The following is a 144,179-nucleotide window of genomic DNA, read 5'->3' on the forward strand; positions in this document are numbered from 1 at the left end:
AATATATTTTCATATTTAAAATAAGCCTTCATTGTATATGGAAAATTTGATGATGATGTCGCCAGACATCGTTGGTAAAAAAAAAAAGGCATATAATATAATATTTTATTGTAGCATGTGTGTGCTATTTTACCAGAGTGCCATTATGTGTTCCTCATTTGATTAATTTTATTTTAGCCATTTGGGTTTTATTTTCTTCTCTTAACCACTGCTCTAAATTTTAGTTTTACAAATGGTTAGGGATGAAGGTCAGGGTTATGTTTAAGATTAGGGTTAGGAAAAGGGATTTGGTTAAGGTTACAACACTGTAGGGGGCGGGATCATCGCATTGGGCTGGAAGATAGAACGATGCAACATGTTTCAGTTCCATCGATACAGACGGCAATAGAGGTTTTCTGGTGGACTATGATTATATTTAGCACACACAAATAAAGTCAAGTCAAAATGGGGTCATTATGAATCTTTCCACTTTGCTCCTTTCTGTGTCTCTGCATCGTTATTTAGTAGAAAATACTTCATAATTCAGCATTTGTTAAAGTAGTGGTGGAGTAATGTGTTTGTTAAGTGTGACACCACACACAATAATAAGCAACTACTTCTGGGTCCAAACCATTCATAGTAGATTCAATCTACTGTCAATGGTCCAAACTGTTGAGAGCTCTATAGAAAACACAACTTTATCTGAATCTCCTGTTGAAATAACAACAGATAAAAAAAACAATTTTACTCCTTATTAGAATAATATAGCTCACCATTTCTCCAGGGAAAATGAATATATTTTCATATTTAAAATAAGCCTTCATTGTATATGGAAAATTTGATAATTCATGTCAGAAAAGCGTTCCCAAAGAGAATCTAGAGTAAATGTAATATTTCTTTGCAATCAGATGCTCAAAAAGAGCCGCCTTGTAGTCAGCTAAAAAGCAGGTTAAAATCAGCTAAATCCCATTATAGCGAATAGGGCTAAAGTTCCTTTGGACCCGGAAGTGGAGCAATGACATCATCACTTAACACAAGTTCAGGTAAAAGAGTTGTTCTTTTCCTTCTTTTTTCCCCCCTTTGAACATGACCATATAGCTATGTCACAAACACAAAATTGTAAAAAAAAAAAAGTCACAATTACAAAAGGATTAAAACCTGCCATATGCACTTTAATCATGTTTTTCAGCAAAATAAATGTGAGTCTAGTGATATTTCTATAAATAATTCTCAGCAATCTCAAGTTAGGAGAATGAAAATCTCAAGGGGTACTTCATACATTCTAACAAATTGGCTCCAATATTGGGGTCACGTCAGCAGCCACATGACGTACTGATGCTACAGTATTTTAGCCTCGTATGTATAACTTCCTACTGACTTCTAAGCCTCCGTCAAAGGTACAAGCAACTTTTACATAAAAACTTCCCCAAACCTACCCCACTGTTAACACCTACTTCCCTTGTGTTCTGTAATTCTTGGCAGTATCCCCTTCATTGATATTTTAGACACAGTGGCACCTCTCTCCACTCACATTCTTTCCTTGACTCCGGCAGCTCCGCGGCTCCACTCTCCTCTTGCTCTCACAGACAAAAGACAGGGCCACTTCCATTTTTTTTTTCCTGGGTGTAGTAGGGAGATCTCAAAAACAGAATTTGGGGGTTAGATTGCGAAAACAAGAACGCCGCTCTGATTCACTTGGCTTCACGTCACCGATCAGAGGGAACCGCTCAAGTGCATCCAAACGAAACGGACCCATCGTCTGCATGATGGCGCCGGGCTGAAATTGAGAATCGGGCTGCCTGTAAATCAGATCTCGGCAACATATTCCTCTATACAAAACAGGCGTACACTCGGAGGTGTCTTTGACATATCATACAGGAACACCATGACCTTATGTTGCATATATTTTGACCACGTTACAACAAAATAAGTCCGTACTGCCAAAACCCCCAGCCTCTTAAGGTTAGCCGGCGTGCGCACCTTCAGATGAATGCGATGTCATTTAGGTGTGGCATACTTCCATTTATTAGAAGGATTGATTAGAAGTGAGAAACCAGATAAATGTGATGAGAAGACACTTTCATTTGAGCTATTACCATAAAAGTCTTAAGGAATATGAGCCCAACTGAGCATTTTTCTTCTCAAGGTGCTTCCTAAAATCTACAAGATGATGGCTTTAAGAGTACCGGCACTGCTGTATTTGTAGTCACTATCAATATCCTTACCTTTTCTAGTTTTACACACCATTGACATTATTTAGATGAAAAACTAGCATTGGCCTCAGTTAAGTTGTTGAGTTCACACTGCCCCCTTCTGTCCCGAAAGTCGGAAATCTCTTGAGCATCAACAAAACCACTGCTTTTACATAATCAAAACATCTTCCTCTACTTCACCATCATGTGAGTCTCAATAGTAAACGCTGGACTATAACCATTGCATTTTTAACCTCAAAATGATGCAGTGAAGGTAGAAACATGTCATTTAAACTTACCTAAGCCGTGTGCGTTAGTGTATAAGTATGACACTGCTAAAACATGATGCCACATTCTTTTATTCAGCGTTAAATGTAATTGAGTTAAGATTTAAATTGAAAACAGTGTTTCCCCAGGGTTCTGCAGAAAGCCACTGGATAGTGCGCACACAACATCCCTTTTGTGCACACTATTTACCCCTGGATTGCTTCAGGCTAATGTCTCAATAATTTTCACTCCTTTCTCAGGTCCTTCCCACAAAGGACTTAACTAATGATCCATGGACAAAATGAAGCATTTAAATTTATTCATTAATCATTCATCTCCAGCTCATTGAAAATGCTAAACTTCCACAAAATTAAGATTGAATATTGAAAAGTGATTGAGAGAGACAGCTTTCAGGGAGCGAGGCGAGGAAGGAGTGCGTGCACGATAATAAAAACAGGGCTACTGGGGAGACGTGGACGTGGCGTGGGCTTGGTCAAGGTGGTGGTGTGGTACTAAGTGCTAGTTAAGGTCAGCCGGTTTCACTAGTTGTAATTAGATCTTGGAATCTGGAGAAGCGTAGAATTTCTGTCAACACTGCCTGTAATTATTCTCTTTTCCAATTAATGGTGACATAGATTAATTATCTGATGAGGCAAAGCCAATTGCAATCATTCACCCAGCTAAAATTAGATCAGTCCTGACAGCAGCATGAAAGTCACCTGTTTCATTGTTATGGATCTGCGGCGAGTGAAGAGGGGGGATAGTGAAGCGTGCTGTGGTAAGTAAGTTGTCTGGTACAGGTGAATGTCCAATTACACTGCTGTTAGAACTGAAGGCATCTACTTATTTGGTGCAGTTGCATCTGAACTGGCTTGTTTGTCCACCCGGACTTCACCCATGGAAGTAGAGACATCTGTCAAAGACTGCAGGAATGCTGAAATAGCATGGATTTCTGCGGCCAGCCACTCCTGTTTGAAAAGAGGGAGAGAAAAGGGTGTAATTATTAGAATGAGCTTGTTTAAAAGGTACATTATTAAAACAGTACTTGCACTATAGGCCCCAGACACACAGCGAGAGGTAGATCTACAACTGTGAGACTTAAGTTACCATCTTGTTCTTATTTTTGTGAGGAGGAACAAGAAGCTCCTGGTGAACCGCGTCCAGGTTCAGTGCTCCACTGTTTTAAAAACCTCAGCATCCAGTTTTTCTATTAAACTGCCTGGCACTGTCAACCAGCTTGGGAATCTGTACCAGCCTAGCCATGCAGAAATTCTCTGACTAACAATTATATCAGAAACAGGATCTTGGATTACTGTCCCCTGGGAATGGGGCAGTGGGCGTCTGCTCCAATCATTACTGGCCATTCAACAAGGCTGTGCACTGCTCTCCGCTGTTAGCCATTGTCAATTATGCCATCCCTAGTGTAAACTTGCAGAACACAAAGCTGAACTGCCAGTTCTGGCAGCAGTGTAACAGGATGACAGCCCGCCAGCCCCCACTCCCACATCCCACCCACCCACTCGCCCACCCCAGGGTTCCCCGGTCCTCTTCCCCACAAGCTGGAGTACAGCAAACGGCTATTTGGCTCCAAACTATCCTGACCTCTCTTATGCTCGACTCATGAGGTTAAGTGGACATGATGGATTAGGGCAAGCCTCACCAGTAAATAACTCCTGTTATCACTTATATCATTGCAAATGATTTCATGTCATGTCTTAGGTATTCTCCTGCTGCATGTTTATTCAATAGCTCCAGGTATTCTTGGTATAAAAATGAGTATATTTCTTTATTTAGGTGTCCTTCTGCACATGCACTTTGGCAAGATTGTGATCCGAAGTGTTCAAAGTGAGAGCTGCCTGCTCTGATGGAGCCTGTGCAGAGCTGTGACGGGTGACGGTGCTGTGCGCTTCAATTCACCAGCTCTTTTGTCCTTCACACTCTGTAGCGCTCTGATAGCTCCTCCCCCTGTGCCCCACTCCTCCCTGCCTTGAGCTGTGATCTGCTGGGGCCTTTTGAGGCTGGGCCGCTGAGACATGCCAGTTGCCTGTAATGTCTGGTCCAGACCCATCAAAAAAACATGCCAGCCGTAAGGGAGCAGGAAGTAGGAAGAAGCACGTCTACAAAAAACATCCATTCGAGATGCTAAAACTTTATAATCAGCTGAATATGATCAAACAAATATTCTTCACACCACAGTGAAAATGGAAAGCTGTTTCTGCATCCCTATAATTTGCTGGATGTACTGGTTCAAACTCGGTTTTATGGATATCTGCCTAACAGCTTTCCTGTAACAGTCTGCTCTGAATTGTTCCATAAATGTTTCATTTCCTTTGGAGCAGTGTCACTGGTGGCCACAATGACACTTTTCTGTGTTGGGTTAATCTGGTTACTGTTCTTTGTTTTGAATTACCAAAACAAGTCTAAAAGCCCATGACAGCTCAAAAAGCTGCTACTGGCTTTGGAAAAAAAGTCAAACTACCAGAAGAACGAGTACAGCATCACATTTGTTGGTTTACTCTGCGCTTGTTAGTCGCATCTTGAAATTACATGCAAATCAAGCAGTACCAGACTTTTCAGAAAGCTACTGGGAAAAAAGCTTTGGATTATATCGTCGAAACTGCTGGGAACTCCTGTTGCATTAACAATAATAAACCAATGGAGACTGAAAAGTGTAAAATGGTGAAGTTATTGTTCATATGAAAGCATTTGGACAGAGTGATATTTACCAGTAGTGTCTCAGTAGCTAAAATTGTTTCTCTTCACTACCTTTTGCTAAGAAAGGTTAGCATGAACTTGAAAAACATGGTAGCTCTTGTTGATAGCAATTTATAAATTTCATTTTAAATTCTAAGCAGAATGTTTTATTCACCCTGAAAGAACATACATAAATATAAGCAATTGAACTCCAAATGACCAGTATCCAAACTCAAAGACGATAGTCCCAATTATGGATAAAGCCAACCACAAGATATTATCTCGAGCTTCCTATTAATGTTCTATAGAAAAGTAATGCACCTGGACTCGACATTTCATAAAGATTCATCACTGTCCTTCTGTCCGCTTTGACCTCATCTCACAGCACAGCGCAGATTAGAGACCGATTACCCTCTAATTGAAGATCCTAACTTTTCAACCTTGCAGAATATGCTCCTCTTCTTGTGTTGAATGTAGACATAAGGTTGTTGTATTTACCTGATATGACAATATGGGCCACGAAGTCAAAATCATTTTGACAAACTACAAACATGGGGTACACAAACGTGTCGGCTATAGAGTTATCTGTCGAAGCGGAGGCAGGTCACCACTTTGGGGGCCCCTGTGGACGCCTCATCCATCACGTCCCTCATCACATCAGTCAGTGAGGGAATGTATGGAGCCTAATGCACGAGTGGCATCCTCAACTCCACCACAGTGAGCCATAAAACCCTGTGGATGTTTTACTCTGGCGCTGCCTGGCTGCCCGTGCTTGGCAAAGAAGACACAAGACAACTGACTAGCCGGATGAGGCTCGAACAATGCCAAGCGTAACATGGAGTTACTGTAGTATGCCGAACAATATGCCACCAACCAGTGAAATACCTAGACTGGGATAAAAGTTGAATAAAAAGGATTTCCGTTTAAACGGCTGCTGCATGTTTGTGCAGTTCGGGGCGGTGTTTTACGTGTATATGTATAAATACCTGGGCTGTTTTTATTTTCTGGTCGGTCTCTCGGGAAAGAGCCTGGCACTGATCCAGTTCAGCCTGGCTGTAGAGGCTGCGTTGTTTGAAGTATTTCACCAAAGCTTTGTGCATCCTCTTCTGCAACAAAGAGAGCTAGGGGGAGAGAAGGCAGAGAAAAGGAATTGGTAAGGCAGGAGAGGAAATTAATGGCAGTGTTCAAGAAGAATGATGGAGGGGAATAGAGAAAGCAGTCAATAGCCCATTCTGCAGTACACGGGCCTGACAGGAATTTCACAGTCTCTTGGTTTCTCTGCCCACTCGTGTGCACTCATCAGAATCCAGTCACATCTGGCTGCCAGGATGGGGGGTTAATTTTCTCTAAATGCTTCAGCAGTTTTGTTCTAGCCGAGGCAAACTCTGTGACTGCAAAGCTGATGAGTAAAATATTTCTACTTCACCCAGTTTAACTTTATACCAATCCCCTCAAGACATATTTTACACATACACACAGAGTCATGAACCCCCCACTGAAACCAGAAATTATTCCTAGTCTCTTGGAAAGACATGCTGCTTGCTTTATTATTTGAAAACAGTTTCAAGCAAAGAGGTTTAAATTCTGATAGATGCCATTGCTTTCCTTTCCCCTCCATCTCTCTACTCTTCCTACAAAGCTTATCATTGCTTGGCAATGTGTTCCCCAGTGCATTGAAAACTAAAGCGAATTAGCTCAGTCATCAGCTCCTGAAGGAAAGACAATAACAAGAATGCTCTTTATGGTGGAGCCTGTTAAATTCAAGTGCTGAAAGCTCCCACATAAACAAAGTCATTTCCCTACATACAGTAGAACAAAAGAGGCTTGAAGAGACATATACTTACCAGCAGTACTTAATTATGCTTTTGTCTCAAATACTAATCCAAGTTACAAAGAAAGTCCTTGAACGCCTCTTAGTCGTAGGTTAAATGATACACACAATACAGTAACATCTTAAGCTGTTTACGCTTGGTCGTATTATGGCAGATACAGCTCAGTCCAATGTGTGAAACATGTGTATTATGACAGATTACAATCATTTCAAATCATATAGCTACTGTCTAGGATATATTTTTAGTTAGTTTTAGTTTTTAGAGATATATAATAATCACTTTATATCACTTTAAATTTATTTTCCTCTTGGAAAGACTATTATTAGCTAATGGAAATAGTGAGGACCAAAAAGAAGAATAGGAGCCTATCAATTTTAGATCAACGCTTCATGACCAGTTTGTCTGAAAATAGATGCTTTCCTATCCAGACCTACTTCAAAAAATGTTAGTTCCTGCCAGCGTTAATGCAAATAACACTAACATAGAGTTTAAATAGACGGGATGCTAAAAGTTCAGGTCAGTCCGATGGATTTTTGTATAAAAATCAAATCCGATTCAGTTCAATAGCCTATCATCTACATTCCAGAGATGCTCACAATTATTTAAAAAAAAAACTAAATTTAGGAACCAGCATTGCCCGACAGGCTGCCGTTATACAAGTGTAGAGCTGAAACAAACAAAATGGTGGAGGCTGAATCCGGAGTAAAAGAAAATCAGGCTTTGATCATGAGCGTGGAAAATCCTGTCCACAGGATTTTATTTTTGCATGCATTTTTCACTTGATAACATTCATGCAGTTAGATGAGGAATTGCTCAAGTAAAGGTATTAGCCATTTTGGATGAAATAATATGTATTTTTCATTGGAGGAGCACTGTAGATTCTTATGGGTGTTTTAGCTGTCACATGTAATTTTGCTCTTGCTGAATAGTGTCAAAAACTATACAGATTGTACACTAAGAGGGTGACTTGTCGTCTAAAGCTAGTCTGCCCACATTCATTTAATTTTAACTGGCTGCTTTAGCTTACGGCAAACTGGAATAGTGAGATGTGTTTAACCTTTACGGCCTAACAGTAAAAATCTAAATGTATAGTTGAAGTGTTAATATGCAGCATCGGAAGCACTACTCCCTTTTTGGCAAAACTACACTGCTATCATTACAATATGCCACATCCATCATACTCCTCCACTCTACCTTACTCATCGTTGTTGCTGCAGTAACCTCCTCGTCTGATGCAAATGTTGAACCAAAATGCATGGAGTAAGAAAAAGGAAGTCAGAAGTGTACACACATTACCTCAGTGTAATAGAGGAGATTTCTCTGAGCGCTGTTCTTCTCGGTCAGGGCCAGTGCTGCCTCTTTCCTGGTTTCTAAGAGGACTTTAGTGAGATGCTTGTAGGTCCTCGCCAACCGCTTGTTCTCGCTCAGAGCAGCTTTCAGAGCCTCCTATAAGGGCGCAGGAAAAGGTCGATTGAGGGAAAGGTAAACACTGAGTAGGATATTATCAGGATAAGTGGCAAATGAAAAGTCTTTGATTTAATTTGATTTACAGTATATGTCATGATAAAGTTTTAGTTTTAACTTCATGATTCAGGAATTAGTCCATGCAAAATTAGATGACAATAATGAACAGCAGTTTTTAATGTATTATCTAAAAATGCCTAACATAACTATCTATAGGGCATATGACAGGTTTTAATCCTTTTCTAATTGTGACTTGATGGATATATCTATGGTAAGTTTTAAACAAGGTTTTATTTCAGTGAAAAGGCAATTTAATACGTTAGGGGGGGAAGTTATTTCTATTGAGAATTTTCTGTTAGTGACAGATAGATGGATATTTATATGATTCTGACTCACTCATTTCTCATTGGGATAGATACAGACGGCATCTTTGTGAACAGCCACAAATGGTCACATTTGAGGATTGAAAACAAAGAGGAAAACGAGCAACCTTTTAGTCTGCCATGACTTTAACAAATGCTGAATTATAGTTGTATTTTCTACCAAATAAAGATGCAGTGACATGGAAAGGAAATAAAGTGGTTCAAGGCCCATATTTGTACATATAACAGGGATTGCTAACCGTATTGCTAACGTTAGCTTCGTACTACATGCTAACCACTAGTTTCAAGTGCCTATTTTTCCCTTCTACTGAACAATCTGCAGTTAAAACACTCATACTGACCACATTTTGCTTTGACTTTATTTGTGTATGCTAAATATGCTTAAAGCTACCCCTCGCAAGGCCACGCCCTCTAGTATGACGCGTTGCCTTCTGCATCATGTACATGTACTGTAGATGTTTATCTCTACTTACGTCACTTCCTGCCCCTGTCCAATAAGGAAGTGAAATCAAAAACATCACAAAAAATGTCAAACCAGAGAAAACTAGGTAAAGGTTTGAGTTTACTATGACTTAATTAAAATTTTGTCTCATGTGTCACATGCACTTTAACCATGTAAGTACTTACAGTAATAACGGACAAGATAAAATACACACCAAAAGACACTCGGACAGGTAATGCAAATACAAAGCCCAGCTCCTCAATATACATGATACTATTCCGTGCAGTGTAGGGAGAAAAAATACAAATATACAACATATTACTGACACACTAAAAGGAATGCGAACAAAACTATAATTGAATAACCCATTTCCAGATTGTTAGAAAGCTCATGGTCAGAATTATCCAGCTGGAAATGTAAGCCCATTGTGCATGTTTTGCACATGGGGAAAACATGCAAACTGCACAGAGAGAGGCAATAGAACCTTGGACTCAGCCACTGTATCACTAAATTGCAGTTAATGATTATTGCAGCTTATAATGTACCAACAGCACACACTCGGTATAAGGCTTTTTAACTGAATACTATGAGGCAGCAGCAGTAATATACAGGCAATGACTGATAGAAATGCCTAGCACTCTGGGAATTCTCAAACTCAAAAGTACAACAGAGGAGTAATTGTTAAGAGTTTAGTTAATTGGGCCAATATTGACAGCATGGATACAAGCCTGTGCAGATTATGGGGAGATCAAGCAAACCGATCACATGGAGACAGTGCTTCTGCTCTCATTTGAATCCTGCCTCACCAACGCGCAGGATATGTGCCCAGTGAATATCTCAAGTTCTCTACCTGCCGACATAATGAAGTGTGTCTCTGCAGTAAAACAGAACAGCACTAAAGTGATGAGTTTAACCCAGCAGAAAGAGGGGCTGTAAACATGACAAATGCCTGCTATTGATTTCAGGTTTAATTACTCCATGCCGCACTGACAAAGCCCATCTGATGCTGTTGTGAAGTGTAAATGGAACAAATTACACTTCATTGCCCATAAGAAACTGATAACGTCGGCAGTTTGCATTGTTTACTTTGTCCTCGCCAAAACGTCAGGCCCTGATCAGATCAGAAATGAGAGTGCATCATAGTGGAATGCCTACATTTCCACAATCGTTTCCTAATAGATGATAGGATCAGAGATGATTCTGATACATCTTTGAAGCTGTGTAGTAATTAACACCGCTCGTGCATTGTAAAGCTACTCTGAAGAAACTGAAGGTACACAATATTACAGAAACATATTGCTACTAAGATCATTTTTAGATCTACTCCAGAGAAATGTTCTATGTGGTCAGCATTTCCATAAGAAACGGTATCTGCTTCATGCACTATGCCTCCTGAATGTGCATGCCGCTTATTATGTCATGGTAATGTGGCCGTTTTATGTGCTTCATGTGCAGGTTACACCGACCTGGCACAGGATGCGTCTCCTTTTGTAAGCTCCATATTTTCCTGTGCATTGTCCCTTGTCAAAGTCATAAAACTCATAGATCTGAATGTTGAAAGTAAAGAGTTTCCTTCAAAAAACCTTGTGAGTATATTCCGAGATTTTTTGTATTTGGCGAAGAGTTTGTTGTTGTTATATCATCCTATTCCGTCAAGTGAAAAGACTAAACCCCTTTTTTGCATGACTAACTTTTATCTGGCTAATGGGAGTTGTGTCTAAGAGGAAGACTTCTAATTCTTAAATTGTCTCACGCCAACAACTTCTTTAAAGTTGTTGCACTTGGATGCATGGCGGCTTAAGCTCCATTGCCTTTTCTTGTTTTGAACTAATGCATTCTTGATCACCGTTTAATGAAACTATATACCACATGGCGATTTCACATTAGATAAGCCATGTGAAACCCCCATCAGCAAAGAGGCTCTGGCTGGGGCTGATAATCCTGCAGATGAAAACCTTACAATAAATAGGCCTCTCTCATACAAAGGCGCACACGGATCGCAGCTATTTTTGTATTCTTCCATTCCCCCTCTGCCTTTTTTTTTCTTTCTAATCGAATCAAAATCAAGTCAGAAAGCAATGATTTGCGTTTGGAAAAATTGGCCCTACAGGTTACAAACTGGCCACAGTATCTCGCCGCGACACGCATCATCAAATTTGTCCAGACAAAAGCCTATAACCGCTGCGAGTTGTCATTTGTGGGAAAAGCACTTAAACAAGATTGACCATGGCTTGTAATTTTAATTGCACGCACTTCTTTTCCCCGGCATCTTAAGGGAAGTATTGTGACAGGCAATGTGCTGACACTAATCCACAAACAAACATACAATGCAATATTTTTTGAGGAGACGCTCTCCTGGATTCGCCGCGTCTGAAGGGAAAATAGTCATGGCTTGCCAGATTTACAGTGAGAACATTAATGTCAGGTTGTTATTTTGTTACCTGGGTGTCTTCCATTTGCCTTTTCCTTGCTGTAACATGAGCGGTGTGCACCTGCATGGATCGCTGTGTTCGTTGTAAGCAGTTATTAATATCAGACTGCAAGGTGTTCATTATGAGAGCGGCTGATTTGTTTTTGAAATCCACCACGGCAAAAACACTCCTGTAAGAGGGTAAAACAAAAATGCAAAGATGTTTGAGAGATTGTTCCTCTACATTAAATGATGAACTGAAATAATGTACCATAACTTAGTGAAGAATGCTTTTCGAATGGACTAAAAGCTACCGTGCCGCTGCGGGAAACTATCAGGGCGTCTCAGACAAACACTGGGGTTCTTTTAAAAATTTGAAGTTGCTCCTTAGTCAAAGGATATGCTGACAATTATATGCATGCATAGTATATCTACCTTCCCCTACCTACTCATCTTGGGCGGCAAAAGTAGCATAACAGGACCGGGTTTTGGCTAATGGGAGTTGTGTGTAACCATTTGTTCCTTTTGGAGAGCGAAAAGTTTAACAGTCAATCGAGCTCGTGAGTCAGTGAATAGACAATCTTACTCGAGCTCTTCGACGACCGCTGGCATGGATTCTGAGGCTCTTTCCATCCTTTCAGAGGCTTGCTGGAAGTTGGTGCTCTGCTTTGTAAGCTCGCTGATCCTGTCCACAGTGCTGTCGTATTTGTTTATTGTAGTGGCGTGCAAATCCTGCCGTCAATAGGACAGATTAGTCATTCATTCCACGGCTTTGTCCAGTGGGAAAAATGTTGAAAAAACATACAAACTGCTAAAATATCTTTCTTACCATAGCAGCTTGTAACTGCCCTTGTTTCACTATTTTCTCATTGTTAAGATTGTCCAAAGTTCTCCTGTGCTCACTCTCAAAATCCTCCAACTGTCTGATCAGTGTTTTCATTTTCTTAAAAAAAAAAAAAAAAAATGCAATGAAAGCTTACCTTACATTTTTAGACCTGACTAAAATGTTAAAAGAAAGTAAAATCTGAGCTGTACCTCATTACTGGTTTGTAAGGATTTCATGGCAGATGAGGCCTCTTCAAAGTCCTTCACAAGCTTGAGGTTGGTTGTTTCTGCTGCTCTCTGATGATGGTAGATTTTATCTTTGATGTTTGCACACTCAGCCTGATAGGATGACAGGTAGATCTTTATTTTACAGTATGGTAATAAAAGGATGGAGACAGTACTTGGTATCACTTTATTTTACAGTACCTTGATACATTGTACAACTAAATTTAGTACAATGTAATGTGCTCTGTAACAATCTGAAAGAACTTGTACCTATGGGTTAGACACACAATGTAATAACTTGTATTAGTACTTTGTAGGTACATGATGTAATAGGACACGAGACCCTTAGGGTTAGGGCTTAAGGTTAGGGTTAGAGTTATGTCTTATTACATTATGTACCTACAAAGCACAAATACACTAAATAATACATCAAACTTGTTTATCGCTTTTTTGGACACTCAAAGACGCTTTACATGTGGAATAAAACAAAACAAAAAGACTTCATACTTGATTCCATTGCGTATCTAACCCATAGGTACAAGCTATTACAGATTGTTACAGAGCACATTACATTGTACTAAATTTAGCTAGGTACAATGTATCAAGGGTAGTGTAAAATAAAGTGTTACCCAGTACTTCAAAAGTGTAATGACATGGTATTTATATATTTAATCATAAGTCTAACCCAGTAGAAATACTCTGGTCCTGGATTTGATATTCGTCTGACTGACTGAATCAATAGTCTATTTTTTAACTATTGTTCCCTTTGTGATGTAAAATACACAGTTTTGAATTATTCTTTTATTTTTCAGTCTGTGCCTTTTTTTTTGTAAAATGACAATAAACTAAACTAAAGGAAGTCTTATCCGGTCGAAAGTTTGTACATAAACATGGTACTAAAATGGAAATCATTATCTCTCACTATCTCTATTTACCATGCTATTTCTATCTTGCTTTTAATTTTTTTTTTTTTTTATAAATCTTGGTTCCATGTTATTACTGTGTAGTAAAGTTAAAAAAGTGAATTGAAAGAAGTTTGAAATGTAAACTGACCAAATGTCCACAAAACAACTGCAATGTCATGTCAAGTGCTTTGAACGACACATTTGGCCTCTCTCTGTTTCATACCTTGAGTTTCTCCAGGGCAGTCACCTGTGCCGTCAGATCTCTCCTTAAGCCTTCGAGAAGCGCCTACATAAAAGGGACAGGGGACAGTAAATGACACAAAGCAGCTGGCATGTCACCGTTTCCTGGAGGAGAGCGCCTCATGCAGTGTACACAGAGCGCGTGTACATATGTTTCTCCTGACCCTGGCCTTTTCCTCTTCCATGAAGGTGAGCTGCTCCTGCTCCTCCAGCCTAGCCTGGGTGGCACTGTGCTGCGCTACAACCAGGGTCACTTCCTCCTTGGCCCTTTCCCACTGCTCGTCATTGTCAATGATTTTCTGGAGCATCTGCTTCCTTTCCTCGCGCATCTGCTTCACTGCGTCCTTGCTGATGAGAATTACACAGGAAACTAAATGTAAACACACGTAATCCACCTAAAAGATTCTATAGTGGGACCGCTCTAATTACGCAGGTACAAGACTGGGATGCGCTGTACCTTTCAGTGATTCTGGTCTTGTAATCTTCTACTTTCTCCTCGTTTTCCAAGTTTTCCTCACGTAGAGCGTTGTAAGCATTACCGGCAGAGAAGAGCTGTTCTTCTGTGCGAGAGACTTCCGCCTCGCCATTAAGTCTCTATAGATAACACATAATCCATACAGAAATGTTATTACAGAAAAAAGTTGGTTTAATTAGCAAAAAATCAGAGAGGAAAAGAAGGGCTGCACATTTAACATAGAATAGATTTGAATTGAAAGTACAGTATGAATGCAAATACTTAATCGCAAATCTATCATACAGTTCACTCTTTGACTCAAAACACACGCCATACTTACAGTCGTCTCGATATCTTCCTCCAATGAGCTTATTTTCATATTAAACATCCCATTCTTCTTCATGTGTTCTTCGGTTTCAGCTTTTATTTTCAAAATCTGCTTCAGACAATAGTGTTAGAAAAAAAAAAAAATCCAGCCAATATGTTCAGTCCTCTTGACACACTTCTTACCTCATCCTTGTAGGCCTTCTCCACTTCTGATAACTGAGCGATATTCCTACACGTAGTGGCGCATGTTTCCTTGGTTTGAGCGAGGGACTGCTCTGCCTCCCGTATTTCGGCATTCGTTGCTTTCTGCACGGACAGTAATTGCTCCAAATCTTCCCTGAAACAGATCCCAAGGTAAAGGAAAACCGGCGAAAACAAACCAATAAGCGAACACCGATACTCACTTTCTGTTTGCCAGCTGATTACTCAGAGACTGCAGTTCGTATTCCATGGACCTCCTCTCATTTTCCACAAAAAGCTTGGCGTTGCTGAAGTCTTTCTCAGCCCTCGCAAGAAGAGCACGTTTCATCAAGCGCAAATGGTCGGCCTGTTGACGATAAAAATGAAACACAACATGTCGTGAATTTTGAGGCTAGTTGAGATGTCGATCCTGTGTCACCTCTTTTTGCTCTGCGTTGATTTTGTTAATGAGGCTCCTCTGGAAGTTCATGTTGTCCTTTACAATGGGTATTTGCCCCATGGAGAAGTTGACGTCTTCGTGCAAACGCTGCTTCTTCGTCTCGCTTTGGGCCAGTTTGTCCCGGAGCTGGTCGAGCTTGTCCTTTTCCAACTTGAGCTGCCACTTGAGTTCACTGATGTCTCGTAGGCAAGCCTCATGTTCTGCATTGAAACGTATATCATTATTAAAAGGGACTATACAGAGTTTAAAAATGTCAAAACTATGTATTTTCCTCCCCCTACATGTTCCAACAATGTCCTAAGGTGTAGAATGAGCCCCGACCTGTTCCCCACAACTGCCTCACTCAAAAAGGTGTTCATTCGGGTCCAATTTGCCGTCATGCACGAGCTCAATATAGAAGGTGCAGTTACACGTATGACCTTTGGTGGCAGCAGTGAGTGTAAAATGGCTAACTTGCATCTAGCCCCTTTAACAGCGCTGCATTCATCTTGAGTTCTCGCTGTAGTAAAAGACTTTTCAAATTTGCAAACAGGACTGGATTGTTTCGGAGAAGCTCAAAACGTCCCCAGTCCAGTTGACAAATTTGAATACCTCTACTGCAATATTTAACCCAGGAGTTTTGCATCATTTGATTGCACGCAATTGTACTTTCACTCAACAAAACCAAACTTTCTTATACCATTTTATTTATCTGATTAGGCACAATGGAGACGACAAGCTTTCACTTTTCCTGCTTGGCACTGACCTTTCTGGACGACAAACGAATGCTCCTGTTGCATCCACAGAGAAATGCTGTCAAATTTGCTCTCCAAAAACTTTGTTCTTTTCTTTTCGACGAGCAAAGCTTCCTCCGCGTACTGTCGATCAGCTTCCAGATGCTCTATCAGATACACAGCCTCTCTCAGGACGTCATTTATTTTCTTGAGCAGTGGTGATGATGAAGAGCTTTCTAGACAGTCAAACACATTATTTAGAGTGAAATTAGGCAACGCTTTATTTTACAGCAGCAGCATGGTAACTAAGGTAAGGAGAATTATAGAACACTTTATCGCCATATTTATATTGTTTACTGATCATTTTAATTGATTTATACTGGGTTAAGATAATGCTTAATCATTTTACCATGGAATAAATGAAAGCGCAAATGACACATTAAACATATTTTAACTAAATTAACACAATTATACATAAGAATTTGTTTTTTTTTTGTGATGTGTATAATTGCACTTCCTTATTGGACACTGACAGGGAGTGACATACGTAGAGGTTGACAATTTTTAACTGTTGCCGTGCCAACCATGTTGTACCAATGAGAGATGAGAACAGACCTATCCCTCTATCTACTGCATTGCCACGTTCATCTGAAACGTTGTTCTTCCCTGTTGGTTTAGGTCCATGTGCTTCTGGTGTTGGAAAGTGGAGATTTTGATTTCGGCGCTAACTGAGCCCATTTCAGGTCATGGTCAAGTTTTTCCAAGCTAAACTTTGTTTTTTATAAAACAACACCTATGTTTTCATGAACAAATCACCTGATTTACGCAGTCAGGTGCAAAAGTCGGGAAGATTGTTTTGACTCGAGTTACCCAGTAGCTTCCCCCAGCTGAGAAAGCGTTCATGAGCATTTTCCAACCGGGAAAAAATGTTTTTCCCAGTTCCCAAGGACCACATAAACGCGGCATTGTCTTTTAAAATAAAAATGACTTTTCCCAACTTTTCTGTGTTAAATTGCCACTTTACTGAAATGAAAATCATGATTAATACCTACCACGGATATTATCCAGTAAACTAAATCTAAAAATGGAACTAAATAATTACAAAAGGATTCGAGCCTGTCATATGCACTTTCTCTTTCTGTTTAATTAGCATGTTATCACACTTATAGGTCAAATGCTATTTCCAGCCAATTACATTACTCTGCTGAAAAGTCAAGTGCTATATGAAATCATTTTTGAAAAGTTTATAAAAAAATGGATGCGAAACTTTGCAATTATCATCATAAACTAAACATATATATATGTTTTTTAAATCGATTTACCTCTTGGTGTTAAGCCAATCCCTTCAATGACTAACTCCGTGGACATGACTGATTCAGCGTCAGAGTCTCTGGGTTGAAATCTTGAAAGAGATTTTTTTTTTAAAATACGTCACGTGTTGCACACAACTACACACAGACATGAGAGAAGACTGTCGGTGCACTAACCGCAGATTTTGACCATATGGGTGCTTGTCCAGCTCCACTTGGGGATGACACTTTCCAGGCTGTCATTGGAAGAAGCACAGTGAACGTCTTCATATAAAACAGTATGGTGTTGACGGCTTTATCGACTTACCTGTTGAAACCATTTGTCAACTTTGTCTCTTAGCTCTTGGATGTTTTGAATGGCACTATTCACACAAGGCAAGGGGCTGTTGAGTAGAGCACAGGTTCGACGACGACCAGAGCAGGCTCCCTGGAGGTCTACTTGATCTTCCAAAAGACAGAAAAAAAACTTCAGCTATAAAAAAAAACCCCGAAAGTACGTCTTACTTGACAAAGGACAGAAGCTGCTGCCTGACAACAGACGAAAACATACATACAGATACAGTACTGTGAGGCAGAATGATCATTAGTTGGAACAGGCTAAAGCTTACTTTTTCATTTTATTTAGCAAAGTAATTACTAAAACTCATTTGGCTGTAAAAATATGTTTGTGATTCTCTGCATATTGCAATTTATTGAAAGCATCAGTGAGAAAGCAGAAGCACTAATTTGAACATTTCAAGACAAGCCCAAGGGTATCATTCTTGGTGGTGGAATGACGCCATCTGGCTGGCAAATGCTAAAAAAGCACACGTGCGACTGCAATAACTTTTTTTCCCGGGTGTGTGTGAGAAAAAACAAAACAAAACAAAACAAAAAAAACACACATATAGGGGAGCTGAAGCGTGTCTTTGTTGAGATTGATTTGTTCGTGGTTTGTTATTTTGTTGCATCCCTTCTCCTTACAGCACTTGCATGTGATTGGACAAAAAAAAAAAAAAAAGTTAAATAATCGATGAAGAGGTGATTTAAGACAAGATTCAGATTCATTACATGGCAGTTAAGGCAGGCCGTGTAGGTTACATAGACCCACAGCAAGGTATCTTTTGAGGGCGTTAAGCTTGCGATGTGCGCCACCTTGTGACCAACTCTGGACTCGCTTCATAAACTGAAAAGAATAGTGTTTCTGGAAGTCTATGTGCATGGAGTTTAGAAATGACTGTGCGTCTGTGACAACTCACACAACAAATAATGTGAGCTATAACATGGCATTGGCTGCGTAGAAGTAAAGCTAAATGCTAATGCTAAGAACAAAATAAAAATGGGGGCTAAAGCAAGGTGAAGTAGCAATATGAGTATTTGTACCTGGTTGGGCAGGTCGCCTCTCTTCTCTGGAGGGAAATCTGAGAGGTTCAACATCTGGCATGGTTGAGATGGGGAGGGGGAAACCGTCTTCACAAGCCTTGTTGCCTCAGTCCTCAGTTATGTCTTCACCTTACAAAGTCCAGAACACAAAATAAAAAGCAGCAGGTCCACGTTACAATTCCCAACAAGCCAGGCTAGCTAACTTAATTGGAGGTAGCGTTGTTGTTATAAATGCTAGCGTTAGCCGCTGCAATGTTAAACCTCGCTGATTTGAGCAAAGTTTTACTTACATCTCTCGACTTGCAGCTGATACTTTCACTCATCTGCGGATGTGCTTTCGGCCAACAACAACTTTACGTTTAATTAAGTTCAGCTTATATTTTTTTAATGAGCCAAAGGGGGTCGTTGTCATGGAGGAAAGTGAAAGCGAAAAGGGCAGGGGCAGGCTATCAACTTACTTCTACTGTACTTTTGATTGACAGCTAACAATAGTTTATTTGTGGCGTTTGCTGGCTGGCCTCCCCTCTGTGTTCAAAGCCCATGTGGTCTTTGAAAGGCGCCCATTTAAAAAAAAAAGTTTTGGACGAATGAATCAAGCTAAAGTCATTGTCAATCTTCAGAGGTGGTCGCCTGGCAACAAGGGGCTGTGCTCGAGCGAGCGCTGTGACTGCAGAGGTGCGTTCAGGGGCGCTAGGACAGACTGCGAGGGAGTTGTGAGGAGCAGAACGCGAGGACAGCGCTACAGATTATTCTGACGGCATCAATCTTGTGCGATTTCGTGCAAACTCATCTAAATGTAGTGATATTTTTAAGGCAGACTCAGAGTTTATTGTCAATTTCCCATTTTTTTCTTCTTAGTCTTGACCATAGACGTCACTTGTCTGAGCTCTTTGTCATACTAGCTGGTAGTTGCATTTTGTGGCCTGATTTAGATGTGATTGTTTTTATTTTATTTTATTTTATTTTATTTTATTTTATTTTATTTTATTTTATTTTATTTTATTTTATTTTATTTTATTTTATTTTATTTTATTTTATTTATTTATTTATTTATTTATTTATTTATTTATTTATTTTTACCAAGGCCTATTTGATTTTACAATGTTGAAAATATTTTCTTCCTAATAGTGCCAATTAAAGAATTCACATTTCAGTTATGTTACTCTAGCAGGCATGTACCTGTTAACTGAATAATTGCTCAAACTAATCCAGCAATTCATCTTTACACAATATCATTTCACACATGTTTACCAAGCAGTATTTTCTGTTGTGTCAAAGTTTTTCTTGTTTTTTGTTTTTTTCTGGTCATTTTGCAGCCGATGCGGACTGACGTAAGTGAACAGTCTCTGCATTACGTCACCTCAAAGGCCACTCACTGGAGGCAGAGGCTGTTGTGTTTCAGCTCCGCTCAGTGCGCTACCCGAAAAATTTCTCCCAACACAAGGCTTTGCAGGAGAGCGGGGCACGATGCTGCAGAGATCACCAAAGAAATCCTGATCAACCCGCTGGATTCTGAGCAGCTGCCAAAACACTGAAAGGAAGGCAAAAAGAAAAGAAAAAGAAAAAAAGAAAAGAAAAAAAATCCAGCGATGTTGCATGACAAGCCTCGGAATAAATTCTGGTAAGTCTTGTGCAAGTGCGCTACAACACAGCGCTGCAGCTGCCGTAGAGCCTTGCGACCTTAACCTACTTTGTCAGTCGGGAGAAATGAGTTTAGTGATCAAGTTACGCGATGAAAAGGTTTAATGTGTGCGGATAATAAAACGGAGGAGTCGTGCTTTATGCGGGCAGGTATTCAGTGACAGGGAGCGCTTTGTCCGCGGTCCACACAGGTGTCTCCGGTGAGTGGCAGGTGATGCCTGAGAGCTGAGGGCTGGTGCCATTGGGTGCCTGTTGCCCTTTTCACTCGCAATATTGTTCCCACTGTTGACAACTTCTTTGTCACCTTTTCCAACGTGATACTTCATTATTTTGGGGAGCATCCTTTTCTCATTAGCTGAGATTATTAGCCTACACGTAATGCATCAGTATGAGGGTGTCATGATGATATCCTTGTTAGGCTATGTCTAGACATATTGAAAATATTGTTTAATAATAATAATGATAATAATAATAATAACAATACATCAGACTTGCTTTTTTGGACACTCAAAGACACTTTACATGGGGGCTTTGTTTACCTTTGGTACCCCTTAAGTCTCTCATTTATAGGCTACTCTTTATCCCTATACTCAGTAAAGGATGCTGATGCTTTTATTAATGAAAGGACAATTAAAGTTTATATACCACAAATTAGTTAATTCATATAGTGGAATTTTCACTTTAGAAAATTCTTCTTCTTCACTTTCCTCTTTTTAAATCATATATAGAAAAAATATAAAGTCCCAAAGTACCCCCGGGCTAAGTACCCCCTGGGGTCCCTGTTTGTCAGGTAGTGGTGTATATGTGCTATATCTGTGTGTGTGTCTTGAAAAGTGCTTATTATTTTGTTATTTGTCGAATGTAAACACAGTGATTGTAATGCCATGTTGCCTCCAGCTTTTCTTCAAATCGTATGTGTCTGTGACTTTAGACTATAGCTTATGTCAGTCACTTATATTGGGCTACTTATATTGCTACTAGGGCTATATTTTATCCCATGAAGTGCCTTTAGCATCTTAACAACAGTGTCATAGTAAATCACTGCTCCCCTGACTGTAAATATGTCGCCCCTCGTCCTTACTCAACATCCCTCTCCCACAGTTTTGGCCTTTTTGCAGCTGAAACCATGGTAATGAGCCGGCCACATGGGCTGCAGACCGCTGCTGCTGCTGGTGGTACCTGAGAGGGACTACATAACCCACTCCAAATGTGCTTGTACAACTAAGCTCATACTCATTGACTTTAAACTCCACTCGTGTGTGTTTTTTTTTTGTTTTTTTCTTCTTTTCATTCCTGCCAGAGGCCTGAGATCCTCATGCCAGTGTCGTTTATAGTCTTGTGATGTAAAAATAACCTGGGCCAATCAGTGCCAACAGCTGCCGTGTAGTGCGACGGGCCAGGCGAACACAGATTGCACTGTAATTCAAGTAAGTGCTTGTGTTTGCGAATGTTTAATGACAATCTGTTACCCGGGCACGTCTAGGAGGGCGTGCATCACCTGCGCTGCCCACCGCGTTGTGCCATTAAATAGGAAGGATGTAAATAACCAGCTAATAAGATCTTAATCCATTGCGTGTCAGAAAAGCACTTGCGCTAACTGACTCTGTCCATCTGAAACGCAGACTTGAAGCGGATCACAAGTGTTGATTCCACTCATCTTCTGCGGTGTGAAGACTTTCATAGCTTTTGTTTTATGTACAGTTGATGCTGTTTTCTGTTTGTGAGGGCACCGCCACAAAAGAAAATGATGTTGTTTGGGCACATGCCAGGAATGAGGTTTGGGTTCTGCAACTAGAGCACCAGTAAAGCTGGGCAAGAATGTCGGGGGCCTTCTCATTTGAGGTTAAAGATAGAGCCAGCCCAGACTGTATCGGAGGTGACAACAATAAATTCAAGCCGACTGACAGACCTGATTATTACTGTTTTTGTTTGGAGAAATCCTTGCACATTGGTTGTTCTATTCCCAATAATAAGAATTACTCCGCAGGCTCAAAGGTGTTTTTATCAGATTTGACAGTTTGCATCAGCTGTGGTTGGATTAATATGGCCTCCTCGCAGACACATCATTGTATCAATCTTCGTTATTTGTGAATGCGGAAGCAAGAGAGTAGAAGGTCACGTAGCTGGCCTGGCACAGTGCTATGTGCAGGATATTAATGTTAATCTATGAATTAGAGCATTAGTTAACACTGAAGTATAGTGAACCACAAAGTGTCAATGCCACTTCAGCATGGGTTCAGCTTTTCTGCGCTCATTTTATTCTCATTACGCTGCTTGAGCTGGCGTCCAATCTCATTATGATCTTGCATGAACGAAGAGTCATCAAGGTTATGTTTACAATTCTACATTCAGCAAAATGTGCATGTACATAGCAGGTTTGTCTCTGATATCGCTGAGATTAGGAAAAAAAAATACTGCCCTGCACCTCTTGACCCCAGACAAAACGTTCTGCTAGTATTTTACACCTCCACTTTTGCCTCAGACCTTATTCCTGATACTCCTAATGAGATTTGCTGAGTTTGTTTTCATCTCTCTCTCCCCCCGCTAAAATATTTGAGTACAGTCTGCCAATTACCGCCGTATAAAATACCACGCATGACTGATATTTTGGAACCTCAACGTGCCATTAATCAGTGCGTATAAAAGTTTGTGTCCAAACTTTGCCTGCTCTGGAGTGGGAAGGTGTGGGCAGCCCGGGTGTCTGCGTGTGTGTGGGGGGGGGGGGGTCATTATGTTTTTACGAACTGAGTGACTCGAATCTTTGCTGCCATGGCAACAAACCACATGACTAGATGTATTAGATTCCCTTGGACAGTGTGCAGCGAGGCATGTGTGTGAGTTCTCTCGCCGGCTCCGGCCCTTTCAGAGTCTGGTCAAGTCTCTCACATAAGTTTTCATACGACACTGTTTGCGAATGAAGTATGCTGTCTTTAGGGGGTCTTTGTGGGATTAAAATCTAATACCGGTCAGAAAAAGTTGTTGTTTTGGTTACAGTGTAATCACATTGTTACTCTTATATCTTACAGAAAGTGAAAAAAAGTTGTTTACAGATGTCTGAGCTGATCCCAGTATCTCTCTCATTGCCGTATGACGAGTTAACAGAGTGTTCGCTGAAAGTGGCTCTGCTCCTGAATGACACTCTCTCTGTCTCTCTCCCCCCTCTCCATCAGAATGATTGAGGACTGCGGGCCGAGCAGGGACAACATGGCAGATCGACGGCAACTGTTTGTGGAGATGAGTAAGTGCTCAGGGCCACCTCGCCGTGACAAACTCCGGACGCTTTTACTCGCTGTCCGTAAAAAAAAATACAACTGCCTCTGCTTTGTGACCGGCCAGTAAAGCTCACGAGGAGATTGACTTGTCATTAAGTGAGGAGGAAAAAAACAAAACAAAAAAATACACACGTCCCGGTACATTTTGTTCTCACATTTACTGACACTTCAATATAAATGATACGACTGTGCATCATCATCATTTTGGGGGGGGTTTCCTTTGGATGAGAAGGCAGTTACAACTAAAAATAAGGCAGAGGTGGACCTTTGACTGTCTTGAAATATGCTTGCCTTTTTACACCTATTGCAAAGTGTGTCTAGAAATGCGCTGTTACTAAAGCAGCAGGCTCTCAGCTAATTGGCCGAGAGCTATAAAAATAAAACTGACCTTCTGCCGTTCTATTTATTGACCTTATTCAATAATAAATGTAAAAATATGTCTCCTAGGGGCCCAGGACTTGGATTCCATTCGATTATCTACGTACAGAACGGCCTGCAAACTCCGATTTGTTCAGAAGAAGTGCAACAGTGAGTGCCCCGTATGACAGCAGAGCTCACGATCTCCCCTTTAGTTTACAGTTTCCGCCCGTGTGTGTGTGTGTGTTTGTGCTGCAGTGCACTTGGTCGACATCTGGAACGTCATCGAGGCTTTCCGGGAGAGCGGGCTCAACTCGATGGACGTGGGCGCGGAGCTGAGCGTGGCCCGTCTGGAGGTGGTCCTGTCCGCCATGTTCTACCAGCTCAACAAGCGCATGCCCACCACGCACCAGATCAGCGTGGACCAGTGCATCGGCCTGCTGCTCAACTTCCTGCTCGCCGCTTACGACCCGTGAGTAACCGTGCGTCCGCCCCGCGCCCCACGCCCCACGCCGGCGGCCATGTCTCGGCGTGAGCTAATGCGGCGTGAGATGTGACTGCGAGCTCTCCGTGAGCAGCTAAATCATTCATGCTCAGAATGCATTCCAACGATCTTTCTTGGAATAAAAAACGGGTAGGTTTAAATGGGTTTTTCATATCTTTTATACTAGGAATGATTTTTCTTGCTGGTGTGATAGCAGCAGCAGAATTAGTGTCAAAAACTATACGGATTTAACACTAGCTCATGGCAAACAGGAGCTGATATGTTTACCTCGCGATTTAGGTGATATTTTTACCACTTAGAAATCAGCTTTTTATGTAGAGCTGATTATTATGTCCATCCCAAGGGCTATGTGAAGAATGACTAATACGTTAGCTATCTTGAAATGCAGCTTTTCCGATTACACATGAATTAAAGTTGAACACACAAAAGAAGATAAAGCTTAAATATATGTTGTTCTGTTTTGTTTAGTCCAAAATCATGTCAGTTGATCCAAGGCACTTTGATATTGGGCAAAATTGTCTTTAGCACGACCCTTTCAGACGCCGTATCCTGACAAACGCACATTTCATCCAGTGATGCTTTATTCCTTGGTGTTTATCATGAGAGATGTCCCTTTTTGTTAACTGTGGAGAGCTGAACTATTGACCTTTAGTTGTTTCAGAGAGCACCGGCAGCCCGATGCCGAGTGAAAGTGGCCATTTCTAAAAGACCAGCCGCGGTTAGGGGACAGGCACTAATGACAATTGGACAAAAGAGACGGGACAGGGAGATCAATGGTTATAATGTAACGTGTTTGTGCTTTCTTTAGGGAGGGCCATGGCAAGATCTCTGCCTTTGTTGTGAAGATGACCCTGGCAACCATGTGTGGGGGGAAAATCATGGACAAGTTAAGATGTAAGAGATTATACTTTTATCTGTCACAAATATATGTAATAAATCATAAATCATATAGCTACCTCTATAATGTTCAAATATATTAATTCCGGGGCTAAGTAATTCTCAAATCAAGAGTCAGATCACGGTGTATAATTTAAACATTTTTACCAAAGGACAGAAGACTGAAACACAGTCTGAACTGTTTACGCGGTATTTCAGGATTTTTGACATAGGGCCTTATTTCCTAGTTATCCAGAGTGTTGTTTATTATATATATATATATATTTTATTCATGCAGTCCTTATATTTGAAGAGTTTAGTGGTGCTAGGCTAGTGCTAGGCTAGCGCATGTCTATGGTAACTAGTAGCCTGCATTAAAAACAGTCTGACCCAAGCACAGCGCACCAGAGGCAAATCACTTATAACACTAGACTACCCATATAAATGTCTGTGTTGACTGAATTTTTTTTTTAATATAGCCATTTTGCACTTAAAGTAACTTATATTTGAGCTTCCTGGTTGTGAGCTACGCAGCGGCGGAGTGATCTGCTCGGTTACCAGACCTACAGTAGTTTGTTTACCAGCATTAGCATTAGTACACATGGAATTCACAAAGGAGCTTTCTACAAATCAGATATAGCAACGTTGGGAGGACTACCTGATGATTTTGAAGAGGTTTTTAATGCGGGCTACTAGTTACCATAGACATGCACTGGCCTAGCACTAGCACCATTAAACTCTTCAAATATAATGACTGCATGAATTCACAATATATATATATATATATATATATATATATATATATATATATATATATATATATATATATATATATATATATATCTCCAGAAATCAACAACACTCTGGATGACTAGGAAATGAGGATATATCAGGATAAAAAATCCTGATATATCCCTTTAAACTAATGCAAAGATCAAATGCATTTTAGGCCTGCTGCAGGGCTAGCAAACTATTGTTTATACTTGAATAACTGCAGTATTTGTGATTTACTTTCGATGCAATTGTGATTTTTCCTGCTGCCGTGTTTGAATCCATCCACTTCTTCCTGTATCGCCGCAATGGCCTTAAAATGGGAACAGGCCCGGCTTCTCGCGGCTGGCAGAAGTCATTTTTCTTTATCTCAAGATAGCCCTTGTTACATAATGCGCTAAGTCCGTGGGAGTTGCACCACGCCGGCAGTATCACAACAAATGATTTGAATCACAGCTCTCTCTGATTTGTTTGTACAAGTGGGATAATTGCATCGTATTATACTGTAATTAGTCGACTGCGGTGGCAAGTTACAATTACTTCATTTCTTATGTCTCCCCCCCTTGCTCTCCCCCAGATATCTTTTCACAGCTGTCCGATAGTGCCGGGATCATGGTCCACTCGCAGTTTGACCAGTTTCTGAGGGAGGTGCTGAAATTACCCATGGCGGTTTTTGAAGGGCCTTCGTTTGGTTACACCGAGCAATCCGCCAGAACGTGCTTTTCCCAGCAGGTAAGTCAAGAAATGGAGACTTGGCCATAGACAGATGTAAGATAGTGAACATCTCCAGCATCTCCAGGGAGGAACAAATTAGATTACAGCGGAGTGCATTTGGATGACGTAAAAGAGCGATATTTGTTAAGGAAACTGCCCCCCTGGACATTTAGATGAACAAGAAAGATTATGAAAAATGATGTACTTTGGCTTCTTCTTCTGCTGGCTGGAGAACACTGCTGTAGTGTGAGAGTGAGCGATTGGTGTTCACAGATTGGCTGCCATGTTTGTGTCAGTCGTCTCAGGGCAGCTGTGACTACAGGAGAAAGAATGAATTATGCAATGTCTGTGATTGTCCAAAAGAAAGTGCTGTGTGAAACCAAAAACTGATAGAGCACATCTTTCCTGAACCACTTGGTGTGACTAAAATTATGTTGATAATCTTTGGTGGCTGACAGACTTGCAGTCGCTCCACAGCATACGTATGAGTCAATAAAAAGTAACTTTAGAAGTAACTCCCCCGCGTTTTCAATAGCTGTTGAAGTGGAGTGTCATTGATTTTATCCTTTGACAATGAGTAAGAGCTTTGTAGCGTTCTTCTTGCCCGACTCTTTTCCTTGTTTGTTCAGAAAAAAGTCTCCCTCAACACATTCCTGGATACACTGATGTCAGACCCGCCCCCTCAGTGTCTGGTCTGGTTGCCGCTCATGCATCGGCTCGCCAACGTGGAGAACGGTAAGAAACTTCACAAAACCCCCAAACAACACCCACTGATGCTGAAGCTCTGCACAGGCGGGCAGTGCGGCTGTGAAGTTCAGATCTCTGCATCATAACCTTGAATCACAGCTCTCATGGACACTGCCCTGCCAGATGCCCACACCTCCATGTGGACCTTGACACCCGGAGCATGTCTGTGTCTACGCTGTGAACCACGCAATACAAGCCGTCTCTATAAGCAAAGACATAGACAGATACCATGCGTTTTTTTCATCCAACTTTCTGGCCTGGGAAGTTTGCATCTTGTTTTTGTGGCTGCGTGCACATGAACAGATGGGAGGGAAAATGCTTTATACCCAAATAAGTCCTTATGCAGCCTGTGTTTACAGTTTATGATACTGTTGGAAATATCTGTTGCACTCTTAATAGCGCAAACTATTCTCGGAAATGAAAGCCAAAGCCTTGTATTTTTTGTTTATTGCTGTTTTTTTTTGTTTTTTTTACCAGCTCACATCGCACATCTGCCCCTAAATTAGTGGAAATTAATTCCCCAGCTTATTACATTATGACAGCCTGGATTTGCTTCTTTTTTTTTTTTTTTTTACCCACATCACATCTGTTTGTGCCTGACCCTTCCATCATCTCTCAGAGTGTGTCTCTCTCTGTCGCCGCAGTCTTCCACCCGGTCGAGTGCTCGTACTGCCACACCGAGAGCATGATGGGCTTCCGCTACCGCTGCCAGCAATGTCATAATTACCAGCTCTGTCAGGACTGCTTCTGGAGGGGGCATGCCAGCGGTTCCCATAGCAACCAGCATCAAATGAAGGAGTATACGTCATGGGTAAAGAAACACAAGAGGGGAGAGGGGAGAGTGGGCGGGCCTTAGGAGGTGTGTCTGTAGTGGGCCAGTCGCCGTGGTTTATTTGCTGCATCCTAATGTTTGGAGTCTGCCTTACCGTGACAGGGCATCCAGGGTATTTGGAGGAAAGACAACTTCATTAACAATTGCTACAGCATTTTCTCATGTAATATTTTAATTAAAATGTAAAACATGGAAGCGTTCCGTTGTGCAGGAGCTTCTGCAGCAACATTGCTAGTTGCTGCTGTGGTAAGCACTTGTGCGTCACAGCTAGGAGGTTCGATTCCCACCTGGACGGGGCCTTTCTGTGTGGAGTTTGCATGTTCTCCCAGTGTCTGCGTAAGGTTTCCTCCAGTTTCCCCTACCACTAAAAAACATGTACAATAGGTGAATCCTCCAGCCAGGTGATTCTGATCATCAGCCTGGTTCCACATCTGGTGAAAGGGTCCCCCGGGCGCTGCACTGCGGTTGCCCACAAATGTCATAGATTGCATATTATTGACCGCCTGAGCTTGCAGTTTTACGTAATGTATTAAGTAATATTAGTTTAGTTTAGTTTAATTTTATTTGAGCAACTACATTTTCCTGATTTACAAATACACATTAACCAGTCACAGATGCTCAAAAGGAGTCGGCTGAAGCAAGAAGCTTATGAGCGCCTGCCCCACATTCAACATAATAAACGTTTACCATTTACAGAAATACATGAGGACTGTATCCACAACCAAGAAGAAGTTTGCACATAAAAAGGAAATGAGATTACATGAGTGGAACGCATGGACTCCATAGCTTACATTTCCTATTGGATACTAAACAAGTAACAAGAAAATAAGAAAATTCATGTATTCGATTTTCCAAACCCAGGCACATACAACTGTGTTTAAGATTTACATTTATGCTACTGCATACATCAAAATGACAATTATGATCATACAAACAAATGCATTTTATATTATTATTAATGTTTTGAATGTTATTACCATCATTACAATTATTTGTTTTATTATTTTTGATGACATCCTAGATATTGCGAATGAATATTATAATATTACAATATTATACTATTATACAGGCATATTTCATATTCAGAGATTAAATGGAGTCTTGTTTACTAGACACAGAGATCCTGATAAAACATTTGTTGTCATTACTATTGCCACTACAATATTTTTATGTACAAGTGTTGGTTATTTATTTATTTATTTTTGCCCTATATAGTGTGGTGCGTTAAATAATAATGTTTTTAGTCCCTCCCTTTGCATACCATAGTAACTAATTCAATTCCCCAGTGCCATAACTTTGACCAATCATACTTATTTTCCTTTAAACCGGCCTGTCAGGTCCAATCAGGAGGGAAGGGGGAGCGAGCATGATCATTTACTTTTTAAATTTCTTTCTCGCTCTTCTCATTTTGCCACCTCACAGTCTATCACTTTGATATTTGATACATTTTGTTTTTCACATTACACTACAATAACGATTTTGATCAATTGATTAATTTTGAGTTAACTCTTGTACAGTGTTTCCAGATGTAGATACATATAACACATACATTTTTTTTGTCACTTTACAATACAGTTCACAAACAATCATTACAACCACATCATATATCTGACAAGAGCATAATACCTACAGTGCCCATCGATGAAGATTATCTGTTTCCCCTGCCTTCACCTGACGTCTCAATTTCTTGATCCTTCCAGAAATCCCCCGCTAAGAAGCTATCCCAAGCTCTGAGTAAGTCGCTGAGCTGTGCGTCCAGCCGAGAGCCCCTGCACCCGTTGTTTCCTGAAATGCCAGAAAAACCTCTCAACTTAGCCCACATCATGTAAGCCTCTTCCTGCCTATCTTCATCAAGACCAATCTATTTGCACATTAAGGACAGACAGAGTATCATTTCTTCCTGCAGATTGTGAAATGTTTGATTTGTACCCCCTTGGCTGATTATTGTCCTTAAGGCTGTGCTAAATGTGAAGTGATTTCAGTCAATCATTTGAGGCAACCGATCAATACGGCTTAATTATAGCCTCGGGAGTGATTGTAGTTCACGCTGGCTGCATCTGCTGCCCCGTAATGTCTTATAAACAAAAGCTTTCTGTTATTTGCATCTAATTCTATAATATACGATAATGCATGAATGTTGTTTCTCCCTAATGAATCTGGCAAATGTTTTCTGCAAAATATGCTATATTAAAATCCCTTTGTATTCATTTTCTTGCCACGTTGATGAAAATAGAGACACATGGTGAGTGCAATTCGCTTCTTTCATCATATGCTCTGCACTAGATGTTTCACTACTTCATAGTAACGACACTGTTAAGTGTTTGTAAAGCATCGGTAAATTACTTATTCCTCATTTATAAAACATTGCAACAAACACTGTTTTTTCTCATCTAATCTATTGAAGTTAAGCCTTAACATGGTTCATGGTCTGAGCAATAGCATTAGTTACTGTTTTCGGCCGGCCGATATATTGTTCGAGATTTGTTTTTTGCAATGTCGGCTATTGGATGATATTGGCAGATAAAAAAATCTGATTATACCGGAAAGGGCCCTGTCAGAGTTTTAAAATGAGCCCCCCCCACAACCCCCTAGGCCTCAGGGAGAAACATTGCGATGAAAAATCCATCACAAGTTTTACACCTAATTTATATATGTTATATTGTAGACTTTCACGTTTTTTTTGGGTAAAAGATAGATACTTGCCATTATTTTGGAATCTTTCCCTCATACAGCGCCCCCTGCTGTCGCAGTTCAACACTGGCACGTCTAGAAGCATCACACACTGGATTTGAGACGAGACATTTAAAAAAAATGTGGCCAGAAATATCAGCAGTACAAAAAAAAACGCACATCAGTTGACCTCTATTAGGTATATTTCTGTCTTTTTCATGATTGAAACCTTTACTATAATAATAAATGTTCAACTACAGACTATTTGAGATTAATATATATTTCTTTTGCATCAAATTAAATGACTTTAATATTGGCCTATATATCAACCAACCCCTTTCATATTGGTATCGGACCCCAAAAATCCATATCGGTCGGGCCCTACTAAATAATCAACAAGAGACGAGGAAGGATTTTCTTTTTAATGCTTTACAAATGCTTAATACTAGTGTGCGGTTATTTCATAGCGTTGCCCTGTCAGTTGTTTCCACTCATTTCCTCCCACTATCGAAATCACATCCATAGAATTCAAATATTAATCCATTCTCTGTGTTTTCCTGTGCTGTTTCTTGAGATCTCTCTAGAGCTCACATGCATGTGTTATTGTGGTAGTTTCATCTACTGGTCTGTTAAAAAACACAAGTATATTTACAAATCGCATTTTCCGTTTAGGCCTCCGAGACCGGTGAACTACCCCAATGACTACTCCTTCTCCCACTCCATGCCGACATCAGGGAATCCTTACTCCACCAAAAAGTGAGTATACCAACTAAACAAAAGACACCCTCGATTCTACAGTGGATCTCTTTCAGGCCCCTCGTGCCCCGTAGACTCTGTGAACCAGACTATCTTCACTCTGTAGCCCTTTTCTACTATCTATCTGCCTTTGTGCTTTCCTTTTGACTGAGTGTACGTAGCTTACCTTACAGCAAGAATAATGACGAACAAAGAAAGCCCTTGACTGTGACTGCGCCCCATCTGTTGAGAGGCAGAGGGTAAGTGACACAAGGCGTAGAAAGAAAAAGTGCATGTTGTGAGTAACAAGATTCCAAGCAGTAGAAGATCCCGGGTGCAAGAACTAGATGCTTTGACTTTTTGTGGCTCTAAATATTGCATTGCATGAAAGCTCCGGGTTGAATTACTTTGTTTGAGTATCTTGTATTGAGTGATTGGGATTAGATAACATTGGAGGAAAGGCTGTCATTTCTGTAGGTGCAGGGGTGTTATGTAAACCAAAAATAATGACTCCATTAATTGACTGTTGCAGAAGTGTAGATCGAGCAAGTATCATAAAATAGTTTGTGAATGATTTCAGATTATTTAAGGCTGTTGTTTTTAGAAATATCCCATAGAGTTGGATTAGGAACACTGAATGAAAGGATTTCAAAGCATTAGTAAAGTTTTATTTGTAATAGTGGTGTCCTGAGGATGGCAATATCTTAAAATCCATTGCTCAATATTTTTAGGTCGTGTGCTAAAAATTAACTAGTTTTATGCAGTTTTTTTTTTATTGGTTTCTCGTCATTGGCCAATATCTTGCCGACAGAATATTGCCCCTCTCTAACATGTTGCATAGCATAACGTACATGTTTCTGCCACGTTTGCCGGTCACATTGCAATTACTTTGGTCCTAAAAGTGTGTAACACGGGTGATTAAGTGGTGCATGCAGCTCCTGTCTTTTGCTGAGCATGCCTTTAATCATTATCTTAGCCTTTATCAATGGCGTCGCTCCCAAACATAATATGGCCTTGTTTCTCTCTAGTCATCCATGAAGAGCTACCTTTCAGCTCATTCTTCCCCGTGTCCTGTTTGTCTGCGTTTTCTCCCCTTTTTCTCTAGTGCTACCTATGCTGTCTCACCCTTTCACCTGTGCAATTTCTCAGTAGTATGTGGAGCAGGGTTCAACACACTTTGATTTAGTTAGCAACTTATACGTTTTAGTCAAGTTGAATCATTGTATTTTGGTTTATATGTGAAGATTTAATCCTAGTTTTTGTCTGCATAAATTCACTGTTTAGTTTTAGTCAGCAGATATATCACAGAGACGAAAATGATGACAATGCTGTGGAATGATGCACTCTTTCAGGATAAACTACAACCTGGAGGTGGCTGATAGACTTGCTGACGAACATGTTCTCATTGGGCTCTATGTGAACCTGCTTCAAAACAACCCCAAATCATGGTTAGTGCCGTGGGTGTGCGGTGCTGCTGATGTGTGGGGCAAACAAAACAGCGGAAGCCATGTGCTCCACTGAACGGCCACTTTGCAACTCTAACCTTAGAGCAGCTTTAATAGTGTGCATGCTGCTTTTACCGTTTGTTAACCCCTTGATAACTATCTGCGAACTGTGGACATTTCTATTTATCAAAATGGTTTAGTACAGGTGTAGGAAACGTCAGGTCCGGGGGCCAAATACGGCCCTCTAGCACAGAACCTCTGGCCCTCGAGATGATTTTGAGAAACATTATTACACATATCAGAGAGTATTTTAACACTATTAGAGTTAAATGGGAGAAAAAAAGGTAGAAATACTGTCAACACACCCAATTAGGTCATATATTATGTACAACACTGGCATTTGAAAGAAGTGCACTGGAAAAAGAATTATCGGTTTAACCTCTTAACTCCTGCCTGAACCAAGAGGATCTTTTTCCTCACCATCATCAGATTTTTTTCCATCATTTTTTTGTTGGGTATTCAACTCATTTTTGTAACATTTTTGTCATTTTTCTGTCATTTTTTGTCATATTTTTGTCATTTTTTCGTCAATTTTTTATAAATTTTTTGTCATTTTTTGTCACATTTTTGTCATTTTTTGGTCCATTTTTTGTCAATTTCTTGTGATATTTTTGTGACATTTTTGCCACTTTTTCATCAATTTTTCGTCACTTTTTTGTCACATTTCCATCATTGTTTTCGTCTCAGTTTTGTTGCTATTTTCACAGCTTTTTTACAGAAGCTTTTGGACTGGGGTAAAGCCAAACTGGAGAAAATGTGCTCGGTTCAGGCGGGAGTTAAGGGGTTAAGGAAGAAATTACATAAATCTACTTGAATTAACAGATTAAATCTAAGGTTTGAGTAGATTTGGTCTGGTCTTAGATGAGATAAAACCTCTAGTACTAGTTATTCTCTTAATTCAGATAATTTTGTCATTTCACGTGAAAATCAATTATTTGTCTGATTTCAAGGGGGTTTTATTCTTGTTCCATTGGCGCTAACATTTGTATCTTGGATTAGTTCAAACCAACTCAAATTCAACATAGAAGAACTTTAATTCATTTTAATTTTAAGTCATTATATCTCATTTAAGACGGTCATGTTTCCAGTGTTGCGCTTTACTTTGGGCTAATAATCAGCGGCACGGTGCACGGAATGTTGGATAGTTTGATGCTAACTTCCAAGGCTAACGACTGTTTCCTATCTGTGTTTTATTCCTATGGAAAGTTAGCTGTGTCTCGCTGAAATACATCAAAATCTAAATTGTTTCTGACATAATACAAGTAGCTGTCGGATACTTACTTACAGTATATAAAAAAAACTTCATGTCTGTGTTTTAACTAAGCCTTTTAGCCCTTAAGCTAAAGGCTAACGTTAGCGCTAAACAATGATAATAGCACTGGCATCTGAACACATTTTTATGAAACACACACTTGACGTTTATTGAAACTTTCTTCTGTTTTTATCTTTTTTTTTTTTTTACTAATTTTCCTCAAATAATGGACAGGAAGTTGTCTTTTCCCTACACTGGCCAACAGGAAGTTAGCCATAAACATTCCGTGCACAGAGCTTACTGTCCAAACAGATATTTTGGATATATTTTGATATATTTAGGTTTGTTGCTAAAAATATATATGCAGGTTGACACAAGTGAGCGCTGCGTTTTGTTCAGCTTTTGGCCTGGCCCTAGTTGTCCAAAGATGAAAGCTGGTGCTGCCTAAGGATGTTTTAAATCCCATTACAGTAAAGTGGATTTGATTCTGAGTCCATTGTTGTATACAAATGTAATGTTTGTGTACTGAATACAGACACAAAAGCAGCATGTAAGTATTACCCCCCACTGAACTCTATCGCCTCTTCTCGCCTCATCTCACTTAAATCCAGCCTGCAGCTAAATGATCACCAGCTGCTGACAAAGCCTATTGAGAGAGGCAAAACGTTCTGAACACTCCAACAATCTAGTACAGATGACGGCTTGGGAGCTTTTATCTACTATTACTGTAAAGGGGTAGGCAACGTCAGGCCCGGGGGGCCAAATTCGGCCCTCCAGCATAAAACCTTTGTCCCCCAAGAGAATTTTGAAGAAACATTTATTCATAAATCAGAGACCAAATATGTGAAAAGGACTTTAAAATGTGGAAAATACTGTCAATATTTTCACATTTCCCAGCAAAACACCCCAATAGGTCATATATTAAGTGCAAAACTTATATTTGTAGAGAAAAGGGGGCTACAAATGTGAGTTTCGGCCCTTGGTGTTTTGGCAATGAAGAAAATCGGCCCTCCATGACACAAAGTTGCCTACCCCTGCTGTAAACCGAGTCTCTTCTTATTCGTGTTCGTCCTGGTTTTGTCTTTTAATTTGATTTACTATTAAATTAATGGAGCTTAGCTTGTCCAATGTTATTTATCGAAATACTGCATACAATAGTATTCCAAACTTATCTGGAATTTTTCTTGTTTTGTGCGGCCCCATTACATACTATTCATCTCTAAGGCTGGTAGTTTTCTTATGTGTTGGTAACAACTCCCAGTGTGCGTGTGTATTTTACAGTAGATGTAGTCCTACAAATAAAGTTTACCACCTGTTTTATCCCTGCAGCTCTGTGGCTTTATTGCTCCGTCTACATGCTTCTCCCCCGTGTGCTTGAATACTCATTTTTACCACGGAGGAGATCAACAATCCATCAGAATGATCTCTTAATAATCAATACAACTGCACAACCTAACTGCTCATTTGTGGTTCTGCAAACTCCCTGCTGTTAGCGCTTACCCAGCTCCTAGAAACTAATCTGCCTCCTAATTACATTCTTTACTTTTTGGATTTGCACCCTGCAGATGAGTGAATGTGCCTTTTCTCATTTCCCTGTGTGCAGTTTGCTGGAGAGGAGCAACCACCTCCAAGACGAGGAGCACAGCCTCATCGCTCGCTACGCTGCAAGGCTGGCTGCTGATGCCGTGGTGAGATACAGCCCACATTATTGCACGCGCTATCGTGACATCTTTCATCCGCGTGTAGTGCCAGGAATATATCACAGTTTACATTTTTAAGTCCACACTTGGGAGTTGTCTCTCCTTTTATTGAGCGTCTGGAAAGGCAGAGCAGGGAAAGGCGCTCTCTGACCTGACGAGGTCTTAATGGATGGCGGGTGACCTGGCTGTTTTTGTTTCCCGTTGAGATGCGAGATAAGCTGTGGTTCGGTGACATCAGCCGCTCACGTGGTTTCTCCTGCACAGGCTCAGCAGCAGCAGCGCATCCCCACAGACCTGCCCTGCTCTCTGGACACCAACAAGCAGCAGAGACTACTCATCGCCGAGCTGGAGAGCAAAAACAGGTGAGAGGGATGCAGTTTGTGACATTTGTCCTGCATCCATCCACGTGCAATGTGGAATGAGTGTCCACAAGAGCTGGCACAAAAGTCTCCTTCTTTTTCAGTGTAAAACAACAAATAAAGTGGAGCTATTCTCACACTAGAATCAGAAAGTGCAGTTAGTGTTAAGATCCATGTTAGTTCATCACTAAATCCAAAACTCGTGTTAATAGGTTGGATTATTGTATTTACAAAGATGTGATTTGCAATAGTTAAATCAGAACTAAGTAACTCATTACCCTAGAGGCCATAAGTGTTGTAGCATGTTGCATTTTTTCACTCATTAATTGTCCTTGAGAGTAAATACTACCCTGATAGAAAAGACAATGGAGATATTTTTTTCACTGATTCACTAGCAAGGACCACAACAAAGTAAAGTTAAGATTTTATTCACAATATTGTAGTGTGGAGTGAAACTGGGCGAGATTGTGGGTCCCGGATGAACCCAGCTCTTCAGGACCCCCCTTCTAAGCAGTAGAATCATTGCTGAAATGGAACAGACATGAAGGGAGGGAGGGTGTGGTCGACAGTTTCAAACAAACTGAGATGACGAGGCTTGTGTATAATGGCTTGTGAGTAATTAGAGGCGTGGTTAGGTGGAGCAAGAGTGGTTGGTGTGCAAAGTGTGATAGGTTGAGGCGTGGTCCTGCTCCCGAACCTAGTCAATAAATATTGACTCCATAACTTGGCTATAAATACTCTTTCAATGCCGCTAGCCCACAGTTAGCTTTGCCTGTTGGCCTGTTAGCTTCTTCTTCGTGATTCTATAAGGCAGCAAAGTTGCAATTGTGGATTTCTGGCCAGAGACACCAGGGGGAGATGAAAGACCCCCCAATCATCCCATTAACACTTGTCTTAACCCCATAGGGAGTACAGAAAGGATTTATTAAGGTAAACAAGTTACTTAGTACTGCTTTAATGCTAGTTCGATTTACAAGATACCTTCCCAACTGATTGTCACAAGTAAGGAATAATATTGCTAGTAATGGTGTTGGAAACAAGGTTGAAAATACTTATAACAAATAATAAAACAAACCATCAAAAACACAAATGCTCAAGTACTGTAGCTAACAAAAGAAACACCACTTTAAAAATATTATGAATGTAGTGGACATGATTATTTTTTAAGCAGAGGGGGGAAACTAAGAAGCAGGAGCCTGAAAGAGTGACCAACACCACTGTTCTCAATGGCATAAATAAAGGTATCTATTTACTGCAATGATATGATTACAGTTCGCTTTTGTATCCAGTTTATTTCACAACTCCCAAACTGCTATTGGCCCATCCGGCCTGACAAGTGTAAACCCTAAAATACCCCTTGTGTCAAAATGTTTGCTCACAAAAGCTGGGAGTATAGGAGAATTGCTCTCTCTCACATTGTAGTAAAAGTGGATCGATAACATGCAAACTGTCCCAAAGCCACAGAGGTGCACCCCTCACGCCCACGGGAAAGGATAAGTGGTGAAATAAATCAAAATGTATGATGTGTCTCATAGAGAAATCCTTCAAGAAATCCAGCGGCTACGTCTTCAGCACGAGGAGGCGTCCCAGCCACCGCCGGACAGGGGTCAGCACAACCCCACCCTGCTGGCTGAGCTACGACATCTCAGGTAATGCACAGATGTTTATTTTTCACAGCATTTAGATTGTACAGCTCTGTCTTGCGAGATAACTTATCTGGCATAGCAGCTGTAGCCTGTTGTTTTATTAACATACACATAAGGGCTGCACAATATGACACACAATGTGACAATGACATTATGACACAATATCAATATCTCAACAAGCCACAATATGTTCTATCACAGAGATCTTTAATCTGACAGGGATAAACAAAAACATATTTAATCTAAAATGGTGCAGAAGTTGAGTTTCACTTTTAATTTTCCTTGTGTAGTTACCTTTTACTCCTGTTTTGGTCCTAAATTTGTCTTGTTTTCACATAATTCGCTTGAAAAATAAATCGGCAAATGTACAGTATGTTTAAATTTAATGGAACATGCTGTGTTAAATAATAATAATGATGTTTTCTCAATATTCAAGACCATTATGAAACATTAAAAAAATCATCACGCAGCCCTAATACACATGTTTAAAGAGTAAAACCAAGTCCCACTGTTAGCTTTCAAATAGAACATGTAGCTCTCAGTACTTTTCTCTATCACAAGTTTTTTCTTTTTTTTTTAATCAATAGAAAATGAGCCATTCTTTTGATGAAGGCTTTTTGAAATGAATGGATTTCAATTGCACCAATCCGCTGTACACTGACTATGTTCTCTCTGCCAATAAGATTCTGTATCTTAGTTCAAAGCTCAGTCTTTTCAATACCGGCTACTTAAACAGAACATTTGAATCCTCCTCCTCAAGGTGAACGTTTTTTCTTTTTTATGTGAACACTGAACAGCTCGTTCTTTCTGTCAGGCAACGCAAAGATGAGCTTGAACAAAGAATGTCTACACTGCAGGAGAGTCGCAGGGAACTCATGGTGCAGCTAGAGCAGCTAATGATGCTTCTCAAGGTACCGCACACACTCCCTTCTCTTCATTAATAGTTACGCTCATTTTGTTTGACTATCAGGGCGCCCCATGCACGGACTTGGTTCTATGTGTTTTAGTTGTTTTTTTGTTTATTTTGGTTGAAACACAGCTACCATGCAGCCTGATAGTAAATAGCCTTGTTAGCTGAAAGGCCTCCCACTGATAGACTACGATCTGGACACTGAGCTTTTGGATTACACTTTATCCCACCTTACAAGACAAAGTGTCCGCCCCCGCTAAGACACATAACCTATGGTGCGAGAATATCATCTGCAGCCAACAGCACAGGACTTTGTTAAAGCCTGCATAAACTGCTTACTGTAGTGGGTTAAGTGAGGGGATATCAATCTAATTAGCCTAAAAGGATCAATGGTAATCCATTAAAATTGCATGAGAAAGCCACCTGCTGTTGAATCCTGAAGCAAACACAATTGGATTTTTAGAAATACTCAATGCAATGAGGCCGTGCTTTCACAAACCGTAAAATTATCTTTCAGATTGAAGAGGAACGGAAAGAGGCTGTAAGTCTGAAATCAGCTGAACTAAAAAATGCTTGTTTTGTAGATTGAACGTTATGCATGAGCATAGGTTTAAAACTAATGTTTTCAACATGATAATTGTTAATAATTAGAACTAACCAGGTCTAATAGAGTACTTGGATATTTTAATAGTTTTAACACCCTGTAATTTATCACGCTACATATTAATAACATGCCGATGTACGATGATGGGTATTGATTGATTGATTGATTTGATTTATTTGAGTCATTATATTTACATTGTTTACATTATTTACATTACTTAGTCACAGAACAGAAAAAAAAGGGGGGTAAGGGAGTAGGCCGAAGCAAGAAAGCTTATAGGTGCCTACCCCGAATTCAAGATTAGTTTTACTTTCCAGCTGCAGTCCCCAATGGGGTGATAATAATAGTGTTACAACACACATTACAACACATTATTACTTATGGTTGTTAAGTCGCAACAGATCACTCAAATAGAGCGGGCCCAAGGAGTGGAGACATTTGAAAACAATCAACAAAACCTTAAATTGAACACGAAAGCTGACAGGGAGCCAGTGTAAGGAGCACAAAACAGGAGTGATGTGCTCACGCCTCTTTGTATTAGTCAGGAGGCGGGCTGCAGCGTTTTGTACACTCTGGAGGCGCTGCAGGGTTTGCAAGGTTTGTCCAGTCCAATATACAGTACAAGGCATTACAACAATCCAGACGCGATGTTACAAATGCATGGATACAGCCTTTTCAAAATCATGTCGAGGAGGGTAGGACGTTGGATGACAGAGTTTATATGTTTGTCGAATTTAAACAAAGGGTTGAGCATCGCCCAGAGGACAGCGGACCGATCACACTGTCCGAACTACTTTGTCCGAACACCAAAAAAGTTTGCACTCAGCCTGTACATCACTAAGACAGTTCTGTAGTGTCCAGGAGCATTCACAAGTCAAGATATTTAGTAGTTTGTAGTAGTGCTGAAGCAACTAATAACTAATCACATTACAATCACATTACTAAAATAGCTGACCACTATTTTAATATTTGAACAATCGTTTTCTGGTATACACAGACCCAAAAAGAGCAAAAATGACAAGTATCCAATCAGAAAGCAGAATTAGCTCCACTCTTCTTGTTGCCAGAGCCAACACTTTAAATACACTTCCTCAATCCCAGCTCTTGTCATTAATGAAGTCTCAATCAGTGCCAGCTTAGCCTTTACGTCATTGCAGCTCAGTGGCTGAACTCTGGAGGTTCTTAGCTTTCAAATGTGCTTGTGCAGCTTTGAGGAAACCAAGTCACGTCTTCAGTCTTAGCGATTTATTATTCAAATTGCAATTTCTTTCCAGTTTCTCTTAAATGTCACCTTGCTGCAGCGATGCTAACATTGATCCACGCTGTGTTCAGACTCAGGGCCCTGGCTCTCCTCGCTCCTCTCCCAGCCACACCGTCAGCCGGACGATCCCCACACCCATCCTGTCCGACTCTGCCTGCACGACCCCCACCCACACGCCGCAGGACTCTCTGATGGGCGTGGGAGGCGACGTGCAAGAAGCATTCGCTCAAGGTTGTACTTCACTGACGCCAAAACTCGTGAAAACAAGCACAAAGTATTTACCGCGATACTTGTGATCTGCTTTCTCAAGGTCCGAGGAGGAATTTGCGGACGGACCTGCTCATCGCTGCAGACTCCATCACCAACACGATGTCGTCGCTGGTTAAAGAACTCAATTCTGGTACAAGATTGAAATGAAAGCAGTCTGGTTTGGAGTTGTTTGTGAGGCGGTGTCATTTTGTTTTGGTCCACAGAGGGTGGGAGTGAGACGGAGAGCACGGTAGATTCAGAATTCGGACGAGAGCTTTTGGCTGCAACCTCTGATCCGTTCTTCGCGTATAAAGCAAGGTATGGCAAAGCGATGATCAGTTTCTTAGGTTGTTCATTATTTACTCAAGATTATTTTTTTATTTCTTTGACAAATGTTCCATCCCTGAGGCAACTGTTATCATTCTAGTGGTAGCTACAAAAGTTACAAGATGCTGAATGGGACACTTCCTCAATTGTTAATTTCTTAAAAAAATAAATAGGATGACAGATCAAAGTTGAGGGAGTGTGTGCATGAGAACCATCAAGGCATTTATTTATTTATTTTTAGGTTAAAACAAGTAATACTGTACAATGATGATAAAAAGTAGCATAGTGGCACCATCTAGTGGCGGAGAATTGTGTAAAATCAAGAAAATATTCCTGCCTGTAGATGAATGCATGAGTGAGGATTGAAAGATAGATTAAAACATTAAAAATATATATATATTTAAAGTATATCTCATTTAGGCTTTGAATGAAAACGTGAATATTGGAAAAATCTGTAGTTCAATAATCATAATCATAATTGTAATATTATTTGACACATTAGACACATTTTTTGCTGAAACATAGTTAATTTAAGATGTGGGTACAATTTTTACCCAGCTTTCTGTAGTTTGGCAATTTTTTTGGAATGTTTATAGTTTTACTTCCTTACTGGACACTGACAGGAAGTGACATAGATGAAGGCAAACAGTTTTAAGCTGTTTCCATGCCGACCATGTTAAGTCAATGGGAAATGAGTCGAACTGTTGTGGAACTTTACCTTTATCTATGTCACTTCCTGTCAGTAGTTTAGAAATTCAAATGAAAAGAACTTTTCTGCCCAACCTGTCATGCACTTTAAGTACAAGACTGGAAAATGTTATGTTTGCAGGTGCAACTATTTATTTGTTTCCAGGTGAGTGTTTACATGTTGAGACGTAAAACCTGTTTTGACGTGATGGATTCGGGGAACAGGCCAAAAACAGTTACCGGAACACTCTCATTAAACACCATTATGTCTTCTCAAATCTTAGACGGATCCGTTGAAATTGTTTCCAGATAATTAACCCTGAAAAATTGAAATATGATGGAATGGGAAATCAATTAAGTACTGCAGAAAACTGTCCCCAAACTGGAAAAAAGCCTGCAATGACTCCCTCTAATATACATAGGGCAATGTTGTCTATAAATAAGTGCTTTGATTCACTTCAACCCACAAGTGCACTCCCCCCTCCCATGCACAGATGCGTCAGAGGAAAAGTTATCTCAGAAAAGTTACTGCAGATAGAACTCTTACTTACTTTTATCCAATAATATAGTTAATTTGCTGATTGCGCCCCGCTGTGCTTGGTGTGCGTGTTGTAACGGGCCGCTGTCTTCCAGACCTGCCAGCGGCGCCGACAGTTATGAAAACAATCTGGAGCAGCAGCTGGAAGACGAGCTGCATTTGGAGGAATTCATGAAGCACAGACCGGAACCAGAGAAATCGTGCATGGTGAGACAGAGTTATGTACACTAGGCGTATATTTATTAGCAAACAGGTAGATCCGCCATGTTTTGATGGCTGTTTTTTTGTTTTGTTTGTAACCTGTATTCTTTTGAGTGAGCTATCAGATAAACTGAGAGATCTCTGGATCATGCCTTTTTGTTTTGTACAGGTGACGTTGCAACAGTGACCATTTGAGCAATATAAAAAGCGACAATAGCAGAAGACACTGGACAAAACACTGGATTGATACAAATCAATGAAGATAAGCACTGCTGAATCCAACCATAGAAGACATTTATGTATAGATCTATTTTTTAACCAACTGCATATTTAAGCTAATACTGTGAGCTGATGTAAAGAGATTCCTACTGAGCTGTCTATTATACCACAGGTGCCATAAAACCACATGATTTGGGGATTTGTTTTTCATTTCTATCCTTTTCATAAGTTGTTAATATAACACTGTTGGTGCCAACTGGCAAACGTTAGTTTGAACAAATGAAACCAGGTAATTCTTTACGTGCCATTTAACTTATGATAAAAAGGAGATTACATCAATTACGATGATAACTGCAATACCTGTATAACTTTTGCTTAATGATGGAAAGGATTTCACCACAGATTTTTTTTTTACCATTGCTTTTAAGTGTCCTTTTTATTTATATTGTTGATTCTGAACAACAGCCTTCTGCTATTTTATTTGATAATAATGTAAAAATGCACTCTGCCTTAGCTGATTGAGTGATGATGATCTCGGAGGACGTCTCTCAAGCTGTCAATGCAGTATGTAGCCAACACTGCTCTGCTTTTTTTTGTGCTCCTTTTAGTCAAAGCTGTGAGCTTAGTGTTACTTTCAATGTGCTTTGAGACAGAGGTCTTACCAGGGCATTGAACAAATGATCCTTTGCCTTGTTTCTACATAATGCTTTAATATGTGTCATTTTAAAGCGTCACACTTAATGGTGTGCGGCTCACATGCTGAAATGCAGAATAGTCACACACCTAAAATGTATTTTCAAGCGTGTGCAAAACTCAGTCACTTTGACAAGTGGCAAGCCAATCGAAAATCATAAATGTGTGAAATATATCTAGTTTGATTTTTGAGCAAGTTCATAGTGGTGATTTTGCATGGTGGTGATGCGTAATAAAATGTTGACATAATATCACTCTATTGGAGCCTTTTTTTCTGTTCTTTTCCCCATCGTCGAAGGTCACACTTCAGCAGCTCTGGCTGTGCACATTTATTATCTGTCAAAAGCTCCACTGACTGCCCTCAACCTCCTATCTGTAATTTATCTCCTGACTCTTTGGGTTACATTAAGGCCCATAATACAAGGAGGCCCGCAGTGCTATAGACAAAGTAAGAGCCAGTCAATAGGCCTGTTATTACAACATACTTGTCGCCACTTCCTCCACATCAATCTTCATATCAGTCTATTCATTACATTAGCCTAATCTAAGACAGTTCTTAAACTTTTTCTCTCTGTGATCCCAATTTCAAAAGTTAGCACATTGATGATCCCAACAAAGACCCTTTATCTGAATTGATAAATTATAAAAACACACTAAACTGCTATATTCTATCATCCTGGTTTGAAACTTTTTTTTTTTCTTGGCAACTCTCTGGATCCCCAGGTGAAGTTTCCTGGGATCCAAATGTGGGGTCCTCATCTCTAATTGCGTAGTTAGAGTCCAAAGTCATTGGTTCTCACTTTTTTTTTTTTAGACCATGTATGACTTCATAAAATACGTGACACTTACGCGCCACCGCACCTAGATCACATCATGACCAAACCGAGTCAAATAGATACAGAAATCGACATAAACTGTTATAAATTAGTCTAAACTGGGCGTAAATCATGTCTAAACAATTAAACATACAACAAATAAAAGCCATGACCGCGGTTTAGGCTCCACAGTTTGAGAACGACTGATGTAAGTTGACAAGTATTCGTTCACACTTGTATGACGTACACTCCTCTGCCCTCTAGTGCTAATAAAAAATAAATGTTTTTTTTTTTCCTCCGTAGAAATGGCTGATTTATGCTTTTTCTTTTTTACGCAACCAGAGACACAACTAATATTTCTGATCGCGTTGAAGATAAAACACAAAATGATAGTAAATAACTTAATTCCTGCTTTGTCCGTTAAAAAGTGAAACCGCACGCAGAGCCCGCCCCACAATGATCAACGCACACTGATGTGATTGGCCACCGTTACAACCACGATCTCTCCTCAGCCAATCAGCAGCCAGATGCGTGTTGATTGACGTATCTCCGGCCAATCGGCGTCCAGAGCCGACCTCGTAGTACACACGGGCGTTGGAGGGTGGGGTGACTCAGCCGGAAAAGCTCTTCTTTTGACATCTTAAAGCTGCGAAAGGGAGACTTCACGGGTGAGTGGTAGAAGCTTTACTAAATATGCTTCAGCCAAATGCAAATATATTCTTTTGTTGGTTGAATCGCAAAGCTTTCCTTTATTTTTGGGTGGCAGCTTTCAGTGCATGCCTGATGTAGGTGTCGGGTCAGGGCATATGTCGCCAGTCAAGCTGCTGCTGCTGCTGCTTTGGCGAAGTCTGGGCATGAACTACAATCCTGAACATGATGTACTGTTTCAGTGTAAAGTATGTCCCATTCTAGTAGAGTACACGTAGTATGGTTTGCCTTGTATGGAGTAAATACAATCTGGGCTTGAATTAGCTCTTTATGCTACTCATGGGATGGTTTAGGCTAATGATCTCCTCACACACATCTGGTTGACAAGAAGGATCTGTTTGCATCTCTAAAGCCTGGGCTGCCCAGATGGTCAGCCCTAGTGTTTTACGGATTTATTTGATTCATTTTTTACCCAGTGATGTCGTCTTACGGCAGGCTGACCCCAAATGACCTGATCTATTTTGGCAGCACATTTTTGATTCTACCTTTATCTGGATCTGATTGTAAACTGCAAAACATAGTATATCTTAAAATGGTGACATTTTATTTTACACTGCCCTTGGTACATTGTACAACTTAAGTACAATGCCATGTTACTGTTATAACAATGTGTAATAACGTGCACCTATGTTACATACACAAAGGAATGATGTATGTGAATGATGATGAATGTGTATTTGTAGTTTGGAGGAACATAATGTAATAGTGGACACTCAAAGACGCTTTACAATGCATTATTCATTCACTCCATGCTCGGTGGTGGTAAACTACTGTAGTAGCCACAGCTGCCCTGGGGTAGACTGATGGAAGCGAGGCAAGCAGTCTGCGCCATCGGCCCCTCTGTCCCGACTACTCACTCACTCACTCACTCACTCACTCACTCACTCACTCACTCACTCACTCACTCACTCACTCACTCACTCACTCACTACATTCATCCAGACTCCTGTTCCCAAACGGTCTCCCATCCACGTATCAACCAAGCCCTTCCCTGCTTGGCTTCCAAGATCTGACGGGATCAGGCAGAGCAAAGAAGGTTTGGCTATGGCCTAAATGTAATTTATTAACACATAAGAACCAAGCTCTCAGCCGACACCACTTGTATATTGAATTATTGCAATGAATATGCTGTTTTATAATTATGTTTTAACACTGTGAAGCGCTTTGTGACTCTGTGTCTGTGAAAGGCGCTATACAAATAAAGTTTACTTACTTACTTACTTACTTACTTACTTAACCTTAAGACCAAACCCCAAACCTCCAAAGTACTAATACACATTTTTCCATTGTGCATGTACTACAAGGGTAGTTATTGCAGATTGTTACCAAGCAGATTACAGTGTTGTGTTCAGCACAATGTATCAAGGTGGTAAAATAATAAGATAGATTTAAGTGGAATAAGTTTAATGATTGAAGTAACTCAAAATAAATAAATACATTTTTTCAAAGTCAGATTTGGACTTTTCTTGTCATTAACATACTGGATAAACTGAGTATATACCATTGAGTAGGTTGTTAGCACACAGAAATGTAAGGCTAGAGCAAACAGGTTTACGTTACTGTCAGAGGGCCACCTGCAGCAATTTACAAACCCTCCAAAGAGCAAGAGAAATTAGCCTAAATGTAGTTTGACCCATTTTTGTAAAATATGAAATGAATCAGTCTATTTGGCACTTTCAGGAGGTAAATTAATTTCTAATTCTAAGTTGTGATAGAAGATACATTATTATCGACTCCAGGAAGAGTAGCTTTGTTGCAGCTAATGGAGATCAAAATAAATACAAATAAATAATACTGTAAATATTATTGTTCAATTAGAATTCATATTTTTCCATTTTAAGATGTGCTGTTTGTTCAGGCGAGTATTATCAGAAGTTCTACATTTTATGACCAAGTTCTGAAAAGAGCTGATGGAGCGAGCAGTCTTTGCACTACATTAGCTGTAACAACTGTACATGACTGATGTATTACCCTCTCATTCAAGTAGCATACAAGGGTGAAACAGCTTTTCTTATCCTGTTGCTTTCTTGAGCCGGCCAAATCTCCATCAGCGAACCTGGCTCCACATATGACGATGGCGTTGGCTTTAATCCATGCAAATATGTTATTGTGTCGAGTAACTCAACTTGGTAAAGTCTGAAAAACAAAAGCCGGACAAATGGCATGTTACTGCACCATATGAATAAACTATTTAAATTGTACATTTTTAAATCGACTTGGCCTATTATGGAAGTATAACTTACAAATTCTTATGAGCCATATTTATTAAGTTGAATACTAAAATAACTAATTGGATCTGAATAGTGTGCATGTGGCTTTCACTTTGATCTGAATACAAATATCCCATCATGCCACATTCTGACTGAGGCGTGACAGAACAAACGCCTTATGGAGAGATGACTGAGCAGGGTTACATGGAGCACCATTGTGGCCTGCTGCTTCAGCCAAGAAGATTATGTCGTGACCACCTTTAGTCTGGATGGATTCTGGGTGTCAGTGCAGCAGGAATGTTGCATTACATGCCTGCGTGACTGCAGCCCAGTATCCAGGATTTTTTATTACAGTAGTTCTTAGTTACGCACTTTGCTGGAATTTGTGTAAAGAAGAGTCTTTCATCTGGTAATAGAGACTGATACACCGTGAAAACGTCATTGCCTGAGTTTGATATCTCAAATCATTTACATCCATGGCTGTTTCCCAGATGTGATGGTTTCTTGGGTGAATTCCATGTAATTATCTTATTCCAAAAGGCCTGTCACAAATCCACACCTCCGCCCAAGGACTGAGGCCTCTTTCGGGAAAAAATAGCAACATCTTGGAATCCTCCATGGTGTCGCCTCGCTCCAAATTAGCCCCATTGCACAGTGAGTTTAATGGTCAGAGCAGAACTATTTACTATACGTTACACAGTACTAGAGCTGCACAGAGCAAGGACGCTTTGTGCTGCTATATGTAGAGAATTGGGAATAGTATTACAAAAGCATGTCATTAAGATCTGTATTGTGGTTATAAAAACATTGGAGCCATTTTAGTCAAATACATGTAGCCAAACATTTTCAAAGGCTCCATCAAGTTCTTCTCTGAGTAGATCAGCAAGTAGTTACATTCAACTTTGGCCAGAAGGTGGCACCACTTCATTTGTCTACATTTAGACTTTGGATTTGACTGAACTAATGTTGAATCAGTGTTTCCCAACACTATATGCTCAGGCGCCCCATGATTGTTATTTTTCCCCTCAGTATTTCAGAAAAGCTGTGGCTATTTGTTTCTTTAACATGAAAACAGAAACTGTATAAGTTTGGGCAGGGAACGATATTTCTGGTGTATCAGTCACAGACCAGTTTCTGATCTCTTTTAGCGCTGACTTTGCTGTGCATATCACATCCAGAGGTGGGTAGGGTTGCCCAAATATTTAGTCAAGTATATTATTAACATAATGTTACTTTAAAATATGTTTTTAAGGTTGACGTAGAAAGTAGTGACCCAAATAATTACTCAAGTAAAGGTCAAACAGAGTCATTTGGAGTACTGAGTGTTAAAGTGTGATTTATGTGCTGATGGAAAATCACAGGCAAAACAAAAAATAATGTGATCATTTCCTTCAAAATACAACTCAACCAAAACTCAACCAAATAAATCTTATGATAATACAAGAAATGTAAAAGATTTACTCTCAGTGGAATGAGTGACTAAAGGTTTGACTCAAGTGAGAGTCCTGTTCTGTTGACATAAAAAGTACAGAATGATAAAACTACTCCAAGAAGTAGTTACTTCAAAATGTACTCGAGTACTACCCGCCTCTGATCACATCAACACATCATTTAGTAGCATGTAGTAGTAATTTATTATAAGTGATAAGCACCATTGTTGTATCATCTCATTAGCTTTTTGAGATGCGTTTGTTTTTAATTGTTGCTCTATTTTGATTACTAATCATGGTCATCAGTTTGATTTACCCTTATTAATTCTTATCATCCACTGAAATGGACAAAATGAAAACGTATGAAGGATGGTTTTCATTTAAACATATCTCTTTAACATCACTGCAGTAAAACATCTGTGGGCCTTTGATCAGGATCATGTTACACGAAGTGAAACCTGATTCCCCGCAAAGACCGGATCTAGAAACTTAAATGTTTATTTTAATAGTTTATTTGCATACTTTCCCCTTCACAGTTAAGCCAATCAATGCATCTGCCTGGCTATTACTTTGTAATAAATGTATTTTCAACAGGCCGCCAGCCACCTCATTCTTAGAGCAATGAATAAACATAATATAGTAAATACTTTATCATTTTGAATATCATGGTTTGTAATCAAATCAATTTTGATGGTACCTAATTGTTATGCACGCTTTTCAGTAGTCCCATCTCTACCATAAAGCGGCTGCATCTTCCTTCTGATCAAAGCCTTAAATTGATTGGCTGTTGTTTACAAGAGCGCACTGTCTCTCGAAAGGCTTCCCACATCGAGACGACCACTGATTAGGCTTCTTAAAACCCAGCTGATCAATGTGATTTGTACTCACTAAAACACCCACCACAAGGAACAGGCAGCCAGCCCCATCAGTCACGTGGTCTTGGGTACGGATACGTCATTAGACTGGAGATTTGTGAAGAATAAGCACTAGACTCCAAGGCGAGCGCCTGAGGTGCGGCACTTTCTTAGCGTTTGCATCGCTGCTTTGTTTTTGTTTCTTGGCCACAGACAGAACAGACTATCTGTTCAGCATTATTGAGACCCAAATGCCCGGTCCCACCCAAGCCCTTTCCCCAAATGGAGAGAATAACAACGACATCGTGCAGGACAACGGCACCAACATCATTCCTTACAGGAAAAATACAGTGCGGGGAGAGCGCACCTACAGGTAAATACGCGCAAATACCGCATTCATTTAATGTGGTGTAGAACAGAAATGATACTGTTGCACTGAACCAGACACTGCCCTTGCTCTTAGCGCGGTCTGCGTTGCTTTAGCATTGCGCCCTGCTGTGAATTCTCCTTGTCAGCCTGATATCCATGGTCAGCCCACTGTCATGTTGGCTCCGTCCCCCTCACCGCGCACGGCTCCTCTCTGGTAGTTAGCTGACACCATTTCTCCACCATTTCTGCACCAGCCGGCTCCACCAGCCACATTACGCGCCGGTGTGGCCCGACAGCGATGAAGCTACGGCTCTAAATGTGCTCCATGAATCAGAGGCAGGACCACATTTGACAAACCGGCTATTTAAACGTAGCAAAGGGCTCTTGGCATCCGCCCTCGCTGTCGCCTCTAGGACGCTCCGTTTGGGTCAGGGGCCTTAAAATACAACACAGAACCTGCCCGGGACCACGTTTACGCCGAGCAGCACTCCGTTTGCTACCGTTCATTGAGTCGTGGAGGCAGCCCGGTGTCGGCTGGTGTCTCTGGGCTAACACAAAGCCTGCTAACAGCGCACACATCCGCTTTGTTGACATGGGAGCAGAGGATGGCCCAGTTTCCTTCCTCCCTTCTCAGTCTCAGTCATTATAACGAGGCTCCCTCAGAGTATGCCCCCGTTAATGTAACACTCTATGTAGGCCGATGTCTTCAGCTGTCAGACACTATCTTGGTTTGTAGTTGTAAGCTGCTGTAACTTTACTTTTTAATACTTTTAAACCACACCGACTGAATGTTTGTAATAGAATAATTTTAACACGTCTATAATTGTGTAATGGCAGACTTCTACATTTTTAAGTGAAGACAAATGTGTGTTTGTTTTTTTGGAACGAAGGGATCTCAAATGACACTGTTCCTTATTAATAAAGTATGCCGCAATGATGAGACTGCAGGACAACTGAGAGGAAACTTGATTCTTTGCAGAAGTTACCTTTAATATCCACTGTTAAAGGCCCCGTCTGCAGCAATGACAAGTCAGTAGCAAGATCATAACAGTTTTACTCACGGAAACCAATGCGTACTGGCACTAGATTAGGACATAGGAGTAATATTTGCGTTGGCACATGTTTGTAGCATTTCGGCAAACCTTGAAAGCAGTCAGTTACTGGCATATAATAAACCAACATGTCTACCTAACAGATGATCAATCATCGCTCCTGACAGTAGGTTGCGTTCACCTTGTAGAATTTCATGACGTGATAATTTGAGACGCAGGATAGGTGCCAGTACGACTCTATGGGAGAAAAAAAAAAAGTTTATGAGGGAAATCTCCAAACAGAAAACGTCCTATTTGTTCCGTCTGATCATTATTCGGAAGTGATCGCATTTACACAAACCTGCCACATTCATCTCACGGCTGAAAGTTCTTTTCACCCGACGGACCTCGAACACATCGTTCTTAATGTTGTTATGAGACAGTCATTTGATCTGATCTCATATGTGCTGAGAGAGGAGAAGGTGAACTTTGTGACAGTTTTTGTTTAATGGGGATAGGTCTAAGAATTATCTGCATTTTGACCGTTGCCACAGTTACCGCAATAATATTCACTATTATTTTAAACTATGGGCTCTGTAGAATGTTGTGATGTCACCTGAACTCAATTTTTGGATCAGAGGAGAACAAACTGTGTTAAAGAAGTACATTTCATGATTTTTGTTTTTTTAAATAATAATAGCAGAAATTCGGGCTGTTTTCTGTTGAGGCTAAATAGTCATTTGTCTGTTGCAGCTGGGGGATGGCGGTCAACGTTTATTCTACCTCAATAACCCAGGAGACTATGAGCAGGCATGATATCATTGCCTGGGTCAATGATCATGTCGCCCTAAACTACACGAAAGTGGAACAGCTGTCCTCAGGTGAGAACGAAACCACAGATTTCTTCATTCTAAAGGCAATGTAAAAACAAAACAAATAAAAAAAACACTACTTTTATACGGTTCTACATTGTGCAGCTTCTAACGGTTAAACAACCTGTGGGAACTTGCACACCTCCTTGCCAGAGTTGTCTAAAAATAAAGTTGAAGCCTGCTGCGTTCTCCTGCTGTGACCGTATAATCCAATTTCAACGACTCCCTGCTTAGACAACGCAGCCTACTTTTTACTGCGCAATTTGTGTTTACATTGTTCTCTTCGGGGAACAATCTTAAAATTGTTGATTTTAGCGCAAGGCAATAGCTGAAATAGCCTCGAGCCTAAGTAAATGCTGTTTTCTTCACACGCGCTGCGCTCATTTAGACGGTCACAGATAACTTAGTTGACATTTTTACAGCTTCGCATTAGAGCTGGAAGATTAATCACATTTACGGTCAAATGCTCAACTTTCCCTTGTTGTTTTTTGAAAAGTCAAGATAATTTTGTGTATTAAAGAGTAAATCTACCTAAACTCTGGATTCATATGCGTTTTGTTTGAACATGCCTCTTCTGAAACATGCTAACACTTTAGTTTAGGTCGTTATCTACAAAAAATGTTGTATTGTGTTTGATCCTGATTGTAATTGCTGTACTTTCATGCTGTTTAGGGGCGGCCTACTGTCAGTTCATGGACATGCTCTTTCCTGGGTGCATCAGTCTTAAAAAGGTCAAATTTCAAGCTAAATTTGAGCACGAGTACATTCACAACTTCAAAGTATTGCAGCAATCTTTTAAAAGGATGAACGTGGATAAGGTGAGTATTAAACAGTTTGTTTGTTTCTTTATGTTTTACCACAAGGTGATGTACATCTATGTGCCTTTCGGGCCATGTTTTCCAGATTATTCCTGTGGAAAAGCTGGTAAAGGGAAGGTTTCAGGACAATCTTGATTTCGTCCAATGGTTTAAGAAATTCTTCGATGCTAACTATGACGGGAAAGCGTATGACCCTGTTGAAGCGCGGCAGGGGCAAGACGCTATCCCTCCCCCTGACCCGGGAGAGCAGATCTTCAACCTGCCCAAAAAGTCCCTTCATGCAGCAGGCTCCCCCACTGCAGGTACTGAAGTCAACTTTGGTGTTACTATAGAAGGTCAAAGGATGTAAGGGAATCAAGTGGATTTGTGTTTTAGGAGCGTCAAGAGTGACAACACCCAAATCTTCAACACCCACATCGAGACCTTCATCGGCCAAAAGGATCCCCACGGCAGTGGCAGCTATTCCAACCGCCAAAGGAGAGAAAGAACTGGAAGCACAGGTCATACAGCTCACAGACCAGGTATGAGTAAGATGAGTGATGAATGTTTCATTTGTCATAAATGTGCTACTGCTCAGGCATTCAAACACAATTTAATTTATTTTCATATTTATTTGATTCAATTTTTATAGTTTTGTACAATATGTTCTAGTTTACCCAGTGTTTGTTACCACTTTAATACGTCATGTAATAAAATATAAATTTAATCCTATACAACCAAGTAATACCAGTTTATTTTCTTAGTTATAAATATAACAGAAACTTATTTCCATGTCATAGGTTTTATCTAGCCCTGGCTATCGCCAGACAAAATATCACAAGTGATGTTTAGTCTGGGGACCACCAGTTCATTTTCTCATAGGAGAAGGTGTGGTTTACGATCCTCCAGAGCCGTTTATTGGACGCTATGAATGTCTATCATGCGTCTGCACGTTGCCATTGCCAATCGTATCATGGAATCAGATGCTGCTGTAAACTTTTGAGCTGAACTATTTAGAACACGGTCTAAAGCTTGATCAAAATATGGCGTCGCTGCTGTCACGTTGGATATGTAAATAAATAAAAATTTAAAAAAAGTTTTATCCGTAAACAACCTACAAGGTTCTGTATGTCGAATAGTGTGTCATCTTCTTGCCGTCCCTCCTCGTTCTGTGATTGGTCCCCAAATCCAGGCGAAAATTTCGGCCCTGGTCCGCAGGCTGTTCGAAATGATTCGAGCGCACACAGCAGCATGGGGATTCTCAGGCTAGGTTTTATCTTCATGTGTTTGTAATGTCACAAATACATATTCATAAGAATAAAACTAATACATTACTCTTATTGAAGAGACGCCAGATAGCAGATGGTCAGATAGCATCGAGTCTTCAAAAAGATTCTTTAAAGTAATATTTGCAGAAGCTTCGTCAACAGCAGGTGCAAATGTCCATGAGCACTTGACGTTATGATCAGTGTTTGGACCGGTGTCATTTAGCCCCATTTTGTATCCAACCGAAACAAGTAAGCAGGGTTCTGTCTTGTAGACTATTGAGCAGCACTCAAAATCATGACAGATTTGCTTGATTTTACCATTTATGTTGAACTAATCCTTAACATCTTTTATGTCATGTTTTATTACTGCTCTTTGCATCAATATTTGTCTGTATTGTGTGTACACTGTCCTCCAGATCAGATGTAGTACTTGCAGCCAGAATCAGAAGAATGCACTTTTAGTTGGATAACAGCCATAACCTTGTGACTAAATAGATTTCTAAATACATAAGTGATCAATTTAAATGTGCGTCGTTTGATTTTTTTTGAATCATCTAAACATCTGACCCTTTGTTCCAGGTGAACACATTAAAGCTGGCATTAGAAGGAGTGGAAAAGGAACGGGATTACTACTTCGGTCGACTGCGAGCGGTGGAGCTGCTTTGCCAAGAACAAGGAGAAGAAAATGCCCCGTTTGTGGACCAGCTAATGGAGGTCCTGTACGCGGCAGATGAGCAGGTGAGACTACAGTGACCTCCACTAGAATTGGCAAAAAAAAGTGTTACAATCTAGGAAGGAGGATGGTTCCAGTGTCCCAAAAGTCTCTTGGAATCACTGCTGGAGGACGTCAGGGTCACAACCTTGATGAACAGTGCAAGTTATAGTGAAGGCCATTGCTCTGGCACAATTCCCCAGATGCAGAATGTGCTTTAAAAATATATATATAGCACATTTCAGTGGCAAAATCATGAGGATGGACTGCGGTTAGATAAATAATACCCTCTTTGTCCACTGTAGCTCTAAATCCTAGCTTCTGCTTTCAAATTTTAGGACAGAGGCGAGCTGGCAGAGGGAGACGGCCAAGATGAGGACCACCACGAGATCCCGGACGATCAGCAAGAAGAGCAAGATGAATACTGACTGTCACCCACAATCACGCCATCTTTCGAATCTGTGAGAACTGTACAAGGACTTTTTTTATTTCCCTCATGGTTTTTTTGTTATTATCTCAAAGACTGAGCACACGAAGCAATCTCAGTAGAAGCACCATCATCACGGTTTTGTACCTTCAACTCTCCGACAGTTCTGTGTTTTGTGACTTTCGGTGAATGCTGCGGCAAAGCTCACACCATCGCAAGATTTTAAGGGATTGCAAAAGGAGAAATTCAACTCCAGTCCAAGTTGTGATGAAACGCTGAAGTTTTAGATGGGATTTTCTTTTTTTACCCACGTGTTAACCTTCACGTTTTTATTTGTATTATTTCAAAGCCATCGTAGTTAGTTAGAAGAATGCAATACGTAAAGCTCATAACAAACTCTTATTTATGCTCCCTCCATACATTGCACTGATAGCTGATTCCAGTTCTGAACAATCTGTCCATTTTATCTGTATTTATTGTTAAGCCTTAGGAATAGTGCAACTTTTAACAAACTAGCTTCTCCATGAAGGACATCAATGCAGTCATTGAACTATAGGAAACTAGTGACATGCCGTCTGTGTATGAATAATGGCTTTCCTCACAATTGACAGAATTTCAAGTAATCTCTGTGCTTATTGTTACACATGCCCAGCAAAGTGGATATAAACTGTATATTGGTATACCATAAAAATCATTATGGTTTATTTTTCTTATGATGCAGCATTTATAGTTGTTAAGCTAAACTCATCCCTTCATTGTTAAACTGGTTTTATGGGATAGTATATTGAATACATTGCCACATTTTTTGTCAGTGAGTACATACAGTAGTAGAATGCCCATTCTTAATATTGCAATTACTAATATTTGAACAGGGCACTGCACCATAATGCTTTAGTTATAAACTATGTGTAAATGATAAGGAATGTAAACATGTATTGTCAATAATTAATGAATGGTATTTTTTTTATTTTTTATGTCCCACTCATGCATTCCCCAACATTGTGTTGCATGTTTGCGTTTTATTTGTGAATAACTTGACCTGCTTTTTACTTATTTAATAAAAAAAAAAGTATGCTAGTGAGCTTTTGTATGTACAACTTGCTGTTTGAATGATGTCGAGATTCGGATGGTTTTGCTGTAATAAAATGTTTGAGTTCATTGGAGGATTGTTGTGTCGCTCCACTGAGACCAGAGTTTTGTCCCAGTTTAAGCAGTTATTGCCTGCAAATGGGAGAATGGATGCCAACTTATCATTCGTTATTGTGTAGGCTACTGCGTTTAGGATTTACAGTATGCATAATATATGATGATGAAAAAAATCCTATAGTAAGGATTTAGTGAGATTGTTATGGCGGACGGTTACATAATTGGTCGTAGTAGGTCATTCTAACCACCAGATGGCGTTAATAAACTAAACTAGGCAGTATCCATACTCGTTAGCCTACAAGCAAGAATTAAACAGATCTGGTTCTTAAAAAAAAAAATCAGGAACTCCATTAAATTAAGAAATGGATTTTTATTTTACCAGAATATTCGCACGTGACACTGATGCTCATCATAGGCTCGTGCGCTCGATTATTTTTTCCCGGTACCTGTTGCGTTCACAACTACTGGGAAATATACGTGTCTTGTCCTTTATCGGACTCTGGCTCGGGTCCATTGATAGTAGGTCTGGGAACTTTGACGCCGACGCATGGAGTAAAATATACATTTCATTACGTGGGGGAATAATAATCGTTACAAATGTTGATAAATGCGCTTTCGTTCATTTACGCTCCATGAAGATGTGTCCCACACAAACAGCACGCCCCCTCCGGCCGGGGCTCCAGTTAGCATTAGCATCCTGACCTGTTGTACTCGTCAGTCAATGAGGAGCTGCGCTCCCTGAAATGTTGAATTAAAATTCATTTGCAGTTTGACAAACTTTACTTGGACAGCGTTGCGTGGATGTGCACATCAATGCCAGAGCTTCGTGTTGCATCATGTCCATGAGAAAGGTGAGATATGTGGAAGAGCTAACTATTTATTCGCAACAAACGCTACTTCTTGATTCCACAAAATGTACTGTACGACCTCGTCATGTAAAATGCTACTACTGACTCTGACCACAACACTGGAAGTAGCTGTAGAAAAATACATAGAATACACAGGGAAAGTAAAGTTTTCAGTGTGTACTGCGTTGTGGCGCTATTGCGAAATCTGTCAGTGTGACCCAAGCCTTTGATTCATTTTCTACAGAGGAAAAAATACTCCACGGACATTAAGTGTGTGTACTTCCCGGATCAAATCGACAACAGCGTTCAGAAAGGAGTAAAAGAAAGTACTCTTTCAGTGCTGTCCACGGTCAAGAGTTGGGAAAAGTGTGGAGACAGTTTTCAGGACACTCCAATCACAAAGGTAAACATGACTCTATTATGGAACTACACATTGATTTTGCATTTTTATACCATCCATGTCATTTGTTACAGAAGCCCAAATCATCTGGAAGGACTTTATCTGCCATTAGAAAACTGTCTCAGGCTCTTGCTTTAGGTGACCGTGTATTTCAATGCATTGTAGACACACAAAGTAGACAGGGATCAGGCTTGTAATATGTACTATACACTTGTTTCTTATTTTTTACCCAGACTCATCCATTGTTGAGCGCAATGAAGAGCCAGTGCAGATTGCTTGGAGTGACAGCGATCAGTCCGAGGATGAGACCAAAGGGCAGCATATCTTGCAAGGTGCTCCTAAAAAAACGGCTTTGAAAGGTGCTCGGAAAACGGCTGCATTTCAGTCGTACACCAGTGCTCTACAGTTGCTCTCAGACAACAGTGGTAACTTATTTCAACACATCTAATTAAAACAGTCCCATGAGACTTATCTTAAAGATATATGTTTTTTAGAGGAGACTCCCGTCATTGACTCTGACAGTGAAATAATCCAATCAGACGAAGATGTGGATGCAGATAGTGGACAGCAAATTTCTGACTGTGATTCAGAGGTTTCCAAAGAAGAGCGTGAAGAGGTCCCGCCTAACCCCACAAATGTGAGTAAGGATTTTAATATTCAGGTTTACTTTACAACTCTCCTATGGCAAAGTATTATTTGGTTTTTGTTGTTTCAACAGTACAACAATTATAAGTGAAAGTGTTCAGAGCCCGACTCTGAACACTTTCAGTAGTATGTAGGAAAAAATGTAGTGCTCCCGTTGGCTTGATATCTGCAAGGAGAGGGCTAGGTACCGTTAAATGTTTTTCGATACTGTAACAATACTATTTCGATACTGATACCTACATTTACAATATTGGCTTATTCTCCAATGTCAAGAACTGTGCGAAAAATAGAATTAGGGAAAGAAACTTGGCAAAATTAATAAAAAAAACTGGGCACATTGTTTAAGAAGAAAAATAAGGGACGTTTTCTTTTTTGCCAAAAATGGAGGGATTGAACTTTTTTTGGTACCCAGCCCTATCTAGGAGTTGGCCCATAATGCCTCACTTCCACATCCTGTGCTCTGTCAAGATTGTAAATTGTCATAAAACCACTAGATGGCGCTACAGACCTTTTAGAACTTTCTTAAGAAAACTGGCACAACTTCTGACCTAAAATGCAGGCTGAGCGTTATCAGCAATTTGTCTGTTTTAGTTTATTTGTTTACAATGTTTTTGTTCAGTTCATTTTTGTGTTGCTTTTATTATGAAATACTGTGCTAAGCCTTCAGCTGCGGTTTGCTTCTAGAAGGTTCTTTTATTTATTTTCTGTTAAACCACTGGATGGAGCTTTGCTGCACCGAAGCAATTTGGTTGAAAGATTGTGAGCTTGCTCCGAGTTTCAAAGTTCACATGCTGAGGTAGTGGTGACTGACTCCGGCACAGTTTGTCTCTATTACTCTCTAACATAATACACTTGTGGCCTCTTTGTAAGACTAATTACATGTTCAGGTGCAATAGTATATACTGTGGCTTTATGGACTTATTCAGCCTTTTTGTGGCGTATGAGTCTCATCAGAAGTCATTCAGAAGTTGTTTGTCAAAGGCAGGGCAGGCATCGAGAGAATGTGGAAGGAGTGGTTAACTTAAAGGTGCCGGACTCAGGTGCAAGACCGCACACAGCGCTGCAGACTGCGGCCTGTAATCCATCACTTTCATTTAGTCCAATCAGAGACATGACTCTCTTTATTAACGGATGAGTGACACAATGCAAAACTTTCTGCGACATGCTCGTATTTGCTATTTGATTTGTTATGTAAGTATTCGTTATATTTTGAGTTTTGCGGGCAGCGCGAGAGGAAACCTGTGACAGATAAGCATCACTCCACAGAACCACTTACTTCCCTTTGTCATACTTAAATTTGCTGTGATCAGCACTCTGGGGTTTACAAAGATTTCACATGACATCCTAACATCAGAGTTGTGGTCAGTCGCTTCATAAAAATAACAAGCTAAAATCTTGCAACCTCTTAATCTGTTAAATTCAATCCAACTTTGTTCATATACAATAAAAGTAAAAAGGCTGTATTTTCTAATAAATGTTTGAAATGGAGCAGAAGTCAGAACACATACTTAAAAGTCCTCTTTCAAAAAACAAATGACTACAACTTATTAACACATCTGGTAGTAGTAGTAGCAGCAGCAGCAGCAGTAGTAGTAGCAGAAACAAAAAAACAACACTTCTGCAGAATCTTACACATTATTTCTACAGTTGCATCAGATAGTTTTCAGATATCTTTTACATTTGCACTCCGATAATCATGTACATCTAAATATCTACACTTATCACCACACATGAAATAGAACATTTTGTAGAAATCTACAAAGTTTTGAAAGAAATTAAATTAAATTTGAGAGTGACATAGTGACATCTGAGCCCATACAACAACTGCAGACCCAGAGCTCTTAATCATAGTGATAGAAATGTGTGAGTGTAGACTTATTTCAATGATTACAAAAACATATTTGATAATTAGAACATTTCATTCATCAGATTTCAACATGGGGATATAGAAAGGTGAATGAATACTTTCTCAATCACCTCTCTTCAAATACGAGTGTTTTATCCCTATAGTAGAATTGCAGACATCTATTTCAGTAAAATACTATCTGTCAAAATGTCCTGCTTGGAATGCCAGCCTCCTGCCAGTTGCAAATCAAACCGGATCAGAGTAGGTGAGTTTATTACTGCAGAGACAAACTGACTCACATGACTGTGTAGTGTTGTTGTAGTAACGCAGATGACGGATAGGCGGCGCTGTGCAGAAAAGGACCCCTTGCCATCAGCGGAGGAGTCGGGTCTATGTTATTACCAGGGTGGAAGCATCAACATGTTTTTTTTTTTACTACTGTTATTGTTGGTTTGTTCGTTAGCCTCAGAGTTAGTGCTAACAATGCTTCAGAGCTGCTGAAAACATATTTGAGAATGGGCCAGGGACACTGTGTTCCTTTTTTCTCTCCCTTGCTCCCGCTGGTTGGGAGTGTGACGTCTGCTGGCGTGTAGCCGAGCATGGTCAAGTTGATTCAAATAGGAGAGCGAGTCGACTGACACAGATGCCGATCATGTCTGCACATGACAGGAACTCGGCTCTCTCTCTATCTCGCTTGGATTTTTCCATGAGTGCACATATTCCCTGTGCTGCAGTGAGACAGCAGAAAAAAAACTACGTTGTTGCGATATCTGCGAAGTTAATCACATTTGCCCCGGGACTTTTTCTATCTGAAGTCATAAATACTAGTTTAATGGTGTTTTGTTTGTCAATGTGAAGTCTTTAAAACTATTATAAACTGATATCTTTGTAGTAATTCTGCTACAACGCATTTTGCAGAGATTTAGCTGATAAATATATGTGCTCAAATTTCGACATAACTATAACTTCTTTGATGATTCGCAGCCGCTGGAGCTTGAAATCTCCGGCTACGAGTCCGACGACGCTCCGGACACGCAGCTGCCCTTCAGCACAATGGACTCATGCGAGGGCAGGCAGGGGTCAGTGAGCCACTGGGTCAGGTCTGCCCAGGCGCTGCTGCAGACGCCTCAGAAAGGCACCACCGACAAGCAGCAGCAGCACAAGACCCCTGAGGACTCCGCCACCAAGAAGAGGAAGTTTCAGAGGTCGGGATACAGCAGATATTAAGGTTATATGTACATTTTCAGGTGACTCCCGCTCAAACACAATGAAGAATGATTTCCACTAACGCACCAAGAAGTTCCAATCCTCCTCAATAATCAAGGCGCTGTTACTGCCACAAAGACTGACCAGAGTTGAGATCGCAATTTCAAATCTATTTCCATTCATCACACAGCCCTAGGTGTTTGTGCTTAATTGCATTCATTTCTTGTGACACAGAAACGACCAGGTTTTTCACATTAGCATTTTACGTGTCAAAGCATGGGAATTCATTGAAAAGTCTGAACTTCCTGAATGATCTTGCCTAACGAAAGTAGACAGACAGTCTGACAGCACCAACGACAAAACTCAAAGTATTTCCACAGAGTCGTGTTGTTAAAAGGGACACCTGCTCTCCTCGTGTGGGCACCAAATGTCATCGACTTCTACAACCCCCCACGATGGAGCCGACTATCCACAATCTGATCTAAACTTGCTTTTCAACTATGAACTCTCCCCCTTCCAACCACTGAAGTCTGTGTTTTTGATCTCCTGTCTTTGCTCCACAGTGGGGGCTTAGCAGAGAGGCTTCACCGGCTCCAGTGCAGGCAGAGATCGGCCGTGAGCTTCTGGAGGCACAAGTCGGTGTCCGAAAACTCCACAGCAGGTGATCGAGGAGTTTAAACGTGAACTATTTTTGCATAAACGCCAGTATGAAGTTTTGGAAAGTGAGAAGCCGCTTTGTTCCACGCCAGAGGTCACGACGATAAGTAGCTCACTGCGGTTGCAACCAGTCGAGCTATAGGCGACAGGAAGCAGATCACCTACTTCTGTGGTTTACCGTAGTGCTCTTTTTTACCCCTGAAACTAGGACTTACACTTTTGAACAATGATCTTTCCATAAGATCAAAGGCCCGTGATTTTGATGATCATTAATAACTCAACCTACTCACACGTTAGAAAGTTTGTTTCTGCTGCCATCTTTTTCAGAGCGTGATGCAACCTCGCTCTCGTATGCTGCAAATAGCACCGTTATTAAAGGTCACACGCGCCGACACTACTATATTTGCTCTATTATGATTTTGCAACTTGAATTCGTAGAAGAAATTGATGCAATAGCGATTATGTAATGGGCCACTCTGCAGCTTTGCCTGTAAATGAATTGCCAAATAGAGTGGTTTATGCTTTTTATACTTTAGCAATGTGTTCAAAATAATAGCATTTGAGCTTGAAACTACAGTAATCAGACACCAGCCCTTTTTTGTTAGCTCCTAAAAACCTTCTACATTTCTACATAAGTTTAATGAGTCGTGCGTTTTCTCTGGGTACGCTTAATGAACCTAATGATTACGTTTGTGAACACATCGGATACAATCTGCCAAAAATGTGGTAAAATATATCCAAGCATTAGGAGGAACTGTCGGGTGCACAGTTGAAAAAGATTCATGTTGAAACGTCTATAGAAATACAAGTTTAATACCTCGTAAATAATGATTTATAATGCCATTTTTAAATGTCCCCTCCGGCGGCCTTTGGGTATTGTCAACATGTGCAATATGAAGCTGCATTGAGTACATGCCTAATACAAATATAAAAAAACAGCACATAGCCAAATTGGGACCTTATCACAGTTTGATTTATTGCTTTGGGGTATTGTCTTGATTTGCTCATCTCAGACTTAACACTGTGCGCCAAATGATTCCACAGCAACACAATATATATCCAAGTCTTTTGCATAAAACTTAGACTTGACTTTGTTTGACTTCCAACTTTTCTGAAACTGAAAGAAATACTCCCCTAGAACATAATGAGCTCCACTGGGAGCGAGAGCACATGGTTACAATCTGGAAACATGGAAAAATACATTGTTAGAGCACAACACATTGGGCTAAATTGACACTTTTTGAGCTTGTAAAGAGATCGTCTGAAATCTAGACGTATTACAAATGTAATAGAGTGCATGTAATTGGCCTCCTGCACCTACATTTTGATGTAAATTAGGTAACATGAAACATATATCTTTTCTAAAGTCTCTCCCTTTGCTGATCTCCGCACCTAATTAGAGTCTCACAGGATTACACGAAAACCAATGAGACGAGCTTTCCTGTGCACAGGGAACGAGGAGGGGCTCCAGTCAGGTGGGGAGGGAGCGAGAACCTTTGAAAATATATAACTTTGAAAATATCTCTAGTTTAGCTTCCACTTTAACAATGCTAAAATGCACCCTCATGAAAGAGCAGACCAGTTATTGTGTTTATTTATTTAATCTTTTGAAAAAGCCTGTCAAGCACTCAAAACTATCCACGTTCCACCTGCCGATGCCTTGAAGTGGTGCCTCGTTCTCCAGGAAGTGACCCTCCATGTTTGTAAAGTTCACACACCTTCACCTGATCAGTTCCATCTCTTCTATAAAGCCAGCAGTATTTGTTTTAGCTTTACTGCTTTACTCCACATCATTCACCCTCTGGTTAGTCTGGCCAACCACTCCTACTTTCTGTTCAAAAGCAGGATCATCTAGGACCCTCCTCGCAGCCAAACCAATACGTCCTTTTATCGCTCCAATCACAGATGCAAATTCGTAACATACACTCTCTGAGATCCCATTTCATTCAGAAAAAGCATAACTTCTCTCACCTGTAGTTACAAGAGTCAAGTAGTTTGTTGATTTTCCAGAAGATAGAGCTGCTTCTCAATACTCTGTGTGATTTGTATTAGTTATTTTTTATGTTTTCCCACTAAGCCAGTGTCATAGACTTTTTTAGATCAGAATCCACTATAAATCCAGTGGCTAATCATATCTATCAACATTGTCCGTGTCAGCTCTCCAAATTCCATATTCTTTTGGCCATAAATTTAACATTCAAGAAACAAGAAATGCTAAGGTGTCCAAAAGTTAAAAGAAAGTCAGATCCAAGCGTAACATAGGACCTTTAACATCTGTGTGTGTGTGCAGTGGACCGGCCTGGGGTGCTGGTGCTGGAGGTCCAGGAGGTCCAGGAGGAGTGCAGCATGCGACTGGTGCGATGTGAGCCCTACACCCCCCCCAAACCCCCCGCTGAGGGCCACCGGGACGAGCAGGCCTCCTCCGAAGACGGGGCCCCATTACTGGTGTTATTCAACAAGGAGACGGCGGCCCAGCTCAACCCACTCCCGAAAGACGTCATCCACTTATACCCACCGTGGTAAGAGCTTTGGAAATCACACAGTTGCAGATTTAGTCATACCATACTTCGTTTCTGAGCTTTCCTGAAAACAGCCCTTTAATTTATTTGAAGTTTTGTTTCCAATTCTAATGATGTTTTTAAAATGGGCTTGTAGATAAGGGATTATTAATACAGCTCGTCCTCCTGGAGCTTATCTCTATCCAAAAATGTCTACCACTCCCTTCCCTCTCTGCACATCGACGCAGGTTTGCAAGGCTTCGTCATTTTCTATTCGTCTTGTTTTGATAATCCAGACACCCTGACTAATTTATGTAGATAAGTCGTTGCCGGAAGTGAATGGACTTATTGACTTCCTGGGAGCAGCGCTGCAAAACGTTACTGACTCACTCTGAGCATTTTATTCATTTCAATACAAGGATAATGATCTACAGCATCACTAGGGTCACATTAGGTTCACCAGATAAGATGGACAAATAAAGGGAGTTCCCTGCATGCTAAATTACAGTAGATGCCAAAAACTAAATTCAACTAAACAACATCACAGACCTGCAGCCCAAATGTTAAACACGTGAAAAATGGCTGAAAATGTGCCTCCATAAGTGTTTGAAAAGTGTAAGACCTGCTTTACTCTTTCAGGGCAATTGAATAATCATCACGCGCGTTCGTCAGCATTTGCTTATTGCTCAGCGGCGGTGGAGTTCTGGGTGTGGGGGATACATGTTCAAACAGAGCAGCGAGGGGCTGGGGGCGTGTTGTTTTGAAGCTGGAGCAGATGAGTCCAGCTGTTGGGAGTTTGACTGGAGCCAGCGCCGGCGTATCCAAGAAGAGCATGGGCCTCCTCAGCGCTCCGACGTCACCAGCAGCTCCAGGGAATGCTTCACATTCTTCTTCCTGGCAGTCGTTAGGTCATTTCCAGCAATCCGCGGGAAAAACACAGAGGGATCATTTTCTGGAGTATTTGGGGAGCGGAGTGCGGAGCGGGCCAGAGCGCGTAGATTGGAAACACATGGCGGTGGACAGCATCTTGGAAGAGCGTCCTCTCGTGCTCGTTATGTTTTGTGCTGCGAACACCCCCTGCTAGGCTCACAAGAAACACAGCCTTGTTTCACTGTATGTTAAACAAACCCAGTGCACATGTATTCGATTCACCAGCGCTCCCCAGTTAAACCGATAAGCGTATTAGCGTAATGACCAAGCAGTACTTTGAACACAATATCACCACTCACTAATATCGCCACCCATGACAAATATATGCAGAGGAGGTCTGCTGAGACTTTGACAGAACTGATGTTTACATACACAGGATAAAAAACAGTATTCAAGGTTCAGATGATGTTTGTTACCTTTGGAGACGATGAGGGAATTTCATAAACCTGGCCATGATGCACTCGGGCTGAAACATCATTTGGGGAGTTTTGATGCAAGTGGGACTGGGGCACCTCGACCAATATCGACCCATCGGGACCATAATCAGGCCGATTGGCTATTTTATTTTATTTTATTGGCCGATATCATGCCGATAAAAGGCAGATACTTTCGGAACAGAAAGTGATAGTTTTTTGCTTTAGAAAGAGCTCAGTTAGAGCCTTAGAATTAGTCATCCCTTCCATTTCTTTAAAACAAGCTTCCTCTGAAGTACTGACTAAACAGAAATGTCCTGAATAAATTAGCCCTACGCCCCTCATACAGCGCCCCCTGCATTTTACAGCATTATACACAGGATTATAGTCGATAGCCATAAATATCGGTGATGCATCTGCATTGGCTTCGGCCTTAGAAAAACCCATGTCAGTCGATCTCTAAAACAAATATTGAATGAACATCTCAAGGCCTCTGCTCGGCAATGGGTGTGCCAACGCGCACGTCTGACTCGATTCATGCGGTTTAATGGCATTTTGGCAAACGCTATTTGGATGTGTACAAACTTTTGACCTCCAGGAGAGAAAAAAATACATTGTCTGCCTAAATGATGATCTGGTGCACAATCTGCTTCCTATAAAGCAGAAAAGAACACTCCTGGTCCAGTTTTTATTATCTAGTTATATATGAGCAAAAACAAAATATATTGATGAAATGAATTATTTTTTGTTTTAAATTTAATTATATAACCAGCACGAAAGCTATAAATGGTAAGAAAGTCTAAAGATATGAGTAAAGGAAGGTGTTTTAAAACATCTTCTACGCAACGTGCTCTACTATAATGACACACTTATCCTTTTTTCTCTTACGCCTCAAAGCCCGAACAGGAAAAACACTGAATTCTGAGCTTGTTTGCGTCGAGTAAAATTCCTTGTGTTTCATCTTCCGGCGTGACACCTGAGGGGGTTAACTTCCCCCATAATTCCTGGTGTGAGTAGGCTGGCTCCTCCCACCGCCCACGCCGTGTTGTGAGTGGGTTTACAGATTAGGCGGAAATACTTGTATGGATTGTTCACTGACGGGCTGTGACGCCAGCAGCAGCGGCCGCTCCCTGTACCTGCGATGACGCCGGCCCACTCACCTGCTCACTATGGGGTCATAACTTCCTGTACCTGTCCTCCACGTGCCTCTCTGAACACCGTGTTCTGCCCCAATGACATTTAACTATTGCCGGATGATTACTGGACTCTCCGCAGATGAGTTGATAAAGTGTCCTGACAAGCCCATTTGCGTTTTTGTGATTTCTACAACCACGCAGTTCAGTTTAGCTGCAAGACACTGCAGGTCACAATTGTTCTTTTTTCTGTGGTGCAGAGCAGTGGTTCTCAAACTTGTGGTACTTGGGATTGTTCCGGTGGTAGTTCTGCAATTTTAGACAATATTCCTTTTTATCAAGTCCTGTATGTTTTCATTTTTGCTATAATACAGTTAGCCGTTTTACAGGTGTTTAAACTGTTTTATTTTAAATTTTATTATACCGAAAGGCTAAAGGAGTCCTAGTATCTGATATGTCAACATAATTACCTGAGCATTTAAAACCTGACTGGCTTTACCCATTATTCAGATTTTGTCCCTGAGATGAACCATAACCACAATATATCGATACAGCTGGACATCTCCTGATTTAGGCAATTCCCCTCATCACAGGGCCAGTGTTCTTAACCAAATCCCTCCAGATTTCCAGCTGTATTGATTTATTGGGCTGTGGCCCCTGAAATCATGAAACTTGCAGTACAGCGTTCCTTATGTACTGCATGTAGTTCATCTACATGAAAAGTTGCAAATGAATCTGTACTTTTTTCCTCCATTCACCTGCAGTCTCTTTTCTTTCATGTTCAGTTTGTTTTTTTGTGGATGTTCATAGATAAATCCGTGCGACATATAGAGAGTTGTTGTCATAGTGGTTAATGTTATGTTGTGGTTAACCTTTTAAAGCCTCATATACTACCGGCCGGATTAATATGTAACATGTGATAATCCAAGTGACGCCAATATAGCCGTCATTTAACGTACGTCGACTAAAACCAACTAAACTAAAGGTTTGAGAAAAAATGTTGACCTTTTTATTTCTCTCAGTGAAATAAAAGGGCTGCACAATGAATCACAATCAATCCAAATTGGACTTATTGAGGCAAACGACTGTCTATATGAGAAACACGCTAATGCACATTAGTGTTGGGTTTAATTTGGATGAGCTTGCTGAAATGGCAAAAGATGATTGATATTCTTTTTTACAAAAATGCAAAAACTTCTGAAATGACTTGCATTGATTTGTCTCCAACCTGAAAACCTGCCAGGTCAGTCGCTAGTTAAGTCAGACAAGATAATAGTTCATTGATTGACGAGCTGAGTCACCCTCCAGTCCTGAGCAAAATAAACAATACAGTTTGTACCGGCTTTGGCAGGTTTATATTGTGGTTGGTGTTAGTCACGTCCCTGTACAATCTGCACAGTGTAGTCATCAAGTGTTCAGGAAGTGGGACAGTGTAATAGCAATAGTAATATCTTTTATTATGCAGAATGAATATTTTTGTAACAATGCATGTAATGAAAGGTGATAATCTGAAGTATTTTTACTATGTAGCCTATCATTTATGGACGTATTTAGCACAGCACTTAGTCATGAAACCTAAATTAAAGGTGATGTATGTGGCATTTTATTTGTAATTTCTATGGATTCAGAGCTACAGCTGCAAGATTGACTTCAGCCTTAACTCAAGTTGATCTTTACTGTTATTTGCATATTGTCTGAATCATCATAAAGCGTTTTATTATGTTACGCTTTGCCCGCGGGCTTATGTTACGCATGAACAGAAAACTTCTCTCTGCAAACCTATAGAGTTTGCGCTATATTTTCCGCTCGTCAAATAGCTAAGGCATGTGTTCCCCTCCATAGGTAATAATAACAACGTGTTTAAAAGGCTATCATTCACCCATCTACGTCGGAGGCGCGCCGCGACTTGTCCGGTAGTTTGCGTAGTAGTGCATTTGGCCGTGAGTCAGTGATAAACCATCATTGTGAGCCGATGTCACATGTGGGAAAGATTAAGCTTTGTGCACACTCACCACCGCATAAAGGACCTGCCATGCAATTAACAGCCTGTGTTTTGTGAGCCCTTTTTTACCGTGAGATCTGGCACAAACAGCCCTGAATTCCAGAAATGCAAGTTCCGTGGAATAGTTTGTGCCCCGCCGCATAAGAGCGTAATTTAACCCCCGTAACACTAAATAAAGGCAAACCAAAAGAGCATCTAAGGTCGGACTCGGGTTGCACAAACTTTTGGGTCTTTTCAACAAACACGGGGGGCTTGTTTGATTTCTGTGGGCGTCCGACTATTTTCCGCACGTGATGTCAGGTTTGGAAAATGTCTAAATTCGAGCCGAGCAGAGCTGAAGTGTAAGCTTTTGCGGTGGAACCTGTATCTATCATCAATACGTTTTAGATGGAGGAGGCAAACGTTTGAACTCCTCGGTGGTTCTTGTTGCGGAGGTGGTACGCATCTTATCTGAGCTTGACATTATAACTGCCAGCGACCTTCTTCCATTTACTGTAAAAAGAAAATAACCATTCCTTGAAGTGTTTTGGCCTTATCAATGAAATGCGTACGTTATCAGACACACTGATTTAAAGAATTGATGTTAAAATGGCATTGTACATTTAACAATTTGAAAGAAAATGTTAAAATTATTCGGTTGGTCAAGATTTCTCTCGCCCGGAGTGCCCTCTACAGGCAGCAGAGGAAGTGACATATCAAAACATTGGAAACAAGCTTTCTCCTCTGGCTAACGGCATGCTTGCACATCAATGGCGCCGTGATGAGCACCCGTTGAGCGCAGAAACGGCTCAGAACAGGCCTGGTGAAGAATTATAGGCTTTACAAATGTGGAGGACAGATTTCTTTTCCATCTGTGACTCAACAAAATCAAGGAAATGCAGAACATAGTAGGCGGAACGATCAAAGTGAACAGGACTCGCAACTTTTTAAAACCGCTTTATTCCCTGTGCCAGCAGAAGATCAATCCAGGTGTTTTGGGAGCGCAGGATACTCGTTTTCCATACATTTTTAAAGTTATAAAGCTTGAAATGCCAATGCTTAGGTATCAAAAAGAGTTTAAAAGGCCTGAATAAAGCATATATATAGGAAGAGATTGCTAAGCGAAACAATGCAGACTGCCATTGTAGCAAATAAAAAAACATTTGCAATATACTCTTATATATATATATACTAAAAAACGCGCTCTAAAACAAGAAAATACAATCTGTTAGCCCATCATTTTAGAAGTGTTTCATTATCAGAAAAGTGACAGCATTTTCCATATTTTGACACAGGCAAAGTCTCTCTGTGGAAGGCTTCGACTGTGACATTATCCTGAACACTCACTTCAGCCAGAAAGTCTCTGCTTCTTCTAAATCATCCGTCGCTTCGTTGCCGAGTCAAAGTGCACAGAAGCGCATGCCATATTCACTGGAGAAGGTGTTTGGGCTTCTGGGGATGTGCACCACAACTGAGGATGACGGTACTAAACAGGTAAAACCTTTTATGTGTGTTTTGTATTGTGCCGATGCTTTTTGTAAAAGTCATGTAAAAATAGGCAGGAGTGACAGGAAGGTGTGCAGGTTGGTAAAAGTGCTCAAGTTTTACTGCGCACATGCTGGGGTATCACTATATCATTTGTTGCTATATTTTGCTGAGGGACTGACGTTGCGTGGAACTGCAGTTTAGTCATAGCTAAAAGTGCAGCCAGAGTTTTTTTTTGGAAACGTATGCTCCTTGTTTTATGGGCTCTGTGCACGGAATGTTTTTGGCTAACTTCCTGTTGGCCGGTGTTGGGTAAAGACTACTTCCTGTCAACATTTGAACGTAAATTCAAAATGAAGCAAGATTTAAAAAACAGGAGCAAAATAACGTCAAGCTGAGTGTTTTTATAAAAAGGATTGTGGAGCTATTTTAAAGGGGCTAGATGCAAGTTTGCCATTTTATGCCACCTCAGGTCATACGTGTAACTGCAACTTCTATATTAAGCTCGTGCAGGACGGCACTTCGGACCCGAATTAACACCTTTTTGAGTGACAGTGCAGACTATAGAGGCGGTTGTGGTGAACAGGTCTGGGCTCATTCTACACATTAGAACATTGCTGGAACATGTAGGGGAGGAAAATTTTAACATTTTTAAACTCTATAAAGTCCCTTTAACATTTGTTAGCCTTATATTAACGTTAGCCTTTAGCTTCAAGGACAAAACATTGAGTCACAAACACCGACGTCTAAACGGTAAACCCTAAAGTTTTAATATGTTTTAAATAATTATCCAACAGCTTCCTGTTTTCTTCCACGTACTTATATATATGTATTTCAGCTAACGCTCCATAGGAATAAAACAGAAAACTGCCGTTATCTAGGAAGTTATGTCACCAGTTGCATTCCAGGTAACTGGTAAATTTCCGACCTCCCACTTAGAAAAATACCTTAGAACGACGCTTGAAGTTGTAATTACAACCTGTAAACTCGGAGATGACCAGAGTGGTCAGAGTTCAGGTATGACTTGAAGACAGCAGTGGAGAAGTTTATCTAATGATAAGACTTTAACAAAACCACATCATATCTAGTGTGGAGAAACATTAATACAACATTAGCATCTTGTTAGCTGACTGTTGTAGCATTAGCCGTTTTGTTAAGGTTGGTCATAATTTTCAAGTGGGAAAGCAAGCAGATACAAAAAATATTTCTATTGTTCTCATTTTATATTGATGACCCTGATTTTTTTTATAGACATTAACCTGAACTAAATGTATCTCCATGACACAGAAAGGAGCAACCTCTAAATAAGCCTCAGTATATAGAGAATAATTTCAGACTTCTACATAAATATAAATTGCATCCTGAATCTACTGTTTCCTCTCATTCAATGCCTTTTGTTTAACACATATTTCTCCTCGCTAGGATGTCCGACATGCTATGGGGCACTTCTCCCTTCCAGGCCATTGCCAGTCTCTCTTGGATGCCATCGAGGCCCTGGGGCAGGCAGGATGTGTGGGGCAGTCTGTTGAGGTGGTAGTCCAGAGGGTCTACTCCATCCCAGCACCGGACTCCTGCTCCGGGTCTATCCTCAAACACAGAATCAAGACCACCGCTGTTGCCCCCACCGTGGAAAACGCTCGAACCAGGTGCGCATAACTCGATAATCTGTTATTTTCACTGACCTTATTGTATTTTACTTCTTAAATGGATAACACAATGAAAATAACAATATTCGCAACATATATATGAATATAGTGTTGCTAAAGCCCGTACACCTTCACTAGACTTGTTCAGCCTATTTCAACACTTAAACTGCCATCACTAAAGTCTATACAACAGCAAGGCTTATAGCGACGTTAAGCTAACAGGTAGATATGATCTGTTCACTTAATGTCGCTATAAGCCTTGTTGTTGTTTAGCCTTTTCAACCTGCTTAATTTCCCACTGTTGCTGGTAGATGGAGAGAGGAAACAGAGTCAGTTAAAGCCAAAGTCTTTGGTTTCAACCTGTGCTCTTTGGTTTTTAGCATGTGTAGTGTACCCTTGGTGGCACACTGTGTTTCTGTATTAAATCTAATGTTCCCAGCAAAGCAAGTTTTATTAATTGTTTTCTTTCGAACCATATGGCAGTGTTTGACAAAGGACACAAACATTTGTAATAGTTTCCAGTCCCTCTGTGAACTGTTTGAGCCAACTCTTCAGAGAGACAGCCTGGTCTTTTCAGAGTCTTGTAAACTGACAAACTGGAGTTCTGCGCCCTGCCCATTCTCACTCCGCTGAGAAAATCAAGGAATAATCCAACAAAAGGGCTCTCTAAACATTTACAGATTATGGAAGAAAATTTATTTATTATTCCAAGGTGGATATGGGTGTGGCAGTCCCGGGAGTAATGTTACTATTAGATATTTGCACTCAATTACTGTAGATGAATTACTCATGTTAGAGGGGTAATGCTCTTAATACTTCTCAGTCACTGTTTAACCATACTGTATATGTCTGATTTGTTTAGCAACAGACACAACATAAAACAATGTGAGAAAATGTTGACAATGTATTTATACATCACATAATTATTAAGTTGAGGAACAACAAATAAACCTTTTGATATGTCCACATGAAGTATTTGCCACCAAATATTTTCCTCAAATAACAGCATGTTGAAACATACTCAGGAATAGGAAACCATGAATAGCCATTTCTGTTCTATGGTTACATTTTCTGTGTTAATGTTTTGTGAATTATTCTGTTAAATAAAACATAACACACAGAGCTGACTCGAAATAGATCCAATGTTTTGCAGTTAAGCCTATTCATAGCTGTTCCTCGAAAAGAGGTATTTTGTTGCTCGCCTGCCCAGTGACCTCCAGTCACCTGCCCCTTCACTGGCCGCTGCTGCTTGTTTGTGCTCTTTGCTGAGTAATAAGTGGGAAAGTGTTTCTCTCTGGGCCAGGCTGAGGAGGGGGCTCAGGGGCAGAGGCTCCTGTGTCAGCTGACCGGCTCAATGACACACCGTATGTCCGTCTGAAACGTGATACTTTCCCTCTGCCATGCTGCTGGTGCCACGCGTAAACAAATACTGCCCTGGACCGGAAACTGCCCTGGCTCCAACACCATGTGTCTTCGATCTGTCCAACACACTTGGTGTTAATAGTTCATTTATCTCATCTGTGTGTTACAAATTATGCTATATCAGAGATGATTTTCCAACCTAACAACTTTTCCCACCAATATTTCAAAAGTGAAAGTTAAGGTTTAATTTTAAGCAACAATTTGGTTCAATTTTGGCATAGGGCAGAACTTTTTGTATCAATTTCAACAAGAGATGTTCAATTTGTTTGAATCAAATTCAATTTAATATGTCAAAATGTATTATTTTATTCATCCTAAAAGAAAATGAGCTTAGTTTTTTCCCTGAAATTTGCCATTCAAAGGTTTTTATCACCATTGTTTTCCATTTGTTACAATCAATTTCAATTAATTATTTCCAATGTATCAAAAGTTTTCATTTAATGTGTATATATTTTTGTTGTTGTACATTTGTAACACCTTCAGGATCATGTTAAATAGATGTATTGGATTTAGGACAAGCTGAAGGAGATAAGGAACAAACTATTTTTATAGTGTTTGCTATCCTGTTTTTGTGCTTTTAAGTAAATCATTTCTTAAAAGCTTATCTGTTTATGCCTTGAAACCCCACTCCTCGAGCTTCTTGTTTTGCTCTGTGCATACATTTGTAAAGGGCAGTTCCGTCTGCAGCGCTCTGGCCTCATTCACTTTAAGGAAAAGCATGGTTTGTCCCTCCAGTGAGTGAGTCAACTCTCTGGTTAGCATTGCCCATTTGATCTTTTTTTCATTGTTGTTGTTTAGCTCTCGTTAACATGCGCAGGAGAGGAGGCCAGTATGATATTTACGCCGCGAGTTCCCGTAAATTCTGCAAAAGAATAAACAAGAAGATTAACTGTTTGCAGGAAGTGCGGAGAGGCTACTTTTTTCCCCCCCCTCTTCTTAGACAGGGAACACAATGTGCCCCTCGGATCCTGTTACAACCGTGTTTATCACTTTCTCCGCACTGATTGGTGGACAGCGCGTTGGAAAGAATCCCCGCCTGTCCGCCCCCCTTCCACCAATGAGGCCTCTCCTCTGTGTTCTTAATGTGCTGCTCTCGCCGACTTGGTGCGTTGCCAAGTAATGTGCATGGGACTGCCTGTGTGGGGCGCGTGTGCAAGGGAGCATGTCGTGTGTGTGTGTGTGTGTTCGTGCTCGTGTGTGCTCGCTGGAGTGTAGTTCCTGGAAGCACACTGGCCTGCTCAGAATTCTGTGATTGCTGGCGAAAACAAATTCCTAAAAAACTGCGACAGTGGGAAGCCCGGGATAGAAGAGAGGGAAGGGTTTGAGGAAGAGGGTCCGGGGGAGAACAGGCAGATATTGAGCACTTTCGGAGTGGAGGAAGTCTCACTGGGAGAAAACTTGATGGCGTTTCTTAGATGAAATCCCTAAGATCAGATTTCAGACTTCAAGTTCAAACCTGAATCTCCAGGATTAAGCCTTGACAAAAGTATTCATTGATGCAACTTGAACACTTTACTTTAGCAGTATTTAATTCAACTTTTTTATAACACTTCATTATTATCATTTTCATTCATTTCTAAGCCCATGAATGTTATTTTACAGATCCTAAAGATTCATGATCCGACCAACAATGATAAATAATGAGGAATGCTTTGTAAATGTTTTATGAATAATTAATTGAATATTTAACTGTGCTTCATAGGTATTATTTTCTGTAGTGATGATGCAAAGGCACATCAGTATTATTTCAGTGCTATTTTCAAATTGTACGTCCATCTTTGTCTGTCCACTTGTCCTATAATCTGTAAGGTAAGATATGCCGTTATAAGTCTGTTAAGGTAATGCTTATATTTTTAGTTACTGCTGCAGACACGTGAACCTTGTCTGGCTTTACTTCCCAAGGTGTCGGTCTGTCACCGTGTAATATGTCCACAGTGAGCTGAGCCGCACACTTTGACCCTTAAGCCCCATGTTGACAGTTCAAAGCCTCAAAACTGATTTACATATTCCAATGAAAAGAAGTGAATTCAGCCAAAGACCGATATTCAATTTATTATAAACCAAACCGTTGTGCTAAATAAAACCTCGTCATGGTTATTTTCAAGTGTCTCTTCACAACCTCAGACAGACCCCATGTTTACCATCTGAGGACGCTTATAGACTCAATCAGGTGGTTTGAAAATTGTCTGCAGACGTTCCCAACATCGAGGATGTGCGCATGCAGGCACAAGCACGACAGGCAGACAGACTGTCCTCCTTTGCTCTGTTTTCCTTCTCCTGTTCCCTGGCAGTTGCTTGTCAAACCAGGGGCTGTGTCTGGGCTTGACTGGCTCAGATAAAGCGGCCTGTAGCAGTAGCGGCGTTTCACTCACTGGGTGCAGTAGAGTGCAGGAATACTGAGCAGTTTACTACTCACTTTGTGGGCCAAAGGTCCGTTCTGTCAACAGAAGCCTGTCTAACCAGCCAGAAGGCATTAGCGCTTTGCAGAGTTAAGAGTGAGGCTTTAAATTCTGCACTGAAAGGAATACTATTATGAATATGCTGAAAACACTTAAGGAAATATATAAAACATTTGCTAAATATTATGTTGACAGTCATTTTCCTTCCAAAACATAGTGGAAATGCCTTTGTTTTTCCCCTTACAGTACGTCTTTTCATCTTCTCTGACATCAGGTCACAGTTTTACACAAGAATCCCTGCCCATGTATCTGTGCTTTGAATATAATACACACGAAGAGATCAATGGCTTGTGACTGGCCATTTGTATTTGGGTTTTGTCATAGCCACATTTTCCTGATCTCCCACTGTCCTCCCGCAGGCTGTGTGTTCTGGTCCAGGACAGCTACGGGATGTTCAGTGTGGTTCAGTTGCACCTCTTGGCGTCCACGGATGACCTTCAGAAGTATTGCCAGATGTGGCAGGGGAAGACCTGTCTGCTAAGGGCCATCAAAGTGGTGCAGCGCATCACACGAGAGAGGTGAAAACAGTTCACTCCATTTCCTTTGTCCTTTTCTACCAAATCATTTTACTTGAAGTGTGGGGAAAAGAAAGGTGAGTTTATAATAGGGTAGCATTCATTTTTATCACTTCCAGCACTTTAGCCTTGTTTATACCGCTGCCTAAACAGCACTTTTTTCATTAATTTTGCTGCATCAAACATTTTCTGTAAAGCACAATGATTATGTAGTGCTGTCGTAGAAGAACCCACCAGGCATCAACACATCAAGCATCAAGAAGTAACTTTTTTTGCTACTATAGCGATGCTTTTTAATAACATGGCCTCTTACTTGACATTTAAAGACCATGCACCCACTATCGCCTCACATTGTTAGCATCAACCACAGCACGTTTCAGCTTCCACATGATCCCTCTGGTTTATTAATTTCTCTTGCACGTTTGACAACATTGAGACTACTGAGCGGAACGTCGCGGCAACACCATTATCTTTCTGCGTATTAGCTGTTCTTCTGTGTTTGTGATCACCAAAACTAAATTAACACTACATTGTAAACCGTATGTGGTGGTCTAGTTTTACGTACTGCTTTCATGATATACTTTGGGGGTGGGTGGGGGGGGGGGGGGATTATGTAACTTTACCACATGGAAAAGGTACAGGACCTTTAAAGCAGTACTAAGTAACTTGTTTACTTTAATAAGTCCTTTTCATAGTCCCTCTGGAGTTAATACAAATGTTAATGGGATCATTTCATCTCCCCTTGGTGTCTCTGGCCAGAAAACCATGCTTGCAACTTCCCTACACCGGGTCGGAGTCACCAATACACAATAATGGAATCACGAAGAAGAAGCTAACAGGCTAACGGGCAAAGCTAACTGCGGGCTATCGCCACTTAAACAGTATTTACAGCCAAGTTTGAGTGAAATGAATTATCTCCATTGTGTAATTGGATGTACAATATCCCTCTCTCCCTTTGTCTTTTCTGTCAGCGTAGTATTTACTCTCACAGACACTTAATGAGTAAAAAACGCAACACACTACGACACCTGCAGTGGCGCTTATGGCTTCTAGGGGCATGAGTTACTTAGTACTGCTTTAACATGTTATGTACCCTCATCAAAAGCAGTAGTATTTAGCGTCATTCACACAGTTTTGAGTAAATCTGTTTCATTTGGTCGTTACTGCTCGTAAGTGCTCACCTACGATTTGTAGTTTTGTTGCGTAAAAATAGAATATGGAAGTGTCTATAAGCCATGGCCGGAGTTGTTCTGAGCCGTTCTTGCACTCAAACTGGTTTCATCACGACACCTTCCATTCGTAAGCATGCCGGTGACTAGAAATGTGTCTTGTATTTTGTGTTTTCTTTGGAAAATTCCCCCTGCTGTCACTGGAGGACACGCCAAGCAAAATGTGATGCTTAATAGAGCAGTCTTTCATTGTCAAGTGTCTTTTCCAAACACACACTTTCATTTAATGACAAAACGCAAAATATCACATGTCCGTTTTAAGTCCCTCTATATAAAGTTTCCTCATTTCACCTTCATCTGGGGTGAGCGTCTTCTAGCCCTGTCCTGATCTGATACTGTATATGTATGTAAGCAACTATGCTCCTGCAGGCTTTTTATGTACAGCCCGATCTTAAAGCTGAGTCAGGAATCCGATTTGAACTTTGTCCAACAGCAAATAAATAGCCCTGGTTTTATCCTCGAACGCCCTTTTAAAACGGCATTGCCCAGATTTAGAGCACACAACACAATGAGATCCTTAGGCCTCGCTGCTCACATGAAGTAGATTACCCCCGGGGCCGGCCACAAGTGCCACTGTGTTTACATGAAAGGTGACACTGAGGTGCATGTTCTGATTCCCTTGTGAGTTTCCATAGTCGACAGCCCAGATTAGAAACGGTTATGAAGAAGGGACACGGGAACACCGGGGAGAACATTCACAGGCTGGTCCCAGGGCATGTTGACCTCCTCGTTATTTTCAAATACCACCGCAGCTGGACCACGTTGTCCTGTGGTCGTCTGGGGCCGCACTGCCATGAATGGCCCACCTTCAAGTCTTTGCAATTGGGCTTCTTATTTAAGTTAGTTAGCTGTTGGGTTAAGTCTGGAGTTGGCTTTTCCAGGAGTTTGTATAAGCGATCTTATCATTATAGCACATACCATGCTCCACCTGTAAAAGAGGCGCGGCCCACAAATAAAAAAAGAGGTGAAGCCATCTGTTTTTATTGCAAGTGCGTTAGTGGAAAGAAACCTGGTGAAGAGACGTGAAGGGCTGTGCAACTTATCATCATTTAATACAACAAAAATGTGAAGCTTACATTTCACTGAAGTTCTTTCACTGAAATCAAGATCAATATGTGGAGAAAAATAAATGTAATGCAAGTCGAGCCCAGATTGGCATTATAATGTTATCTATTCTACATGGCCACACACTTGGGTTCATTCACCCCTCGGTGAATCAGATGGTCCGTAACTTCAGCACCACAGCTGCCAAATAGCACTGACTGCTGACCAACAGGGCAACAGCCTCTGACCACCACCAGTCACACTTCCAAATTCATTCCTAGAATGAAATGATGGGAACGATGTCGATATCCCATCTGCCCTAGCCGTGTCATAGGTGTCATTTCACCGAGTTATTGGACGATGCTGTATCACCAACACCTCTACATTTACTTTATCTGATCTTATTTCATTCCTGGACTTTGACACTGCCCAAACATTTTCTTTATACACAAAATACTCCTTGTCAAGTAAACTGCTAGTGCTCAGAACTAGCCAGGATTTATGCAGTTTCATTGTATAATTGCAGGTGACAAATATAACACTTTACATTAATATCACCAAAGACATACACCTGCATTAACCTCCAGTTCGACATTACCCAAATCTAAAAGCTTCTTGAAAACATAAGGATGAAAGTGCAGCCAAAACAGCAACAAAGAAGTGAGGAAAAAGCAACAATAACTCAACAAAAGCTTGACAAAAAAGCATCTAGAAAACGTGACGACAACATGAGGAAAAATCTTAGATCCGTTGTGTCGGTCTTGGCTTTCCAATGAGCCGTTACACTGGGCTATAGGCTGCAAGCTCCAAAGCCAAGTCGCTTTAAGATTTGGGTAATGCTGAACTGGAGAAAATCTGCTCACTTAAGGCAGGAGTTAAGCGGTTAAACATTCAAAATTATATAGTCACTCATTATTCCTGTCAGTTTTATTATTTTTAGTAGTAATGTGGACATGCTTTACTTTTATAGAGACAAAAAGCATTATTACAAATAACCAATGCCATGTTCCGCGGCCAGAAAGACATTAAAACTAAATAGATGAAACAAGTGCAGATAACACAATAAGACTATTTTACAATGAAACACTGTCAAATTCCCGTTAATCTAACTAAAGTAAAACCTCTTGACAGATTTTGATTTGAAATGAAACCCGCTACATCCTTAACACTCTTAACACTCTTGAGTGCACTTTCAGGTAAAACTCTTGTGCAAAAGCTTAAAACTGTCAGTAGTTGCTCTCAAACGTTCTATCGGCCCGTCAGTAAGATGAGGATTAAAATCCCAGGCGAAGGGAGTCCATTAGTTTGTCATTGTGCAGCAGCAGCTCGCACCACACTGGAACAGGCTGCAGAACCGGTCTCACACAAAGGAAGCCTGTGATTACTGGCAGACTAACAGGTTGTGAACCGCTGGCTGATATGGCAGCACCCACATGGATGAATAAGTAACAACGATTGGTCACGATGAACTTGAAGAGAAGTTCCCAGAAATGAAGATAATAGCTTGTCTTAACTGTAACTGACTTAATGCTTGAGCTCTATGGTCAGAGTAATAAAACAAACAAAAAATAACGCCATCAATAAAGTTTAAAGGTAAAAAGTAAAAATTACCTGTGGGCCAAAGAGTCTCTCCTCGGGCTGCACACTTTTGGAAAATAGTAACAGTAATTTTTTCATTTTTTTCCTGCCGATTGAAACTCAAACAAGAATCACATACTTTTCAGAACATGGTTGTAGAGCTTTACACAACTGTATCACCAGGTTATATATCGATATTTTATTGCCAACAGACGATATAATATCCACTGCACTTCAAAATATGTACATGTAGATTAGTTTAAATGTCTCAAGTTGGACATACTTGTTTGAATGAGTTGTCATGACCAGTTCAGATTTAGTCGGGCATTTGAGCTACTCTCATTTCACTTGTTCTGAGTTGATTCTGACTCGTTTCAATACATTTTGTCATTTGCCTCATCCTATTGGCAGTACTACAATACTTAAGTGCTGTGTACTTAAATACTTAATACTTTAATACTTATTTCAAGTGAGATTAACTCAGAACCCGTGAGAAACGTCCTCAAACTCAGGAAAAAAAGTCTAAATGAATGAAAACTGCTAAAAAATGTATTCATCTTCTCAATTAAAGTTATTTAATCCCATGCTTGATATTCATTTTTTGTAGTGTCAATATTTTGCCATTAAAAGTATGATTTAGATTAGATTGCCGCTAATTGTGCAGCCATGCGTCACAATAAACACAGGTAAACTTGAAGCTATGACACAATGGGTAGAATGGGTTCAAGCAGTGCACCTCTCTCATCATTAACATGTCTCGTTTTGTACCTTTTATTACGACTTCTACAGCCATGGGAGCGATCTTGTTCCCACCCATTATTCTATGAGATGTTGCTATAAGCACCCCTCATCCCGCGCGCACCCGGCCAGCCCCGGCTTGCTGCTCGGCTCATTCTGTGTGACGTGAGAAGGAGCTCTGCCTTAACAGATTCGTGTTTCTGTGGAAGTGAAACTGCCTGCCAAAGCTTTTTGTCTTCCCAGAAAGGAGAAAAAAAAACAAGAAAAGTCACGAGTTTCTGCACCCCCCCTTACATCTCCAGTAACCCCAATCCCTAATATTCTTCACCTTCACCTCATCTTCTTTTCCTCCTGTCTTCCTCAGGCACACCCGGCTTTTCGGATTGATCCACAGTCTCTGGCCCCCTTTGGTGCCGCTTAAACACCTTGGATGCAGTCCAAGCTTGCAGAGTGTAAGTTCTCCCTTGGACGATGCAAATACTGTACAATAATGTTGGCAGTAGGGTTGCACAGTTTTGGGGAAATATCTTCATTGTGCAATGATTATGATTTGATTTGCAAGTGTTTTACACATGTCCAGGAGCATTGACATTTGAGAAGAGACTGAAATACGAGCCGCTGAATTAATACGGGAATGGCATTCATTCAGAACAAGTTTGTAACGATGTAAACTACAGGGTTAGCAGGAGTTATACACAAGACATATCACACACAAAAAAAATATGCAGCATTTGCATATTCAAGTTTGCACCCATTCAAGTTTGCTATCTCGATTTGATTGCACTGAATCCTGCAGCCCTGATTTGCATCCTTTGCTAAAAAGAATCAAAGGAGTCTGTAACATCATGTTTCCCAGAGGGAGGCGTTTGATCAATACAAAACATGTGCGCGCCACAGACCCCTTTGAATTCACATGAACAAAACGTTTTCTTCTTGGTGCTTTTGACGATGAAATCAAGTAAACAGGATGTAGAATTATTAGATTGAGATTAGGAAGGGTGCCAGTGTCAGTGCAGAGTGCTGCATTTACAGTCATTTGCACAAGTCACATTTTTGGGAGATAACTGAGGTTTGGATTGTTAGGCTTACTAAGAGTATTATCATGGCAATCATTTTTGATACATGTAGAGGGTCTGTTTTTCAAAAGACGGCACACATGTCAGATCAGTGCAACTCTTCACACTGAAGCGTATAGGCCTAATATTAAGAAAACCGTTTGCAGAAGTTCAATGAGATTTAAAGGTGCATTATGCAACTTTTTATGCAAAATGAAAAAGTTGATATTTGTGCAGATTTACCTTGTAGTGACCTAGTGGCTGTATGAGTGGTCACCATGGCGCCTTTACTTTCCATCACAGTCGTCTCTACAATGCTCAGGTATCAACTGTTTTGTAGGTTTTCAGGTGAGAGGGCCTGTCAACAGTGAAAACCTTCCAAACAGTTGATCCTGGAGCGTCCTAGAGAACACTATGATGGAAAGTAAAGGCGCCATGGTGACCACTCATACAGCCACTGGGTCACTGCAAGGTCAAATTGACATGAATATATTTTAAAAAATCCACATAAAAAGTTGCATAATGCACCTTTAAATTGGTTTACAGCACAAAAACAGATAAGTTGTAAATAACATTTTGCTTGTTACTTTTGAATGCCCCTAAACAACTACTACACTTTATATCAATGGGACCATATGATATTTAAAAAGATATTTGCACAAACTTTTAGGACTGGGACCCAATATCATATCACAATACGTTTTACTCCAATAGTTGTTGTTTTCCAGGAACTGTTGCAGTGTTAAGATTGAACACAAAATGTAACTAAGTGCTGTGCAACACATGGCATTTGCTTTATAAACTTTGGACACATGACTGTTTTCTTTTTACACATTTTAAGGTAGACATATTACTTATCATAATTACTTATTGTATCGGATAAAGTGGATCATCCCAGCCCTAGAAAGTGTATCGCAAATGACTTTGTATTATTTTCTTGTGAAATCATATGTAGTAACCTGGCCAGCCATATTAAAGGGATTTCAGGATTTTTGACATAGGGCCTCATTTCCTAGTTATCCAGAGTATTGTTGATTTCTGGAGATATTACTTTTTGTAATTCATGCAGTCCTTATATTTGAAGAGCTTAGTGGCGCTAGGCTAGTGCATGTCTATGGTATCAGCTAGCCTGCATTAAAAACGGTCTGACCCGCTCCACAGTGCACCTGAGGCAAATCACTTATAACGATATAAATGTGTGTGTCGATAGAATATTTTTTTGAATATAACTGACCTTGTATCACATGAATTACTGCATTTTGAGGGACTATTTCCTTGCAGATCACTCCACCTCTGCGTAGCTTACTACCACGAAGCTGATGCAGCTCAAATATAAATGTAAAACAGTTATAATGCCAGACTAATGATATAAATGTCTGTGTTTATAGAATCATTATAAGTGATTTTCCTCAGGTGCACTGTGGAGCGGGTCAGACTGTTATTAATGCAGGCTAGCTGATACCATAGAAATGCACTAGCCTAGCGCCACTAAGCTCTTCAAATATAAGGACTGCATGAATTTAAGAAAAAAAAGATCTCCAGAAATCAACAACACTCTGGATAACTAGGAAATGAGGCCCTATGTCAAAAATCCTGAAATATCCCTTTAAACTGGAGTTAAACATACTTCAAATATAAAGTCAAAGAGGTCAGTGTGGCTGGCCAGGTTACATACACAGGTGACTGATTTGATTGCCCTTGCAGGAGAAAGTGGCTGGTCCACCGCCGAGTTTCTGCTACCTCCTGAGTGGTCAGGAGAGCTCTGTGGAGCCCGTCGAGGACCAGCCCACATCACCCCTGTACTTTGCTCCAACAGTGCAAACTTTAAAAGAACTAATGCAGGTCACTTCATATTCCGTTTCCTTATTTTCATTGTACAATCATTTCATTTTAACGTAGGTTATTTCCTTTTCTTTATTTGCAGAGCGAAGAGAATTCTTTTCACTCCAGTTTTGTCGCCACTGTTCTCCATCATAAAAAGCAGGTGAATACTCGTTCTTGCATCAAAACTGGGAGTAATTTGCTGCAATGAGTAAAGCAGATTTCCACCATTTTAACATTTTAATTACTAATTAGTTACTAACTAGTTATCTTTTATCCCTCCTGAGATAATTCGGAGCCTCAAAGATAAGATACAGCCCTAATGTAATGGAAGGCCGAGCTGATATCACTGTTTGAGGCTCTGGGCTCCTTTAGCATCGATCGGTTGTAGACCTTTAAACTTTGACCACTTATCGGAACAGAACATACTTGCAATGGACTTTGGCACATACTCACGCTACTCACTCAACTACTATGCACAGAGCCGAGCCCTAGGATCATGCTGTGATCACGTCAGAGATAGGGAAATGTCCTCTGCTGTCCGTGAAGGTTTGTTATGTAAGGGTGCTGAGCATTTTCAGGGGCTTTTTACTTTTGGGGAAAATTGTACAATGATTGCCCTCCAATAAGGCAATAAAGATAAACATTTCAAAAAGCTTTGTAATTTGAACATGGGAAGAAAAACTATACTTTTCAGTACCAAATTAACTCCTGAACCCACTGTGAGTCTTTCCCTTTGAAATATTGATATTATTATTTTTTGCAGAAGGGCAATATAGGCCAAGGTGAAGTGTGGTTAGCCATTACCGACCCCAGTCTGCAGGAGGAGCGGCTGGAGGGCCAACTGAGGCGCACGGCGGCCGTGTGCGTCAACGCTTCCTGTGCGCTCACTTCCTCTGTCCTAGAAGCTCTACACTCCCCCGCCACTCACCGCATGTCATTCACAGATGTCGTCAAAGAACACGGTAACGTCTTCTAAGAACGCACAACTGTGACCACTGTTTATCAAAACATGTTGCTCTCAAAGTAGGATATTACTGCGCTTGTAAACGGCGGCAAATTCTGTGCCTCAAAGACTTTTACTACTACTTTTACAAACAGCACGCATCACAATATTGTTTTTCCAAGGTGAAATGATTAACTAATTGTCACTAAATGCCACTTTTCTGCTTTCTGTAACAGAAACATAATTGTAGTGACAATGCTACATCACATGCATTAAAGTGATAGTCTCTAAGTTTGAAAGCTGAGGAGAGAAGCATTGAAATTTGGAAGTTAACAAGCAGATTCCTCCCCTCTTTAACCAGAAGGCCCTTAGTTTGCAAAATGAGGAGAGCAGGAACAGGAACAGCTCCTTCCCCCCCCTCCTGATTGGACCTGACAGGCTGGTTCACAGGAAAAGCTCGTCTCATTGGTCAACACGGGAGGACACAGGAGACTCTAATTAGTTGCTGAGATCCGGGTAGAGGGGACTTTGCCAAAAATTTATATGCAGTATATTATTACTTACTTTCTAATCAATTAAAATCAGGGGTCCTCAAACTACGGCCCGCGACTTGTAGAGCACAAATCCCTGAGTTTGTCAAAATGTCTAGCCCATTCCTGTGCGGAGTTAGGATTTTTTTAACTGAATAATCAGGATACTCATTCCAGCCACTTGGGGGCAACTTAAATAACTAAAAAATAATTCCACACGTGTCCAGCAGGGCCACTGACATAAGAGATCAGGATATAAACAACACATCATAGCCACGTGGTAAATGAAGCTCACCACCACAGAGTGTGCAGTGAATGAATAATGACGACACTACTTTGAGAAACTTGTGACACAGGCTCGAGCACAATACAGTGGTTACTTTGGTCACATTACGCAATGATAAATGGAATACCTGTGGCGTTTCAAATTAAAACAAAGTGTGAAAACTTGATTACTATTTTTGCAAATCACCACAGCTAAAGAAATATGTGCCTGGAATCAAGTGTTGATCCCGGGCCCCCATCACAGTCAGGAACGACAATGTGGCCCCCAGAGAAAAAGGTTTGAGAACCACCGCTTTAAATCGTAAATAAACCATCGACCGTTCCACGTACACAGTGCATGTTTGACAAGAGGACAGACAGAACAACAGAGAACAAACAGTATGGGGTACACTCAGCTGGGCCTGTCCCTCATCTGAACATCCTGTATCTCCGGGGTGGGGTGAGGTTAACATGCAGGGGGTGTGTGGTGATCATGCAGGGGGTGTTGAGGTCTGGTATGGGGAGCCTTATGATTTTTGCTGCAGTGTTTGTTACCTTGGTGAGTTTGGTTTGGTTTCTTGACAGTTAACAGGTTCAAAACAGTACAGAACAATATTACAGGTTGAATAATGGATTGAGATGGGGCGACATTAAGTAGCTCCATTTTCCGGATTATTGACAGCCGTTGTTCACTTCTTTTCTGAATGTCCGTGATGTGTTGATTGAATGTAAGTCATCTATTGTTGCCCAAGATATTTAAAGCTGTTCACCACAACCACCCACTCATTAACATCAAAACAGTAGAAATAGTGAAGTGGATCTGAATATGAGTTTCTCTCTATATATATAGATACATATATATCCTCTCGTTCAATATTCTACTTAGGGTCGTCTAACACGAAATAGCTTCCTTTTTGTTTCTCAAAGTTTAAACTCACAGGACTAGCTAGAGACCGCAACAAAGGCTAGATGTTAGTGTTTACATTTGCAATGCACACATTTTAAATTGCAAAACAGACAATAAAGGCACATTTATACACAAACAAAGTTTAATTTGGTAAAAGGCAATCAACTGACAACATTGGTTTGGTGTAAGCATGGGTTGCATTGTCAGATCCGAATTCTGTTAGACAAACAAGTGTTTTATAACTTTTTATTCAATCTTGTTCTAATAAATCTAGTTAGTTTGATGGTATTTAGCAGTTGATTGAGTATGACCACTGCTTTTGCTAACAATCCAACGCTACTCCCCTGTTTTCTCTTTCTTTCTTGCATTTTATTATCCTGCATATTTAATGTTCTCCTATCCCCCCAGGCATCTTCCTCTGCACGGAGCAGTCCGTTATCTCACTCTGCCCGAAGGAGCCCTCTGCCCAGTCGTCTTTGGGGGCACTCCCCAAACCTGTCCGACTGGATGCGCTGGATTCGGGGGTCACGCCCAGCTCCCTCTGCACTGTCTCAGGTCAGCAACTCTCAGCCAAACACTGCGGTTTCCATCTAACTCGTTCCATTTGAGCCGATCTCTCTCTCTCCCTCAAACAAAACCCAAAGTGTTCTCGTCTCCAGAGAGAAACTACCCTCTCATGACTAGACCTAGCGTTTTAAAGAAGTTCTGATGTGGGTTTCAGGCCATTGTTGTGTGTTGTTTGTTATTCAAAGTCCTAAAGCTGTCTTTGTGTGAGAAATGGAAACACATGAAGGTTTGGGTGAACTCGCATCTGTTCCTGTGGCGTTTTTGAAATTGAATTGACAAGAGTTCTCCCCATAAGGCTAAAAATCTGGCTGAAACAGAAGATAGTTGGGGATTTTCTTTAATCTGAACCGCATTGAATTTGCTTTGATTATGAATAGTGTACCTCCCACTGAACCAGGGTCATGGGGATTCAAGATTTGTACTTGCTATATTATATTATCGCACATATCGAGAGTGCAGTTACTTAATAAAGGATTCCAACCAGATGAGAAACCAAGAACGTTTCATTTCTTAGCACGCATGACGTCTGTATGTGAGCTTTTGCTTCAGCAGAACATGTTTGAATATATGAATGTCATTTCTATAGCTTGTAACCATCGTTTTGAACTTCAGTGTTTTTTCCATTATGCAAATGTCCCCCACAAAGTACAGATAATAGTCTGCATCTGTTGCTCAGTGTCAAAGCTTAGGGAGAAGGTCACTCTAAGAACACTGTGGCGTTCGGCCCCTCTGGCTCGACGTGTTTGGTCAGGTGGTTGAAAAAACAAACCACTCTGCGCCGTTTAACAAAAATTTATCATTTGGAAAGAACCTGTAGAGAGAGCGAGAAGGAAAAAAAAAGACCGGAATGTACAGACATTTTTATCGGTGTGAATACGCAACATTGCTTAAAGGAAGTTGGCTGGTTGTAGTTATCGCTCAATCTAAGATAAAAAACGAAGCAGGTTTTTACGCTCGTCTTTGAACTGCCATGATCTTTTCAACCACATAAACCTGAAAGAACCTAAAACATGCTTTATGCACATCAATAATGAAACCTTTGTGACTGTTTGCAGGAGTTATAGTTGGTGTGGATGAAAACACCGCCTATTCTTGGCCTGCGTGCAACCACTGTGGAAGTGACCGCTTAGAAATGCTGCCTCAGTAAGTTTTCAAACACATATTTCAATGGTCATCTCCGTTACTGGGTAATAAGTGTCTGTTTGTGTTTTTTGTTCAGCCAGCGCTTCCACTGTCTTTCGTGTAAATCCGTTCTGGACAAACCAGAGACGAGAGTTCAACTTGAAGTCGTCCTGAGCCAATCGTCATTGAAGGATTGCACTATAAAGATGAAGGTCTGTGTGTGTGTGAGTGTGTTTGTAAGTCAGATGTGGGCTGCTGATGGAAATGAGTGCACGGCTACGATCTGTGAGTTGAAAGCAAAAGTCTTATGAGTGTTTTCGTCTCCTCCAGCTGCAGAAGAAGACCGTCCTGTCCCTGCTGAACACTGCTGCTCTGGAGGGGGGTGAGGTAGGCTTACTACGCACATTATGTAACTCTGGGCTTCACCAGGCTCCCATTGAACCACGGGGTAAATCGATCTTCTGTCAATATGCCCAGAATCAACAATCACCTGTTATACTGATAACACTTCTGAGTCACGCTGCCCACTCATACAGCTGATGTACTTTCAAATCATGCCCCTGGCCTTGCAATGTCCCTGCCCTGATTCATATCTGACGTACTCTGCTGAATTACTTGGAACACAGAAAAAGAACTTTTGAGGTTTTGAAGTGATATGTGACAGTCATCTGATTAGTGGTTTGTAGCTATGAATGAGGACGAGAAGACCACAAGATCAGGTCAGCTTGAAGCTAAGTTTGTAAAATGACAATTGACTTTTAAACTCTGAGTTTACACTAGTGCCTGTACAGAGTCACCTGCCCAACACAGTCATTTAGTACATACATAGTATCATCTTTGGCATTGAGACTTCCCTAAAGGTTTTCTATTTCTTTGGCCAAAATGAAACTTTTTTATGATTGCGTTGGCACAACAGCTGACCAAGGTGAGAAAGTCAAAGGTCAGGGCCTCGTTTTAGATTAGTTGGCTGATTAGCTGCTGTGGTGGTTAAAGATTATGTGCAGTGGATAAAAAACCTTTGCTGCAGCTGCATTGTGATGTGTGCTATCTGCTTCAGTTCTCAGGGTACGATGTGGAGAGTGTCCTGGGAAAGGAGCTGGGCCCCCTCAACGCTTATGTCCGACTTATCACAAGGAAACCCTCTCTGTGGATAGGCCTGGAAGAAATCAGCCTGTGAGGCCATTTGGCTCCAAGGATCTGCGCACTGGGCTCTACCCCCTCGAAGGCCTCCTCTCCAGTGAACAGGCTGCAAAAGACAAGGTCTTGTTTGTGTTAATGATATGTGATCCTGTGGGCCAGGAGTTGACAGCCCAAGGGTAGACCAATAGCATGCAGTCTGTCAAAGCGGCCCACGTGTTTGTGCACTTCACAGAAACAGGTTTTAAGTAACTTCGCCAGCCTATATTTGTCATCTACCTCTTCCAAAGGACTGAACTGTGCTTATGCTTTGTAAATAAATGCTTTGTTACTGTTGACATTTTTATTCTCATTTTTAACTATTTCAACATTGTAAGTTCTAGCTAGTTCTAGCTTCATATAAAACTGTTCTGCAGCTTCAATAAATGCACAAGTACAAACTACCCAGACCAGGACATTGTGCACATTTTCAGTTCTGTTTATTATGGATTTCATAAACAAAATGTTTTCATACAAACTATATAAAAGATCATGCTCTGGCTCATACAAAGTTTGGAATTAAAAAACAACATGTACCATGAAAGGTATAGCACGTATGTAAATGCAGTGGTAAAATAATTTAATATAGACAAATTCCCACAAAATATGGCAGCAATATCATAAAAACTGTATTTCCAGTGCCATTATGGTAAGCTTAAATCACATCTGGTACAGATGGTAAAACAAAGTCTGTTTGAGGTATGTGTCCTGAAGCTCAGTTCATTCAAAGGGAGGGGTCTCCTGTTTGTCACCGACTCTCAATACTCGCGGGACCCACGAACGAGGGGTTGGGGATCTGCTTGAAGAAATCCCGGAGCCCCGTGAGCTCTCTGGTTAGCTGCTCAATGGTTTTGTGGAGCCTGTCATTCTCTGAGCTCAGTTCGATCATTTTTTGCTGCATGTCCAAGTTGCGCCTCTTGGCTTTGTCCCTGCTTTTTCTCACGGCGATGTTATTCCTCTCTCGCCTCTGTTTGTACTCCATGCTGAACCTGTCCACTGACTTTTTGCCCCGGTCTCTCCCTGCTTTGCGTGGCGAGGACTTGGGCGCGCTGACAGCACTGGAGACGGGCTCCGGGGTGGTGGGTGGGGTTGGCTGTCCCGTAGGGAGGCTCACGGAGGTCTGCGCGCACCTCTCGATCTGCGAGGGCAGAGATGAGGACATGTCGCTGTCACTCCAGTCGGACTCCTGCTTGATGGGCGCGTTGAACATCCCTTTATCCAAACCCCGGTCCACTTTCCTCTCTGCGGGATAGATCGTGCTCGCTGCGTTTGACAGCGCGGGGGCTGTTGACATCCCGTAGAAGTCCTTCTCCTGCTTCACGTTGTTGAACAGGTCCAGGAAGAGTTCGTCATTGCACAGCTCCAGGTTCGGCACCGCTGTCATCGACTCTATGTATTGGCTGAAGTCGATGGCGCTCTCGTCGTCGTAGATGGCAGGCGCGTTGCTCAGCTCCGCCATGGTGCCGTCCTCGCCCTCTGCCTGGCTCCTGACGCCCGGTTTGCACAAGCCTTGCTGGGGGCCGCTCAGCTTGACACCCTCATAGAAGTTAGCTGGCTCCATCGCCCAACTCATGTTGCATTGTGGAGACACGCAGTGGGAGTCCAGGCTGTATATGTCACACATGAACACTGGTGACTGATCCACGTGGGTTTAGGCAAAAACACACCAAAAAAAAGGGTCAAAAGTGTAAACCAAGAGATGTCACGTTTTACGCACGTCTCTGCAGCCTCTCTTCCACGCGCCAACTGTAACGCGCTCTGGTTCTCTGACCGCTGACCTTGCACCCTGGGTCTTGACTGTCGGGTTAACAAAAAAAGGTAAAAACTTGTCGTGAGATCTTAGTTCTCTCTGAGCCGTCTTTAGTTTTCGCGGAGTGTTTTGTATCGTTTCCCCGAGCTGACGTCAGACGCACCTCCCTCTCACAAGCCAGTCAAGTCCGGACGGTGTCAGGTGGTGTCCCGTTTGAGGACAAAAAGGGGCGTGTAGTCCGCGTGCCACCCACTCTACTACGAAAGCATGAATGGCCCAGGGTTGTTTACATAGGCTGTGGGTGTTCAGGATTAACTTAAATCTACTGACAGTCATCATCCCTTAAAAATCTGACCCCAAAGTACACGGAAGAAAATCGTGATTTTTACGGGAAGAGCAATCACCAGACACAATGACATATTGAGCATAACTCGCCTATCACTTCCTACGCTCTTTATTGACAAATGCACGGACTTCACTCTGAACTGTTCATTGTGTATGTTGTAGATTATTTACTGTGATTCTGCGCAGAATCACAGAACACATACATACATACATATACATACAGCCTAGTTATACAAAAATATTTCACAAGGTCTGGAATGTTACCCAAACAAATGCCTGTCCTGAAATATCAGCAGGCTCATGACCCATGCATTGGCACAGACTGTGAGGGCCAAGAGGCGGGTGCATCACGATCAAATGTCTCTGCTTCCATCTCAAATATGGCTTGTATTTCAGAACATCTTGTCTAGGCTAGTTCCTGCTTGTGCTTGCAGATAAAATCATTTTTATTAGGCCATTAGAAGTGTTATGTATTGCAAATGCGTAAAAGTGGGTCTTGGTGTTTGTGGATGAGTGTTTTCTTTCTTGTCCTCAAAAGACCGACATGTGCTGACACTTCTCGGAAGCCCGCCTGTTTTCCCCATAGGAAGTGCGCTTTTCCTTTACGGACTGTCCGTTTTGTGGAAAAGTGCGCCACGCTGTGGTTATTCAACAACCGCGCGTTCAGCTCTTTTCTTCAAACCAAATGAACAAGCACTGCCCTTTAGCTGAGGCGTTCATATGGTTTCTGGTACAGTGGGTTCAAAAGTGTAGGACTCCTGTTCATGTTATCATGGCATTATGTAGCCTACTACTGACAAGATTTTTCAAAATCATGAGCATTGAATGGAATTTAAGAGAACTTTTAAAGAACAATTTTGATTAACAGGTCTGAATACTTGTGTCCCTAATAGCCTAATTGTTGAATGATCACCAAGAGTAATAGACATGGAAAATGTTCTGAACCCACAATATAAAGTCTTTGTTTATGCATTCAGTTGGTTAAGTTTCTGTACACATATTGTTGTGGTACCAGGGCACTCTCTGTCCATCTGGTCCCACACTGAGTGATGAGTTGGTGGGCTGCAAAGAAAGAGAAATTACCATTATAAGAAAAAAAAGTGGTCTGGGGGGGGTTTCACTTTACTCTGCATAACAAGTACAGTGAAACCAAAACTGTATAATATATTCCACGTTTCTGAAATATATAGGCGGAAAAAATTAAAATAAAAGCGAATTGACATATTGGTTACATTGTTTCCTTAAAATAGATTGAACCAGTCTTTTTTTTTTTTTTTTTTTTAACCCCTGGCATAAATGTTTATAAAATTAATATAACTGTTCAATAAAAAATAAAAAATAAATAAAAAAAAGTATGTGTGTGGCGTTGTGAGGGGAAACCATTTTCGCAAAGGGGTTGAAAACTGTCAAGGGTCAACTATTACCCTGTTTTAAACAGTCGGTGACGCTCAAAACACAAACCCCCGAGTGGTTTTAGTCAGAAAGGTGAGTAAAACGGTCCCTCTCGATAACCTAACCCGTGCTAAAAGTGATTTCAAACCTGTCGAAACGAAAATGTTTCCCCCTTCGCCGAAAATACCGTAGCCCGGAAACAGCGCCCGACGCCGCTCCGTTATTGGTGCAAAGTTCCGCGCGAAAATGACGTCACACTGAGTTTCGCGCCACATCTGCTGCAGACGGAGCAACTCAGAGCAAGAGGTAAGGAGTGATGGACTTTTTACCGTCTAGATTTCGATTATAGGAGTCAGAAGTCGAGTCAGCGTTGCTTTTGCGTTCATAGCATTACATATTCTTCCATTGTCTCTATCCAAATGACATTGCGTCCACGGTAGAGTCAATAGAAGAGCTCATCGTGATGCTTCATTGTTTTCCCCGCAGTCACATGTCAAATAATGGAGACTGACAATGCACGGATCACTCTCTGCGTGAAATATATCATTCATATATACGCAATGGTTTCACAACTTGTATTCTCTAAATACTTGATGCATTTATGTTCTGACGACTTACGTTGGCATTATTTGGTATTTTCATATGTAGGCCCATGTGAACGCAACAATGTCATACAGAGTAGGTTCATGGTCATCACAAATGGTTTTAAATCACTTTTACATTTGAACAATAGTTAAAGTTCACCCATTCTTTCCAAATACACTCCCAGGTTTGAACACTAACACAATGGGGTTGATTTCTTTTTCATGCTGCTCGAGCCACTCTCATCAATTGTTATATTTGAGGTTTGGCACTAAGGGGATTAATGCAAAGATTAAGAAAGTATGTTTTTATGGGCCGAGGTGTATCAGGTTTTGACTATTAACTCCCAAGTGCAATTTCTCTTGTTCAGCTTTGCCCAAATCCAGAAGCTCACAGCTACAGGCCCAGGTTTTATACACATTGTTGCCACATTTTCATAGAGATTTGTCACTTTTGTTGCATATTCATCCTTGTTTTCATATTTTTGTCGATGCTGTTTGACACTTTTTTTCAAGACGCTTTTAGATTTGGGGAAAGCCAAACTGCAGAGAATGTGCTCGGTTAAGAGGTTGATACATCCATGAGGCAAAACCATCATATTCTATGCATGGGCTGAGAATAACACAGCCAAAGATCCTCAAATTAAGACAAATCTTCGAAATTTTGAGTTCTTTTTTTCTCGAATGCTGCGCACAGTTGACTTAGTGACCCCAATGAACGGAGTAGAAGTGATAATATTTGATTCAATCTTTCACGATTGACTGTGAACTTATGCCTTTTTTTTTTTAATATAGAATATCAACCATGTCTTCTCCCACTTCCACTCCTGGTCGCAAAAGAGGCAGGAATGACGGCAACCCCTCCACTCGTAAGTATTTACCACTGGCTCCTGCCCTTTGGTGTGTAATTGTAATCCATTTTTTTGCACCACCTGTTGTTTCTCTCTCGTTCTAAAGTTGATATTCTACTTTTCTTGCCCACAGCCAGCAGCGATGTTCCCACCTCTCCCCCGTCCCACCGCCACAGAGGCCTGGACTCCTCCACCGGGGACCTGATGCCGATGCCCACCTCCCCGGCCACAGACGTGCTCAGTCCAGCTGCGCCCCAGGACACCTCGCTGTTCTCTAGCCCTCGCCCCTCAGGTGAGTGATGGGGTTTACTTGCCTATGATGGGAGTTTCAAAACATTGGTTCATTCTTGGCATTTGTAACATCTATGATTAAAAGTTTCAACTTTCAGGACCTGTTTCTCTTTTAAAACATTCTCCTCATTGCCTCAGTATGTTCTTGGTTTCTGCGTTACATAGAATCCCATATTTCTGTTCACAGTAGCGCCAAATGAAGTGGACATGAGCTCGCCCCTTATGTACGGGACGCCCAGCTCCCGCGTCGATGCCACTCCCCGCAGTTGTGTCCGGGGAACACCTGCCAGACAGCGCCCTGACCTGGGCTCCGTGAGGAAGGCTCCGCAAGTGGATCTTCACTCCGAGCCAGTCAGTCATTCTTCACCTTTACATGTGAAGGATAAATCAGAATAATGGCACTAGTGGTAAATAACTAAATATTTGTTCTGTTTAATAGCAGAGCACAGATGGGGCAGTGGCCAGTGAGACCAACGCCGGGCAGAAGCTGGTCATCTGGGGGACAGACGTCAATGTCGGAACTTGCAAGGAGAAGTTTCAGGTGCCAGTGCCCTCTTGGCAATTTCCGCTTAATTTCCGCATACATTTTTGTTCTTACATTTGTCCAAATTTTGTTTCAGAGATTCCTGCAGAGGTTTATTGACCCGACCTCCACTGAAGACGAAAATGCCGGTCTGGACCTCAATGAGCCTTTGTACATGCAAAAGCTGGAAGAGGTAAAAAAAATAAAAATAATAATAATTTATTTATTAACATGCTAAAAACTTTTCCTTTCTGGCTCTTAAAGATCAGTGTTGTTGGGGACCCAGTGTTGAATGTGAATTGTCGGCACATTCAAACTTTTGATGCAGAGCTGTATCGGCAGCTCATCTGCTACCCTCAGGTAACTTTTTGTTTGCTATATGTGTTAAGATCTATGAACTCTTGCAATGCACCAGGATGAAGCCATCTGCAGAAGTAAGGTCGCTAAATAAAATGCAAAACCTTAACGAGGAATGTGTTTCTTTCTTGTTCTATCACAGGAAGTCATCCCCACCTTTGACATGGCTGTGAATGAACTCTTCTTTGAGCGCTTTCCTGACTCCATCCTGGAGTTTCAGATCCAAGTGCGCCCCTACAACGCCCTGAAAACCCGAAACATGAGGAGTCTGAACCCAGAAGGTGAGTGGGTTCACGAGCCCAGCCTGCCGTAGTGCCAGGTGCCAGTAAAGTGAAGCCACACTTATTAGCGCGACCGGATTTTTGTGAATCTCCTTTGAGGTTTGTGAAGTGTGAGGTACAGGCCTCATGGTAACGCTTCTGTCTGCCTTATGTTGCTTTTCAGACATTGATCAGCTCATCACCATCAGCGGCATGGTGATCCGCACTTCGCAGCTCATCCCCGAGATGCAGGAGGCTTTCTTCCAGTGCCAGGTGTGCGCCTACAGCACTCGGGTGGAGGTGGATCGTGGCCGCATCGCCGAGCCTGCTGTGTGCCGCCACTGCAACACCACCCACAGTCTGGCACTCATTCACAACCGCTCGGTCTTCTCAGACAAGCAGATGGTGAGCGCTGGGGAGCGGGAGCGGGGGCAGATTGCTTTCAGTGAATGACACCTAGTCTGAGAATATGTTACGTGCTAATCGGCGATGCGTCGGTGAGGTCATGACATCTGTTGTTCTGTGACCCTCCCAAACAGATTAAAGTCCAAGAGTCCCCTGAAGACATGCCAGCCGGGCAGACGCCACACACTACTGTGGTCTATGCCCACAATGACCTGGTGGATAAGGTGCAGCCGGGAGACAGGGTCAACATCACAGGTAAGGTCCTCATTAAAGCTCCTATGATCTGACCATTACTGTTATACTACTGTATACCTAAAGCAAACACGTTGTACAAGAATGATCTAGAAACCCAACTACCTGTATTATTTCACAATTCTTCGGCTGGGAGTTAAAGGTAAATGACTCTTCTTAGTGGTTTAAAAAAAGGCACTACAACTTTAAGTGAACTCGGGCTGCCATAAGTTGCCCATGAGGACACAAACACCAGTTTCACTGTATGTGGACATGTCATTCCTCACCCTCAGTTTTGATGGGTCCTGAGATGGTGCAAAAGAAAGTTCCAGCTCAAGTGATTGAAAACAACTGGTTTTACTCAAAGAAATGGTCTTTTAATGTTGCAAAGATACCAAAAAGTCTGGTACTGGAAGAAATTGAAAGTTTTCATTTTAAGCATCAGTCAACGGAGATGATAACGTCATTTCGTTGACATTGACGTTTTAATGAGGATAATGGAACGATGAAGAGCTAAAAAAAAATAGGTCTTTGACTAAAACATGAGGCACGTGGACTCTCGTGCTGCAGGCTGTGCCCCTCTCTCCCTCTCCACCTGCTGCTACAACACCCTCCATAGAGCATGTGTGACAGTGATGTCACAGGGACCTTATCTTTTCTCTGGACAGTTTTAAATACCGTTGCATATGAATGCGGAAAGCATGTTGATGACCGAATGTGCAGACAGCTCTGTTTAAAAAAATAAATATTGAAGCGATGATCGATGACGAGCGATGAGAAGAGCGGACACTTTTGGGGAAAAGTCATGTTCACAGTCGTTCCCTCTAATTCTCATGTGTCTAAACACTCAAGCTGCGTGAGCAACGGTCAGGTGGTCCTTCCCTGGTGTTTTTTAATTCAGAGGATGTCCTGTGTCCACTCCATTTGCTGCAAATGAAGGAAATAAAGTTATGCTGTTACTGATTATAATTTACAACGTCATTGGTTTAAAAAAGGCAGCTCAATCCCCAGTACAATTGCCTTATTTCCCCATCACATAGTATATTAATAATATTACATTTAACACAGCTAATTAAAAACATTATAAACCAAAACTGTGCAGTAAATGGTATTGAAATAACAAGCAAAATGGGAATAATCCTGTTAATTTTTCATGTGACTCACAGGCTGTAGCTAAATGAGGCTGTACAGTGTGTGTGGCCAGAAATCTGAATGAAAATGTCTTGCTGCTAAATGAATAAAGCCCAGTCTGCAACCCCTCTCGTACTCTGACCAAATCAGCTGATGTCAGTAGTGGACCTCTCCCGCTGTCGAGCGTGCTGCTTCGCTTTCGGACAATGTTTTAAAATGTTTTCATTTTCGCTGCAGAGAGAAAGGGAACTAGTGCCCACTGTGGTGTAATCTGTCAAAAGCTATCAATCCAAGAGATGATCGTTTATCCAAATTTCCAATACATATCGAAATTAATGACTACTATTTATAATGAAACTGACTAAAACCTTCTGAGTTTTTGTCAAAGCTCAAAAACGTGGCTCTCACATTTGAAATGACGTGACTTAAAGGCAAACCACTAAAAGGGCTGCCAAAAACATGTGATGCACCTAATTCTCAAAGATCTGGTAAACTTCAGGGAACTTGCCCACATGAAAAAATAAAGCGTGTTTTTAAGAATTGTAATCATGAAAAGAAACAATAACCTTCAACACTTTTGTCTGGTCTTTCAAAGGCGTTTACAGAGCCGTCCCCATGCGAGTGAACCCGTTCCAGAGCAACGTGAAGGCCGTGTACAAGACCCACATAGACGCCATCCACTTCCGCAAGACGGACGAGAAGCGGCTGCACGGTCTGGACAAGGACGCCGAGCAGAAGCTGTTCACAGAGGACCGCGTGCAGACGCTGAAGGAGCTGGCAGCCAAACCAGACGTGTACGAGCGCCTCTCCTCTGCCCTGGCTCCCAGCATCTACGAACATGAGGACATCAAAAAGGTGTGCGAGAGAGGCGGCCGTGGACGCCAGCCAGCACTGTTCAGAATCAAAGCACGCTCTATTTCGGGGCGCAGCATATTGCTTATGAATGTGGGGGCTGAATTAAATCTCCAGCTGGTAATATGGAAAACTTGAGATGGTTCTCAGGTGTCGTATTCTGTGTTTGTCAATCTGTCTCGAGAGACAACCGCATTTGTAGTCGTCATCATCCGGGACCTAAATAACTTTGAACACTAATCCCCCAGCAGTATGGATTGTTTTCAAACTAGCACTCACATTACTTACATCCACATTGGAAATCAAATCAGGCTGCAATTACTTCAGCTCTAGTTAAGTGTTCAGTACATTTTGTAAAGTTGTTAGTACTATACTCTTTTTTTTTTTATTTTAAGCTATACAAAAGTTCCAAAGCTTAAAAGCCCTGTCCTCTGTAAAGGGGGACATTTGTGAATTTTTTTTTTTTGCTTTTTTTTTTTTTTTGCTTAAAGAACAGTCAGAGCAAATTGTTGTAAACATTATTGTGACAGTGACTCTAAAGTGGCCTTGAAGGTTGTGAAGCTTCTGAAAAATGTGGATGTTAAGATATGCCAGGAATTACTTTGAGTTTTTAATTGTTAAATTGTGTCCAAACAGTAAAAGCAAACAAAGCGATTGAAAAATCTGGTATAGAGCCTTTAATGTTTGCCCACTATTTATTTATTTTTTCAAGCTGTGGTTCAAACTTTTCCATATTTCCACTTTATAAAAAATATTATATGCTCAAAGTTCCCCAAGGCCAACATCAAGACCAAATCAGGTCTAAACTGGATTTTTAAGAGTCTTATAATAGACCTAAATCGGCCAAAACTATTAATATTACTACCAAATAGGCTAAACTTAAATACATTACAAAAGTATAAATTACACATTATTTAATTAAAATGAAACAAGCCTAAAATTAACCAGAAGAAGAATTCTACCAGAAGAAGCCAAAGTACCAAAGCTTGACACTTGTAGCGAGAAATGATTTACTCAGGGCTGTAAATGTGATGCTGTATTTTGAGGTATGTGAAATAAAAATGTCCTTTTATGTACTTTTAAGGGCATCTTGCTCCAGCTTTTCGGCGGCACCAGCAAAGACTTCAGCCAGACCGGACGAGGCCACTTCAGAGCCGAGGTCAACATCCTCCTGTGTGGAGACCCCGGCACCAGTAAATCCCAGCTCCTGCAGTACGTGTTCAACCTGGTGCCGCGTGGGCAGTACACCTCGGGGAAGGGCTCCAGCGCCGTGGGCCTCACCGCGTACGTGATGAAGGATCCCGAGACCCGGCAGCTGGTCCTGCAGACGGGGGCGCTGGTACTGAGCGACAATGGCATCTGCTGCATCGACGAGTTTGACAAGATGAGCGACAACACGCGCTCGGTGCTGCACGAGGTCATGGAGCAGCAGACCCTCTCCATCGCCAAGGTGCGTGAGCGGTTTCCTTTTGGTTTATTACCGCCACAGTCACAAGCCTGGGGTTGTTTAATGAATATTTCCTCTTTTTGTCCACAGGCTGGCATCATTTGTCAGCTCAACGCCCGCACTGCTGTTTTAGCTGCTGCCAACCCCGTGGGGTCCCAGTGGAACCCTAAAAAGACCACCATTGAGAATATTCAGCTGCCACACACTTTATTGTCCAGGTAAAGCTGAGCCACTGGAGTTGTTCAAACAGAAGTAATAACATAGAACCACATTTTAGTACTAACCTGGGGTGGTAAAAGTATATTTTTAGATGGACAATGGGAATTTGAAGTAATTAAGAGAAAAGATTGGTGTGATACTTGGACGGAGCAGTCAGATTATAAAACTTATTGTATGTGGAGAACCATACAACCTTTTTACAGGGATATTTTCAAAGTTGGCAATGCCCGTCCATTTTGTCGTAACAAGCTACCCAAGGCCAGCAAAAGGCTTGGGCTTTAAAAAATCAAAACAGTTGGAAGAACACCTGTCGAACATTTGCGTTATGTGGCAATGGAGCAATCTGCTAACAAGATTTTTTTTTTTTTTTGCCACCCAAGTCTGAAGTAAAGCAAAGTGTCACCACACGGAGAAAATCTATTACAGCCGTCACTTGTGTCACTGTGAACACGAGTTTGTGTGTGCGCGTTTTACTCGAATATCGTCTCCCCATTAATTAATTTTGAATGCGCTGCGTGTAATGTCTCTAGGTTCGATCTGATCTTCCTGATGCTCGATCCCCAAGACGAGGCGTACGACCGCAGGCTGGCTCACCACTTGGTGTCGCTGTACTACCAGAGTGAGGAGCAGATGGAGGAAGAGTTTCTCGACATGGCCGTGCTGAGGGACTACATTGCGTACGCACGGACCTACATCAACCCCAGGCTGGGTGAGGAGGCCGGCCAGGCTCTTATTGAGGTTTGTCCACTTACCCAAGTCTTTCCTTGAAATAGAATACACACAGTATTTTGTGAAAGCAGCAACTTGTGAAAAAAGTTTGGCTACTGCATATTGTCTGCATCTCATTATCTGGGGATCTGGGGATTCTCAAGGGAACTTTTGAGGAATATAGGACAGTATTTCATGTTGTTATACTTGATCCCCGTGTTTACTTTTGCTTGTTTTTCAAGTGCCAGTGCTCTCTTTTAAGGTCTTAATTCTCCACAGGCCTACGTGGACATGAGGAAGATTGGCAGTGGTCGCGGCATGGTGTCTGCCTATCCCCGACAGCTCGAGTCTCTGATCCGACTGGCCGAAGCTCACGCCAAAGTGCGCTTCTCTGAGAAAGTGGAGACCATCGACGTGGAGGAAGCCAAGAGGCTACACAGAGAGGCCCTCAAACAGTCGGCCACCGATCCGAGAACTGGCTTTGTGGACATCTCGATTCTCACCACAGGTCAGGACGGGGCACCGGATTTTGGATTTGACAGACGGAAGCATGATGGGGGATGTCTAATGGCGTTTTTTCAATGTTTCAGGAATGAGCGCCACCGCCCGCAAGCGCAAGGAGGAGGTGGCCCAAGCACTTAAGAAACTCATCCAGGCCAAAGGAAAGACGCCAGCTATGAAGTACCAGCAGCTGCTCGAGGACCTAAGAGGACAGTCTGAAGCGGTAAACACATTTCCTCATTAGTTCTATTATTATTTTCCTCACCTTTGTGCATCTATATCTACTTAACAACCTCTTGTTTTCAGGCCATCACGAAGGAGCTGTTTGACGAGGCCTTGCGGTCTTTGGCCGACGAGGACTATTTGACGGTGACTGGGAAAACCGTCCGACTCCTCGCATAAGTTAATCTGTATGTGAAGTGGATTTGTCAAGAAAGAAATGTGTATATTTCATTGAATGTTGTTTATGTGTCGCTCTTACTGTTGGATGCCCCTGTATGCTATGGTTTCAAGAGGGAGAGGAACGAGTGGAACCTGCCAAGTTGAATTTGGCGCATCATATTTCTGTTTTGTATCGGAAATGTCCCTGTAAAAAGCAAACTCTCCAGACGCTTCACTTATCGCTGTATATTAAACAAAAAAAGACTTATTATGACAGTGCATTTCATTTCATTGGTATTATTGTGTGTTAGCTCTCTGGCAATTGTTTATATGAAATAAAATAAATTGATAAAACTGTTACTCTTGTGAAGTTGTATTCAGTCTATGGTAAATGGTCTCAATTTAGATCTGATATCAAAGCACATATTAAACACTATAAACATAAGCCCTTAGTAATTGATTGTTGCACATTGCGAAAGACTGTAAATTTAGGATGTGGCTATGTGAATATTGCAATGGTTTAGTTTGTTGGTTGAATAGTTAAATGCAGGCGTGAGTAAGTGGGATTCGTGATGAAGTGGCGCTGAGTTGGGCTTGGTTTTAGCGCCGCTGATGTCACAGCTCTGTGCGCTGCTCGACTCTGCTGAAGGAGATGGCCACCTCAGGTCTGTATGCCTCCACATCCAAAATACACATCTAAACCTGCGTAGGCACCGGGAGAAACCACGCCAGACCTATCATTTACACATCCAGCGACCGTCCTGTTTATTCAGCTTGTTTGGAAAGTTGATCTAAAGCGTGTTGTTGGGGGGGTCGGCTCTCCTTTGAGCAGGCAATGCTTGTGCAGCCGCTGCGCTAGCTCACCTAGCTTTATTATAAGGGAGCCCACAACTTCTTGGAAATGGCTCACGAGAGGGGGGGATTGAACTCGCGAGCTTACCCAGGTGAAAAGCATGTTGGTCGACGTGTTTACCCCGTGGTGTTTTGTACGATATGGATAACGTGAGCCGCTTTGTGATGTGGAGCAAACCCGCTGCAGACAACAGTAGCCACCGTTAGCTTTAGCCGTTAGCGCCTAGAATATTCTAACAACACGCAGCGGAGCGAGCGGCTCTTTCTTTTCTGTCAAATAACATCGGCTCTGCTGTAAGGACACGTGTAAAATCACGCCATCTCTATTTTTTGGCAGACGGTGGGTTTCATACGCCGAGATATGCGTTATTGTGGATGATTTAAAGCGGCACATTTTTACAGCACAAGTGTCGGAAGCGGCAACACACTTGGGCCAAATGTCCCCCAGCTACTAATACTTAAAATTCAAGGTGGGATCCCGATATCTATAGTCGCCCTCAGGGAAAGGACAGTAAGCTGCTGTGTGAAAAATGTACTATGTGCGACAATCCACGGTTTGGCGTTATCGCTGGGATGTTTTAAAATACAGATTGATTATAGATGGCACGCTTGATTTCAGCAAATAGACAGAGCCGCAGCGCAGACCCTTTTAGCGCCCAGCAGGAAGTGTGGCTGATGAGACTGCAAAATAAAGTCTGACCAAGTTTGACATCACAAATGAAATCATAGCGGGGACAGGGAAGCACGATTAAAACCACGGTGTTCAGCGTGAGACGCATTTGGGAAAAGGGTTTGTTTTCATCTATTATGGACAAGTGAACGCACCGCTCGTCTGTTGCGCATGGATCGGGGGGTCGTTTCACATTGTCAGGGTTTCAAATGTGCTGAGGCCGGCGTTTACAAATATATCTGACCTAAATCCTGCGCCTATAGTACCCCAGGTTATCTGTGACACGAATGCGACAATACAGCAGGCAGAGGCAGCCCTTCTGGCAACTTGTCTCTCATTTTAACTTCTTTTTATCTCACACTCAGGCACAGACGAATCAATCATTCCAACAATCAATCTTATCCCACTACATTTTCTTTTGGACAATGCTGTATTTTTACATTATCCAACAGTGACGGGAGGGTCCCAACACCATGAGCATAAACAAACAACTTGTTTACTCTGCTATGTTGGCACACTGCATTCAGACTTGAATCAATAACACCGTCACCCTATAAATATCCCACTACACTAGCCCAACTCCGCAGAACTCCCAACTCTGATGCACTCGTTTATACGTCTCGCTTTGGCTTTTTTTGTCCGCAGTTACGGTCCCACGTAATTTCCGCTTGTTGGAGGAGCTCGAGGAGGGCCAGAAGGGCGAGGGCGATGGCACGGTGAGCTGGGGTCTGGAGGACGATGACGACATGACCCTGACGAAGTGGAGAGGCATGATCATCGGACCACCTCGAGTGAGCGCCCCACACAGATAACACCGGCAGAGGGATGGGAGATTTCCGTCGAGCTGTAGTCACGCACACAATGCCGGCAGCACACCTACACAACAATTTCTCAAATGTGCTGTTTTTCTCCCGTTGGTTACGGCCCTCGTACACGGCTAATCAGAGGAGCAAAGCGTTGATGTGTGGCTTTAATGAACTGAGCGGGTGGTAGAAAGAGAGACAAGGGTCACATTAATTGCAAGGTGTGTCGATGTACAATAAAAAGAGTGTCGTATTGAAAAAATGGAGAGAAATCAGTGGCCTATTCAGTCGTCTGTGTGAAGTCTCTCCCTGATTTCATTTACATGTGTGTCATTTGTGCTTTTATTCACGGTAATTGAAATGGAAGGGAAAACGATGCTTCTTTGCCGAAATCAAATTGAATATATCTCTCCTTCTACACATCAACGTTAACTTTTTCCTGGGATCATCAGGAAGCTGATCCGGTTAAAATGGCCTCACGAGCTTTTTGTTAATCCATTGTTAAATTTTGAAGGAAAGCCATTTGTTGACAGTTCTTTTAAAGCAATACTAACTAACTTGCTTACCTTAATAAATCCTTTCCGTAGTCCCTCTGGGGGTAATACAAGTGTTAATGGAGGGTCTTTCATCTCCCCCCGGTGTCTCTGGCCAGAAAAGCACATTTGCAACTTGACTGCCACCGGGCCGGAGCCACCAATACACACTAATAGAATCATGAAGAAGAAGCTAACAGGCTAACAGGCAAAGCTAACTGCGTGCTAGCTCATGTTAAACAGTATTTACAGCCAAGTTTTGTAACTGGATGTACAATATCCCTCTCTCCCTTCGGCTTTTCTGTCAGCCTAGTATTTACTCTCACAGACAATAAGTTAAAAAATCGCAACTTGCCATGACACCTGCAGTTGCGCTTATGGCCTCTAGGGGGCAAGCGTTACATAGTACTGCTTTAATGGTAAAACTTATAGCGCTTTTCTACCGTCATCAGACCAAAAGCGCTTTACAGCAAGGAACCAGTCACCCATTCACTGTCTTTCATACACCAGTGTGCGCAGACACTGGAGGCAAGGTGGAAGTGTCTTGCCCAAGGACCTTCCGATGACCCGCTCTATCCACTGCGCCACCGCCGCCCCCTCAACATTCCCGCTCCTTTTATTGCCATGTTGCTCCAGCAAATCCTTAAGTCCAAAGTTATATCATGTGTTGTAATTTCAATATAAAGCCATTTCATGTTAAGAAGCTGTAGAACAAATGTATGAATAAAAACATCTCTGGTGATCCTCTCATCACTCAACTGAACCTGTGCATGGTTTGCTTTTTTGTTTCAGACCAATTACGAGAACAGAATGTACAGCCTGAAGGTGGACTGCGGACCCGGGTACCCAGACACAGCCCCAACCGTTAGATTTGAAACGAAAATTAGTATGAATGGGATAAATAATTCCAACGGAACAGTAAGTAACTTGCATGTCCTTCCTTCTCACTACATCTCTTATAACGTCACTTTCCTTGACTCAAACTAGTTCTTCACATTTACTCTGCCATACGATACATCTGCAGTTTGGATCAGTGACTGTGGACTTGTAGGATTTTCACACTTTATCGTAGCATTGCTAGTGATTGTAAGGAGAGCTTTGTCAGGTCAGGGACTTAGGTCATTGATAATTAAATGGGCAAAATCCTATGTGGATGATAGACAAGTAGGTAGGAACAACACTCAGGGAAAAGGTAGGGAGCCACTGAGCAAGGAAAGTTAGGAATGCACTGTGTGGCAAAAAAAAAGCCACCACCCAAATTAAATGGGTTAAACTAAGCATGTGGTTCAGGATGTTCAGCCAAATGATTTGAGATTAGCAGCTGGTTGTGGTGAGATTTTACCATCCAAAGTGAACCACCTCACTCTTTGGAAGGTGTCTAAACAGGGTTTGCAGAGGGCTCTCAATTTGTCCCTTGGCCTGGTTCACTAAAGGAGGAGGGATAAACTGCTGCGCATTCAATTGACAAACCCGATCACAACACTTCTTATTCTATAGATGTCATATGTTGAGCCAACAGTGTTTAGGAAAATGAAGATGGCACATTAACAGCTGTTCCCATAGGGTGATGGGTAGCATTTGCTTTAGCATTTCATTTATAGTTTGGAAAGGAATCTTTTTAAACCCATAGCATTACATTATGAGTTGTGAAAATGTGTTGCAGTGGATCAGAAAATAATTGAAATTAAGTTGGTAATAAAGCATTATTTTTCCATTTGGCGTGTATTGACCACTAAGCACCACAAGCCTGGAATTACCAACGTTCTCTTGTTAATCATTGGCTTTTCCTTCTTGGTTCTTTGTTTGTTGGGCTTGTGTGACGTCATTGTTGACGTAGCGGCCCTTACGGGTCTGATGTGATTGAAACGTGCTCTTCCTTTGAGTCCAGCTGAGGTCCAATGGGCCTGTAGCTAAAATGAATGACCTCCTTATCTCATCACGATGTCCGTGAAATTGACGAGTCTCCATGTTGTGCAAGCACAAAATGTCACATCAAGTTTTTGGACCACCTTAAGTTTTGGTCACAGCATTTTGTGGATTCAGAATATTGAGGTTATCAGCAGACCTCATTCTTGGACTGATAATAATTGACCCTGCGGTTTTGTCCAGTGAGATTATCTTTATGCTTAGTCAAATCAAGTATTTCCCTGCCAGTTTTGTGGAGAATAATGATGTGTCATAAGTCAGTGTCAGCCGCTGTCCCCGTGACTGATCTGCTGTTTTCTGTGCTCTGCTTTGCAGGTGGACTCGCGTAGCATACCAATCTTAGCCAAATGGCAGAATTCTTATAGTATTAAAATTGTTCTTCAAGAATTGAGGCGTCTAATGATGTCCAAAGAAAACATGAAGCTTCCACAGCCTCCAGAAGGACAATGCTACAGCACTTAATCACAATGGATTGTTTTGACCCTCTGTCTTAAAAAACAAAAAACAAAACAAAACACCTTACTCTTAGAAATATTGTATAAAACCATCAAGAGGCTCACCTCGCACATCAACGATATCGACGTCTTCAAGAGCAACATTGGACTTTTTCTTCTTACATAGCTTGTATGAATACAATTGCCCCGATAGAAAGTTTATGGCAGCCAACAAAAGACCTCAGTGGCTTCTTTCTGTTTGAGTGGGCTGGGAGTGGGGAAGCATGACGCCACGCAGAGGTTGTACCAGACTCCAAATAATCTTAGTTTTACGACAAGAGAGGCATGTAACTAATATCTTAGTCCACGAGAAGCCACAATGTTTGAGTTTGTTAGTTGAGCATAGCAGGTTCATTTGAAAATATCATGCAGATGCCGAAGCAGTGACTAGTCAAATAGTTGAGTCACACGGTATGAAGGTTTCTTTTCTTTTTTTTTTCTTTTTAAATAAATATATATATTATATATCTGTGTTGGACACCAATACGTTTCCGTTCTGCAGCTCTTTGACATGTAACAGACGAAGGCCTGTTCTGTTCTGGAAAAAAACAAAAAAAACAAAAACAAATTGCATTTAACTACTAGTGGAAATGGCAGGTGTATGAACTTGTAATTTTCTGAAATAAAAGTCACTCTGCGAAACTACTGTGGAGTTGTTCTTGGACTCTGCACTTGATGGTTCGTCCACTATGGGGCGCCCTCTGCGTACGTCTTTCACACATTACATTTATGCTCCGTAATCTGGATTGAACTGGCAACACAGTGGGTTTGGAAAGTTTTCACCCCTTTTTGAAATAGTATTTCATTATGGAGCAGCCTAATGTAAAACTACAAACCTTTTTCCTCTACTGACAAGCCTACCCTGCAATAATTAAAGTAGAAATATTTAAAGCTTGGGGTAAAATATGAGAAAGAAATCTCAATTTGCTCTTAAATGTGGCTGTTATCTTTCAACATTTATACAATTTGAAAACTGCATTCATTGGCCCTGTTACAGACTCTCAAATAAGCCTTACATTTTCTATTTAATCAAAGTTTCATCCGCGTATGTCCAATCGGGGCATGTCTATTAGCAAGTCTTGTCACGGATACCAGCTGTCCGGGACCTTGTTATGCTGGGAGCTATTTGGAGTTTTGGAGACTGCACTGGGGCAGCAATTTCACCCGAGAGCTAACCTTTTTATGCCCCTTCATCTATTTGATTATTCATAAGTTAATTACTCCAAATGGGATTTTAAAAGGAATTGATTGAGGATAGTCTAGATTTCCTGTTTTGACCACACCCTTTTAGTACAGAATCATGCTATTCCAGAACGATTCACATCCGTTCTGTTTAGTTAAGACTGTGTCAGTGTCAGTTTTAATGTGAAGGACATTTTGGAGAGAGCACTCCTCTGCCACTTTCCGCTCACAGAAGAAAGCGAGAAATAATAATACAAATGATTACTGCAAGCGGGGATGAAGGCCCTCCAAATGTTCTCCCGCATGATCCTGGCTTCACCTCCCAGGCTCAAGTCTGTCCTCGACATCACGGATCAAGTTCAAAAAATAAATATATATTAATAAAGTAGCAACCCAAAATAGTCTTGCTCACAGGACTATACTGGAACCTACAGCCGCCAGCCAGAGAGTGACATCATAAAGCCCAGCCGTTTAGTTAACCCTGTCGAAGTTCACAGTTAATTTTAGATACATTTTCGATTGAAGATGAATTACATATAAAGTGCTGAGATCCGAGAATACGGTGCACAGTTGCCGATAGAAACTGTCTGTCAGATGTAATTTAAAGGTTCTTAGTTCAAATCTCACAGTATAGTGTAATCTCAGGTGTGTGTTTAACCCACAGTCTCCCGCCAAGAGACAGACTTATTGCCCTGCAACTTAGCCACTGGACCACAGAAACATGTGCAGTCTATTATGAATTATTTGATTTTACTTTATGAAAGTTCACAATTAATGTTGCACTTCAATCTCACTCGCTCATGTGCTTCACAGTCGAGTGAAGACAGAATGACAGGGTAGTACCTTTAAAGCACAGTCTCAATGTTGTCACCCATCGGGCCTTATTGAGAGGAAGAGAGAAACAACAGACACTGAGCCAAGTAACAGAGCCTGGATTTGATCCCACAACCTCCAGGTGTGCGTGTGGCTTTCAATGCACAGCAACTTCACTGGACCACAGTGTGGCATAGGGTTAATTAAAGTTATGGGTGAAGGTATCTACTGCATCTCAGAAAGATACTGAAAGCAGAAGCAAACTGGCAGTGTCTATACCAGTGGGTGAGGAACCGCTTCTCTATGGTCTTCATGGCGAGGGGCTGACATTGCTGTAATACCACCCCCTGGTGGCCAGGGGCGACTCCAAAAGATACTTGGTAGACAGAATTCTAATGGGACTTCAGACCTCCCTAGAACAGCATAAAAGCCTGGCTCCAAAGAGTTTTTCTTTTTCTAAAAATTGCTATGACTCATGTGACAAGGCTGGGCCCGGTGAAATATGTTTAACCACGCTGGTTTTGTATCAGCCTGAAAAAGTGGAAGCCTTTTCAGTGCACTTTGGAGGCGTCGCACATCCTGCGAGAGCGGACTTCTCGCCTTTTTGCCCTTTTAAGGAAGGAGGAGATCGAGAAGGCTGTGTAAGTTTTACAGATCATTCGGGACCTTAACTATGAATGGGACTGAATATGTTGTTATCTAATAATGTAATTATTGTATCTATGGTCTATACACATTGGTTCCCAAAGTGGGGTCCGGGGCCCACTGGGGGGCTTCAGAGGCCCTACAGGGGGCCCCCTCAAGGCTTTAGTACATTGGAAAATGTTTATACTTTTTTAAAGGAAAATGCATTTATTTGCTAACGTGTCCTACTTTAACAAAATCATAACAAATTCCTTTGAATAAATTAAAGTACTGATATTGAGGGGCCTTGAGAGAATTTTGGATCGATAAGCGGGCCGCAATGTCCCGGACTTTTCTCCACTAAATTATGATCACAATAATACTCCAACCCACAGGCTAGAATTGATCCTAAAACCATGGGGCAGGAGAGAACATTAAAGCCCTGTAACTGTTTATTACATTGATTACGGGGTAGGCGTATTTAAGCAACTTTCTTCAGCCTACTCCTTTTGACCTTCCGTACTGGATAATGTGAATGTGGTAAAGGGTTAAGCATGTAAACTGCTCAAATAAACTAAGGCAAAAAATAAATAAGTAAATAAAACTTAACTATCAGCACTCACTGTCGCATGTAGTATTTTAAGTTAACTTTATGTACGTTTCTTCTGCTCAGATAAGTTGCATAAAGTCTGTCAGTTTGAGGCTGCAGTGACTCAGCAAGAAGCAATTGTAATCTGAAGGATGTGAGACTGAATCTTACTTGCACAAATGATGTTAAAAAGTGATTCAAAAAGTCAATCTTCCAGCCTGATTCTGACCATTAGCCGGTCTGCACTGGATTGCAGCTGCCCACTGCTCCTTTCCGGGGTGCCCCATTAGAATCAAAGAACGGGTCAAATACAGAGGTAACATTTTATTGTAGCATTGTACTATAGTTACAATAGAGCAATTTAACTTTAAATGTATAGATATTCCTTAAAGTTCAACTCAATCAAGCATTCTAATTATTAAAGCAACATTTGTTTTGAATAAGTCTGCCTCATATGTGCAGACATAATGTTTCAGAAATATTATGACCCCGTTAGAATGGCAAAATCAGGCACAGATTTCCATATAAAAGCATGCCAGCAAGTCAGAGATATATGAATAACGATAAATTGATTTATTAATATTAGCTGCAGATTTGGTGAAACCTTGGCATTGGCGCATGTTCAAGGCTGCCGGGCACAGGAGCGTGATGGACTGTGACTGCCTCACAGTTTGACCTTTATACTCCGTCCCATTCATCATAGTTAGTGTGAAGGCCGTCGGTGGGCAGCTACTTTCTATGTGATACCTGTCACTACAAAGCAAAGGGAAAATGACAACAGCCAGAGAACATTTTTGATAACACTCGCATTTAGCCTGGGAACTGGTTAATATGCGGCTCAGTTTAATAGTACAATGCAAAAAAAAAAATTCACAAATGCATCATCCTTAGTGTGTGAAGAAACCTTGAGGATTACAAAAGCAAATCAAAGAATTAACATTTCAAAAGTTGCCTCCTTGAAACAAATATTTATTCTTAGTGAAGCCTTTTGTCTTTTTCTCTTTATTTTTTCTGCAAAATTTCTTTTCAAAATTGTGTCACTCTCAAACCTTGGCGCAAAAACAGTTAACACTAGATAGCGATATATTGAAACTATTTGTACACGATAGGGTTAGCAGAGGGAGGGAAGAGGAGAGTTCAGCTGCCTGATTGTGAATATTAATAGTTTTAAAGCTTTTGAGGAAACTAAAAAGATTTTGTCCGACAATTTGTAATCTTAGAATGTCAGGGCGGCACAACCGTAAGAACAGGGCTGTTATTTTGAAATTAAGAATAGCAACAACAAACACGATATGTGACATCAGCCAGAAGAACAAGTTGTCTTTATGGCTGATTGAAAAGGTTTGAAAACGTATTTCAAGAATTGAGAAAAATAGCTTTTTTTCCGACTCATATGTAAATATGTCACACTTTCGGTGTCAGGTACAACCAATGTAAATATCAGAATTTCTATTTTTTTTTTAATAAAATGTTTCAATTTGTTTTAAAAGTACATTTTTACTCATGCTAACAAATGCTAAAGTTAATGTAAGAGTCCACATAATAGAAATGAGTTGCTAATGTCAGATGGTGCAACCGACAGTCAAGTGGTGCAACTGCAAAAAAATGTCAAATTACCATCTAAAAACTATAGGGACACATCCAATACTGGTATAAGTTATCAGAGTCAATACTAGAAGAGAAATATCAGATATTGGTTTAAAATATCCGAAACTGAACCAATAGCTGTTTTGGGCTGACACTGAGCACTCCGTCCGTGGTCCTCTGGTTTTATTGCTGATTCCAGCATCAGTCTGTTACAAATTACAGATGAAATGTTCAGAGAAGAAAGGCTGTCTAAGATATACTTGTCAAAGATTTGGCATTGTACAAATTTTGTGCAACCACCTGACACTTTTTATACAGAGAAGCTACAAATACATCAAAAAATACATTGAAATACTTAATACTTAAATGTTATTTAACAAACATTACTTGTTTAAACATGTAATGATCTACTCAAAAATATGCATGCCATCAGTTTTGAAAACACTTTTTGAAAATATGTTTTAGACCCCTTACGTCATTGACCCATACAAAAGACCTATTGCCGAGATAATCCATCCCCGTTCATAGGTGTGGCATACCAAGATGCTGATTAGACCATGAATACTGCACAAGTGCGCCTTAGGCTGGCCACAATAAAAGGACAATGTTGAGTTTTGCTTTATTGGGGGTGTCGGCAGAAAAGTAGTCGGTGTCTGGCGTGACCACCACTTGCCTCACGTAGTGCAGTACATCTCCTTCGCATAGGTTGAGGCTGTTGGTTCGTGCCTCGGGATATTGGCAAGAACTGGAACACCCTGCCGTACTCGCCGATCCAGCTGCTTCTCTGAAATACAGTATTAACCATTTATGAATGAAGCAAAACGGTTTCTCCCAGTGTGTTATGTTGAGTCTGCTCATGAAAAAGTTTAATACTTTTCTTAATAATACAACAATGTTACACTCGATCTTATTCAAGGCTATACTTTTCTGCTTTATGAAGAAACAGAAAGAATAAAAAGAAAGCACAGAGACTGAGCAATGGAGCTTTATGTTTTCTGAATATTTATGCCGCTATGAAAAATGTCAGTAGTTTCCCATATTCTAATATTGGTCAGCCCGGTTAGGCCGACAAAATAGAGGTAGCCTAATTAAAAGATTTGCCTTGGAGTACCTCACCTCTTTCCCAATTCCTCGTCAGTCCTCTAGGAGCCGCCCTTTCCTCACAAATTCTCCTTTTTTTCCTCCTTGCAAAGGGCCTTCTGTTCCCTCTCTACTAAGAACCACCACTTCCACTCTCCTCCTGAGGCTACATGAGTGCACGCTGCCTTTATCCCTTACAAAAGTGTTTGGCTGTTTGCAGAAGGCAGACTCCATCCTATAGCCCTAAACGTCCCCGTCTGTTAGGTGCATTCGAGGCTGTCCACATTGAGGAGAAGAAAAAATTAAATAAATCTGCTGCTTATTTTGGCATTGTAAACTTAGCGATTGGTATTCTCCTGATTTTCTATTTGCGCGTGTGGGTGGGGTGACTCAGTCTTGCTGAGGAGGTTGACCTTGCTGTAATATAAAAGACTTGACTTTGACAGTTCCGGCTGCATCATTTCTCACTTCATGTTGTTGCTGCTGCTTATTTTCTTTCCTCCCCCCTAGTCCTGGGAAAGTCATGAATACCAAATCAGACATGGCAGTCCAGAAAATGCAAGAGAGAGAAAAAAAACCTGCCCATGCCACTTTTGAAGTAGGAAATCCTTAGTTGTCGGATCTTTAACCTCTCCAAAAGGCTAATCTGAATTTCAAAACAAGGCACTAAAGCCAAATTGAAGATGTGGGAGCTTATTGCACAGCGCGCCACCTGTGCTATTTCAACGTCATTATAAGCATCTATTCACAAAAAAGATTATCGACTTCCACTGAAAGAGACTTAACACTCTAAAAGCTGTCTTCTTGCACTACTTAGAGATCTCATTCTAAAAGAAATGGGGGGGTTTTCACAACTGTATAGAATAGATATCCAGTGGTAAGTTAATAGGTAATTGGCAGCTTAGAGGCAACAGCTATGTATGAATTGCATGTTAGATCTATTATAGACCAGCGGTTCAGTACTGATGCATCAGAAAATAGGTTTTTAAGGGAACTATGATACGTTTTAAAATATTGGCAAGTTGAAAGTTTTTTATTTGCCTCACTATTTGTAAAACCTTAAATTCTTTCCAATACATAACTGTTGTAAAATGTTTTCTTTCGTTTACCCGCATGATGCAGATAATAGGCTACAATTTGTCGGATTAATTGTATTTGTAAATGCACATTTGGAAAACGCACCTTCCTGACACCTGATGCCCCTCCCGACACAACACGTTCAATTTGTGTATGTTTGGGACTAGCTCAAAGAGCATACTTTGGACGTGATGCATTCGTGAGTCTATAACATGTCCATAATGGTCCTGAAGAAAGTCGTTGTTTTTTTAAAGACATTTGAGACCTACACATTTCTTCTGAAACACTGAAGAAGCAAGAGGAACCAAATAAGGGACAAACGAGGAGGTATCTGGGCAAGACTCACAGCTAGGCCACAAAATGCCTTCTATGGACGTTCACTGGAGATTAAAACAGGTGAACTGCTAAGCTCTTCCCAGAAGATGGTGAAAGACTGTTGTGGAGCAGAAGGAGCTGCGCAGGTGAAGAGGAAGGCTGACATCACGCTCTGAAACCGGGACAAACCCAGGAGGCGGTGCGTCGTTTCAGAGGATCAGAGGAGCACAGAAAGGCAGCCAGCCAGGTTTCCTCCAGGTGCTATGGTTTCCTCAGTGGCTCAATCGCATCACCTGAACACTATTCTGTTGTACGGTTGCACAATGGCAAATAAAGCACTTGCTTACTTACTTTGTTTCCTATAATGAAGCACACTAAGTAGCATCCTGTACATGCACCTGATCAGTGCTTCTCAACTGCTATTGCTGGGTTTCAGGTGACATCGATCTAAAGGCCTCTAATATTTATACAGGTGGACCCAGTCAATGATGTTAAAGATCATTTTGTAACTCATCCATTTTCTTTTTAAATACTACTTGAAAAGTGTAATGCAGGAATGGCGATTGGACTTATGCAGAATGATATGTAGTGTGATTGGTAAAGTGTTTGTGACTGGCTATGTGATTGACTGTTAGAAGAATGAATGGTCATGCTATATAGTGTTATTTATTTTCATGTTACCAGGGACTACAGATGGAAACTACCTATTTAGCTATATTCTGGTGCAGCACATCTGTCTCTTTGAGCCTAATGTCTCTGTACATTGTCCCTTCAATAAAGATTAAAGTAAAGTTAATAGGAACAACTGGGTCCTGTCCGCCACATGGGAGTGTGACATCATCACATTCTATAACCTGAAAACAACCACTTCATTATAATACATGTCACGACAAGCCGTGACCCAAATAAGAATTAAACTTGCTGTAATGTAACTTGTAAACTTGCTGATGTAAATAATGTAAATTCCTGTATTTCCAACCAATACCAATACCCCAGACAACACCACTTTTGGGTCCTGACTCACAAGTTGAGAACCAATGCACTAGATAGCACCACACCACAAGAGAAATGCCCTCCAATTCTCACGTACATACAAATATTTGCCGACATAGTCAAGATGTTTACGCTGTTGTAAGTAATACTGCAGTAGCTTGGTGTATGGGGGGGGGGTAACTTCTTAAATATCATTCAAAAGCATTGTCCTTGGCTCGCTATCTGCCTCTATAAACATGTTGGCGTCTCTCCCGGTGCACTGTTGGGTAGATCTGGTGAAGTGTGGTCTGGATTTCAGTGCTGACTCAGAATCTCATGTTATTTTGGGGCTTTTTGTGTTTTTTTTTAAGTTCAACCCACTCAATCTGACACCATGGCTGCAATCACAGAGGGCCGACCAAACCAGGACTTTTATAGGTGCAGCCGGGGGTCGATCTCAAAGTGATGACAAACTTGTGTTAAAGGCATTCAGTGAAGTAAGACAGCGAGGAAATTTCAGGAGGTCAAGTTGCACTCATTGGTAGTTGGAAAAAGCTTGCTTCACCCAATAAATAAAATACATCCAGTGCGGCGTAAAGCATGTAGGGTCAGAAATGGATCCGGGGTTATCAGGAAGGGCATCTCACAGGAAAATATATACTTTAACTCGATACAAAGTCATATAAGAAGAAGGCTATGATTAGTTGTATTCTCACAGACCAATGGTGGGCTGGTCGACTTGTCACCATTAAACATATTTATTATACAACCAGGGGCGGACTGGCCATATGTCCATTCTGGAAGAGCACAGAAGGGCCGCTGGCTCTAGGGCCACCGGTCCCGCCTCAACCGAGCTTTACCCAAATCTAAAAGCTAAAAAGATTTTGATGCTTTATCAAAATAGTGAGAAAAAGAGGATGAAAAGTCAACAAAAACATGAGAAAAACACGGACAAAAAACCTACAAAAACATGAGGAAAACACGGACAAAAAATGATAGAAAAAATAATTTAAAAAACACCAAAAATATGACAAAAATGTGGCGACGTGACAAAAAGTTTCCATCACTTTTGTAGGTCTTAGCTTTCAAATGAGGCGTTACATTGTTGCTCTCCAGTCGAGAAGCTTTTAGATTTGGGTAAAGCCCAGTATAAAAAAACATGAATCTAAAAGGAATTCCGTGGAGTATGGTGTGCCACAAGGTTCAATTTTGGGACCATTATTATTTATTATTTATATTAATGATTCTGTTTCTACGACCACCTTTCCCGTTCTTTTTGCTGATGATGCCAGTCAAAAAAATAATAATAAAAAGGTCGACCTGGGGAAAATGCACTCGTTAGTGTTAGGGCGGGTGGTAAGAGGTTAAAATATGTATTTGTGGAAGTGCACAATTACGCTAATTTGGGCCAGGCTACTCAGAGTCCAGGGCTGTTTTTCAGTCCCAGTCCGCCCCTGAATACAATGAAAGTGAAAACATGTTCTTGGAAAGCACTGTTTTGTCTGTGTGTGACATTGATAGAGTGCTTGGATTTAGTATTTGATGGAACATGTTGAAATAGCAAACTGCAGTACAACTATCACCAGTATCACGCAAACGGATTGTTTATAGATTGGCGTAAAGACAATTATTTTAAGGTGCAAACGACATTATGAGAGTTAAAAGCTCCCAAAAAAAATGAGTAAGAATGAATTAGCAGGGGTGGTCAAAGTACTTTCTTGAGTAAAAGTAAACATACTATTGATCCAATGTTACATCAACAAAAGTAAAAGTTGCTGAGTCAAATGATTGCTTAAAGGCAATATACCCGATTTTTTTCCCCAAGTAATGGAACGAAATTTGTTTTGTCCCGCCCTTTAGTATATTATATTGTAAACTCACTTAATTGTGGGGAAAACACTGTTCATCTAATAATAAAGCGTTTGTAGCAATTTCAATAACTTGCAGGCTAGCTTTTAGCATTTCTGTAACAGGGACCCTGAAAAGTGACCCTGCAAGTTGTGAAATGTGTCTTTTTCCCACTGGGAGGTTGGAAATTCCGACTTCCAAAACCGATGTCGGATTACCCACTGGGGAAATTCGACTATCCCCACAAACCCTGAGTTGGGGAAAACAACATAACTTAAAAAGTTAACAAAATATTTTTAGATTTCTTGTGTTCTTCACACTTAAGTTGTCTTCTTTTTCCCGCTCGCTGTCTGTCAGTCAGCTCTTGTGCAGGAGCTGAGTCGCAGCGGTTATAAAACGGACTGTTTTCTTTGCGATGCTAATGTTGCTAACGTCCGTCACAGGCTAATGTCAACTGCGTTCTCTTATTGATTTGTAGCATTATTTATGAGTTCGTAAATATAACCACACTGTTTGGGTTTACACAAAAAGTAAATTAAGGCCATATTATGTTGGATTATCAGCATTGCAGCTTAAATGATTTTTATTTCTTTTACTAGCTCTGAGAACGCAGCATAAGCTTGTCCTGTGAAGAATTGAGATGCTACAAATATGCTAGGAATGAGTTTGCACAAGTAACATTTTAATTTAGTGGCATCCTCTTTCATTCTTTGTAATAAAAAAACAAAAAAACAAAAACAGAGCACTTAAGTGAAAGTACTACTGACATATTTCCAAGAGAAAATATCAGTATCCAAAGTAAAAATCAGTGTAAAATTATTGAAATATAAAATAACTTTGGAAATTGCAGCTTCAAAGACCCAAAATTGCGGCGAACTGACCCTCACAATGGGAACAAACCTTCTTCCTTGTTGTGAGTCATTGGCATTCAATCTGCACAGCGCCACCTACTGTTCTGGAGTGTGCATTTCAAAGTGTAAAAAAAATAAAAAATAATTTGCATCCTTTTTTTAAACTTTTTGGAGTAAACGTTCTAAAGAGTAAAAAGTTCTCGACAAAAACAATAAGTGACATACAGATCCTCATAATCTTTAATGATATACAGTACTTAAGTGAATGTACAATGAGTACTGACCACCTCTGATGATGATAATAAGGATAAAGGTAACACCATTTTAGTGATGTTCATACCCATTTAATTACAATACAAAACTAAATTGGTCTCTGAAATTGTGCCTCATGTATATTCAAGGTCAAAAATGGCATGTTATTTCAACGTACAATACAATGGGACACCAGGAGACAGTAGGCCTCAAAGATGGATCATGGTCTAAGCTGGGAAGGAATGCCGTGGCCGGGACGTCTGTCTGAGAGTCCGGCAGACTGCTGGAACCAGGCTCCCCACACTAACCTTTACCCCTTGGGGTCACCGAGGTCAACCTGTATATATGTGTGTCTGTTAATACTGTAAAAAAGCTTTGTCTACTTCACAGCCGGACGGTGGAAAACGCGTCTGTCTGCTCCTGAGCAGAGCCATTTGTTCCCCCTCTCTCTCTCTGTCTGTCACGACTTTAAAAATAGACGTAAATGTAGAAAAATATACAGTTTTGCAGCCGCAGAGGAATGAGATGACAGTTTTCAATTTTGAGTGGGTGAGAGATTCCCAGTAGGTAAGTCGCACAAAGTTTAGGAGAGCATTAAGCTGCCAAATCTGCATAATCATAACCTATGGGTAAAGAGTGCGTAGTGCCAAAGTGGAGTTACTTGGAGTTGTGCGATAAAGTTACGGGGGGAAAAAATGAAATATGGAAGCCATGCTACAGGAAAAAGTTAGTATGTCCGCCTCATATCCAGCTGGTTGGTCAATGTCAAGTCCTTGCATTCATTCTGTACTGTTGTTGTGGCAGCCAAGTCAATCTGCCTGGGCAGCTGTGGCTACAGTTGCATACCATCTTGCACTGCAAAAGGTAATCTAGTGCCATTTTGTATTTATCCTTGGTTAGTGTACCTAAGTAAAACATCTCTCTCATTAGCACATGTATTTTTGTGCTTAAATAATGAAAAAAAGAAATAATCTCATAGCACATCAAATTAGAAGTCGACTGATATATTGGGCTTATATTTTGATATTTTACAATATCGGCTGTTGACTGATTTAATGCCAGTAAAAGGCCCATATCTTCGGAACTGAAAGTGATAGATGCTTTTTACATTGGAAACATTAAGTCAGAGCTTTGAAATTAGCCCTCCCAATCTTATATATTTTATGTTGCAGACTTTTGCTAATAATTTCGGAACCATAAGAGATAAAAACCTACGTTTTTTTGTTTTGGAATTTTTGTCTTTAAAACATGCTCCCTCTGAAGTACCTACTAAACATAAATGAATAATCCCTATGCTCCTAATAAAGCGCCCCCGACATATTTTACAGAAAAATATTGGCCAGGCATATCGACATCGGACAAGACAAATCCCCCAAGATCAGCATCAGCCTTAGAAAAACCCATGTCAGTCGACCTCTACTTAATATGATATATAACAAATCTCAATTTACCTGAAATAATTTTCTTATTTTAAAAGTAAACAAACAGCTAGCGTATGAGCTAAAGACATCTGAGACCTATAAATGTGTTCTTCTGAAACACTGAAGAGGCTCCAAGAGCTCCCTACACCTGCAGCACAGTGGAGGGAGCACAAGAGGCGCTACAGGAAACAAAAAAGGGACAAACGAGGAGAAGATGGTGACAGACTGTTGTGGGGTGGAGGGAGCTGTGCAGGAGGAGGAGAAGGGAGGACCTGACCAGTGCAGGACACCACGCTCTGAAACAGGGACAAACCCAGGAGGCGGTGTACAGTTTCAGAGGATCAGAGGAGCACTGAAGGCAGTACTCCAGTTTCCCTGACCTCTAAAATCATGCTAGTCAGGTTGACCCCCAGCGGCTCAGCTGAACACAATTTTGTTGTACGATTGTACAATGACAAATAAAGCACTAACTTACATACTTTAACTGCATAAATGCATATTCCACTTGGCGGATTCTTTTACTCCACAAGCCATAATTACTCAAATTCAGGTCAAGTTTTCTTAATTTGAGTAATTGCAACTCATCAATATAATATGTTTGCAATGTGGGAAGTGATTGTAGAGCCTGTGCATTATTCAGTCACTATTTTAGACCTGCGCTTAGGCTTTCCGGACACACAAAGTTGCAGGGACATGCTCCAGTCTCCCCTTGTATACTTTAATTTGAGCAGGATATCAATGATACTACTACTACTACTACTTCTTTTCTTCCTCACATAGAGTATCCCAGGGACAAAGCAAGTGTCTAGGCAGGTAGTCCCGATTGATAGGGATATGATTACATGGGGGTAGGCTTTGCTTTGTTGCCAGAAATGTTATAACTAGAATAATAGATTTGGTCGAGCTCATTCAGGCACTATGTAAAACATTATGGTTGCTCACAGTACTTGTTCCGGCTTGAGCGCTCTTGCTGCATTTTAAGTTTTGAGGCCTATTTCCATGGCAACTCGTACAACAATGTGGGCGCACCTCCAGGTCAAGTCCTCATCCTCCACCACAAGCTGCCAGTTTTTCCAAACATCTCTGCCCAAGTCCGGACTAACTTACTCTTTAGCCCACTAGCCTAACTTTATGCTAATGTTTTTGCCTTTGCATTCTGCACACGTGCTAGCACTCTGCGAAGCATGTCAGTTGCTGTGAAGCGGAGTGAAAGACCGTCGGATATGAATTGCCCCGCGAGAAAAATTAAACTGTACTGTACGTGCTTGAAAAACACACCGACGAAGAGAGTTTTAGTGACTGGTAATCCCTGGACCCCATCTCCTCCGTGGCCATTTGATCTGCCGTATTGATTCGACGCAGTTTTCTCCGCAAGATCTTTGGAGCGTGAACAGATTGGGTATTCAAAAGCGGCTCAAAACAGGAGAATTGCCAATCAGTCTCACACCCTCTTTATCAATTAAATTAGCTCCCCTTGCCAAAAAAGCTCATTCTTCTCTTCTGCTCTCCCCAGGCTTTAAGATCGCTCCCCAAGAACACCGTTTAGCGAGCGTTCCCGCAAGGCAGCCTGGCCAGGATTTGGCAAAAGGACAATTTTGTGATTTTTTCAGTTGGATTGAAAACATAATATATTGTAAAATGATGGTTATCACAATTTTTTTGAGGAACACCATTGATCTAACTGAGATTGCACATAAATACAAGCATTTATTTTATTACAGATATTTTTTACTGTTAAGAAAGACCGATCCTCATCCAACTCCATTCTGTGATTACCCACTGCAATAATAGCAATTTCTGTGTCGAGCTAGCTTGTTTTGTAAATTACTGGCTAAAGTATCACCCAAAAAGTTACGCCGTGTGCCTTTTAAGTTTCATTTATGCTCCCATTTCATTCGTACATAGATTTGTGCGTTCCAAGCGTAGTTACTGTCAATGCATTTATGCCTCTGCGCATTGTCAAGCATGCGTTATCGGAAGTCACCACCAGAGGGCGCTGGAAAATGAACCCAAGCAGGAGATGAAGACCTGGGACCAAAACAATATGGCGCCAATCTTTTCTTTTTTACACCACACTCACTCACACTCACGTTTGCAAATGGTTCGAATCACGAACGGACAGGAGAGGAGACATGCGTATCCGTTTCAAACAGACAGTAAAAATGGGCAAATGTTTAGAATAGTTCATATTTCCATGTTTGCCTTTAGTCTTTAACCTCTTAACTCCCGCCTGAACCGAGAGCATTTTCTCCAGTTCAGCTTTACCCAAATCCCGTAGGCCAGTGTAACACCTCATTTGAAAGCTAAGACCTACAGACATCACCTTTTTTGTTGGGCAGTCATCTCATTTTTGTCAAATTTTCGTGACGTTTTTGTCACTTTTTCGTCAAATTTTTCAAAAAAATTTTGTCCATTTTTTGGTCACTTTTTTGTCACTTTTTCGTCAAATTATTCGCATTTTTTTTGTCAAATTTTGCTCACTTTTTCGTCCATTTTTTCTCCATTTTTCGTCAGATTTTACTCACTTTTTTGTCAATTTTTTGTCAATTTTTGTCATTTTTTTGTACATTTTTTTTGTCACTTTTTTGTAAATTTTCATCCTTGTTTTCGTCTCAGTTTTGTTGCTATTTTCACACCTTTTCTCCAGAAGCTTTTGGATTGGGGTAAAGCTGGAGAAAATGTGCTCGGTTCAGGTGGGAGTTAAGAGGTTAAAAAATATCACAATATTATCATCATCGCAATAATGAAGCTTCACCTCAAATTCAACCTGAGAAAGACCTGCCTGCAGCTTTCATGCATCGCCTCATCACCGGCAGCTCACCACCTCTCATCCAATCACAGTCCCATCTTAAACCACACCTTCGCGACAGCCAATCACTGCAGCTGCTCTTTCCTGCTTAAGTCATTCATCGCCCAAGATCCCCTTCTTCAGCGTACTCGTCCATCGCTTGGCCGTTTCCCAGCTGTGCTGCGACCCTCCTCCGCCTGGCCTCTCCTCTGATCACCTCATCATCGTCTCATCCTCTACCACCACCAGTGTCCAGACACCAGGGAAAGACTCAATCATTCATCATCACCGAGTACTTTATATCGTTAATTCAATCTTCCGCCTGGATCCGAGCAACCAATTATGATTCATCTCCACTAAAACGTTCCTAACGCCACTCTGTTTCTGTGACTCTTTTCAGGTTGAATTCGCTGTTCCCCTTATTTTGCAACTCACGTCACTGTGAATGCTTTAGCGGTACAGAGGGCAGCTTCATAGTGAGATAAGATGTGGACTCTGATACAAGAGATTCTAAGTTCAAATCCCAGCTGGGACCTCTTCAGTGATTTCGACTTTCAAGAAAAGCACTTGGAGTAAATGACAGCTTCGCATTGACTCATGAGGAAAGGGACGGGCGATCTATTTGCTTACATAGGCCTTTAAGTAGCTCTCTCAGTTGGGGTTTTAAAATTGGAAAAGAAATTGGATAGAGGCTCTTTCGGAGAGAAATCATGACTTCTTTCTTTGATGCCAGTGTGCTTCCCCTGCGTTTTTATCTCCATACGATTGTCCCAAAAGCATAGCCCACATCAAACCCCCAGTGACACCGGATAGCATAACATTTACTCCGGCTTCAGTAGGCCCCGTACGTAAACTGTTACTGTATATTGTTACCACACATGATACTTTTTGATGTGATATCTCAGCTCCAGACAATACAAGCACTTGCGCAGACTAATCACCTGTGCAGAGAGCAGAGCAGTGCCCATGTGTTTACAGTGGCACAAATAAATGGGCCCGTTCGACTGTGAGAACGCACAGATTGGAAGCACATGTCCTCAGAGAAGCAGCAGCGGAGATGGCGGCGTCTTGAGGCTATTGACATGCACTTCGCGCGCAGACATTACGGTGCCACTTCAGATTGCTGCGTTTAGGCTGCAAGAATGTAAGATTGACAGCGTAAAGTAGGAGGGATGCTTTAATTTGAATCTACTGTCAGGCCCGGTGATGTATGGGAGTGTTATCTGTGACATGCATTTTTCAAAGTCATGTCAAATGTGACACCGAAGCGTCTATGTTTTATAGCTTCATATAATGTGGATATAATGGAAAACGGGTATCGCCAGTGAGTCTTAATTTCAGTGCTTATTTTCCATGGTTGCAGACAGAACTGGAGTGTAAATGGCATTGACTGCACCAGGCCACCAGCTATTTGAACTCATTCTCACCAACAAATGTGTCAAAACCTTGAACACAACACATGGTTTGCGCACAATTCCCCAAACCTGACTCTGTGTCAGAGCACCGGGCAGAAATGTTCGCTTCTGTCAGGTCAAAGGACGCGATAAAAACAAACTGATCGAACAGTGATTGGCAGAGAGAGCTATACTTATGCTTCGAGGACACTTTTGTAACAATGTGACTTTGACTTTTCCCTGGAGAGTTGTGGCCATGATGAAATTTCAACACAAATACAGGAAATAACTTGAGTTTCCTCGTTATAGGTTTGCAGATTGTGTTCATCGTGTCCAGAACAAAAAGAAGGGGAAAGAAATAGAAAACAAAATCATTTTTTTCATAAGGGAACAATATTATAATATGGTTCAAATCTCAGAATATGAGAAGTGTGGGGTTGTGATATCGGCGACAAGCTTCTTTCAAAGTCATGTCACTTCAGTCGTCATTTTTTTTTGGGTCAAACTGATAGAACAGGGCTTGCATAGAAAAAGCCAGAGGGGGGAAAAAAAAGTCAGAATCTGTGTGTACGCGCTGCATACCGGGTTATTTATACAAAGTGGAAGGGGGAAAAAACAGTGTAGACTTGGTGTCTCTGCTTGGTGAGAACTATTAAATTACGGCTGGATGTTTTTAATTACTTCACATAAACGTTGGAACACAAGCCTTGGACGGCTCCTCGCTGGGAGGGGGGTCTGTAATGTTGAACATGTTTGGGGAAGCACTGGCTTGCACTTAATCACGGTGGTCCCTGTGCGATTCCTGGCGTTGGAAATGTGGCTTTGTGAGAGAAAAGTGAGCGTTCCGTGTGCTGGCGCGAGGGAGAGGAAATGGCTAATAAAACCAGGCGTCGTGCTGGAGCCAGTGATTCTGGGATCCACTTAATTGCTCTTAAATGAAAAAGATTTTTGGCTTCCCATCGGCGGCGTTTAAAAGAAAGTCAAGTCGAATCCCACATGTATACCAGCCAAAGCAGCGACTCCTCATCCAGCACTGGGAGCACTAATCCTGCTTTTCTCCGGTGCCATCACTAATATTATTATTAATATAGACAAAGCTGCTGTTCACTGAGCACAAATGCCAACGCAGGCAGTATGTGTTCCTCTGCTAAGGCCAGGGGAGTCACTGGGGAGACAGAATATCAGCAGTGGAGACTTTTAATATTATCAAGAGATCATTTGCGAGATGCCTGTGGGTGGAAGAACTTTGTCGCTGCGGAAAAGTAAACACACGTACTTATGATTAAAATTTGAACAGAAAACGGTTAAACCTACGAACCAGCCGTAGTGACATAGCGATGACGATCATGATGTCACCTCCTGTGCCCCCCCCCACCACCACCAACCCTACACTGCCAGGTTCCTGCTAATGCTCTTGTAAGGCCCTCTCGTGTCTGCCGTGGCGGTGCCTGAGTATTCCTGAGGAGCCTTGGGGCAGGTGTCTGGGGAAAAGGAGATCTCACTGCATAAAACGCCGCCACTTTCATCTTCGTTTGGATTAATGGGAGGATCAATACCACTTTGGACTTGACATATTTTGTATGAAACAGCTCACTAGAAAAATATTTGACTGTGTTAAAATAAAGTAGTGCGCAATGTGACCTTTTCCCTATTGTGTCTTTTCTGGTTTTGTTGCAGACAGTGCCCTCCAAGATAACTTGATTAACGTGGGAGTGTTCTTCTTGCAGGCGTTGTAAGCTCATCTTGATTACTATCCTTCAGTTTGTTGGTTAGAAAATGCTCTATTGATCTGAAACAGCTTATTCAGTGTTTTCCTCATCTTCACTTCAGGTTCGGCACGAGCTGCAAAAAGCTTTTATCCTCCTTCCCATCGCTCCCCATGATAAACAAACCTTCGCTGCCTTCACGGCTCCATGGATGTAGCTACTGTCACGCATCAGTGCCAGAGTTCAAAGGGACTGAAGTTGTTGTGGACCGTAAAAGTGAAGGTTTGTTGGTCTTTTTGCCTCTTGCTGCTCTGTAAAGGAAGGATGAGCTGAAAAACACCTTGAGCTTACTCATGCTAGCAAAAATCAATTAAAAAAAGCTTATGTTATTTATATTAAAACAGCATCCGGACCTAAAAGTGAGCCTCATCAATTGCCAGGACATGAATTATTCTGGCACAATTAAGTGAAGAAGGAGCCTGTGTTTTGCTAATGCAGCTGACCTTTTGAAAAGCTCGTCCATTTTGTCGCCGCTCATCAAGGTTTTCCCCCAAATCAAGCAGTCGCTTCCACTTGCAGTGCGTGAATTTTCCTGTCATGTCGCCCGTGTCAGCCTCACAAGAGTACAAGCTGCTGCCTCTGAATAAAACATTTCAGCGCCGTCTCTGTAGTGTTCTCATGATTGGCCATTTTGTTTGAGGGAAGTGTGAAGATGTCGCTCAGCGCTCCATTAAAACCCCTGTAGTTGTGGGGCTGCCTTGTCATGTCGTGCCCGTCACCCCTCTGTTATTATAATTATTAATGGTCCACTATTATACATTAATACAGCTTTTAAGAGCAATTCTGGTTTCATTTTTGTGCATGCAAAAGGACATTGTTACCAGCAGGGGGTGCACAGACTGGAATCTCTTTTCTCGAAGTGACTAGTAGGCGACTGTTGAATACAAATCATTTCTCTTCTTTGCCTCTTGGAAATGTAATGTCTATCTGGCTTCTCATTCTTGTGAGGACTGGCACTTGTGCTCGCTATTATAAAGACATTTTTGCAGTGAAAGCAATTGGAGCATAGAAATGACCAGGTGAAAAAATTCTGATTCTTGAAACTCTTCCTGAGAGCAGCAGTGTGCAGATATGCTATGATTTAGATGAGGGAGAATGAACGCTAAATGCACATACATTTGTCATATTTAACCAAGTGTTTACCTGTTGTGGTGGTCCGTAAAAATGGCAACTTATATTAGAGTTGAGCTACTATGGTTAGCAAAGCACAGCTAGCTTAGCAACAACTGTTTCCTGTTTTGGATTTGAATTCTCACTTACTCGTGAAAAAACAATGGATCTTTTGTTTGGAAACGTTTTAAAAGCATGTAAAATATATATTATTATATTTACTTCTATGATGCAACACTAGTAAAATTGCATTGCCTGTAAAGAGGTAGCCTGGCCTTAGCCATCCGTAAACTCCGGTCAATTATCATTTCCCTACATGTACGTGTGGATCTGATCTCAGTGGCCGCGTTACATCGGTTGAATTTCAACCTTCCATTCAGCGAGCGGGGGAGGCGGGGTTTGTAGGTGACGTCAAGCATTTGCGCCCCATTTGCTGGTTGTAGTTTGGCAATGACGGCGGATACGAAAGTAATGGAAAGCTCTTCAATCCGTTCTGGCTCGGCTCCCAAATATCCAGAAATATTAAAATTGAAGCTTTGGAATGCGCAAGGAATGCCCCCGAGAGTTATAATAGCTGCTTCACTCACTCGGTCGCATTACATACGTCACCACCAAACACTAGCGGAAATCAGATCCAATCGTTTCAAAGGAGTTCACCCCTCCCACCTGATACCGGAGCTCAATTGTGAAGTTCCAGACCCTTGTACGAAACGACGAGGGTACGACCTACGACGGTCTGGTAAAACCAGGCTAGCAAAGAGGTGAAAGGTTTGGTAAAGCAGGAAGTAGTTCTCACTCTGTATTTGACCAGCATGGATGTATAGCCCTGCGGCACCTCCTGTTGGCCAAACAGTACCGGTCTGGTTGAAATGAGGTTAAAATTTGTGAATGCAAAAGCAATTAGGCAGAGAGTTCATCTCCCGGACAGCCTTATGCATGATGCTGTTCTTCAATGCAGATTAAGCATAAGGTTTTTTTTTTGGTCTGTTGGCTTTATTGGACGGAACAGTTGCGTGGGGCCTTTAATTGTTGAGAGAAATGTGTCACGTCCTGTCAAACTCTTAGCACACTACCCCCCACCTCTTCATGGTTAGCCCCTGGTGCCCGTTGCATTGTGCCAGGAGCCGGAGCCGACAGTCCTGCAGCCGCGCAGGATGTAGCGGGACAATACCGGGAAGGAAGACGACAATGGCAGAGTGCTCCACGCACAAGTCCTGGTCGCCCGCGTGTCCCTCCGGAGGATACACTCACCTTTTGTCTCGAAAGGGAAGAAGATTTATTTGACTCTCACGCCTCTCCAGAGGACTGCACCTGCTTGTGCCGCCGCCAAGGCTTCCGCATGCACTTAAAGTCGCACTGGGTTATACGTCTTCTGTTATGGACACAAAAGCTCCCGCAAAAACAGCTCCCTTCTCTCGGATGATGCTACATCTTCTTCTACAAATTAGGGATGTAAACGCGGTATTGTCTCCTGCCCAGAAATGAAGAAGCCAAAGGAAAAAAAAAAAAAATGCTTGATTGAAAGTTAATTAAATAGATTAAATCTGTATAATTGAGACATTGTGGAGATACCATCACAGTAATTAGCCTTGTTTATGAAGCAGTGTTTGGCTGCGTTTTCAGTTAATTTAAGGATTCCTGCAGTGACAATTAATGCCTGGCAGCGACCAGCTTGAATAATACATGCAGACTCTCTGGCCCGCGCCGAGAATTATTTAGGACCTGCAAAGTTGGGATGCAGTGGCCATCTCTGCTCCTGCTGAGCGTCTGAAATGCAGTCAAACAATAATCCGTCCCCAGAAGAAGAAGAAAAAAAAAAAATCACATCCAAGTCTGTCCTTTTAAGGGTCTGCCTCTGGCCACTTGAAAACATGTTTCCCAACCACAAAAGATGATGCAGTGGGTTACAGACGAGCGGGGGAGCGAGAAAGAGAGAGAGAGAGAGAGATGTCCAAATATTTCCATGGCTCTTGTGGCCTTGTGCTTGCATAGTCCTGGCGTTAGCTCATGAGTGCGGCGAGTTTTGCTTCCCTCAGCATTCTTCTCCTCCTCCTCCTCTTCCACCCCCGTCTGCAAGGATCAATGTCCGCAGCTAACCAGGCGTCCGACCAGGAAAGGCTCAGACGCCGGCAAAGTGAGCGAATGGTTGACGGGACGGATGAGTTTTGGCGCGCAGACTTTGGCAGGAATAGCAATATCAAGGGAGAATGTCTCTTCAGAGGATAGACACAGGCGCCCATCGCACCTTGTCGCTAACGTAAACAAATGTCGAGATCCAAAGGGAAAGGGGATAAACTGCTCGGCGACCCTTACTTTCTCGCTCTCACCTGTTTGGCAATAGGGGCCCCTGCTACCTCCACAGAGATATTTAAACAACTCAAATCGTGACATTGAAGGGATATTTCAGGATTTTTGACATAGGGCCTCATTTCCTAGTTATCCAGAGTGTTGCTGGTACCTGTAGATATTTTTTTTGTAATTCATGCAGTTCTTATGTTTGAAGAGTTTCGTGGCGCTAGGCTAACGCAAGGCTAGCTCATATTTACGATATCAGCTAGCCTGCATTAAAAACAGTCCTACGCAGTTCACAGTGCACCTGAGGCAAATCTCTTATAACGCCAGACTAACAATATAAATGTCTGTGTCGATAGAATAATTTTAACCATTTTGCATTTAAAATAACTTATATTTGAGCAGCATCAGCTTCGTGTGTGTATAAGCTACGCAGCAGCGGAGTGATCTGCAAGAAAATAGTCCCTCAAAATGCGATCATTCATGTGATGCAAGGTCAGTTACGTATATTCCCAAAATTATTCTATCAACACAGACATTTATATGGTTAGTCTGGTGTTATAAGTGATTTGCCTCAGGTGCTCTGTGGAGTGCGTAAGATGATATCGTAGAAATGCGCTAGCCATGCATTAGCCTAGCGCCACGAAACCCTTCAAACATAAGTACTGCATGAATTACAAAAAATATCTCCAGGTATCAGCAACACTCTGGTTAACAAGGAAATAAGGCCCAATGTCAAAAATCCTGAAATATCCCTTTAATATTAGCAACAGTGATTAGCCTACTGGTTTTATTTAGCATTCTAATTTTTCAATTTGGCTGCTCCGCGTTTAGCATTTGCGCTACGTCGGTTGGCGTAAACCATTTGGGGGGCGAAGTGGAGGAGATTGACAGGCTAAGGAGGCTCATGGTTGTGCTGCTGGTGGAGACGGAATAGAGGTTGGTTGGAGCTGAAACTGGCGGATTTATACGATTGACGTGCATTTGTAGACTTCAACGAATGCCTCGACTCGATGACAATGTTTGAATCCAAAGCGGTTCTGCTTAGCTGTGCACATGACAGCAAGATGAAGGTCGGTAGGAATGGTGTAAAAGGGAAAAAAATAATCAGTCTAGTTGAATTTACGCTTCGGAATCGTTTGCAAAAGCCGTCTTACAGTCGCCTCTCTCGCTACCCGCACCAGACTGTGGCTCCACTCCTCTGAGCTTTTCATAACTCCAGATTATATCTCGCTGTCACCTAATACTGAAAAAGTGCAGGTCATGGTCTGGGCTTTGGCTTAATACGTGGAACATTTGACTTTGCACAGTGGTCTCGGAGCCCTGGGCAGCATGGGAGCATTTATCAGCGGCTATAAAAGGCAGAGGTGAAAATGGGAAAGTGTTATTTGGTGAGAAAATTTGGTATCTGAATCTACTTAACACCAACAATCAGGCTTATAACATTAGGTAAGTTAGTTTTTATGAATTTAGAAAGTGGTTTGTAATGTATTCTGTCTTTCTGCATTTTGTCCTCTGAAAAGGCAAGTGAACAATAATGCCACAAAGCTATAACCAGATATTAGAAGTATTTCCTTTGCAGTGGAGGAAATTTGAGTGCTGAAATGACCAGAATGAGTCTGGCGAAAGTGCCTGGGGTTTAAAAGCACATGAGGAGCACCACTTTGTGACATCTTTTTGATGTTGTTTTGTGCCCTCTGAAAGAAGATGGACTGAAAATGTTGCAAGCAAATAGTATAAACACAGTGAAAGCTCCAAACCAATGATGCATAAAACATCCTTTACTCTGTATAACACATTAGATTTCATTTATATCTCAAATATGACGTGATGTGATGTTTATTATTGATGCTTGGGGACAGGAAGTGACCATAGGTAGAGGTCAAGAATATCCAGTTGTTTATGTGCAGCCACATTGCACCAATGAGAATGAGTGAATGAGTTTGCTGGAACTTTCCCTCTTCCAAAGTCAGTAATGTTCCCATATTTACCCATAAGTACCTCGTCAAACACTCAAGTACCACAAGGCCTAGATCAAGGTCAAATGAGGACTTAACCGGGTCTAAAAGAGATATAAGATGGAACTAAATAGAACTAGAATATGGAATGTTTAAACCAGAGAACACCTAACTTTAATGCTGTACTAAAGCATTTACATTATTTTCTCTATAGATGACCCTGAGTACCGTCCATAGACTGTAGAATAAGCCATGGACTAAGTGAACAGTGGCTTTCTCCATAGAGTTCTGCGCGGGCTAACTGAAGCTCGATCATGCTAGCAATATGGCTGGGTTTTTGGAGCCAGCTCCTATATTTAGAATAGGTGAAAATAAAAATAGCGAAAGGAAAAAAAGTAGGACGATGTTGCGAGTGGGAGTAAGAATGACAAGCCTGGGTTCAATAATGACAAGTCAGGGGCCAGGAACCTAGAGCCTGCCGCCATTTCCTATAAGCCGTCTGGCAGCTAACAGCGATGCTATGTCCATGTTTATCACTGTCTGTGACACCAGAAGACGTCCAAGTACCACTAGTAGATTTTTAGTCGACAAACAGTAAAATAGTCACATTATGTACCACAGTTTGAGAACCACTGTTCACTGATAAGTAAACTTTCCTATTAATGAATACTGTCCACAGGCATTATCCCATGAAACCTTTAAAAAAACAAGTAAATAATGTGATCTTTCAATATAAAGCCCCTTTTTTCTCTCAACAAATTATTCCAAGGACTTCTCTTTTGAAGATTCACTTTTTACCAAAGCCAGACTTGCTCTCATTTTCACAATGGATTAAACACAAATTCGAGACAAAATATTCCTAATAATGCAAACATCGGGGAGCAGAGGAGCCAGAAATAGCCCTCGCAGGCAAGATGTGGAAGAGATTAAGGCTCCGAGCAAACGAAATAAGCGAGTGTGGGCGGCTGGGAGGGAGGAGGGAGCGAGCGATCGGAGGAGGTGACGGCGAGGGTCCTCAGAGGGTTTTCAGAGTGGTGAAGTGAGAAGTTAGCATGTCGAGTCAAGGAGGGAGCGGAGGGGGGTCGTGTGTGGAGGTGGCCCCGTGAAAAGGAACTCATAAAAGTCCCATTGGCGGGTGATGCATGAGGAAGTGGAGCCAGCTTTGGCACATGTGTCCGCGGCGCTAAATTAACTGTTAACACAAATAATCAAAGTGCAGGGCCTATCCAGCGCTGGCGCCAGTCAAATGAGGGGGAGAGGCTGGCTGCGCAGAGGAGGAGGAGGAGGAGGAGGAGGAGGAGGCAAAGCAGCAGCTCCCGGCGAAAGGCTAAAGAGCTGGGACCGGAGAGGCTACAGCAGGTGGAGGTCTGCACTGTAAAAAAAAATACATATCATTAGTTTAAAGCAGTTAATAACGCTGATGTGAGAACTTTTGTTTAGATACATTAAGACCAGAAATGTATGTATGTCTGTACATGTATGTATGTATAAAAATAATCAGGAAAATGTATCTGCACATAGAAAATTGCATGAGAAAGAAGAAAAGGGTTGCATTCACGCCATAATAGAACGGTGGTTCACAAAGTGGGGGTCGCGGGACACTGATGCTGGATGATTTTGAGACAATGTTATTTACTCTTCTGACATTGAATTTGAAGTATTTTTGTCAAATTAAGCCAAATATCCAAACTATCGTCATTAAACCAGACTTTAAATGTTTTGCACCTTTAATTATTATAAAAGCAATTTTTGCAGAAGGGGGTCCCGAGGGATTTTTGGGGGTTGCGTCCTGAAAAGTTTGGACACCCCTGTTCTAGAAAATCATGTCATGACTTCAGTTGGAGCAGGTGCCGATACAACTCAACGGGAGAGACACAGCTTTGCAGAGAAATCTTCAAACAGAAGTGATTGGATTCACAAATCTGCCATATTCGTCTTATGGCAACGTCAAGCACATCCTTTTGAATATTGTCTCCACTTTCAGACACCTTTATGCGACAGTCATTCGACCTTAGTTCATATGTGCAGAGAGAGAAGACCTCCATCTTAGTGACAGTTTTCGTTTCATGTGGATAGGCCTGGCCATGACAGCGATATTTGCCACGTGAAGTCATTAGGTCAACCTATAGGAACCAGAAAACTCACAACCCACTCCACTGCTGCCCCTCTTCGATTCTCAAATGAAGCTTTACAGTTGGAAATTACAGTTGCGCGTGATGTCTTAACGACGCATCTACAGTTAGCGTTCCATCTCCCCCTCGGTACGTGTGTTTTACAGTGTTGGTGTGTGTGTGTGGGGGCTTTCACAGGATGGAAGTGCTTACGGAGCAGACCCCCTCAGCTCATGGACACAGGGAAGCACCGGCGCAACTCCTGTCTTCCAGCTATTGTGTACCCGAGCGCGTCTCTTTTTAGATCGCTTTATCGTAAAAAAAAAGAAAAGAAAAGTGGCACCAGCAATCACCTCCCCGACTGGACAGGGGACTGGGGAAGGCGGTCATCCAAACGAGAGCTAACCTTGGACTTTACATCCTTTTAAGTAAAAAAAAACAAACTGCCACCGCTTTCCTCTCGGCACCGGAGTGGAGGCTGTGCAATTAACGTGCTGTTAGCCCTTTGCTGCTCCGGCTAATTGGCTATTAATAATTATGATTTATTAAAGGTGGTACAGGCGGCGCATTTTAATTGAGTGTGAATAAAACATAAGCTTGTTTCTTCTATATTAAAGAGGGGGGATTAGCCTTTTTTTTGCAGGTATTTGGTACCAATGTCAAACACTTCTTTATACCTTAACACTTTATTGTTGATCTAGCACTATAGCTGAAACAAGATATCCAGTTGTTTCACTTCCTGCTAAACAAGCTCTTCCTCCTCCTCCCCCACTCCTCTTGCTCCCCTTCGCTGTGCAGCTGTTTCAATAAAGAGGAAAAAAAAGAAAGAAGGAGCCAAAGATTACTCAAAGGTGCGCGAGTGGGTTGAAACACAGCTCCAGGCATGTTTTTGAGGAAAGAGTAATATCGGAACATGGTAATAAAGATCTTTAAAAAGTCGATCTAAGCATGTTTTCCCACCAAGTCATGGGAGAAATAGTGTCCCTATCTAAAATGGGCTACAGAAAGGTATAGTGGGATGACCTGTCAGGAGCAGTGTGTGACCACAGGTTTGGCTCCTGGCTTTAGCCTATTATAGATGATAGGTTCATTCAGCAAATGGAAGGGCCTAACGTGAAAAAGTCTTATTTATTGATGAATGACAGTGTGACTAATCAGAAACTGGGTCAATCAATGTGTATTTTTCATCCTGTCAGAAAAAAAGCATTTCTTCTGGTGTGTGAGTAATCTTTAAACATCACAAACCATGTTTTTAGCTACAGTTGTTTAGATATACTAATGTTCGCACAGTGTGATAGCTGTGTGTGTATAATCCCCTGATTTCAGCTGGACATGGCAGAAATGAGCTCATTGACTGTATGAACCTGCGACCTTCTTGCTTGGAGCCACCTGCTGTCAACACCGCTTTGTTTTATGGGTCACCGAATGTTTTTCTACTTCTTCAACTTATGCTCCAAATCCAAATTTATGTCTTGCCTTTAAAAGCCTAATCACTGGCTTCTTTGTAATATCTCGTTTCATTTTCACCCTTTAATGTGAACAAACTCTCGAATCACTCGATAAGACGCTTTTGAACTACTGAAAGAGCCGACCCAGCCTCGTGTGTATCGCAGGTCGCCATTATCTCAGCCCCATAAATCACATTCGAGGTCGTTCTATAAAGTAAATAGATCAAGATGGAGCCGTGCGGTTGGATCTGATGTCGCTAAGTCACGCATGAAATCGTTTTGAAGTTTTGCGAAAATCCCAACAAATGAACGTGTGGGTAGAATCGTGTCTGTCTCTCCGGGTTTACTTTGTGCCAGAAAGTTGCAAGACGGGGGGAAAAACAAATAATTTGGAGAGTGGGGGGGAAAAAAAAGAAAAGCAATCGCCAACTGCCGGGAGCTTTTGTGTGACATCACATCTGAAGCGAAAAGATACTTCCCATGCAAAAAGCCACAGCTCTTTGGGCCGCGGCGCGAGGCTCCTTGGCGCCACAGTCATCATGTGTGTCAGTCACTCTGCACTGCGCACTGTTTTCCTTAGAGGATGAGCTAGACCCCTCCTATAGCCTTAACCATTTGTGTCTGAGACCCCCCTTTTCTTTCTGGCAGTTTATCTTGGAGCATGTTGTTTCAATGCGGACCAATAGGGCGGCTGGAATGTCCCCGGAGAGCTGTTCCCCATAGACTCATTCATTTCAGGGAGGACACAAGCTACAACATCTGGTTTGCATTAGCAGCTCCCTGCGATTGCTCTGATCCCGGAGAAAGAAGCAGAGACAGGAACACAAGCGGCTGAAATAGAAATGTTATTGGACGTGATGATTTGTGTAAATTTAGCTATAGCGACGGAAGGGTCAAGTTGAGGAGGCGGCCATGTTTTGGAATAACATTGCAAAATGTCCTAACAGTTCAAGGTGTCAAACCTTTTTAACTTCATGGGGCAATAAAACCGCGTTGTGCAATATGGGTGCAATAGTTTTCACATTTTGATTTTACAGAAAAAACATTAGTAAATACTTGTTCTCATTTCTTAAACATTTACAACATGGTTCACATGGTAAAGTGGGTCGTCTTATGAGCGGATAAGCTTGGCGGATTCCACTGTTGTTGTGTCCTCGGGCAAGACACATGAATTAAGGGTGTGAGTAGTTAGAAGCCGTAGAAACAGTCGCAGAGAAAGAAGCAGTAGTAGTAGTAGTAGTAGTATAGAAGCAGTAGTAGTAAAAACAGCAACATCAGTGACAGTGGTTGTACTAAAAGTGACAGTATAGTAGCAGTAATAGTCAAAGCAGATTATTATTATTGTGTGTGTGACATCACACAAACAATAATAAGCTCCAAACTGTTGACAGTTCCACAGACAAACACAGCAAAAACACATCTTTATCTGGATCTTCTGCTGAAACAACAACAGATAAAAGGCCTGGAACTGTAGGGTGTGGAGCACAGTAGTGCAGTGGTTAGCACTCATGCTTCACAGCTCCCGGGTTCGATTCCCACCTTGACGGGGCCTGTCTGTGTTTCCTCCGTGTACTCCGGTTTCCCCTACCACTAAAAACATGTACAATAGGCCAGGATGAATGACAGTGTGTTTGAGAGTGCGCATGGGGGACGACGGATGGAAATTTGCCCAAGGCTTACTTTACTTTACTTTATTTGTCTCCCTTGGGAGAAGTTTGGCTTGGACAGGTGTGGCGTGTTTACATGCATGAGACCCATGTACTGTATGTCCATTAACATGCACTGTCCTGACCAAATTACATATATCATATATCATTCCTCCAGGTAAAATGAAAATGTTTTTAAATTTAGAACAATCCTTCATTGTGTATGGAAAAAAATAAACTTAATAATTAATGCCAGAAAATCCAGAGTAAATGTGATATTTCTGTGTGATCAGATGTTCAAAAAGAGCCTGTACAGCAGGTTAAAATCAGCAAAAATCCCATTACAGTGAATAGGGCTAAAGTACCAGTAAAGTGATGACATCATCACTTAACGTATCATAATTGTGGTAGTTGTACTTGTAAACATCGTCTTTTTTCTTTCTGCTTTTTTCATGCTTGACAGTTTTGACTTCTTACTTTCTGCAATTTTCCTCTTCCCAGTGAGCTGTCCAAACTGTCAAACTGTCAGGTATGAACACACAGGTCTGATTTAAAAGAAAACAAGAAGACCAAATTTACTTTTTTGGTTTAGTTGCAGTTGTAGTGGCAGCCTTGGCAGTTACAGCGGCAGTAGTAGTAACAGTAGTAATAGTAGCAGTAGCCTTGAGCTAATTTCCATCCGTTGTCCCAAACTCGCAATCGCAAACACACTCTCATTCATCCTGGTCTATTGTACATGTTTTGCATGGTAGGACTAATCAGTGCACGCAGAGGAAACCTATAAACAGGCACGGGGAGAACATACAAACTCCGTCCGGGATCTTCTCCCTCTGAAGCACGAGCGCTAACTGCTGTGCCACCGTGCCGCCCTGTGCAGCACTAACACGAACACTCAACGCCTTGAGCAGCGCTGACCTTCAGACGTGTGTGAGTCTGGGCGGTTTGCCACCGCGGAGCCGCTCTGACAACATCATACATTTTTACAGTCGTAATGAAGCACTTCCAGGACCCAGATGTACCAGTGTGGGGGGTCTGTCCTCTAAAGGGAGCGCCGTGTACTACAGCCACAGCAGGTGCATGTCTCAAATACTGTCCCTGGACCCCCCCGTCTCTGTCCCACACCACTGCCCTATTATCAAGTTTACCTCCCCCCAAAGGCATGATCATCAAGGCAGAGGGGAGGCGCGTGAGAACAGGATTACCATCTTTGGGTAATTTAAGTTAATTCATATGAACAAAGAGAACTCTTTCAGTGGATATTTATTAACAATTTTCAGCAATATTTACATCCAGAACAAAGAGCTTATTTCCTGTTAACTGTCCAATAATGGGATTAGATCATGTTTTGGGGGCGTAGAACAGCAATTTGTAAAGGTAGAAAAAACAAAATGGACAAGGAGAATATTCTCATTGCTAAGACTTGATAAGACTCTTATCTGCCTTACTCGCCCCATTACAAAAGGGGAACTTTCTCAGCAAGAGGGCATTGGCTCTGATTTATTGAAGAAGTATTCTCAGTTTGACGTAGTTACTTTGAGAATGGTCTCCCGGAGCCATACTTTCTCCCCGTTCTATCAGACTGTCCACTATTCCCCGAGCAGGGCTGACCTTCAGGAGTGTAAGAGCTGACTTATGAGGCACTGCATGTTCACATACTCATCATGTGGTGCGGACGTGTCCTTCGCAGTGTCCACTCGCTTCTTTTACAAAAAAAAAAAAAAAAACATCACCTTGCTTTACGTCAATTGTAATTAAAAGAGGACATTACATTTGGCTGTGCTGCATTTGTAATACACTGTAGAGAAATGTGCTTGGTTCTCAGGCTGTTGGCATTACCGCTGCCTGAATGTTGTGAAAGGTGCTTATGAACTGATCCCTGAAGGCTGAAGGGTCTGGAGACAATAAACCGAGCTGGCATGTGGATAATGTGCGTTATAGAAAAGGGCCGGATAGACTAATGGCAATTCTTTGACAAACTGAGCGTTGGGCCGCATCGTCTTAAAGGTCACACACTGGATTTATTTATTTTTTATTACAATGAAAGAGAAAACCACCAAATTAAAATGCTAATTGTGGTCCAAGCTCAATCCAAACATATTTGTTGCGTCCGAATTCTTTAACCTCTTAACCCCCGCATGAGCCGAGCACATTTTCTCCAGTTTAGCTTTACCTAAATCCAAAAGCTGCTTGAACAAAAAAAAGTGACAAAAACGCTGCAGAAAAGTAACAAAGGAGTAACAGAACAAATGTGTGATGAAAATGCACCAAAAATGTGATGAGAACGCAATGACAACAAAAGTCTAAAAAGTGACGACACCACGGCAACAACACAAGGAAGATTTTCCGTTTAGTGAGTTTTAGCCTGGCCTGAGCCATCCGTAAAGTCCGGTCAACTATCATTTCCTTACATGTACGTCTGGGTCTGATCTCAGTGGCCACGTTACATCGGTTGAATTTCAACCTACCATTCAGCGAGCAGGGGAGGCGGTGTTCACATTTGCCGGTTGTAGTTCGACAATGGCGGCGGATACGAAAGAAATGGAAGCTCTTCAATCCGTCCCGGCTCGGCTCCCGAATATCCAGAAATTAAAACTGAAGCCTTGGAATGTGCAGTGAATGTCCCCAAGAGTTATGATAAAGTTATGATAGAGATATAATAGCTGCTTCACTCACTCGGGCGCATTACGTCATGACCAAACGCGTGTACAAGGGTATGGTAAAACCAGGCTAGATGAGTTTTGTAGGTCTTAGCTTTCAAATGAGGCATTACTGTAACTTTTTTATTTGAAAATGCACTTTGTTAAAGAGACCAATGCAAGTTGGTCATTTTATTAGTCTCGCCAACCAGACTCCGCTTCTTTACAGAAGAGGGTCTGGCAACACTCCATTGCGCGCTTTCAAAGGAAATGACGCAGCGATATGGAGCCTACCGACCAATCAGAGCAGCTCCCTGAACGTCACGTTGTTGCGCCTTTGTTTTGTAGTTTTTCAACACAAGCAACCACTTCACGTAATGCTCCGGTATGCTTGTATTTTTACGTTTTTCTGACATAAACGACAGAAGTCATTTACTGAACTCCGTGTGGCAGGAACGCCATTGTTCATGTCCGAATGACTTCAACTTTCTTGTCGCTGTTTCTGTCGTCACATCCGCTCTGTTCTCATTGGCTGCTATGCGCTTCGGTTGTCCCACATTAGTCCCGCCTCAAGCAGTAGCTTTTCTACGACAGGGTCGCCAGACTAGTCTCCTGTTTAATAATTAATAAACATCGGAGATTAGTCTGGATGCCAGGCTATCATTTTATGCTCACGACTGCCACCTAAGGTCGTACGCGTAACTGCAGTCTCTATATTAAAGGAACAGGCCACAGTTCTTCCATACTGAGATATGTTCTTACCTGAGCTTAGTCAAGTTGATACATACCTGTCTGGTCTTTGTGCGTGTCCGTGGAAGAGCTTGGTAGCTTCAAACTTCACCCCCGTTTGGAGCTGTTGAAATATGCTGGTAGAGGCTAAATGCTAACAGCATCTTTGGTCTCACATACAACGACCAGACAGGTACGCATCAACTCGTCTAAGCTCAGGTATGAACATATCTCAGTATGTCGGACCAACAACTTTTTGAGTGACAGGATGCAGGATTGCAGGAGTGCAGGATTTTAGAGGCAGTTGTGGTGAATAGGTCTGAGCTCATTCTTCATTAGGACATGACTGGAACATGTAGGGGGGATTATGAAAATACTTAGTTTTAACATTTTTAAACTCCGTATGGTCCCTTTAAAGCCAGGATGCCAGACTTTTTGTTGTTGTAAAGTAAATTTGTTTTTACCACCACTGAGCATGTTGTAAATACAGCAATTAGCCGACCTTGTTGCATGGTCTTCACCTACTTTTTTATTGAGCGGTCGAACATAAAATCGAAATTTGTGAAATTTGTTTTGGTTGTGGTCCCCCCTTCTTCACTTTGCCTCCGTTCAAAGCTGGACACGGGCTTGAAACGTGCATGCAAACAATTTGCTTGAACAATTCGGACATGCAGGAGGGATTGTGAGAGCTAGAAACAAGTTTGGGCCAAATCAATCAGGATCAAGATCAGGTATCCTAGCTTTAAAGCGGGAAAACATGGGGCCCAATGTTCTATGTTCTACAGCCCTAAGTATAGCTGGTCTACATTCCTGCAGTCACCGTTAAACAGCTCCACACGCTAATTGCTAAATGTGAGTGTAACTTGAATGGCGCTGCTGATAGAAACCTTTTAACTGGGTTTGCCGTTCTCGTTCTCGCTGGAAACACAATGGCAGCGCGGTCGGGGAGTGACGGTTTGATTCAGCCTTCAAACTGAAAATGAAATTCTTTGTATTCTCCAGACAACACGTTCATATTGTCTAGGCAATGTTTACATCACCCTCTGTGGTCGCTCCTTTATCCTTCGCCCACTGTCAATGCCACAGTCGAGTCATAAATCTGTGCAGAAACTATTCCGGGCGAGGGGGGGTAGTGGAGGGGGACAGCGTTTGACCTTTTTTAAAAAGCTGATCTCCCTGTTTTTTTCCTCTGCTAATATTCATGAAGACCCGAAAGAAATTGCTTTTTTTTTTGCAGCCGCCTGTCGTGGAAGTGAGAGCGGCTCGGATGAGAGACCGAGGGACTAATTTATGAGGGCTAATCGGAACGCACAGTTCTGTCCGGGGACCGCTGCTGTTCAAGAGATGGAACATGGGCCGCGTCCCATTCAAATACAACGTGTTTACATTGGTTCTGGACTCCTGTGTGACTCAGCGCATTAAATATTAAGATGTATTCTCACTCGTTTTCAAAATAATGAGACCATCGGATAGCTGGAAAGTTTGCACCGGTCACATTTCGTTTGTAGTGGCCAACATGTTTGAAAAGCCAACAGCGTTTTCCCCAACTCTCCCAGTGTGAGCGCTGGTTGACTGTGCAGGGCGCCCTCGTGCTAAACCCCGGTTCGCTCCGGCCCGTGGCGTCTGTCCAAAGCTTTACAGCGTGACCTCTGATCCCTCGGGAGGCGGGGGGGTGCTTTACGGGCCCATGCTGCTAAGAGCGCAGATAGCACGCTGAGAGCCTGCACTTTTGATCCAGCGCACTGCTGTTTTACAACCCCTGTCATCCCGCAGATTATGACAGAAAGGACCATTTATATTGCCCCAGATAAGAACGGTCCTTATCCAGTTCTGTGAGAGGAAGCTGAGCTCAGGCTGAAGGAATTTGTAGACAACAAGGAGGATGTTTTATGGACTGATTCATGGCGAGGATACGCAGATCAATATTGTGTACCTGGGGGAGAAGGATGACGCGAAATGCAGTGATGTTTACAAAATGTACAATGGTAAAATCAATGTAATGTTTTCAGCAGGTCTTTTGTTGAGATTTATCCAGGCTTTTAAAGGTACGGTCGGATTTTGTTTATTGTTTCATAAAAAATACCCATCAATATGAATCTGTGCAATTGCAGCAAAATATAATTCCAAACCATTATGAAAGAGGTGTTTGTGTTTACATGTTTCTGTTTTGGGTCTTGAGCCTCGTACTTTGGGTTGCCAGGTCCGAGAACTAAAATCAATTTGTACTGAACAAACGGCCTGTGTTTTTACTCTAAGACTGTCTCTACCAAACCCCTGTACCTGTCATCAATCATGTCTGAATTAGTGCTAATGCTGAAGCTGAACACTGGGGACTCTGAGCTTGGCAGTTAAGCAAAAAATATCTTCTTCAGTAAAGTCTCTACACCTGTGTGAGATCAAGAGGACATTTTATTCTGAACCCCTTCAATTCCAAACAAAGTCTATGAGAGATAAGCATTGAAGCACCAGCCTGGCCTCTCTATGAGCTGTGAGACCGCTGTAGTACATTCAGAAGGCTGCTGCTCCGGTACAGCCATATTAGTCCAGTGCTCAGGTCTCTGCATCGCCCTCCTGTTGCTCAGAGAATATAACAGCTCTTCTTGTGTCTCAATGGCTTAATGCCAGACTATATCTCTGACATGTCTGAGCCATGTGAACCATCTCAGGCTCTGAGAAGCTCAGGGAGTGGACTCTTACTGGTTCCAGAGTCAGGACTAAAGATGGGGAGGCTGAGTTTCAGTTCTACACCACAAAAAAAGTTGTAAAAAGTGGGTGTACCGACCCCCACTTTGGGAACCACTGATCTAGTCAATGTTCATATCCTTTTTTTTCATATTCATATGTTTTGCACATGACAATGAAATTATATTCTTTACACTTTTGCTTTAATGTAATAAATAGACAGTTATATTCATCTTTTATGGATTGCTTTTGTAATTTCATGCAGCTGCAGCTTTGTGTTTGAATTGTATTAATAAACTTATCTTTGCTTTCTAATTCACACCTAGAATACAAGTGCTTCTCTTGACAAAATATAGCAGTTTGATCTTTCTTCTCATGTAAAAACTCAATGAATAAATATTCATCTCGGTCAAACATAACAACTACTCCTGGAGAAAGAGCAATTGAAGGCTGACTTTGGTGAAACCACATGTTGGGACGACCCGTTAGTCGATGCAGAAGTAAGATGATATGATGCTTTTATTGGGAACACTTTAGGCCCTTACGGTAATAGAGCTGTGCTGAATTAACATGCATCCTACCCCCTGTAAGGAATAGCACCCCGACAACAACAACCAATTAAGAGAAGGGGCAAGTTCTCTTTTTGACCAAGAACAGATTCAGAATGGATGGTCCAATTTGAATCTCTTTTGCTTTAGTTCAAAGGTATGTGTGTCCTTTGAAGCAATGGCGCATACAGAAAGACACAGATCCTGAATGTTCCAACTGATTATACAAGCAGATTTGGCGGAAAAGTTGACAAAAAAAAGTTTCAACAAAATCGGGAGAATTTTCTGTCCCGTTTCTTGGCTAAAAGATTACGCTGCCACTAAACGCAACGCGAGGTGCACAACGACACATTTCAAGGAGCCAGAACTAAAAACAAAAGGCCTGTTTTGAAATGATTGGACTCTTTCCACAGAGAACAGCGTATACGAGAAGTGCCTTTTACACTTGTATTAAGCCTATGAAGGTAAGGAGATTAGTGTGTGCCCCCCCCCCCTGCTGGCAGAAGGGGGAACTAAACATGATAATTTCCATAAAATCCTCGATTTGTATCATGCTAACAAATCAATGGTGCCGGGATAAATGCCTCCATGGATGTTTTTTAGGACTAGTTGGTCATTTTTATACTCACTACTGCCACCTCAGGTCTTACACGAAACTGCAGTTTCTATATTAAATTATATTAAACTTCAGACGCTTCAGATCTTTTTGAGTGACAGTGCAGGATTTTAGAGGCAGCTCATTCTCCACATTAGGACATGGCTGGAACATGTAAGGGGAGGAAAATACATAATTTTTTACATTTTTAAACTCTGTATAGTCCCTTTAACCCCGATTATTTGATTATTCGATTCGATTAACTCTGATTATTATCAAGGTGAATGAAAGAGCAACAAAAACGCAAAAAACTTGACAAAAAAGACAACAAAAAAGTGATGAAAAAGCAACAAATCCGCGACAAAAAAGGTGTAAATAAATGACAACGCCGCAACGAAGCACGAGGGAAGATCTTAGATGAGTTTTGTAGGTCTTAGCTTTCAAATTAGGCGTCACACTGGCCTATAGGCTGTAAGAAGCTTTAAGACTTGGGTAAAGGCGAACTGGTAGGGGTTAAGAGGGTAAATATGCATAGGGGTTTTATCAGGCAAAACACTCCACGTCTATACTAAAAGAAGAACGAACCGAATGAAACACCATCGCTCAACTCTGTGTGAATGAGACAAAATACTACTCCAGCTCTGTTTATGACGATGATGGATATGATAATCCTGTATATGCTCAAAAAAGTAGATTCCGCGTTACATGTCCCCTTTCAAGCATCTCA

At 41.5% G+C, this 144,179-nt stretch overlaps 7 protein-coding genes across 10 annotated transcripts; 5 read left to right on the forward strand and 2 right to left on the reverse strand.

Moving 5' to 3' along the window:
* Window positions 1-2,524: 2,524 nt before the first annotated feature.
* On the reverse strand, window positions 2,525-18,778 carry ccdc178 (coiled-coil domain containing 178). The gene is made up of 19 exons (XM_079569153.1): window positions 18,665-18,778; window positions 17,610-17,746; window positions 17,480-17,538; window positions 17,315-17,394; window positions 16,025-16,228; window positions 15,259-15,479; window positions 15,044-15,186; window positions 14,823-14,976; window positions 14,653-14,748; window positions 14,316-14,452; window positions 14,023-14,206; window positions 13,842-13,904; window positions 12,699-12,827; window positions 12,493-12,606; window positions 12,250-12,395; window positions 11,695-11,854; window positions 8,261-8,410; window positions 6,119-6,253; window positions 2,525-3,406 (listed from the first exon to the last, which is right to left on the reverse strand). Exons 1-19 carry the CDS (start codon window positions 18,723-18,725, stop codon window positions 3,278-3,280), a joined length of 2,502 nt encoding a protein of 833 aa, XP_079425279.1. The 5' UTR covers window positions 18,726-18,778; the 3' UTR covers window positions 2,525-3,277.
* Window positions 18,779-20,018: 1,240 nt separating this feature from the next.
* On the forward strand, window positions 20,019-44,169 carry dtna (dystrobrevin, alpha). Its single transcript, XM_079569225.1, has 22 exons — window positions 20,019-20,285; window positions 23,476-23,543; window positions 24,025-24,105; window positions 24,193-24,406; window positions 25,248-25,333; window positions 26,664-26,818; window positions 27,430-27,535; window positions 28,192-28,358; window positions 30,080-30,204; window positions 31,722-31,805; window positions 31,979-32,044; window positions 33,137-33,232; window positions 36,145-36,226; window positions 36,506-36,603; window positions 38,136-38,249; window positions 39,061-39,157; window positions 39,674-39,697; window positions 41,093-41,252; window positions 41,332-41,421; window positions 41,495-41,588; window positions 42,918-43,029; window positions 43,193-44,169. Exons 2-22 carry the CDS (start codon window positions 23,477-23,479, stop codon window positions 43,208-43,210), a joined length of 2,136 nt encoding a protein of 711 aa, XP_079425351.1. The 5' UTR covers window positions 20,019-20,285; window position 23,476; the 3' UTR covers window positions 43,211-44,169.
* A 3,623-nt stretch (window positions 44,170-47,792) lies between these two features.
* Window positions 47,793-101,881, forward strand: mcm4 (minichromosome maintenance complex component 4; the record flags this gene model as incomplete). Of its 3 annotated transcripts, none has more annotated exons than XM_079569148.1 (17): window positions 47,793-48,390; window positions 94,497-94,572; window positions 94,688-94,846; window positions 95,033-95,196; window positions 95,285-95,386; window positions 95,466-95,561; window positions 95,633-95,728; window positions 95,868-96,006; window positions 96,170-96,390; window positions 96,525-96,645; window positions 98,348-98,607; window positions 99,689-100,054; window positions 100,142-100,269; window positions 100,801-101,008; window positions 101,258-101,486; window positions 101,569-101,702; window positions 101,786-101,881. In XM_079569148.1, the coding sequence occupies exons 1-17, from the start codon at window positions 48,286-48,288 to the stop codon at window positions 101,879-101,881; spliced, it is 2,700 nt and encodes an 899-aa protein (XP_079425274.1). In that variant the 5' UTR covers window positions 47,793-48,285. The 3 variants fall into 3 exon arrangements, with proteins under 3 accessions (XP_079425274.1, XP_079425275.1, XP_079425276.1); XM_079569149.1 differs by having other exon boundaries at window positions 95,288-95,386; XM_079569150.1 differs by lacking the exon at window positions 47,793-48,390 and adding an exon at window positions 93,386-93,428 and having other exon boundaries at window positions 94,499-94,572.
* Window positions 49,920-56,529, forward strand: mapre2 (microtubule-associated protein, RP/EB family, member 2). Its single transcript, XM_079569192.1, is given in 7 exon segments — window positions 49,920-50,325; window positions 52,106-52,233; window positions 52,897-53,042; window positions 53,128-53,381; window positions 53,383-53,563; window positions 54,869-55,027; window positions 55,340-56,529. Coding segments are annotated over 7 exon segments (1,080 nt in total). The 5' UTR covers window positions 49,920-50,203; the 3' UTR covers window positions 55,430-56,529.
* On the forward strand, window positions 57,271-89,908 carry spidr (scaffold protein involved in DNA repair). Of its 2 annotated transcripts, none has more exons than XM_079569144.1 (20): window positions 57,271-57,425; window positions 57,667-57,825; window positions 57,897-57,960; window positions 58,056-58,247; window positions 58,317-58,459; window positions 61,298-61,518; window positions 62,083-62,180; window positions 64,467-64,695; window positions 70,427-70,625; window positions 72,039-72,262; window positions 76,503-76,661; window positions 81,612-81,699; window positions 84,007-84,144; window positions 84,227-84,286; window positions 84,890-85,088; window positions 87,179-87,325; window positions 88,393-88,480; window positions 88,557-88,671; window positions 88,790-88,846; window positions 89,517-89,908. In XM_079569144.1, exons 1-20 carry the CDS (start codon window positions 57,411-57,413, stop codon window positions 89,634-89,636), a joined length of 2,715 nt encoding a protein of 904 aa, XP_079425270.1. In that variant the 5' UTR covers window positions 57,271-57,410; the 3' UTR covers window positions 89,637-89,908. The 2 variants fall into 2 exon arrangements, with proteins under 2 accessions (XP_079425270.1, XP_079425271.1); XM_079569145.1 differs by having other exon boundaries at window positions 58,056-58,244.
* Window positions 90,191-91,332, reverse strand: cebpd (CCAAT enhancer binding protein delta). The gene has a single exon (XM_079569199.1). It carries the CDS (start codon window positions 91,257-91,259, stop codon window positions 90,384-90,386), a length of 876 nt encoding a protein of 291 aa, XP_079425325.1. The 5' UTR covers window positions 91,260-91,332; the 3' UTR covers window positions 90,191-90,383.
* A 539-nt stretch (window positions 101,882-102,420) lies between the features above and the next one.
* Window positions 102,421-107,782, forward strand: ube2v2 (ubiquitin-conjugating enzyme E2 variant 2). The gene is made up of 4 exons (XM_079569219.1): window positions 102,421-102,525; window positions 104,028-104,173; window positions 105,511-105,636; window positions 106,960-107,782. Exons 1-4 carry the CDS (start codon window positions 102,513-102,515, stop codon window positions 107,104-107,106), a joined length of 432 nt encoding a protein of 143 aa, XP_079425345.1. The 5' UTR covers window positions 102,421-102,512; the 3' UTR covers window positions 107,107-107,782.
* Window positions 107,783-144,179: the final 36,397 nt, after the last annotated feature.

This window comes from Gobius niger (assembly GCF_951799975.1).
Source record: "Gobius niger genome assembly, chromosome: 13".
NCBI classification, from domain to species: domain Eukaryota; kingdom Metazoa; phylum Chordata; class Actinopteri; order Gobiiformes; family Gobiidae; genus Gobius; species Gobius niger.

What these genes read in the sequence shown, in the direction of transcription:
- ccdc178 (XM_079569153.1), bottom strand. Translation starts at nt 18,725, where the DNA reads ATGCCAGATGTTGAACCTCTCAGATTTCCCTCCAGAGAAGAGAGGCGA. An exon ending in GAGGCGACCTGCCCAACCAG is followed by an intron (nt 17,747 to 18,664) that starts GTACAAATACTC and finishes GTCTTTTGGAAG; the next exon opens with ATCAAGTAGACCTCCAGGGA. An exon ending in TCAACGCAGAGCAAAAAGAG is followed by an intron (nt 15,187 to 15,258) that starts GTGACACAGGAT and finishes TATCGTCAACAG; the next exon opens with GCCGACCATTTGCGCTTGAT.
- dtna (XM_079569225.1), top strand. Translation starts at nt 23,477, where the DNA reads ATGATTGAGGACTGCGGGCCGAGCAGGGACAACATGGCAGATCGACGG. An exon ending in GAACGTGCTTTTCCCAGCAG is followed by an intron (nt 26,819 to 27,429) that starts GTAAGTCAAGAA and finishes TTGTTTGTTCAG; the next exon opens with AAAAAAGTCTCCCTCAACAC. An exon ending in CTCAACTTAGCCCACATCAT is followed by an intron (nt 30,205 to 31,721) that starts GTAAGCCTCTTC and finishes TTTTCCGTTTAG; the next exon opens with GCCTCCGAGACCGGTGAACT.
- spidr (XM_079569144.1), top strand. An exon ending in TTCTCCATCATAAAAAGCAG is followed by an intron (nt 84,287 to 84,889) that starts GTGAATACTCGT and finishes TATTTTTTGCAG; the next exon opens with AAGGGCAATATAGGCCAAGG. An exon ending in CTGCTCTGGAGGGGGGTGAG is followed by an intron (nt 88,847 to 89,516) that starts GTAGGCTTACTA and finishes TATCTGCTTCAG; the next exon opens with TTCTCAGGGTACGATGTGGA.
- cebpd (XM_079569199.1), bottom strand. Translation starts at nt 91,259, where the DNA reads ATGTGTGACATATACAGCCTGGACTCCCACTGCGTGTCTCCACAATGC.
- ube2v2 (XM_079569219.1), top strand. An exon ending in TGATCATCGGACCACCTCGA is followed by an intron (nt 104,174 to 105,510) that starts GTGAGCGCCCCA and finishes TTTTTGTTTCAG; the next exon opens with ACCAATTACGAGAACAGAAT. An exon ending in TAAATAATTCCAACGGAACA is followed by an intron (nt 105,637 to 106,959) that starts GTAAGTAACTTG and finishes TCTGCTTTGCAG; the next exon opens with GTGGACTCGCGTAGCATACC.